At 32.9% G+C, this 109,126-nt stretch overlaps 4 protein-coding genes across 10 annotated transcripts; 3 read left to right on the top strand and 1 right to left on the bottom strand.

The window, feature by feature from the left end:
- The first annotated feature begins 6,922 nt into the window (after positions 1 to 6,922).
- LOC124354537 (Usher syndrome type-1G protein) lies at positions 6,923 to 50,442 on the top strand. The gene is made up of 10 exons (XM_046805070.1): positions 6,923 to 7,577; positions 17,768 to 17,911; positions 25,920 to 26,144; positions 27,020 to 27,196; positions 31,775 to 31,937; positions 34,244 to 34,328; positions 35,496 to 35,646; positions 36,195 to 36,325; positions 42,064 to 42,305; positions 47,505 to 50,442. The coding sequence occupies exons 1-9, from the start codon at positions 7,555 to 7,557 to the stop codon at positions 42,300 to 42,302; spliced, it is 1,338 nt and encodes a 445-aa protein (XP_046661026.1). The 5' UTR covers positions 6,923 to 7,554; the 3' UTR covers positions 42,303 to 42,305; positions 47,505 to 50,442.
- Positions 50,443 to 52,636: 2,194 nt separating this feature from the next.
- LOC124354535 (zinc finger HIT domain-containing protein 2-like) lies at positions 52,637 to 64,584 on the bottom strand. Of its 7 annotated transcripts, none has more exons than XM_046805062.1 (7): positions 64,063 to 64,236; positions 60,935 to 61,155; positions 59,181 to 59,361; positions 58,097 to 58,211; positions 55,966 to 56,175; positions 54,513 to 54,666; positions 52,637 to 52,946 (listed from the first exon to the last, which is right to left on the bottom strand). In XM_046805062.1, exons 1-7 carry the CDS (start codon positions 64,083 to 64,085, stop codon positions 52,789 to 52,791), a joined length of 1,062 nt encoding a protein of 353 aa, XP_046661018.1. In that variant the 5' UTR covers positions 64,086 to 64,236; the 3' UTR covers positions 52,637 to 52,788. The 7 variants fall into 7 exon arrangements, with proteins under 7 accessions (XP_046661018.1, XP_046661025.1, XP_046661019.1 ...); XM_046805069.1 differs by lacking the exon at positions 64,063 to 64,236 and adding an exon at positions 64,284 to 64,584 and having other exon boundaries at positions 52,645 to 52,946; positions 60,935 to 61,118; XM_046805063.1 differs by lacking the exon at positions 64,063 to 64,236 and adding an exon at positions 64,284 to 64,583 and having other exon boundaries at positions 52,646 to 52,946.
- Positions 64,585 to 70,241: 5,657 nt separating this feature from the next.
- Positions 70,242 to 83,167, top strand: LOC124354534 (putative ATP synthase subunit f, mitochondrial). Its single transcript, XM_046805061.1, has 4 exons — positions 70,242 to 70,436; positions 74,656 to 74,754; positions 80,125 to 80,241; positions 83,060 to 83,167. Exons 1-4 carry the CDS (start codon positions 70,358 to 70,360, stop codon positions 83,086 to 83,088), a joined length of 324 nt encoding a protein of 107 aa, XP_046661017.1. The 5' UTR covers positions 70,242 to 70,357; the 3' UTR covers positions 83,089 to 83,167.
- An 8,146-nt stretch (positions 83,168 to 91,313) lies between these two features.
- Positions 91,314 to 108,729, top strand: LOC124354533 (39S ribosomal protein L32, mitochondrial-like). Its single transcript, XM_046805060.1, has 4 exons — positions 91,314 to 91,534; positions 96,532 to 96,768; positions 107,407 to 107,549; positions 108,458 to 108,729. The coding sequence occupies exons 1-4, from the start codon at positions 91,447 to 91,449 to the stop codon at positions 108,575 to 108,577; spliced, it is 588 nt and encodes a 195-aa protein (XP_046661016.1). The 5' UTR covers positions 91,314 to 91,446; the 3' UTR covers positions 108,578 to 108,729.
- Positions 108,730 to 109,126: the final 397 nt, after the last annotated feature.

Genomic DNA, 109,126 nt, shown 5'->3' with positions numbered 1-109,126 from the left:
GAATCAAGCGATAGCTAAAAGCAATAGTTAATAAGTTTAAAAGTGTTTTTTTTAAATAAGTATTAATTTAAAAAGTTAAGTAGACTAATAGTAATGTAAAGAAATGAACTACATAGAGTTTCTACTTTGTCAAGCACCGCTCACCTGCTCATTACTTGCTATGTCCTTGACTTTGATCTCACAACTGATATCACAGAAGATGATGCTCAACGTCAGTGATGATTATCATAACGTCGCCAAATGAAAATTATAATAACACAAGTTAAATAATTTTCTCTAATTTTGTCAAATACTCATGATATCGTACCTGAAAATTCAATTGTAATTATTATTGTTACAAATGTACCTACGCCGACGCCGTTAAAGCGGATACTTCTCATGTCCGAAGAACTGATGAACAAAACCCAGACAAATTCGATATTCAAACAGAATCAGGCTGTGCTTAGTATAGAATAGTGTTTAGTACATAATTGTAAATCCATGCTAAGATATCATTCAGATATAATTGATGTATATAAGATTTTTCATCGCAATCCTGCTGAAACATTGGAAACACTTCAATTATATATGTTAATATTTTAACATGACTCAAAAGTAGCTGATCAAGGTAAATGGAAATAACTATTCATCTTACTTTTACTTTGGGAAAAGAAGAGTACCTTCCGGTTGTTTTCAATAATGTCCTTACCAGTAACCGAAGTTAAATATCTGGGGATGCCTATTAACAAACGGTTAATATGGTGTTCGAGCGTATGGAATAAACGTATTCGGTTAACCTGAAACTGTCTTCTTACTCTAACTTCTTAATTCCAGTTCCCAACTCTCAGCGAAAATAAACTTTTACTTCACAAGTGGTCTTGAATCCAATAAGGACTTACGGATTACGACTGTGTGGATCAGCAGTAAACTCTAATCTTGAAATTATTGAGAAATTCAAACCCAACATCCTGAACAATATCCTTTGAACACATTGGTACGTGTCTAATCGGGTATTGCATATTAATGCCAAGGATCCTTTTATGTGCACAGAATTTTTTTAAATCATGTATCAAGTACTACTTTAAACATAACGCCCAACCTAACTACCTGGCTGCAAATTACTTGGATAACAATGGCCACATAACCCGATTACAAAGACCAATTGATTAGCCAAGATGCAAAGTTCGTTACGCCCATTTTTAAAAAGTTGAGATAATACCATCTTTTTGTACTGGTTAAACATGTGCGCCATTAAACAGTGAGATCAATTAGCTAATTAAAGCAGTTTCAGCCCTTGTAACGATTAGAGTAAAAATCAGTAAATATAGCAATAAATAAGTTGTTTCACTCCCATTCAGCATTTAAAAAATCCGTTTTGTCCCACTAAGTAAAATTTGTCCTACTTTAAATTTTGTCGCCCTCAAGAAAACTGTTTCATAGTTCATTGTGCCCTCTTTGATGTAAGTATATTTCATTATATTAACAGATTCTACTCTAATTATAAGTTGAAATTCTGTCTATCAATTAGCAGCATTGTCTTTCAAGCAATAGCTGATGTTTATCCTACTTACTTCACATTCTTATTTAGTTATCTTGTAAACACTTACTGAGATAACACATAATACAAGAGTTTATAAAATTTCTAGTCATTACCTGCGGCTTCATATGGAGTTTTCTGTAACAACATTACTGGGACATCTGTAATGTACTTATCTTAATATTATATATTAGTATAATCCGCGCTCTAGTGTACATTACTTTGTGTCGTCCAGTATGTATTAAATCGATTGGTAGTTTCCCATGACGCCACTTATATATTTTTGCCCAACAAAGTCAGTCAGCCTGTGACTCCCGTAACCTACACCACTACGTGTTGACGATTAACAGTCTTTCAATTTTTTTATTCCCCTACAGAGCGTGCCCCTCTCCATATATAACAACACTAGCTGTTTCCCGCGGCTTCGCACGCGTCTCTTAAGCTTTGCCCGTATATTTCTTTGCCTTCAAATAGTGTTTGGATATTTTAATATACGTAACTACTGTGTTGTAATTGCAGTTTATAATGTGCAGGCGCTTTGATAACTTTTATATCTTGCAGTACAGCCTGGTGGTTAGTTACATCAATGGGCATTGCGTATAAACCTTCTACATAGAAAAATACAAATTTTCATAGTGATCGGTCCAATAGTTTCTGAGTCTATAAAGGACAAACACACAAACATTCATTTTTTATATATTATGATTGCAGAAACAGTTTAAACAAAATTTGTCGTTTCTCTTAAGCTTACTCTATGCTTTAAAACTATAAGTGTAAAGAAATTTATATATAAATATATTTTTTGTCGCATTATATATGTTTACAAAGAACAGCTGATTAAAAATTTGAAAAGACTCTTTCACTTAATAACATATGTTTGCTGCAATGCATTTCTTACGGGTATTTCTGTAACCAGTGGGGCGGAATCCTGAATCGGGAAAGGGATAAAAAGTATCCTATAACCTTCTACAGATCAAGACGAACAAATTTAAAAAAAAATTAGGCGAATCCGTCCAGCCGTTTGTGAGTGATGCTGTTACACACGAACAGTTTCATTTTTATATATATAAGATAGATCAGAGGCATGTCCTTCGTAAATGACATACCAAACACTTCTGTGAGAAATTAGGCTAATTATGTGGCCTCTGGAAAATATTAAATTCCAGTAGTTGAAAATCCTGAATACAGAGATTAAAAACACTTTGAGTGCTGGCCCTAAATGACATGTACCTCTGTAGAATGCTGGGCGTTTTCGGTTGTTTTCAAAAATTTATTTAAAAAAAAGTATTTAAGGTATGAGAAAAATACTTACATGCCTTAATTCAGCTTACTTTCGTCTTTCTTCCAACGTGAGATTGTTAGTGGTTTTTTAAAAAACTACACATAAATAATGTTTTTTAAAAACATATATTTTTGGAAAAAAAATTATTTTTTGAGACAGTTTTTTTATCTAACTTACTAAACTAAACATATATACAATTATTTACAATGACCCATTTACAAATATAAACTGTCCTTTGAATAATACAAATCATGTTTTTATGTTTTGTAGTTTTTTGACAAAAAACTATGTGGTCATATTGATGCGTCGGCATCACTTTCGCTGTCAGCACTGTTTTCAGCATCTGTAACATAATAATATACTATGTAAAATATGAATATATTTTCATTTTATTCATAAGAATAGAATATTAGTTGAATAAAGTTAATTTATTATAATACGAATTATAGTTTGATTCACCAATAAAACTATCTTCATCTAATACATCACTGATCGCAACGTCATCCAAGCCGCGAGAAGCCATGATTGCGACATCGACTGCCGGCTGCAACGAACGTCACGTCAGCGGCACGTAAACAACGCGACCGAAGTTGCTTTGTCATTAAGCTCATACAATACATCTTACGCTTTCTAGCGGTGAATTGTGTTACTAAAAAACCCAAATAACATTGTAGAGTAGGCAAAACCCGTTTAAATACGGACAATGTAATATAATACCAATTGAAATGACAACCACGTAAAACTACGGGATTAGCATTCTTCGGAAGTTTCGCCGTTCCGTAAAATTACGGGATTAGCACTCTAAGTGTTAAAATAGTTTTACACATACCAATAAAATAAATCGCGTTTCTATGCAAGAATTCACGACATTTTATAGAATAGCTCCTGTGATTTCAATAATACTTTAAATATTTAAGGCCAGTGAGGATGAGTAATAAAGTTCGTGGTATTTTTAGTGAAAACACTCATTATGTAATATTATGGAGTCCTATGATGATTTAAAAAAAACATCCAAATAGACGTGTAAGTAGATATTATAATTTATGCCTACTATGCGGACCAGCCGGCTCACTGCCTTTGACAGATTTGTCCTGAAAATTCTTAAGAGTAACGTTGAAGCTAAACCGTCGAATTGAATTGTAACCGGCGCGGTAGGACGGAGCACGGCCAGAGCTCCTTTAGAGCTAAGCCCCCAAAAAAGTCCGATAACATTGGTCTAACTAACTACTGCCTTGCCGCATAAGGCTGTTTCTTAGATATTAATGTTGTTCTATACAAACTAAACTGTCGAAAGTATGTAAATTGATAGAAATGTAAATATATTGTTTTATTTAAATAGTGTTTTGCACAAAAATCGACTGCTTTTTATTGAATTTAGTTCTCAAAGTCCTCTTTATCAATTTGATTTTTGTACTTTCACAGTCCCTAATAGCAACTCTGTATGAGAGGTATGAATCCTATAGTAGGCCACAATAAGATTTTTCTTGCCAACCAGAAAAGGCAGCCCCTCAAAGCAAAAATTCCTAGGCTGACATTTTGACAAACTTGTTCGATGTGAGATTCAAACTGACTTGAGATTCTTTTCAAGGATTTTTTTAATTTATTGATTTAATTTCGGCAACCGACGTAACGTTTTTATTTCCTATAGTAAAAGACATAGAATTAATTACATGTCACTGATTCGGGGATGCAAAACACAATAGGTTGTGTCTTTCCTCTACTGAGGGACAGGAGGTTCTCATGAAACCACTGAAGTGGAAAATTTATTTTCTCATATACTGTTACTTCTAAGGCATCTTGGTTTTACCCGACACAAATAAAGTGGTATTGTTAGAAAATACGCAAACCCTCGTAGTTGTGATGATAATAAGCAATCTATAAATACGTAACACCCCTCAAAACAATATGATTTAGTTTATACAGAAGAAGTATGTTGTCAATCATATCTTCGTTGAATAACAAAAATACAACCGTACAGAACACTGACGAGAAGGAATAACCATGGAACACGAGCAGATTGATGACCTCACACGTAGATTTTTCCTTTATTAACTCCAAATTAAGATTGTAAAATGAGTTTGTTCTTTTGAAGGTATGCTAGCTCATTAATAAAACATTCATTCCATTGCCTATAATTAGGTTCATATTAACGAAATCCGTATGAAAGTCTCACATCCAACCCTGCTTGCTTTTCTATATAGAGTTTGCAGGATATAATGTATCAAAGACGAAGTGAATTGACCAAGAGGAAAAATATATTGTTAAGATACACCAGAGGAATAGAGTCAAGATCACATATTTCTTTCAAAAGCTTTAAAGAATTTACATTTGAACCAGCAGAAGTTTTCGTATTTAAGGATTAAATTTGTTGTCTAACTTCCGCTTCAATAAGTTGTTTACAATAAGAACACTGCGCCAGAACCAGATTCAGTCCGTAGCCGCTTGGTATGTCAGTTGGTGCTCGTAAACCTTCTCCTTCCTCGCTGTAATGTAAGTTAAACCATCTCTTTATCCGTATTTCGTAAACTGATGTCGTTATTATTTTTGACAATTGTTGCTTATTATATTCTATAATGATTCAGATACTTTTATTGCAATAGTGAAACGCCATCAGTCAATCATAAAAGATGTATCTTAGTTACCGCCCCTTTTGGTACATTAATAAACTAGCGCCATAACTTATATGTGTGTACATAGCCATAATTTCATAGCCATAATCTTTGCCATAACTTAGGAAGAAGAAAGGAAATGAGATCTCATTTCTGTTTTTTTAACAACAGTTTATTTATTTAGAATCTGTTCAATTTGAGAAATACAAAAAGTAAATACCCTATACAGAAACAACATTAACAATTGAAATTGAGTTAGATGTTAACCATTGTTAACACTAGCATAATCAATTCAAGAACAATAGATAGTTCCAGGATAGCGGATCGGTGGAGTCTGTACACATTTTTAGAATTATCAAGTAGATTTACCGCTAGGTAAGGGAAGGGTACGATAAGCAGACCCTGTTTTTATATCGAAGAATATAGTCATCGATACCTAATATTCGCATCTCAAATCCTATTAGACTATCAATCGATATAAAAGTACATATAGTCCTCAATAACAATCATATATTTTAAATTCAAATATGAATTTAATATTTACAGTGATCATACAAATTATTATAACCAAAATTAGGAAAACTGAAGACAACCATATTTACTCCTTTTGGTTTGACCTCCGACCAATGGTTTGGCCGCTAGTTTGGCCCGAAATCTAAGTTTTCACGTGAAAATTCCAAAAATTTTGCACATAATCGCTTTTTTGGCAAAACCGATAGAGATATGGTAAAAAGTTATGACATTTTTTGTAGGTCACACAGTTTGCTAATTTGCTGGGTCAATCAGATTTGAGCTACAACCAACCGTTCGGCCGCTATCGGGCTCGGAACATTATTTGTACCGAAAAAAATCTCTGGAATGTCAAATATTCCCGCGTTTTTTCGCTTAACCACATGAGATCACTGGACCATTTTTGTAGTTCACTTCATTCCTGACTAACGATTTTTCGTCAGATCTGAGCTAACTCCAACGGTTCGCCCGCTATCGGGCTTACAAAAAAGCCTGCAAGGGTGAAAAATGCGCGAAATTTCTCTAATTTTTTGAGAGGTTTAAAAGTAAAATCCTCGGTTTTCAGACTTTTCCTGTTGGTTATACGGCAAAAGGTAAAAACTTTACAAAACACAAGTATAAAACAATATACCATCTTTGAGGGTAAAATCGTACCCTCAAAGGCACGAAATTAATTTGATGTTTGGCAGGTACCTGTGTGCCAAATTTAAAGTTTCTAGCACTTCTAGAAGTAGGTTAGAATTTGTATACATATATCAGTCAGTCCGTCAGTTTCACATGTGGCTGTATAGTATATTAGATACCAAGGCGCTTTTGCAACTTTACTTAACAATTTTGATTGATACTATTGAAGTATCAAATGTGGTCTCATGTTAATTAATTAGGCTCGACAAGTGAAAAGTTTGAGCCTAGTTTCAAGTTTTACCAATAGGTAGCAGAGAAGTCTACGTAGAGAAATTTTCGTCTGCATTAGATTTTTTTTCCTTTCGTTTCTCCACCAATACTGTCACTGTCACACCTCAGCTAGACTAACCAAAATTGACACTATCGCTACCAACCAAAACATTCTTGACTCTCAGTCTCAGACCTCAGTCAGTCTTAGTCCGTCCGTTAGTGAGTGTTGTGTTGTATCATACAGCATTTGTCTTGCTAGCAATGAGTCAATGGTTATTTGTATTCGCCGTTTGAATTGCTTAGTGAACGAAGATTTGCCTTCGCGATCTCAACGACAGTGGATGTGCAATTCTGTGTTTGATTGGTTATTTTCTTTGGAAATAGGCCTAGCCCAACAAATAGCCAGTTTCTCCATGTTTTGATAGTGTTTAGACAATTTGATAAATTTGCACCATTTGTGGCTTGTTTGGTTTAAACTGTTGTGATTCGTATGAAATATAGTAGCATTAATAAAATGTGTTTTTGACATTAAAGTGCTTAAAAAAACTACCCATAGGCCTATTTATAATTTTTAGGTTGTTCTTATCAGTTAATTCAGTCATGATACCGTTGTGTTCGGTTATTTAAAAATTACTAAAACTAAATTTTTATATGAATCAAGGATTTTGGAATAGGCATGATAGCAGTTGGAATTTCAAACTTAGGTCTGCAATCACTTTTGTATACCATTTCTGAGGTTGAGAATGACCACCACAAGATTTCACAAGTAAGTAATAGTGAGGCTATTTCCACCTACTTATTTAGCCTATTTAGTACGTGGTATTTTATCTAATTCATAGATTCTTATAGCTACAAAGTAATTTATTTCTAATGGCCTAGCTAAGGAATAATTCTATAACGTAGATAGCATGCTAGAGAAATGTGACTATTTCTAAATATTGTCATTCCGTATCAACTTAACACAAAGTATGTAAATGAATGCAAACTATGCATAAACTGCCGCATCTGGTTTTCCAAACTTTGTAATTCTTTACTATAGGCTACTAGGCCATATTAATTAATTTGTTTTTTTACTAGTACATCTACTGAAATATCTTAGAAAGTGGACATTTTAAATTATATTGAATATTATCATTGAATTATGAGATTAATACAGGTGTCAGAAAGATGAAATAAATTAATAATACTGTAATATATATATATATATATATATATATATATATATATATATATATATATATATATAAAATATCTAATGAAGCTAACATAGGGGTAGGGTACGATAAGTGGCCCCGGTTTATTATATCGATATTGACAAATGGGGTAGGGTAAGATAAGCGGACCCGGTTTTTTATATTGAAGAATGTAATAATTGATACCTAGCCTAATATTAGACTACTCAAATCCTAGACTATCAATTGATATTTAAAAGTATCTATAGTCCTCAATAACAATCATATGTTTTAAATTAAAATATGGATTTAACTTAATATTTACAGTGATGAAACAAAAGCAAAATTAGGAAAACTGAAGACGACCATATTTGCTCCTCTCACAGTTACAGTTGTTTCTTTCCCACAAATTTTACATAATGGATTTTTAGGTACGAGTCCAACATGTTATAGCCACGTAAAACATGTCTTATCATCTTTCAAAGCAATGTCGTGTAGTTTTCTAAAATTGACTGACATTTTTAATAATCAAATGTTACTTATATGTAAAATTGAAATATTACACTACGTGTATTATTTGAAAGTGTTTACAGTGGGTGATACAGATTGTTTAAGTTATTTGTTCAAAACAATTAATCAGTATCGATTGATTATATCGATGGTTATGATTAAGTAATATTGTTTGCTAATTTCAATATAAAAAACCGGGTCCGCTTATCGTACCCTACCCTTTGAATTTAATATTTTCAGTGATCAAACAAATTATTATAACCAAAATTAGGAAAACTGAACCATACCAATCTAAAAAATCTGGCCTAACTCCAAACAAAAATGTAGAAATAAAACTTTATTATTATTTTTAAGTGTAATGAAGAAAGTTTAATAGACTATGTTTCTAATAAGTATTATTATATTATTCGAAATTAACAAAGCAAATTTTATTTTAACAATTATGTAAACTTGTATATTTAACATTTTACTAAATGTCTTTAATTGGGTTGGCAGTTTTAAGACACCTCTTTGGTGAAAAGCCTGAAAGTGCCAACCCAATTTAAGACATGTTTAATAGAATGTTATATACAAGGTGCATCCATAACAAACGTTATTGAAAATTGAGAATGTAAAGTAAAAAGTTATATAGGATAGGTTAAGCACTTTTATTTAAATTAAAACGTGGAAATGCCTGTGCTCATTTTAGTGTTTCAAACTCCTGATGACGATATAAATTTAAGCGTGATGTAATAATTCAATTTAATTTTAATGTTGGCATATTTTTAGCTTCTTGAGTCCCAGGTACTTCCATATTCATCTTATAGAAATATGAAAATTTTCCCTTTTTTTGGTGTGGGATAAATAACATGTAATATGGATATACTAAAATTTAGATTTCTCATTTTGAAATACTCGTATTTTATTTTGTGCTATGCCCACACACTTTACTTTGAAAGTTCAAAACCACATTGGGTTCAGTTATGAATTGCCTTAAATTTAGCAATTTACTTGTATAAAGTATTATACAAGTAAATTGCAAAATATCCAACTTCGAAATCCAAGTGCAAGTTTATGTTTAGAATAACATTTCTTTTAATTTGGTATCTAAATAAAGTACATTTCAAAACATTTGTTCCTAAATAATTGTAGGATACTTTATTATTTGTCTCAATTTCTCAAAAGTTTTAGTGTTAAAACAAACCAAATAAGTTAGTACATTGAGATGCAGGAGAAATATCCACTTGATTTCACTACTTCAAAATTATATGCTAATTTTATACTCTAATAGACTGTTAAGAAGTGCTATTAAAATATTATGTTTAATATTTCATTTTTAAATGTTGAGGTACATCTAGTTTTAATTATTTGTTACAAAAAGTATTTTTGGTTTTAACAAAGAAGCCACCTTCAATGTATAGTTTGATATCCTACTCAGTTATCTTTAATTGAATTGAAACTTTTTTAAGCAAGGGAAATATTTTTGGGGAATGGGGTCAAAATAAAAAATTAAATTAAAATATACTTTATTTTTTAAGAATTAATCTACTAATTACATTCACACATAATCCATGTCAGTATATTTATGTGTGAATTGAAAATTATTCCAAATATGACACTATACATTATGTCTGCAGATGTTCATATATCAGTCTGTATTATCATGAGGGAAGAAAAACACATAATACACTTATTACACTTATAAAATATGAAGGAAAGCAAACATTAAATATTTTGTTTCCATGCAAACTATTATAATATCAAAACTATAACAACTATATAATTATGAAAAAATCTTTCCCTTGAATTTAAATTGTATTCATAAAGTATGATTAAAGGAAAGAAAAAAAATATCCATAGGCTACAAATCAAATCAAATATAAATAGTAAATTATTGTATAGTAAGACAATTTAAGTCCCCAATATGTATATAAATTTAAAATGGTATAATTATATTATATTAATTGAATCACATAGACTGACTTAAATACTTTTATAAAACCAGTTGCTATATTCATATTCATAAATTAAATCCCTTCAAAGTTAATGTTTACCAATTTAATTAAAAATAAATTTCATATAATGTTGCATTTTATCTTTTATTTTTACTGGGGCCATATCCATATTTTTCTAATAGACTGCATACTACTTTAGCTATTTAAATCAAAACCTAAGAATTCAAAATCTGTTTCATCATGAATAGTTCCATTACAATTATCCGTTGAATTCTGATTAGAGCAAAGAATAGGTATAGCACTGTTGTTTCAATCACAATATAGTCCTTTGGACATCTTTCTGCCACTACCATTTAGCACCAGTATGTTTAGCTGTTGTTGATTGCAGGGTGGTAAAGACAGTGAGAATGCTTCAATCTTTTCTGGGTGCAGCTTCTATGTAGATGAAGTTTCTCAAAGTCCACTTTATCAAATTCATACCCCATTCTTATGTCACCTGTAACTTGAAAAGTTGGCAGTCATGTTATGAGTCTTGTTAGCTGGTTATATTTACTTATAGAAGTATACAGTCATTTAGGTTCTGATCGACTGCTATAGATCTTTTCAATACATCCAAAAACTAATCACTCTATTTGGGCTGGTAGTGAATTTTCTTATTATTCAACCCACTTTTATTTTACTATTTTCTTAGTTTTTCATTCATGTTCTTGATTATATTTATTCTGATTTTAAAATTTTATTCATTTCACATAGTGCAACACAGAGCAATTAATTATATAAAAACTAAAGACTACGGTAAAATTCTATGTGTGTGGTACTGTACTACTGTATCTTATATCCTGCGTTGTTTTACTCCCTCCCCAGCTCAGCTTCACACTAGTTTTATTTCAGAAATCTACCTTCTCCACCTGGGTCCAATTTCAAATGTATCATTACTGTCTTAGAATGAAAATAGCTAATTACTTTGTTCATTTTAAATTTCTTACGTTGCCTCTTGTGGCCTAAGAAACACTAGTTGTGTGGTATCCAACTAGTGCCTTGGCTGTAAAAGTAGGAAAATACTCTAATCTTTGTGAGTTAATTATAAACATTTATTTGAATTGTGTGGATTAGTGTCAGGTAGCATGGGTCTTAATTCTTCTTTCTGTAGGAGAATATTACTGATTTACACTATGCACGTTTAGCACACTAACTGCTAAATTTAGAATCACTAGAACCAAGTCAGTAATTAATTTTCAAAACATGCGAAGTGCAAGATATGGTTTCATTTACACATTTTGATTTAATATCTATAACAACTTTGTAGTGAAGACTTATAATTTATAAACGTCTTAAAAATGCACTGACCAATTGGCTACAAGAAAGACCATTTTATTCAGAAAATGAATTCTTAAATAATTTAATTTACTTAGAAACATGATATGTACTATATGACGCAATATACTATTCTCAACTGAACATGTCAATAAAGAATTTGTCTATAATTTTAATTGGTTTTTAATTTTATCATTACTCATAACACTTATTAAAATTGCACTGTATTGTAATAGTTAATTTTTTTCATTTTGAATACAGAGTTTAAAAACTCTTTTGCAATTACTTGTCTGGTGGTATTCTTTAAAATTATGAACTAAATAGTGTAAAGGACATTTCTGCGAGACACCATGGACTGTAGATCTGTTTAGTAATAATCAACAACTGGACTAACAGTTTTTGTTGTATACATAATAGGCCATTTTTAATCCCTATTTCTTAGCAAAGATCCCTTAAAAATGTCTACGTATTTTTCATCATGAACCTATTTTCTCCTTATTTCATTAACAAATTGTTGGTCTCTATTACTGAGAAACTGTATAGCTTTCCAACTTCAAGGTCCCAACATTTCAATGATTCAAAAGAGATATAGATAAGGTGTGTCTTCCAATGATCTTCATTTATCTGAGGAATGCATCTGAGGTAAACAATAAAAGTCCTCTTATACTTTTACTCTTCCAGATTAAGTGTTAGAAGGGACTTCTTAGCCCTAACTTCGCCTGGTAAAATAAGACATTCTTTACTTTACTTTTTTTTACTTTGATGAAATGGGTGTAAAGCCAATATAACCAATTGTAGAATATATGTTAGGGAACACCTTACTGCTACAGAGCTATTAGGTGAATTATTTTGTTTTAGTCAGTGAGAGTTTTTAATTGCCTAGTTATGGTATGTCTCTATGGTATACCACAGGGAACACTGTTATGGTTTTAATTGTTGCTAATTACTTCCCAAGCCATGAACAATACGGTTTCTTTTCTCCTGGTGCTGGTGCCGTGCACATGTAGTCTTCTTCCATTAATTAGTAACACCCTGGATGCTCAGCTGTCTGTCAATTATGATAAATCAAAAGTAATTAACACTTAAACAGCTAAGTATTTTAGACATTTTCATTTCATGGCGACCATAAGTGGCGGTCAATGTCATAGGTTTTCATGTGAAAAGAGACACCACTGACTGGTATCCAAAAATATCAAACATAATAGTTACTTTGGAAAAAGTGTAATCTTAAAAAAATAGAAAGTTTTTTGAGTAGTATTAAGAAATGAATACAAAATGATCACGCATATTTTAATATATTTTTTCACCAAAAAATGTTTGTAAACTGAAAGACATGTCTTTATTATTCTTTCTGTCTTCACTTACTGTTACTTTAAGATGTACTATTTAACATATAATGGAAAAAATATAATCAAAGCATTACTTTCAATTTTATAAAGTAAAAACTAAATAAAGAGATCAAAAAAGTTTACCTAACTTATTAGGAATTGATGTTGGATTATAAAGAAAGATATGTCATAAAACTCCTTGCAACCTAAATTATATGCAAGTTTAACATTGATTGACTATATAAGAAAGAGAATAAAAATAAGTATTAATATAATAGCCTTCTTACCTGAAAAACAGTTGTATTCTTATGGATATCTTAGAAGAATGAATGGAGAGAGAACCACTGAAAGTTTGGAATTGGATATCAGCGCATATAGATGAATAAGGGTATGAAAGAAATGGATTTATTTACAACATTTTCATGGAAATGTAACACCAAAATATCCATCTAGGAAATTGTTTGTGGGTGATAATACAACATAAATGTGACTCACACACACCCAGAGAAATATTATTTTAGTTTTTTTAATGAACATTTGACCAAAATTGTAAAATTACTACACATTTCTCGAACTTTATTACTACCATTGTATTCTATATTCAATATTGAGTAAGTATGGTTAAATTTTAATGAGTCTGCATTCAAGCCATATGAATTAAATTGACTTAAACTGAAAAGTTCTCATTTTTTTTTTATTCAAAGAAAAAGCTGACATTCACAGTTTTTTTATAAAAAATGCTAGAGACTAGCAAATTTCATAGAAACTGCTTCAAAGCCTAAGCTTTCAAAAAATATGATACATTGTTTTATTTTTTATCAATTAAGTACAGTTATGTGAGTTTCAATAGTGTAAAACACAATATGATCAAATTTTCACTAGTAACGCACAACTTGTTTAACGTTTTTTATAGTGTCACGACTTACACTGACACAGAAATATTTTTCAATTGGATCCTGATTAAAATAAAACATATCTAGGTAGTAATTACTATGTTTAAAATGACATTCACGGATAGCAGGCCTTACTTAACCATATTTGACCACCCCATCTTATCATGAGATGAGGTCTGACATCAATGATATATTTGGTTTGGATCATTTTTATTTGTAGTGGATTTGGGTCATTTACTAGTTGAAAGTGATTTCAATATTTCGTTTAAAAATCAGGAATATGCAGAAATTAATTTTGGTATAGTTTCTGTGATGGCAATGCTAGTGCGGTTCAAAAGGGAGTACACTATTCGATAACCAGATCGGCGAGTTCCAATTACACAAGTATTTACAAGGCTGCATCAACATTTGGTAGAACGTGGATCTGTGTACAAGGAGTAGAGTGAGTTGGGGGCAGAATTGATGGATTTTAACACAGAAGAACAAATATTGGACACAGTTAGACAAGACCCGGATATGAGTAGCAGGGATTTTGCAGGTGACATCGGCATGAGTAAAAGTATAATTTTGAAAGTTTGACAAAAGAAGTTAGCTTTTTCTTTCAATTTTTTTTTTTTTTAATATGAGAACTTCCCAGTTTAAGTCTGTTTAATTAATATTTCTTGTGATTCAGATCCATTAAAAGTTACCCATACTTAAAATGTAATATAGAATACAATGGTAGTAATAAAGTTAAAGAAAGGTGTTGAAATGTCATATAATTTTACATTTTTACAAAATATTTGTTTTTATTTATTTTTTTTTTAATTTTGTCTGGGACTGTGTGTGTGAGTAATGAAGACCTTTTAACATCCGTACTTGAGTCACATTTATGTTGTATTATCAACCACTAAAAATTTAACACTGGTTATAGCTATCATACACACGCGCGCGCGCGCACACACACAGGGTGTTCATTTTGAAATAAAAAATTCAAACTTAACGTAAGCTAAATAATGAAAATTAGGTCACATGTTTATTAAAATTTGGTTTATTTTGAAGCTCCAAACCAGTTTGTCTAATTTGGAAGTTTACTTATACATACTTAAAGGCATATGGCATATGTGGTTTGTTTTTCATCTCAAGTAACCTTTAAGATAGATTTAGATTTTTATCAAGTCAAAAACCACTATAAAAAGTTGTGATCTTGTAAATGAATGGTGACATCTGGAAGATTTGATGTTTATAGCTGGTATCATTGTAAATCCAAGGATGTTGGAAGTGGCTGTGGAAGCTTTGTCCTGTAATTGTTGTCTCAGTTCCCACATTAGCTCCAGTCAGTTCTCACTCTCTCTGCCTCTCAGGGTATTCTTAAATAATAAACTGTGTATTTCTTCCTGGTTATAGACGTGTTTCACGCTTTCCCCTGATTCTGGTACTCAGTTTCAGCCCAGCAGCATTGTTGTTGTGCTTAAGGGAGGGTGTTTGATATAAAATAAGGTAAAAATGGAATAAAATGCCCTTATTTATGAGGTGAAATTAGAACCTACCATGAACCTCTATAAAATAAAAATAAAAATAATAATGGAAATTAACTGAAAGAACCATCTTAAAATGTACGTTCATACGTTTTATTCAGTTTTCATCTTTCAGTCTTGAAATCAGCAATGACACATTTACCCACAATCATGATATTAGGAATAAGACAAACATGTAAATAAAAATATTTGAATTCTAAAACAGGACAATATTTTTAAAAATTCTTTGCTTCTGTAACGTAAATTTTGCCAAATTATATATACTTTCAGAAGTCAAAATAACCCTTTAGTTAATAGCCTCTCAGAATAGGTACCGTAGTTGAGATTTGGTTTATAAGAGTGAAAGGAAATTAATAAAGAGTTTTTGTTGTTCTGGAACATTCATATCAATAAATGTTTAAGTTATTAATGATTTGTAAAATAAACAACATTTAAGAGATTTTAAGTGTATCTATTCTTTGAATAATTTTTATTAATGCAGAAAATATGGAGTTAGTCTAAGGCTCTAGTGTTTGAATAGTTTTCCTGCACAAAGTAGTCAACCACCACTTACCACTTTTGTTACTATTTAGTATACTTGTCTAATATGTGCCACCATATAAAAAATAATAGTCATGATGCGGAAAAATGTAACATCTTGTCCTATACTGGTTGCCCTGTGTCCAAACCCCAAGGTCTGGGTTTTTTTTTTTTTAGTATTGTCCAATAAATATTAATTCAAATGCAGTAGAGCTTTAGTAATTTACAGTAAAAAAATCCTACTGTCCATAATCCTAATTTGATTCCAGTAAAAAAGATTGCATTAAGTAAATATAGTTTGTGTTAGGAATTCGCCGAGCACTTTAGATATGAGTTGTGTGCAAATTGTGTTTTGGGTAATGATGGGAGCAGTGTTCATGATAACTTCATTGTTATTTATTTACTTACATGTACTACATCATTTAAAATTTATTCAGAAACATTATAACCAAATAAGGTAAAGGTAAAGAATGTTTTATTTCACTAAACAAAGTTAGGGCTAAGAAGCTCTCTCATACTTAACCTAGGGACCAACGGCTTAAAGGTGACTTCTGAACCACCACCAATGGCTCGGCAGGGAGACTGCTTGCAAGGACAGGATCGCTCAACTGTCACCCATGTATGTGTGAATGAATGTCACATTCAAGGTCTAAACTTTTGTAGCATTCACAGGAGGAGATGCTCTGATGTCATGGCTTGTAAAAATGTAAGAGCACACGAATCCAACGCATACCTATTATGTAATCAAATGAAGTATTCACTTGAAAAAACTAAAGATTAATGCAGTTCAGATAGTTTTTTTTTTAGTTCAAACCCTATGTAACGTATTTTTAATACTGCACTCAGATGTATTATGCTAATTGCATCCTACAGTAAATTATGAATTCTTTCATGGTCTTCATAAAATAACAATTATTATGTGCAATATTCTCAGTGCCAAAGAATACATGTTTCCATAAAAACAATTAAAAGTAGGCATAGTAACGGTTTTGTTTATATGCTTCACTTCCCATTTACCTTTATAGTGCATTAGGGCTATATCTTGGCAATGTGTACAAGTTATTGACATCTACCAGGATATTATGGGATCATTTTGAAAGTCTGGATAGTTCAGTATTCTGAAAGAGGTCTAGTTACAATTAATCTGAATTATTGACATTCTACTGTAGTGCAAATAATAGAAAGGTGAACAAATATACAGATAATTAATTGTCATAAATTATTTTTTTTTTTATGTAATGAAATACCATTAAAAACTATAATCTGTTCCTTTAGTCAGGTGTAAAATTCCTGATATCATAAATATCTATTTAAGTTTAAAGCATTGGGTTGGATAAAAAATGAATTAGGAAATGCAATCGAAACAGAAATCTCATCAAATAAACTCTAGACTTAAGAAGATCCTATCATAATGAAAAGATATGAGTAAATTAGAACAAAATATACAATATAATATGTTTGTTTAATTTCTATTATTCCTTTATCCCATCTGTTACTTGTTTCATTAGCCATGCAAATAGGCTATATGTGTAGATTTATTGTCTTACATGCTGTGTATTTTATTTGATCTTTTCTTTATATTAATTTTCATGTGGGAAGTTCGATCAATTTTATAATTGATACATACATGTATACATGTACATATTATATATAAAGTACTTTTTAAATTTATTTTATGTCTATATAACCTGTTTTTCACTTCTAAAATAGTAGAACTGAGCCGATAATAGTGCACTAAATGGTTTCAGGAGTTTGTTATTACCTTACAGGGCTGCCCAAGACGGTCTACTGGACATCCTGAGAGAGACGACAAGGAGAGACTGTAACCTGAAGGACGAGGATGGGATGACTCCTACACTCTGGGCTGCCTTCCATGGACATCTGGAAGCCCTTAGGTTGCTGGTGGGAAGAGGGTAAGTATCATCTCCTTCTTCAGTCAGTTCAACCGTTATGTTAACCCTTACTGTGGGTTAATGTCCATGGACATCAGCTGAGGGAAATAGATGGAGAGATATTTAGAGATAGTTTTGACTACTGTTAAATATTTGCAACTTACAACCTCACTTTTACAGACCATAGAGAGATTTTGACGAAGAACCATAGTGGCAACTTTCTATCTTGTATAGATTGTTGACAGCATTTTATTTGTAAAAATTATGTATTAAAACTTCATGTAGATGAAATTAAAGAGAATAAGCTTCACACTCACTACCTTGGGCAAAATTCACAAAACGAACTAATAAAACTTGTAGGAAAAACAAATGGACCTCATTTGTACAAAATTTGTAGTTGTGGGGAATGGAGTTGGTTATAACCTCATTTATAGGATCGAAGAGGTGAATCAGTTTTTATTTATAACTATAAAATTAAAAAATAACTTTTTACCATATTAATTGTAAAAATGAGAAAATTAAAAAAAACTATGTTTAGTACTCTTTACCATTTGTATTATGCTTATCAGAATTGTATGGTAGAACAAAAATAGCCAATGCTCAAAGAAGACATATTTTTTTCTGAGGTGAGTTGAAATTGACAATATTTCGTAACAGAACAGAGGAAGTAACAGTATTAAATAAGGAAGTACCAGTGGTGTGACATTGAGGTGTGTGACATCTGTCATTTGTCACAGTATGCCAGCCCCCTGCCTGAGTGGCTTATTGCTGGTAATAGTGCTTTCCCCAGCGGACACTACAATACCATCATGAATACTCATCTTGGATCCAATCACCAGACTGGGATCATTGAAAATTTACAAAGAAACTTTCGCTTGTCTATCAGCCAGCTGGCCACTTGGGACAAGTAGTGATTGAAAAAACCCAAACAAAAGACAAAACCAGGTTGAGCAAACTCGCTTTCGTTTACTCCATAGGTAAATAGAAGAGAGAATGGTTGTGGCAAATTTAACAAAATCTTCCATTTCATTTTTCCAAGTTTAGCAATATTGCATAATTTCTACTGAATAGCAATTAAAATTTGTATGAGCTGCTACCTAAGAAATTAAGTTTTTAACTGATTGATTCTAATTTATTTTATAGAGTATTATAACATTTTATCATTAAAACCTAATAAAAACTTCCATTGTGTTATACATGTATCAAAAGACTTAGGTGTACCTACTACTTTATTGAAACAGTAGTAGTTTACTAGTTTGGTGTCTATGATGATTGTTTATTTGTCTCCTCGTGATAGATTACTAAAATTGACATCTTGGCCACATTTTCGCTCTGCCAACTTTAATAACATCACGTTTAACAATGTTTCTAATATTTAGTAAGATATGAAAAGCTGCATAAATTTTAAATAAATTAAATTCAGTCAGCAAACTTTTATTTGAACTATTACTTTTTATTCAAATCTTGTGTGTCATTTCTAATGTAATTGAATTCACTCTATTTAGTTATATTAATAGTCAATACACTAGATCATACTATTTTATCTACAAATGTATCATAGCCTTAGTAAGTCTGTGTCATTCTAATGTAATTAGCTATAAAAAAAATCAATAAACTTTCTTACTCAACCCATATTGTGAATAAAAAAAAATAGATTTATAAAGGTTGCACACTACTAACTTATTGAAATTACCTCATTTTGTAGTATTAATCATTTTTTTAAATACATTATTCAATGGACTAACTAAGAATTTTAATGTATCTTAATGTTTGTATTATTAATGTGATTTTAAACTGTGAATATGAATTACTGATGGCGAGAGAAAAGAAGAGACCTGGATTCTGGCCTATCTGACAATTGCAGGCGCTACTACTAGTATGTTGCCGCGCCTTGTTTCGTAATTCCATTATTGTTTCACTGTTTTCATTGATTTGCGGCCTAATTGTTATGTTTTATAAGATAATTTAAATGACGGTACTGTTTTGATCAATTAAAATTGAGCAAAATTTATGTTTGTAATAAATTCTAATAATTAGGCTCTACAGTGGTTCACTCTGCAGGAATGCCACATTACTGAAAACAAATAACTCCATTGCTAGGATAAACAATTCGCAGGGTTGGTTGTGGGGCGAAGCGCCTGAAATTACCGCGCGGCAACACACTAGTACACAGCTGTGCGCCGGCACGGGCCAGGTCCTTCTTTTCTCTCGCCACCAGTATATAGCTTATTTTATTTTGCTTGTATGATTAATTAGTTAGGAGGTTCCAAGATAGCAGCTGTTACAAATTTGGAATAGAAATGGTTATATATTTCAATTTTGTTATACACCATATGACAGAACAAAATTAAATTTTGGAATGCCCAGGAATTTTCAACAGTATGCGTTTTACGTGGTTTTTTTATATTTCTTGAGGTTTTGAGATAACGGCCATACAAAAAATGTTATGTTTACAAACATAATATATTATTTATTGTAACTAAATCAAATTCTTGTTTTTACAAACAGAGTTATATGCCTACAAAGATTTTTGTCGTGTAAGGCTTTCGTGTAATTTGATGGACTTTCTAAATTTTCAAATTGTTAAGAGTCAGGCTGGAAGGAATATTTTTTATGATATTAACCTGGTGTTTTTTAAACTTTCAATTTTATTTTCATATTTCATACAATATTTACTGTTTATGGTATTTCACTTTAATGCATATTTTATTTTATTTGAAACACTGTAAATATAAGTTTTTATTTTATTATTACTCATATTTAGATTATTTATTTTAGTCAAGTTTATAACAAAGCTCTGTGGACTTTATATAACATTTTTGTGGCAATGTGATATTCGTGTATTTTACCTTACAATAAATATCTATAAGAACATTTATATTTAAATATAAATTTCCATTTCACATCTTAGAATTTGCATTTAAAAAGTGTAATATGTCTTAAAAGCTATATAGAAGTAATAATTTCAACCACAGTAGATGTGTTTTTAACATTTTGAAAATATAACCTTCATTACTAAAGGAGGTAAAACAAAAATAGAAAACAATATATTTTTACATATGACAACACTGTATATATAATATAATAAGTGGTTTTAAACATTGATACCTACACCTTTTCCATATCATACGTGCTCAATATGTTATGTATGATTGCCATTATTAAATTATTAAAAATGCATTTTAGGACAAAATTGTGGTCAGTTGTAGTCATTTGAAGAGTAATAATTACAGGCAAGTGAGGTGTAGTGGGTCCTGTCATTGAACTGGATCTGGCCACGGTCTACTGAACTTCCTGGTACTTTACACACACACACACACACACACCTGCCCCCACTGTATTCTCTCTCATCACTAGTACCTCAGTGCGGGTACTAGGTAATACTAACTGCTTTACAGATATTTAAAAAATTTGTATTTTTCAAAAGTAGTTAATGAATTATACATTTATAGTTAACCTTGAAGTATAGCTTCAAATTTTCAAGACCAAAAAAATGGGGGCTTTTTTAATGGGGCTAGAGTGTTCTCTAGCCCCATTAAAACATTGTATTAAAGCACAAAAATATTGCCAACTTAATACATATTCAAAAATAACAGAAGGGACAATTCAGCTTAAAAACGTGAGACTTTGGACATCAATCTAAGATGTAAACATTGATTTTTGAATTGTCAGTATTACTTGAATTCCTTTGTGAAACTGCATTTCAGATCTGTTCTAACAGGATTATGGATCTCTGTCATCATTAAATGTTATGGTAACAGAAACACAAAGTTCGAGGATTAGAATCTACCCTATCAAATCCGTGGCAGTGAACACACCAAAATAAAATTTGATCTTCAAAAACAAAAACATACCTTAACCCACACCATGTTAGGAAAAGTAAAAACAAAAAATCAGTACACTAAACAGAACAAATTATTTACTCACTTTGCCTGCTTTTAATATTTGACAAATGAAAATATTTGTAACCAGACAGAATAACTATCCTTGAATGGTCATGTTTTTGTTATTAGGATTAATGATGGCAAAGCCTCTTCTTTTGTTATCCCTTCAAATCATTAATCTATCATAAATAAAATTTAAACAAAGAAAAACTAGTTTTTAAAATTGTTTACTTTTCTACCAATCTTTATTTACTAGGCACAGATAATAATTAAGAATAACATAGAAAACTTCAGTTCCTTTCTTAAACCTTACAAGACCAAAAATGGTGTTTATGTGACATACTAGCATTGGCCTGATACAACCACTGGTCTTTAGAGTGTTATTATACATGATTATTGTTCTAGTAGGGACAAAAACACCCCTCTTCATTCATTATACAAAACACGTAACTTTGAAAAACTGTCTGAATATCTGTAATTCATCTAATGATCTTAATACTAATAATAGACCTAAAAGTAGGTCCCAATGATTTACAAATATTTCTTTTTTCATGTTAGTACATGCTATGGTTTAAAAATTAGTACATGATTTTTATCACCCTTTTTAACACTGTAATGTTGCATACTTTATGAGTAATTTTATCAATCCTTACATGAAAACTCGTTTATTACGTTTTTATTATTACCTAACACTAAATAACAAACGCATGGACATGATTAGGGATTTTTTTGGGACTGTATGAAAGTTAGTAACATTTTCTGTGCTACATTGGAGGTTCCAGTAGTTGTGCCGGTAGGCTTCACGCTCGGGTGGTGACCACGGGCCACGCTGTGCTGCACTGTGTGGGTGCTCACTCACCGTGTCATTTACCGCTTGTCCTTCCCCCCACCATGCCATTGACATTGGCAACAGGATGTCCAAACTGTGCTATTGTTTCAGTAGCATTCAAGAATTGTGCCTTTACCAAAGTTGCTTATCCCATTATTAAATTTGGGATATATGTATATATTTACATATAAGGATTTTATGTTCATCGTTCCAAGTATGTTCATTTTAATTGCAAACACTTTGGTCAAAACTGTTTCTGTAAAAATTTTGGAATGATAACTTTAAAAACATTTGATTGAATTGATATGAACTATTGTAGAAACATTAATAAAGTGAACCTACAATTGTGATGCCTTGGAGGTATATCACTTTATATATTTTAGAATAAGAATCTAATGTTGACCTAGTTGGGTGAGATGACAAATTAAGGGTGTTCTTTTTCTAAATCTAAAACTTAATATAAATTTTGAAATGTGAAGCATTTTATATAAGAATTTATATAATTGTGTGGTATCAAATTGAAGATGTCTTTATAAATAATACTTGAAAAATTAACTTCCTACTCATGAATACTATACACTAACAGTATACTCATTAATAAACTATAGGAATACACCAGATCATGTGTTGTGTAACACAAAAAAAAAAAATACTTCAAACAGTTTTCTTCAATCATGCCAGGATAACTTATATCCCCTGTACCCCTTTCCCTGCTGTTTTAAGGAATATATTATAGGTATATCTGACAACATCCTGATCAGATGAGGAACACTGATCTTGCCTGCGATGAAATTTCATCAAGACTTAATTTGTTCATCACGCTGAATGAAAGACTGCATTAACCCTCCATCAGGCGCTTAAAATTAGAAACACCATTAGGCGCTCATGGAGGTTTCCTTCAGGTTAACGAATAATGGATATCATAGTCGTTTAAACTGTTTTTATTTGTTTAAATATTCATACTTTATTACTTAATACTTAAATGGATTTAATTACAATGTAATATATTCATTTTTAGAAGTTAAATAAAAATTACTCTCTTATGTAATGAATTTTTCCAAATAAGAAATTCAAAATCTTAAAAAATGTTATTGTATAGTAACAACATGATTTATTTTAAGGAATAATGCAATTAATTGTAAAAATGTTTAACCTACTGTAATAATATATGGAAATTAACTTAGTTTTTAACTTCTTACAAAAACAACTTACTTCAATTCTTGAGTTATTATACAATGTAATGTCAATTATTACTCTGAAATAAAAATTTATTCTTTACTAAAATTTTTTTTAATACTACACAAAGTTTCAAAACATTTTCCTTCTGGTTATTATAACGACAATGTTCACTCCATAAACAGTACTGAAATGTTCCCTAGCACACGGGTACTGTACTGACAAATCTCTCGTCTTCATTCTCCATTTCACAAAATTCAAATAAAATATATTGTAAAACTTAAAAAAAAACCATCACAGGTCACACATTTAGGCGCACACGGATTATTACTCCATAAAAACTAATTACAATAAGGCGCTCACGGAGATTTCGTCCAAGCACTACAAACACAACATCGGGCGCTCACGGAGAAATCGTCCAGTCTCGCACGGAAGTAGACGTCATACTGACAGATTTTGACAAAGATAAGCGGGAGGCTATTGTTTCGCTTCCCCGAAAGATGCTCGTGAAGTACACTGCGGGAAACGACTGCCAACATCAGAAAAGTAGTACTATTTTTAATAATAAAAAATACACGGAGGAAAACTCATTTAGCGCCCGATGTAGGGTTAATACTCAGCTACATTCCATGAAAGAACATTATTGAACTCGATCCTGCCTATTTAGAAATATATTAATTCAAGTTTAAAGCCTTTGGCTCAATTCGATCTCTTGATATCTCTCTGAGTTATAGACTTCTGTAACGCTCAGCTAAATCCCATCGACGGATGTGCACCATAATCAGATTTGATCTTGCTTATGTATACATAACGTTTCACACTAAATTTCAACAATCTGCACGATCAAATTGAGAGAAGAATTTTGGCAGCCCCCTGAGTGGTAGACAAAATTTCTACTCTGTAGATCAATCCATTCTTAAGATATCTTGTGGAAAGTTAGATAACGCTAAGCCAAACCCCACAGAGGGTCATCATCGTCATCAACCTTGATGTACTCTATAATGTCTATATAATCTATAAATACTTCATGCAACATTTCTAGTCGTTACCTCAATTAGTTTTAAAATACGGCAGCGTGGGCAGACAGACAGAAATACAATTTTTCACCCCCCCCCCCAGGGATAGATTTTGCTAAGTCAAAAAGTACAGTAAATATTAAAAAAAATTGCATTGTACTCCTCAAATTTCCTGCTCTAGAAGTTCTGTCAATAATTTTTAAGAGTTCTGGTCTTGCATGAAGCAATCAAATGTTGTAGACAGGAATACAAATTGCATACCAACATACACTGATGGTCAGGAAACTAACAAATATTTTAATGAAATGAGCTTGAGCTGGGAATGAAATAAAATTAAAATAAATGAACTTTTGAAAGCTCAGACAAATTCTCATGAACATTCCTGTAGTCTCAGACTAGTGACTAAAGAGGAAGTTATTAAACTAATGAACACAATAAAATCTAAGACTGTGGGCTCTGACAGTATATCAATATAGATGATTAAAGTTATAAGTCCATTTGTTATTACAGCTCTAATCTACTTGTCACTCACTCAACATAAATCTCCTGAAAACTGAACCAGCATAGTACAGCCTTTCCTTAAGGTTGCTGCACCAACTAAACTGAAATAACTTAAACCAATTTCTGTCCTGTCAGCGATATCAAAGATCTTAGAAAAAAATATCATTGGTCAAATTATGATTACGTTGAAGAAAATAATTTTCTCCCAATTTACAGTATGAGTTTGGGAAGAATTATAGCACATATACAGCACTTCTAAATTGATTTAGCAATTTGTGTGATGCCAAAGATAAAGGAAATTACAGCGCACTGATTACACTAGATTATTCCCAGAGGCCTTTGATTCGTTATACCATGACATGATGATAGCTAAGACGAAAATTACAGATTCAATGTGACCCGCTTATATTGATCACTTAGATGAACTCGTATCCGGACATTATCACTTCAGGACCTGTTATCAAAGTGCTTATCTAGGTGTTCCTCAGTGAATATCAGAGAGGTAAGTAGCTTCAGAAGACAGTTCTGTGAATTTCCATCCTGAAATAAAATAAAGTGTGAAATCCCCCAGTGTTCTGTTTTGGCACCACTGTTATTAGTGAATTATTTTAACTCTGTGGCAGAGGAGACCCGGAAAAGGCCAACTACCACTATGGCCAGACAGCTCTACATTTGGCAGCAGCCAAAGGTCACCTGTCCTGTGTCACATTTCTGGTGCAGTTTGAGGTGAGCTTATGGGCCCTGGACCGGGACCTGCGCACAGCCCTCCAGGTGGCAGCAGACAGTGGACGGAGGGATGTGGTGGATTACCTGGACAAGGCTATGGCCCGGCAGGAATTGGCCAACAGGTCAGTCTCACTCACATCTATTCATTCAAGTAAATTGAGGAATTCTTTATTTTTTATATACATAAAGTTTTTTGTCATTAAATTATTGTTAATTATGTTCTTATTTTTATATAGGCGTAAACTCTTATTAATGTGGTTTTTGTAACTCTCTCTTCTTTTAAAGTGTAATGTATATTATAATAATGCACTATTTGAACATTTAGTATTTTTTTTCATTAAATTTTTTTAAACTGTTTCAACCTGTAATTCCTACATTGTATGAAGTATTTGATTCTCATGGCAAGATTCACAAATATTACGGTACTGATTTATAAATAAAACATTATAAATGCAGATTACTGTAACATGAACTTTAAAAAATTGTTTTAATTTTCATTATATTTTTTAAATGTAACATTGTCTCAAAAATATTTTGTCTCGTTCAAATTTATATTATCATTTATATTTTGGTAACATACACCTAGAATTTTTAGTTTTTTAATAATTTTATGAATTCCGGCTTGGATGAGGTAGGATAACTGTAAATTATGTATAGTCTGCTTGATAGTTGATCTTGAATACTCTCTCTAGCTCACACTGTTCTTGAGGTAATGCTCAGCATATACAATTAGGAAAAGAAAAATATTGCTAAAAATAAGTAAAAAATACTTGCTATATCATAGAGGTTATTCTTTGAAATAACTTTTGGAATGCTATTGTTGATTGTTTTATACAAAAAATGTTTAGGAGACATGTACGGAGTGAGTAAATAAAATATTTTAGAATTTACCTTTACCTTTTCAGAAATTGATGATAAAGTCCAACTGAACTGAACTATCTATCACAAGGTATAATGAAAAATAACTTGTTTCAAAAATATTATTTACGGGTTGCAGAAAAGAAGTAAAAGCCAAGAAGGAGAAGGCATTGAAAGACGCAGAGAGAAGGAGAAAGAAGTACAATGAGAGGATGAGGAAAGAACAAGACAAGGAGGAGAAGAGACTGAAGAAGGTGGAGAAAGAGATACTAGGAGGGCAGAAGGTAGAGACAGATACACCGATACCCACAGCCACGTGAGTATTGCTGTTAGTTTCCAAATTATATGCATTTTTAAGAGAAAAAAGAAATACAAAATCTTGGGTAGTTTAATATACAATGTTTTTCTAAATTTCAGCATAATATGCAAACCTTGTAATTCTAGTAAACAAATAATTGAGATATTTTCCAACTCACAACAGGCATTCAGCATCATGTATACATGCTTTTATACATAAGTGGCATCACTGCATATAACTTGATGAAATAAACCCAGACATTATCATTCTTAGTGAACACGGGCTAAAAAAGGACCAAATAGAAAACACCAGAGTGCCAAACTATTGCTTAACAACACACTTCAGTCGCAAGACTCACAAGAAAGGAGGCATTGCCATTTTTTTGTTAAAGATGAACTGGAAACAATCAGTACAGGCTACAAATATCAAATAGCCATAGCCAAGAACTGACACTTGAAATGGCAATGATCAAACTAACCATGGGGAAAAGGCAACAGTACATTCTTGGCGTGTATAGAACTCCAGCAGGACGGCTGGAAGAAGCACTGAGTCTACTTTCGGCAGCAATTGAGGAGACAAAAGCAGAAAATCACCCACTTCTAGTAATGGGGGACATTAATGTTGATGGTTTGACAACAACAGGGACAACCAAATGCTAAATAACACTTTAAGCAGCCACAACATCTCAAGACTGCCACTCCCCCCAACCCGGGTCACTCCACGTCTAGCACATCAATAGACTTTATCTGCACGAACCTACACAAGGAACAAACAACCTCAACTGTAATTCATGCCGGAGTCTCAGACCACACTGCTCATCTCTGCGAAAATAAACCACGCAACATCAGTACCAACCCAAAAGAAGACAATCTGCAGAATACTAAATCAAGAAAACCTAAATCTTCTGAAGGTTCAGCTGGAGCAAGAAGACTGGGAAAATGTACTTAACTCGGACTCAGCGGAAATAGCCTACAACAACTTTCTATCAACCATTATCGGAACCATGAACATGATAATGCCCTAGGAAGACGTGAGACAAAAGAAAAGGAAGGCACCAATATATATGGATGAGGAAACCAATCGTCTTAAAGCAACATATCTGACATGGCTCCGAACGTACGAGCTCACAGGTGCACAAACAGATAAAAATGAAATGAGCAAGGCCAAAAAAGAATATGATATCAGGCTAAAATTAAATAAACGGCAAGCAGCAGCAAATCACATAGCTAACTCCGAAAACAAAATCAAAAGCCTTATGGCAGGTTATAAATAGTGAGAGAGGAATCAAATGTTCTAAACTATCCCAACCACGACCTTAACATTGGAGGAGACGTCATCACCAACCCTCTTCAAATAGCTAACCACCTTAATGAATACTTTGCAAATATAGCAGATCACACCCTAAGTCACCAGCCAAGAATAGGAAAACAGACTGCAAGCCAACCCCCAAACCACAAACCACGATTTAACCAGCTGCCCCTCACTAATGAACATGAAGTCGAGGCCATAATAAAGAGTCTTAAACCTAAAACCTCAGCAGGGATTGATGAAATTTCAGCAAGAATGCTAAAACACTGCAGTAAACCACTGATACAACCTCTAGTTAAAATAATAAACCTATCCCTTGCTCATGGCCATTTTTCCATCAGCCCTTAAACAAAGTAAAAGTATACCCAAAGCTCAAAGGTGGAAGCCACACACAGCCACTAACTACAGGCCCATTTCTCTGATCCCAACATGCTCTAAGGTGATTGAGAAAGTAGTTCTGAAAAGACTAATAGACCACTGTGAGCTACACCACCTCTTAACAGACAATCAACACGGCTTTATTAAAGGAAAGGTCCACAACATCGGCCATTATTAAACTTGCGGAATTTATCATCGACAACCTAGAAGAGAAAAACATAGTCACAAGTATCATGCTGGACTTCAGCAAGGCATTTGACTGCCTGGGCACGAGCTGATCCTCTACAAACTCGAACAACTTGGAATTAAAGGACATGCTAAAGAGTGGTTCAAGAGCTACCTGGAGGGGAGAAGCCAGACAGTTGAGATTCAATGCAGACACAAAAATCTCTCACAAACACTGAGATCAAACCCCCTGCCTGTCAAGAGAGGCGTGCCTCAGGGCTCAGTGCTCGGACCAGTCCTATTTCATCCTCATGACTAATGACATGCCGCAGTACTTAGGACACATACTGTGCGCCACTGATGTACGCCGACGACACAACACTTTTAATGTCTGAGTCAACACCTAACAATATGGCAGTCAACTCCTATACTGCACTAAACTTAGCATACCAATACTGCCACGAAAACGATCTGGTTGTCAACACTGAAAAGACCAAAACAACTGGCTTTTGGAAGGAGACGAGAGGACGTTCCCGCACTGCCTGATGTATCAATGGAAAGCCAAACCAAATTCCTCGGGATGACCATTGATAACAACCCTATCATGGAACAATCACCTTGACACACTCTCAAAAAAAACTGAACACATGTTTTATACATCTTAAAAAGAGTAAAAAGTGCCAGTGATGACGCAACTACAAGGATCGCCTACTATGCTCTGATCGAGTCACACCTGAGATCGGTCTCGTGGTCTGGGGAGGCACAACACAGCAGGAAACGTAAAAAGAATCCTACTGTTACAGAAAGAGCAGTCAGAATTATGTCAGGTCTCGGTCCAAGGGAAAGCTGCAGAGACGCCTTCATTCATGAAGGTGTCTTAACGATCATTAGCCTTTACATTAGAGAGGTCATAATGCATGCTGTCAAAGAGGAGTTACAACGAGGCCACAACCTTCAAAACTATAACACGCGCCAAGCTTTAAACTTCCACCTGCCACAACACCGCACTGCTCTGTTTACGAGGAAACCATCCTACATTGGCAGGAGACTATTCAACCACCTTCCGGAGGACATAAAAAATGCTACAAGGAAATACATTGAAGACCAAACTAACCAGATGGCTGGCCGGCCGACCATTCTACTCCATGGATGAGTTCATGAACTGGAAAGAAGAAGAACAGGATGGCAGATAAAGAACCAACTTTGTAAAACTTGACGCCATTGCAATTCTTGATGTTTTGTTAATAAAGAGTTTGTCTATTGTCTATTGTCTATATGTTCATGATTGTTATGCCACTTGTGACAGAGTAAATATCTCTGATCTCTTTTAACACTTTTACAATTACATAAGTTTTCCCCATGTGCTGCACTTTCATCACTTATTTTATTCTTCTGTACTAAATCTAAATAATACTGAAAGTACAATGAAGCACACAGTGACACAGTCTAAAACTTGTTAAACATCGCTTTTTTAACCAAAACCTTAAAAACATGTTTCCCACCATTTTATAACCAGCAGGTTTTAAGGTCTTTTTTATAAGCTGCAGAAGGTTCACAAGTACGCCTGCAGCACATGACTTGTGCATCTGTAGCAGTGAACTTGTTAAACTAATATAGCTGCAAGGAAGAAAAACTAATCTACACATCAATACCAATTTTGTCAGGTTTTATTTTAATTTGCCTCATTTATATTTTTTTGTAAATGATTCTCCCAGTCAAGTCTGTAGATAGATAGCTGATGGTTGCTACCGCTGACAGCCGCGGCACTGTCTTGTGAGTTGTACTTTTGTTTCTCTACAAGATCTATCTTTTTTAGTGTGTGTTCTATTTGATTTATTGGCTGAGTGTTAGCAAAGCTTATCACTCGAGAAGGACTGGAAACATTTCATTTCTGTATGAACTTTCATTTCTATAAAGGCAACTTGGAATTTGGTGAGGCGTATATCACTCCACAGAATTCGGCTGTGTAATATAGTAACACAATGTAGCCTAATTATCTGAATGAAATAAGTTATTAAAAGTTACAAAATTAAAAAATAAGTTTGAAATTTTGAATTCAACCTCAGCGAAACCTGTTATGCTACATGTGATGAGGTGTACTCACTTGTATTTTTCAGTTTGTTTGATTTTCATGCATAGAGTAGGTTCCAAAACTTCATCAGATATATGAGAAAATATCATAACTCTTATTTATTGATACATCTAGTGTCTGAAGCTATTATGGACACTTATTAAAGTTTGAGTTGTGATTACTTATAACGAACATGGGTTTTTTAAAGCACTAAAGGATTTATGAGAAGGTATCCAAAAATAACTGAACTGAAGAGTGCATTGTTATTTGTAGGGGTTTTTAAAATTCTCCTGGGAGTTTTATAAAATAAATTTGTAGATCAGTTTTGTAGATTAATATATGAGCATAGAATTTTGTTTCCTTTACAGATATTTTGGTTCTGCCTTTGATGTCATCATGGTAAATTTAAAAAAAAGTGTATTTGAAACTTGGTTTTCTATTTCAGCTAGCTTCCTAAATGTAACAGGCATTTTAAGAGGATGCTTTGACCCACTCAAGCATCCTCAAGATTTCAGTAGTTGGGAACTCGCCTCTCCCTCCTCCAGAAGACTCCTAACAAGCTGAGGTGGAATAACAAGACATGTGAGGTGGAATGTGAACACTATAATTTTCTTTTTTTATGTTTGCAGGATTTTATTCAAATTATAGAGCTAAATTGTCTGTGGGTTTTGTAGGGTTCGCAAGCCTATAAGCGTGGAGACAGGAGTGCCAACTTTCACACAGATTGTGGGTGGAACTATCAACAAGAAACCAGCCAACGCTGGGGGTGTCAAGAAGATTCTGGATAGGAAACTGAAAAACGGTTCCCACAACCACCCAATACATGTCGAACAAAAGGTGAATATAATAAGAGAGTTGAAAACTTAGTAGTGTGTCACATTCTGCAACCTTGCTTGGATCTGTAAACAGTAATGACAAAATTGTTAAAAACTTAAAATACCTGTGCTAACAAAATTCAGATACTTCATGTAAAAGGATTTATGAAAACTAAGTGTTCTCTCAAGTGTTGGTTTTTGTTAATACATTTTTATTAAAATATGTCACTACAACTCACAAATTGTTTATCCATTTCATTAATAGACACCTTTCTAAATCTATTAAATGAAATTTCAGATTACAGACCTACTTTGACAATGCAAAACTACATTTTCCAATTTTGAAAACAATCAGGTTATTTAGTCCTTATTTTAAATTAATTTGACTTAAGTATTTGTTTACAAATAGACAGTTTCTGCAAAGTTTAAATCTTGCCCTGTTAGTGTAAGCCTGTACGTTTATCAAAGTCCTTAACGAATGAATTATATGCATGAAGTAAGTGAAATGATGAGGTAATTTCATCAGTGCTAGATTTGTAGGTCAATGTCATGATGTATCTCACTGGTAGATACAAGGTTAAGGTTGCATCAAACAATAAATTGCTGTAATTATTTACACTACACTATTATTGTCCAGTCTTGACATGGTTTCTGGCCAGTGATTTCCGTGATTAAAGACATTACAAGCAACAAGTCCTTGCTTATATCTGCCTTGGGTTCTGTAGAAAATTTCTTTTGGAGTAAGATGTTGGTCCTCATTAAAACAATCTTAATTTCATAACAACATTCACTATTTTGTTATCCTTAAAAAAATATTTGTGTAATTCAAAAAAGGTAATCCAAAAGCCCTGACGTCGTAGTCGATAGTGTGGTCTTTTATGTAAAAAAAGAACATTAAAGAAACTTGGTTATCCCAATGGATTAAATCAAATTACAGTAATCTAATTTTTTAAGATTATCAATTGTATAAAACATGCACAAAACTTATAGAATTTGTCTATTTTAGCAATTTTTAATCTCAATGGCATACCAGATCTTATTGTTGATGTAAGCAAGAAAATAAAATAAAAAACATAAAACTAAATGAAATTCATTGTGAAGAAAACCTACCTTATACATTTACAAAAGCAAAGAAATACAGTATTTGTAATGGTGCCTCTGCTGCGGCCCAGCCAATGTGGAGCATCAAAATACTCTTTCTTCTCTTATAAACAACCAGGATTATTCCTTTCCATACCTATTACTTTACTATTGTTTCTGTACACGATTTGAGTCAGTTTGAATGAATTTATATTTAACTCAGAACCAAGTTTAAATCTTGTTGAGATATAAGCGTAAACTATGCATAGTTTAATAGTTGTGTGGAATTTCATTAAACCCTTTGCACACTGGCATACCTTCTTCACAAATATCAGGTATTTTTATGATATGAGTTCATATCTGTTGCATTTAACCCTTAAACGAGGCATACAGGAATATCTGTATTCACTTGTTTTAGTTCATTGTGGACATTATAATCCACAAAAGTGCTGAGAATGTGTATAAATGCATTAATGTATTGATTTATGAATCTTGAGAACCAAAAATAAATCTATAACCAGTGATATTCTTTTGGCGGGCCAGATTAAACTCACCCGCCAGTACCAGTAGAACTTTTTTTTTAAATATCCTTTTTTTATTACTATTTCTTCTTCCAAGAAACAGAAAACTAATTTAACTTTGGGAAAAGCGTAATTAAATATAAATCTAAAAATGCAAGCTAATTGTATACAGGCCAAATTTTATTCAGTGCTCTACGGGTTAAGATTATCAGTTTATAAAAATATTCATATTCATTGAAATTGTCTACCTCCAGTATAGCCTTTCATCAGTGAATACCACTTGTTCCTGCATTTACAAAAGGGCTAAGTAATCAGTATTATGATGATCATAAATTGTCCAATCTGCTACTTTCACTTGATATATTTCCATACAAAAATGAAAAATAAAATTAGTCAGTTATAAGTGCATTAGAATTGATGGAAGTTTTGTTGGAAATAAGAATAAGATACATACTTACATGGGAAAATAAATTAAAAATAACTGTTGTGGTTTATTTTATTAAAACATTACTTCATTTTGAAAAAATACTTTTATTTATTTAATAGTTTTCAAATATGAAACAGTTTATACATCTAGTGCTTTTAATACTAAATACTGCATTAAATGCAGTATTTAGTATTAAATTTTAATACATCCGTGTGTGATAGTGGGTCTCTTTTCCTGGATTGTTAACAGTAATACTCATTTAGTGATTTAAACTAATTATTTTCTTGTCTATGTTTACAGAGTGATAGTGATTCAGGGAGATCTGTAAGAGCCAGAGCTGACTCCCAGATCATCTTTGTCAACTCTTATGATGCACAGAATGGAGGTCAGTTAAAGCCACTTCTCACTTTGTTATTTAGCTTTATTTTTATTCCTCCCTTTACAATATATATTAGAGAAAGAATTTTAGGATTTTTCATATGGAAAAATGATATCATTAAAACATTTCAAAAAAATAACAGGATTTCGGACATTTGCAATTCTTGTTGGTTATAAAATTTAAACTTTGGCAAATATAATGAATCTTTGTACCAGTTCAGGATCTAAGACTCGACTACAGTGAAAAGAAACTGCAATGGAAGTGAAAGAAATAACAAATGTACCTTTCAATACCAGCCTAGAAAACTGTTCTGGGTTAGGAATGTCCAGAGCTAAACATGACAGGAACATTAGCACAGTGTACAAGAACAATCTTATCCAAAAGACAAAAGTGGAAGGACACCTGAAGGTGTGAGATATACCAGGCTGGGAGCTTGTGGCAGGTGGTCACAGGAGATGGAGGAGCAATGTCGAGAATGCCATAACGCTCAAGGTGTTATTTGGCCACACTGTGTATAATGGTTGGAAATGTTTGAAATCGTGTTATAGTACATTTTAAACAAACTACAAATATTTTTTGAGTATAAGTAAATCTATTGGCCAAACACAGTTAATTTTGGCATGCATGTGTCTGACAAAAGACTTAACACGTGAAGGTATTAATTTTCTTGTCAATAAAATCTTAAATTTTGTCCAATTTAAAAAATAGTATAAAAGATGTAATTTCACTAATTGGGTCTTTAAGTTTGTAATGGAAAAACTGTCTGATGGCTCAGTTCAACTTTTAATAGTTTGTACAACACTTTAATAGGCAGTGGTAGTTGTGTCTTGTGTACAGAAGATAAGGAATCATGTACGAGTAATCCTTTTCTTAATCTCTAAGAAATGAATAACTATGAGCAGCAAGTCTTATACTCTCTCTGCTGCCTTTTTGGTGATCATTGAGATGATTAATTTTAGTTTAAAAGAGCTGTTTTATTCTGTGTTCTATATGTACCAATAGATTTTCGAGAACTAGAAACTTGATTTAGAGTCATTGCTCAGTGGTTCTAACAATTTCCACATCACTAATTAGAATAAACAAGCACAACTGAAATGATCTCAACATTAATTGTTTGCAAAGTACTAGCAGTTCACTGGTTCATATAGATCTGTTAATGTTCTTGTGCTACAGGCAAGCGGGGGCGTATCTCTGACGTGTTTGACACAAGAGGAGAGTTGGTGCGTTCTCTTTCACAACCTGAGTACCTAAATACTGCAGCAGTACAGGACCAGAGCAGCATCTTCGACCGTCCCGGCTTTGGCAGTGTGGCCTTCCGCCCCAGGTACTATATAAGCATGTGCATATAGTACTTCTAAGTTGTTTATATCTCAAGGTGATGTAGTGAATTCAGGTAACTTATCTGAAATTTAAATTGTCTTTGAATAGGTGTTAATAGATAATTATTTATTATCTAATGTCAGAATATTTTTAAGTAACTCCATCTTTATGGATATGAAATTTTTTTTCTGTCAAGCATAAAAAATTCAGGGCTGTTTTATTTTTATTGTTTAAAAGTACAGAAATCCAAAAAGCATGCAATCGTAAATATCCACTGGTAATGGTGGATATCAAACAATCATTACCTAACTCTTATAAGTAATTTATAAGGTTATTTGTTTACTGTATGAATAGAATCAGTCCTAGAACTGAGCCTTGGAGTATACGTCTGGTAATGAATAGTGGAAGTTATCTGGTTCAATAAGTGGCGTTGTTTACTGTTTGTACTAGTAAGGATAAACAGATTTTTTGACTCTAGGTAAAACTTAGCGTAGCCTTTGATAGAAGTTTTTAGAGCCGATATTTGTATTATGTAGATAAATTGTGTTGCAGAAACCACCTGGCAGGAACTATGAGTGGGGGAGGGGGAGGTGACAAGGAGGGAGTGGGGGAAGGCAGCAGTATCGGAAGTGCAGGAAGTCTGGCCACACGCAACCATGGAGAGCTCAGCTGGGAGAGTGATGGTTAGTCTGACCTGGGCACGTGTTTGTTTCATTTATTACAATGAATCCAAAATGTATACATGCAAATACCAATCTAACCATTTCAGAAATGTAATAGATCAACCATGCTTCTACTTAGAACATAATAATTGGTACTTAACTATATTATAAAACAAAAATGGGTATATTGAATAGTAATGAGTTATGATTTATAAATAGAGATTGCAAACTGCTCATCAGCCTGACTTTGCCTAAAATATGTCAAACAATTTAAGTCATAATTATATTTAGTCATGAATTAATAACGGTACCATAACAGCAAATGTTGGTTTCTTGATATTAGGTCATTCAGTTACCAGAAATTTCATTTGTATACAAAAATATGTTGTTTGTTCTCCATTGCTTACTAGAAAATACACCATACACCAAGAAGTAGTACATCTTTCATTCCCATGTCCGGTAGCAAATCCGTGTCTTCCAGCATCTTCAGTAACCACACACTGAGAGAGCAATTTTGGAGCATCACAACGTAATTAAATGTTTGTTTAGTTTACAAATTTTTCATCCACAACATTCACAGACAATTTCTTATTTTGTACTAAATTGTGACTTGTATGTAAAAATGGCGTTCTACATGTTAAGGCAGAAATATTGCCAGATACATTATTGCTTGATTTATTATTTTTTGAGCTACAGAATTTTTATGGTACTATTCAGCCTCATCTAGTTCATAATAATGTCATAATTTATCTACTAAATTCGAAACAACCACGATAATGTTATGCAATTAAATTTTTTTTGTTAAAAGTTAGCTGTACTGGTATCTTGATTTAGTTTCATAAAAACAATTTTGAACTTCAAACCCTTTTATAAGAGTATTTTATGTAGTTAGCATTGTGGGGGATGTCTCATTTTAAACATATAATTAAATAGCCATAATTAACGAGTTTTAGTTTTTTGGAAAATTTTTATTGGTTCATCAGAAAAAATCTCAAACATTTTTGTACTTCATCCTTTGGATATTCAAAAAGTTTATACTTAACTAGAAAAAATAAAAAGTATTTGAATGTGTATTAATCATATCTTTGAAATAAGATATCTCCCATAATTCTGTGGCCAAAAATTAGGGTGTAAAAGTATTAACAAGTTTAACATTGTTCTTATGGAGTAAAACTTAATATTATTTCACTACAGCAAACTTGAAATCCAATTGTACTGAAATATGAAACAATTTGTGTATTAATCAATATTGTGTATCCATATAGACCAGTAATTACACTCAGATGAAACCTATCAAAAAAGGTGAATGGAATCCAGATAAATTACTGCACTATTTCACTTTTATCATCTTTTTTGAATACTTTTGTAATTACATAACTTTTTTAAATAAAATATTTGTGTAATAAACATTTGGATTCTATATAAAAATAAATTCATTTTCAAATTATCTCATTATTTTGTGAGTTTTTCATTATGTTGGAGTTACCCAGGAAGTAACTGCCTTTTGTGCATAGTACAGGAAGTAGTTTGGGTAGCAGTGTTGACATCAGTGTGTTCACTACCCTCTTAACTGTGTAAGGCAGAGAATATTGTACATTAAAATGTTGTCCAGTTATAACCCTTTGTCATTGAAACAATTACAGTTTACAGTTTCATTATTTTATAATACTTTAAACTTTAAAAGTGATATGGTGGTTGTTAGTCCAAGGTACAAAGGATTTTTTAAGTCCTCACAAAAATGTTTATTTACTCGCCGCAGAAATCTCAGCCTACAAAGTGTGGGGTAATTCCTGGGATTAAAGGTCACAGGTGATATAAATAATAAAACAACAAGAGCTTTAGATAGGCAAGTCTTGTTAGGACAGCCTACATATACTAGAATACTGGTAATAAGCGTAAAAATCTATCTCTCTATAAAAATATACATACATATTCCTATATTATAACACCACTAGAATATACAATTAGTTCTAGGGTTAGCTAGCAATTAGCCTAGCCTAATTACAAAACTAGTTTCTATAGCTCACATGCTTATTCTAATTTCCAGTTGCAGTTATACCAGCAGGTTCACACCAGCTACAACAGTTTTATTAAACAAGCTCACGCCAGCCACAACAATTTTATTAAACAGGCTCACGCCAGCCACAACAATTTTATTAAACAGGCTCATGCCAGCCACAATAATTTTATTAAACAGGCTCACTCCAGCCAAAACAATTTTATTAAACAAGCTCACGCCAGCCACAACGATTTTATTAAACAAGCTCACGCCAGCCACAACAATTTTATTAAACAAGCTCACGCCAGCCACAACAATTTTATTAAACAAGCTCACGCCAGCCACAACAATTTTATTAAACAAGCTCACGCCAGCCACAACAATTTTATTAAACAAGCTCACGCCAGCCACAACAATTTTATTAAACAAGCTCACGCCAGCCACAACAATTTTATTAAACAGGCTCATGCCAGCCACAATAATTTTATTAAACAGGCTCACGCCAGCCACAACAATTTTATTAAACAAGCTCACGCCAGCCACAACGATTTTATTAAACAAGCTCACGCCAGCCACAACAATTTTATTAAACAAGCTCACGCCAGCCACAACAATTTTATTAAACAGGCTCATGCCAGCCACAATAATTTTATTAAACAGGCTCACGCCAGCCAAAACAATTTTATTAAACAAGCTCACGCCAGCCACAACGATTTTATTAAACAGGCTCACGCCAGCCACAACACTTATTAAACAGGCTCACTTTTTTTTAAGGAGAGGCCGATCCCCTTTTAAGCCTTATTCTGTCCGCCCTCATGGGCCACTGGCCTGTGCGAGGATCTTATCAAACAGAATAAGGGGGAGAGCCGATACAGCACAAGGTCAATGGTACTGATAAAAAGTGCAATGGTCACAGACAGGATTTGATCCTGTATTATATCTAACTCAGACCCAAAGTCCCAACGACTTAGACTGCTCGGCCATTGGCACTCCCTAAAATAAGATTCTTCATCCTAATATTGTCTTGTGTAATCTTCACTGGTATTCCATTTCTCCATTTCCTGTCTAAACAGCTAGACACTCGGATCAGCTGGCCATGGCCTGCCAATCCGGTTACCACTGCTGCTTGCACTGCCATTGCCTACAGTAGCATTGCTTCACCAGGCCAATAGCCCAAGATGCTTAGCTTTTTCTGCAAAGTTTGTCAAGTGACAAAGAGATAATACAAATATAGTCTAAATATAACCTGAATACTCACCAGCGATGCTGTTACTTTGACTTTTCACTAACTTATCAAACCAGCCTTGTACAATTTGATTCATGGTATGCTTTTATATACAAACACTACAGCTAAGGCAAAATCAATACAGTAGAACCCCTCATATCCGGCCTCAGTTTTACCGCATCTCGGTTTATCTGGCTACTTCCCGGAAGCCAATATCAAAATTTATTTCCCACGGCTTACAGACGTGCAGTTACACGCACTAGTCTCCCACGACTCGTGCGTTATCTTGGTGTATCTGTTTGTTTACATTTTCTTGTGTTTACTTTTCAGTAGCTGTGTTGTTCTCAGTTGAGCTAGTAGGCTTAACCTCTAAACAGTTTGTTGATTATTTTTAGTGCGGTTAGTACAGTACAGTACAATTGTTTTGTTTCGTCAAGTGTTGTGTATTGTGTTGCAGTATCGTTTTTATGTACAGTATTGAAAAAGGAAAAATTAGTGCGCCAAAACGAAAACGTAACGTGGTGACAGTGAAACAAAAACTTAACGCGATCGAACGAATTGATAAAGGCGAATCAGTGGCCAAAATATCTAGTGAACTAAACGTGGGAAAGAGCACGGTTAATGACTGGCGTCGTAATCGAAAAACTTTGATGGACTGTTGTACACAAATAAAGAGTGAAAAGGTTTTATCCAAACGGCGGTATTTGAGAAAACCTTGCAATGAGATGGTTGATGACGCTTTGTGGCTTTGGTTTTTACAAGAGAGAAGAAGGGGCACTCCTATTTCAGGACCAGTTTTAAAAGAGAAGGCTATGATTTTACATACAAAATTGGGAGTAAACACTGAGTTCGTAGCCAGTAATGGCTGGCTACACCGCTGGAAAAAAAGACATGGAGTTACATTTGTAAATATTTACGCCGAGAAAATGTCAGCAGATGCACCATCGGCTAGTGAATTTGTGGTCAAACTGAAAAAGATGATACAACAAGAGAAGCTTGTCCCAGATCAGGTCTATAAAATCGACGTGACCGGGCTGAATTTCAAACGTTTGCCACAAAAGACATTCTCTGTTGGGGATTCAAGTTCAGCTTCAGGGTTTAAACTAAACAAAGAGCGTATAATGTTTGCCCTGTGTTCAAATGCATCTGGGGAGCATAAACTCCCACTTTTAGTCATCAGTAAATCCAAGAAACCCAGAGCCTTCAAACACATTAATATTTCTTCTCTTCCTGTGGTTTATCGTGCCCAGAAGTCAGCGTGGATGGACTCATACATCTTTATTGACTGGTTCGTAAACGAATTCATTCCTAAAGTCAAGAAATTCTTAAAGGAGTATAAGTTGCCAGAAAAAGCTATTTTAGTGCTTGATAACGCTGGAACCCATCCCCATGAACTAGAGTGTGAAGATGCTCCCGGAATAAAATTGTTTTTTCTACCTGCCAATGTCACAAGTCTTATCCAACCTATGGACCAGGGTGTAATCGAATGTATGAGAAGGCGATATCGGCGCAAACTTCTGTCTGAGATTTTAGGAAAAATGGACACTGACGGTGTGGATCTCGTCTCGGCTCTGAAGCAAATTAACGTAAAGGATGTTATCTACATGACTGCTGAATCATATGATGAAATCCCCAGTACAAAATTTGTCAAGTCTTGGCGGAAGGCCTGGCCAGATATTGAGAAATTGGTCAATGGCACAGTCAATGAAGATTTGATCCAGGTAGCAGATGAGCAGCAAGAGAATTGTAATGCAGAACTTATAAATGACCTGACGAAGTTAGCATTAACTGGCGGTGAAGAAATCTTAAATCAAGATGTTCAGGAATGGGTAACTGGTGATAATGATTTGGAAAACGAATATCTAAGTGATGAAAAAATCGTGCAGAGTGTTGTAGAAGAGTATGAAAATGAAGAAGCAGAAATCTGAATTCACAATATGTACTGTATTTTTATGTTAATTATTTAACCACTTTTTCTTATACAATAAATTTTTGATTCGTTTTACAAATGTGTGTATTTTTATAAAAAATAATTCCAAAAGAGACTTCAACACTTCTTTTGATTATATTTATTAATTACATATTATTATTAGGTATAAATTATCGTTTTTATAATAGGTTGGTTTATCCGGCCGAATCGTTATCCGGCCATGGCCTCGGTCCCGTGGTGGCCGGTTATGAGGGGTTCTACTGTACATCTAATCTGCACGGTTCAAAGTTTACTTGTAAACTGCTGTCTATGAGCCAGAAGCGATCACGCAAACCTAAGTAAGCATATTTATAATGCCATCAGTGTCCTGCAGTGCACATACTAGCTATATTTTCACAACATATTTGGTAAGAAATTGTAAAATTTCAGGTTTTTCCACTGGCCGACAGTACAGGAAAACTCAGTTTACATAACTTAATAGTTTCGGAATTCATATCAAGATAAAAGTATCCTACCTACTCTCACAACCTTGCTGTAGTTGTTTAGTATAAACTTCTAATTTTGTGTTTTAACCTTGTATTTAATCTTTTATGTTGTGTTTTCAGAGGAGAATGTAGGACCCTGGGCCAGTTTGCAGAGGTTTCTGGTGGCGGCAGGTGTGGCGGACTATACCTCACAACTGGTGGGACAGAGGGTGGACCTAGAGGCAGTCATGATGTTGTCGGACCAAGATCTGGTGACACTGGGACTGCCACTAGGACCTCGTCGGAAACTCCTCAATGCTATACAGGAGCGACGCAGAGCTCTGACATCTCCAGGAGAGATTCAGGACAGCTGGTTGTAGCAGGTATATCATCACAATCAATCTATTGTGTTGTTGTAGAGTTGTTGATAAATCATTAAAGTAAGCTATTGCCAAATTCCATATCATTCTAACTTTTTTAAGATAAAAAAATTGTATAGAAAATAAATTTTTCATCTTCAGATCTTATTCCATACCTCTTTGAAATATTTTTTTGGGTCTCATTTTTTTACAAACGTTCTAATCTTTTGTGTCCGTTCCTTAACAAATAAGCTTTATTTATTAACTGTTAATAAACTGAAACCAGTCCCACAATGGGAGAATCACAGTGGTCAGACCTAAAATTCGTAGCAGCCTTTTTTCAAAAGTTCATAAAAAATATTGTTTGTAACGTATTTACGAGAGCTGTTCAGATAATACTACGAAAAATAATTCGCTGAGTGTTTTGATTTATCAACAGATTTTGAGGGAGCTAACGATTACAAACTTTAGGTAGCCAAACCTTTCTGTCACTATCTCTTACAACACAGTCCTGGATATTTACGATTCATATTCCAAATGGCTGACTGACTAGTCTGTGTGAAGTGGCTCCCAGTATAAGTGCATCTAAGTGTCTAATTCCCCAACATATAATCACTCGCTTGTACGGAATATAATCTGTTTTCTGTAAGTCCATTTCTACTTTAACAAAAAACAAAACCAAGAGGAATTAATAATATCAGTACAAGAATATATCACTCATTCTAAAATTCTCGAAAAACTGACCTCGTTCTTGATCTGAGGCAAAACAATTAAAAATTAACAATCAAGATTAACTTGACTTCACTGGCTTATACAAAGATTCATTTTCCTCAGAAAACTTATTTGAATATAATATGAATGGTTTTAAAGTATTATAAAGAATAAAGTTATAAGTAATATATAAGTGAACTTATGGCAGCAATGAAGGTCCAACAATAGTGTGAACAACTGCTGACATCGACAGCCCAGTATAATAGTGTGAGCCCATTTGCCACAACTCTACCTCACACAGCTGGCCACAATAAATACCTTACTACAGTACAATACTGTAACATATACATCCTCACTTGTTTACAATTATTTTGTTGACAAGTAAATTTATATCCCTTTTACAAACCAACACCATTTCAACCACATGACTTATAACTGACTGCAAAATGCCTGCTAGGTATTCTTGTGGTACATGCAATATTGGAGTTAAGTACTCTGGTATAAAATTCACAGGCTTATGTAGAAAATGGTATCATGCTGTATGTCAAAATATTGTTGGAAAACATGAAAAGATTGTCCAACCATACAGGGTCTGTATAATAAGTAACCGGACTGAGCCTGCCTCGCTCCGTCAAAGCGTCTGCTAACCGGTATCTGGTGCTGTAGTGGTGGTGGGGGGGTCTAGTGAAAGGGAACCGGGCTGCAGCAGTTGCCTCCAAGCGCTTGGAAAGTTAGTATCGAGCGAGAGCGGAGTGCATGTTCAGTTACCCCGTCGGAGTGAAAATGGAGAGTACGATCGAGCAACGTTTTAGCATTAAATTTTGTGTCAAACTCAAGAAAACGGCCACGGAAACTCTTCAAATGATTCAAGAGGCTTACGGTGAGGATGCTCTGTCCAGAACTCAGGTGTTTCAGTGGCACAAAAATTTCCGGGAGAGCCGCGATGACGTCCATGACAAACAGCGCGTCGGTCCTCCATCAACGAGTCACACGGACACAAATGTGCAAAAAGTGCGTGATGTGTTGAACAGTGATCGTCGTCTGAGCATTCGTCAAACTGTAAACTGCCAGTACTACAGAGAGGTGCTCCGTCGACTAACCGCCCGGGTTCACCAAGTCCGTCCGGAGATTGCCGATTCGTGGATTCTCCATCACGACAATGCACCGTTGAACACCTGCCTGCTCGTCACCGAACAGTTGGCAAAACAGTTGAGGGCACCGTTGTCACAGCCTCCTTACAGCCCGGATATGGCACCACCGGACTTCTTTCTGTTCCCCAAGATCAAGAGACACCTTAAGGGGACGCGGTTCGGGACTCTGGAAAACGTTCAACGTGCTACGACAAGGGCTCTAGACAACATCGAGGTTGCCGACTTCCAGGGAGCGTTCAGGGATTGGAAAATACGGTATCAGCGTGTTATCGACTCCAATGGGGACTACTTTGAAGATTTCTAAAGAAAAATAAAATTGTACATATTTTGCCAATAAAAAATTTCCTGAAGTCAGTCCGGTTACTTATTATACAGACCCTGTATAATTGAAAATTGGCAATGCATTGAATGCAGGGTGATCAAACTCCAGGCTCTTCTTCAAGCCATGGAATAGTTGATCTGGTAAAAACTAATAGCTCAGATACCACTCAGGACCTGGAAATGAGTCATCGAAAATAATTTTCTAGAGAATTCCAATACTCAAGAGGATGAGCTACAGATGGCTGCCAAAATTTGATCAGCATTATCATTATGAGAATATTATTATTAATATTATTATGAGAATTTAAAAGTAGAGATACTTGAGCTAAAATCAAAACTAATTGGTGTGGAGGGGAAATTGGAAGTGATGGAGAACAATAACAGTAAATATTTGACTAAAATAGAAAATCTATTACAATTTAATGCAGATATCCAAGCCCAATATGGTAAAGAGAAGAAATTCTGCATAGAAATCCAGAGTATTTTTGAGGACCATGATTTAAAATTGGATGATATCATTGTTAATTATGCAAAACAAATAACTAAATTGAACTAACTAAAAAACCAACTCTGGGTTGCAAGAGAAAATTAAAAGCAGTGAAATAACAAATAAGACCTATAGGGATTCAATTTCATATACGTCCTCTCCAGTCTAAGATGCCCAAGTAGCTGAGATTAATCACACAGCTCTACTTCTGGAAATGTCACACATGAACACCAAACTTGACAAAATGGCACTTACTATTAAAACATTAGTTCTAGGAGCCTGCAAAACATTTAGTAAAAACACTAATAATACTTTGACCTTGCCCATTACACACCAAACAGAAACATTTCATTACAGAATTTACTCACAATTTAGTAAACCACTCATCTAGTACAGTTCTTAAACTTGTAGACACTGTGAAGATACAGGGCAAAGGGGAGAAATTAGATCAAGTTAACAAATTATAAAATGTACACCAAATTTACTTTTTCCTAAACTGAGGCCACTCAAAAAATTCTGAAAAAACCTGTTCAATAAAACAAGTGAAGGCAAATTCTAAAACAAACCTGTTTAGAGTCCCACTTCAAGTCAAATAATACAAAACATCTTTAGAATATCTGCAACCTTTTTCAGTGACACAGGACATTTGCCCTGTAACTGACCAGAAGAGAGAGGGGGAGTCCTAAACCCTACATAAAAGAAGTTCTAATGTATGGTGTTGAACAATGTTTGACACAAGGTAGAGATCTTCATAACTACAACACTCAATATAGCACAAGATACCATGTCCCAGCTCACCATCTCTCCCAATATGAGAAGAAACCCTCTTACATTGGCATGAAGCAGCATAACCTACTGCCAGAGGAAATAAGACATCTCACAGAAGAAAGATTGGAGAATACCCTTACTGACTGGTTAATCAGCAATCCATTCTACTCAGTGGCTGAGTTCCATGAAAGAAGACAATGAACCACTACTTGAACAATTTTGTTTTCGTTTAAATTACCTGACACCATTTCAATACTTAATGTATTTGAAAATGAAGTGATTTTGTATTTGTATGAGAATTCATCACCAACTTCCAAGATAAGATAGAGGACTGTTGATTGTCATGAATCCTTGATTTTCTCAATGAGTTCATCAGTCACCACAGAGGGTCTGCCACTTCTTTCTTTGTCATGGATCTTTGTTCAGCTACTTTTAAAAAGTCTTATTTATTTACAGAACAACTTGTTCACTTATTACTTTCGGTGCATACACGATGGAAAGTTCTTTGTTAATTGCAGCCTCTGAATACTGCTTGGCTGTGAAAGATTGTGTGACAGCATGCACCTTACACATGGCTGTACTTTCTGTGTCAGAAGGCATCTCAAAAAACTACAGACAACTAACTAGCATTCATATTATCCTCACTTTACCATGACTGGATGTTTACTGACTAGAAGTGTGTGGTAACGCAACAATGGTTGTGTTATCTCCTCTACTTCCATACCGTCAGCAAACAAAGGTTATGTTCAGAATGGGCCTTGTATATGCATACTGGAATGAAAGTATAATTCTTTTGTGAAATATTTAGGAAAAATTTGTTTATGTCAAACATAGAACATATATTTCACTTATGGTCTCAACAACATGTATGCCTTTTATTTTAGATTAGACTCAAAATTATGAAATATTAAATTTTGCCCTGAAAATAAAATTTTCATAGAGCACATATTTTGCATGGAAGATGGATTATTAGTTAACGGAAACTTTATAAAAATTTACAAATTGCTAAAAATCTGGTAAATTTTTATGGTATACATTTCTTTTTAACACAAGGAAGAAACTTTGAAAAGATTCAGTAATTTTTAAAATATGTATGTGAAGTGTACCATAAAAATTATACAATAAAAATTACATTTTAAATTGTACATTGATTAGATATACATCTTGAGATACTAAAATTTTCAAAATTTTGTTTAATATTACAAACAAAACTTGGTACTATACTTACATTATTCTAGTTTAGTCATAATGTATTTGGTTTACTGTTTTGTTATCTTATATACAGTTCAGTAAACATTTTGTGATTGAGGACTATTTTTAGTAAATACCAACCATCGAGCAATGTCAAGCAAAATATTAACATAAAACCATGGCTGATCTATTGCACATTTAGGATTGTAAATTACATGAAATCTTTTGTAGATAAGTTTGGATATTGTTATGCATATTTAGCAGATTTTACAATGTTTTAGTTTATTAAATTGCATTTGCAAATATACTGATGCTATGCTGGAAATTTCCAACCCACCTACTTGAAGGATAAACACGTACTTCATTATTTACTGTTGTACTTTGTCTTCCTTTTACAATCTTGACCTCTGTTCTTCCCTCTTACTTCCATATTCATTATCACACCTCTTCATTGGCCTATCGCTTAGTCTTATGCCTGATCTTCCAAAATTGTTATCATCCTGTCCTTTGTCTGTTTTACAGATACCTTACAAAGTATAATTTGGTCTATCCTGCTGAGAAACTTCTTGTTAAGTGAATGTTTTTTTTTTTCAGACAGACAGGCCAGGTTCCAGAACTGAACACTATACGTTGATCCGTCCATTTTGTGATTGTGTGTTGCATTTTGTTTATCCAAAGAATTGATTTCTTATTTTCCTAGTCCAAGGACTTTTGTGCATTTTGTTATTATTTAGATTATAGTTATCAGAATATATTTTTAAATACTTGTAACATATCATTTAGGTAACATTGAAGGACCTTATCACCACACTTTGTCATGTAATTCTTTTCTATTTTTGCTCTAAAAGCTAAGCACTTATTTATCAATTTTTTACTGCTTATTTTTGTTGATTTTATTTTTTAGTTGTATATTATAATTTTATAAGTATGTATATTTTAAATGAAGTGTGCTGTAATCAACATGAAAGAAAATAAATTGTATTAGTGAAAATATTTTCTATCTGAGTGAAAATTAGTAACAAATATATCACGGTTACAGAAACTTTTTCATTTTTGTAGTAGTATTTATATAAACTATAAATTGTAATGACAATTGCTATTCAACCTGAAATTTTTGTCACTAACCCTTTGGAGACCTTCAGATCTGACTTTCATTTGCACTATATGTCTAATAGACGAACATCTGATCCGTAATTTAAATAAAAATAAAATATTATTTTTTAATAAGGTTAGCTTCTTTGTGTTATTTATTTATTAACTATTATACCGAAATATAACAGGTAGGTTGCATGCTAAAGTCTATAGTTCATTTCAACAGACTACATTTGTTACTAAGCTACATGTGAAATTGGCATATAATTGTACTCAATTTGTTTTATTAATTTATTTATTCTATGATTTTCTTGGTGTCATTGTGGTTACCCATAAGATCAATATAAAAATGTTTGTTAAAGTTCAGCCAAATTCCATGGAGTGACATGCACCAGCATATAACTCAATGTTGCTTGAAAAACAAATATGGCTTCATTCAATATTTCATGTCTATAGGTTATTTTGTTCTTGAGATATCATCCAGACAGAAAGACAGAAGTAAAATGTTTTCCAGCCTCTTGAATGATATGTTTTCATAACATTTACCCAACATCTTCAAACAATATACAGCCCAGTTTTGCTGACTGTGCGTATCTTGTTCTGTCCCAGTAATGTAATTATCTGATGATAACAGTTGGTTTTGTCTTATTACATTTTTTTGTGCCATTATATTCAAGTATGTAAACATTTGTGTTTTACTTTACAATGAGTAAGTGAAATTTGAGTGATCTACTACTCGTCGGTAACTTTTTTCTACTTAAGTCTAAATATTATGTAAGCAAACAATTAAAGAACACAATCTTTGTGTGGAAATAAAATTTTAAAGCATAATAATAAATAAAAATAATTGAAGAATATTAATTTTATATAGCCGAGGAGCTGGTAGTGTTTAAATTTTTCCAGTCTCTCGAGTAAGGCAATTTACAAAAAATGTAGTTTTACTTTGTAGTTAGTTAAAAAAAATTATAAACTCTGTCCAAATTCAGTTACTGGACTGAAAATTTAGAGATAATATAACCAAATAGTAGTAGATAAAGAAAACCCCAGATGGAGTCAATTTACAAAACTTGATTATTATACATTTTAATTTTATTTCCTACATTAAAATCCAATTTTTCAAAGTTTATAACATTTTGTGTCAAAAGGAATAAATCTGCAACCAAATTATCATCTAGCTATAAATGTCATAAAGTTCTCATCTTGGTAAAATTACATAAAATGCATCAAACGAGCCCTGTATTTTTGGCTAGTAAGCCTTATTTTTGAGTGGTCTCTAAAGGGTTAAGAATTTATGATCATTGCTGAAAACATATTGCATATGTGTATTATTTTTAATTTTGTGGGATAATAAAGCTTTCAAAGTTTGCTGTTTTTATGTAAACGAATTAAAGGAAAATCTCTGTAATCCAAGTAAGTAGGCTCTAGGAAATATGTTTTCCTACTAAATTTATGTTTTGTAACCACTGTACATAAATATATTTTACTTTGTTAACAGCACTGTTAAAGTTGAGAGAAAGTTGTCCAATTATAATTGTTTTGATTTTATGGATGACTTGATTTCCACTCTTCATTTCTAAATCACTCGATTCATGATAGTATTAATACTTCTTCCAGCTCTTTTTATTTGATTTTAATACCCATTTTTTTAATGTATTTAATACATTGAGAGAATTGGTTTTGCATCCATTAAGGCTCAGTTTGCTTTGCCACTATTATATTTAAATAAAGGTACTACACTTGCTACAGACAGTAACTCACTAAAACTAAGGCACCAAAGTTTTATGTTGATTCCCGATATTTGCAAAGTACAGATCCGACCGAAAACAGACATAAAATGCATCAAACGAGCCCTGTATTTTTGGTTGGTAAGCCTAATTTTTGAGTGGTCTCTAAAGGGTTAAGAATTTATGATCATTGCCGAAAACATAATGGTAGGTTAGATCACTATTTTTTATTTGTGTACAGTAAACATATTTAAAACCATTGTTAGGGAAGAAAACTACATTAGTAGCAAATAATTATAATCAAAACATTGTTTGAATATACCTGTCCAAAACTAATCATATCATCTCAAGTTTATGTATGAAAGCCAAAATTTGGGGTAGTTAGAAGATAACAATTTGAATTTTTTTGCTCATTGATCACAAAAAGGTGTCTTAGTCAAAGTGCTAAATATATAGTTGAAAAATGTACCTAGATATTGGAAAAAGACAAATAAATTTTTATGACTTTAATGTATAATTAAAAGTATCGGTGCTGTCATTGTAACAATGAACATTTATTTTTTATACAGTATATTACAAAACCTATAATTGTTATTTATTATAGTATTACTATAGGCAGCTCTTAGATTTTGTTTTAGCATTAATAAATATTTTTACATTGTCATAATGTTTATTCAGAAATGTAAATTTATGAAAAATAAATTTTTTACTTCTGATAAAGCTTTTTTCTCCCAGAAGGAATACTTTGACACTCACCTCAGTTTTCTCTAGCCACTGCCGCCATCCTTGTTTTGTTGTGAATTGCTGCATTTAGTAAATATTGTACACGTAAATATACTTGTGACAGGTCAAATTACGACATTTGAATATTCGCTGGGAATTGGCAGACTGTGACGTCAGTGAATCGGCAGACTGTAACGTCAGTGAATCACATGTTGTCGGAATTGAGATTTATTTAATTAATAACGGAGAAATATATTAAACTTTATACGGGAACAAATTTAATTAATTAAAATGAGTTATACATAACCAAAATTCGTGTTTTACAAAAGTACTAAATAAAATTACGCAGAAAAGCCAATTGTGGGATAAAATGACTTGCGTATTGATGACGTCAGAAAGCACATGTTGCTAAAAATTTAAATAAAAAAGCTTTAGAAAAATAATAAAAGAAAATAGAAAGACTTAAATTGATCAATTATAGTGAACGTGATAAATTTCGACAATCATAAGAAGTAATTAGGGATGGGATGTTGTGTTAGTGAACAAAAATCAAAGCAGAGTGAGTAGAATTAGACAGCATAATATAAAATAAATTGACGTCAAAGTCATTTGCTTTGTCTTTCATTGAGTATCCCATCTACAAGGAAATGTGGTAAGTAAGATAATAAGCTTTAAATTAAAGAATATTACTTTCAAAACTTATTTGATTCAAAGTGATTGGTAACAAAAGTGAATATTTTGTGAACTTTATTATGATATAAACAAACATATTGATCAGAACTTTCAATAGAGTGGTATTAAGTTTGAACCATTATTCAGCCTACTTAAAAAACCTGAGATGATGTAGACCCAGTGCTGGTGATATATAGCGTGTAGCCTATTTTCATTATTACAAACTACACTTTCAACAACACCACAGACATTGAAGTTTGATTGTTATTTAAATATCAACTTGGAATAATATGAGTTAGCCAACACAAAGCAAGTCACATAACCAATGAGGGGCAGCACACTTTGAATACCGATTGTGAGAAAATTGGGACAACAAACGGGGGCCTGGAACGTAGCAAAATCGTACAGCCAACTGGGGACTGGACCGTAGCAGAAGGGCGACCAAAGTGGATCGTAGCAGAATGACGCAGCCAACTTTGGGCAGATCTTGAGCATACTACTTTATCAACAAAATCAATCCAGGGATACTAGTCAAAGACGAATATCGCAAGTAATCAAGTAAGTAAATACTATTCTTAATTTCAGTTAAGTAAGACCAATAGCCCATCACTTTGTCACCCCAAACTTAAAGTGAGCATAGCAGCTATAATTTTAAAATATTTTCTAAACCCTGACTTAAAACAATCTGAAAAAGGCAATCCAAATGATGTAATAACTTTGGTTATAAAAAAAATATATGTAAACATATCTATGACTATAAATGTTGCTCATAAAAAAATGTCACAATGAATCATATTTCAGATTTCGCCTTCCTTCAAAATTTTGTTTTGATATTTATGTCTTCAATGTGACAAATTGCCATTCTATTACATATTTTTGAAATTTTAGCAAACCATATTTTCTAGCTTAACCATAAAAATTAGCAAGAAAAAATAAATATTAAAACATAGTTTTATTTGGATATTTACACTTGCTTGGCTTGTTTGTCAATGATAATTGCAGTTCTTGTGGTAGTCTTTTTCTATCTATGGCTTCTTGACTTAATTACTACAAGTATGCAGTATACAGAACTAGTGAAGGTATTAAACATAGCTGTTTTTTGTGACAAAAAATAAACCATTTTCTGTTTACAAATGCAACATAAAAAAATAAGTTTATAACTTTTAAGTGTTATTGTACTGAAAAACGCTTCAGAATTTGAAAGAAATTGATGTGCAACTTTTAAACTGGTTTTTTTTAGTGTGTTGCATGACTATAGTATGAGACATTGTAGTATTAATGCAGCAATATATTATATGGAATTTTACTACATAATTGTTGTGAATTAACAAGTAATTGAGTCCACCTGACCTTGGCTTGATTATTTTAATACACTCATGTAGGACTTTTAGAATGACTACTTAAACTTCAAATTTATGGATGAAATGTTTTCAATTATATTATAATATATGTGTATATATGGAAAAATCTGACAGTTTAAGTTAAACCTTCCAGATTTATTTTTATACATTTCCTGTATATGTGTAAGATTAGCCAAAATCAACTACGTACATCTAACAAATGTTAGTAAGTCATATAATGCAACAATTTTTTCTCGCATGTTTTTATATTTTTTATTCCAAGTGATAAATTTTTGGTAATTTTTTACAGACAGATTGATTATTTTATTAAACATGTGTTTTTGCCCATGAGAGGTAAAAATCAACTTTCTTGAGACATCTATTTAGGTCTTGGACTGTGAGTAGTGGGAAGGTGGAGTCACTGTTGTCTGGAAACGGGAATATCTTTGGAAATCTTTGGTTGTCAGCTTTACGTTTCAAAGTATCTGTAAAAAACAAAAACATGCTTGAAGAGTACTCTAGGATAAAAAGATTAAAACAACCAGTAAGACAACAAAAATAGAGCTGTGGTAAAGTTGTGTTAAAGTTATTTTATGAGGGTGATTCAGTTAGTAACGAGACAAATTACTACTGCACAAAAATGGTTTATTCAATCATTACAAAACTTTGGTTACTTTTCAACATAACTAAGTAGTGAACTGGAAAAGGGATTATTATTAACCGTGTTGAAATTCAATTTAGAATCTGATGAGCTTTAAATACTGGTATTAAATTATGTAGTACATTAATCAATTTTACATCGGTTTCATTAGTAGCGGCTACTGAGCGAACAAGCATAATGCAAAATGAAAGTTTTTTCCCCTGTGCAAAACATACATCCATAGCCCGCCAAAAGAAGTAGTCACTTGAAAAAGCACTACCTTAATATTGGAAACAGTCAGGTTAGAATAAATTATCTATCTATAAATGTAGAGGCAGAAAAATTAGAAAAAAATATATAAATTGATCAATCAACAAGACTACGCATTTGACACAGAATGTAGGATTATCTTATAATTTAGCTCAAAGTAAAACAGTTGAAGGTAAGGATAAGAATTTTCCAAGGTGTGTGCAAAAGATACATACAGAGGAATGGACGTGAGTTTTATTTTTAAATAACTAATTTTATAAAGAATAACTTTATTAACAAATATGTTGTTTTCTAAAATTATGATTATAAAAAGTATGGTTTCCTTCCCGTCATAAATCATTGTCACTTCTTGAATGTATAATAGTTGATTGTATTAGTTACGCAACTAAAACAATCAAAGGTTTAACTCACATACAAACTGCAAAACTATTTTTTTCAGCCATTTTTATTTGAACTTTATTACACAATTGCCTGGTTTTTTAAAATTTAAAGGTCTATAAATCCAGTAAAATGGTCGAAAACATGTTTCACTACATCACTTCTCAAAGACAGTTATCATTAAAAAGGTTGAGGCCTATCCGTGGGGTCTATCGTCATCAATTTTCGTCTGTCCGAATGCTATCTCAAAAATGAGCTGACTTACATGAAATTTTGCATAACCTTAAGTTATATGCAAGGAACATCGAGTTAATGATGGTGCATGTCCAATCATGGAATTGTCTACCGAGGAGATCAAAAATATATTTCAGGAGAAGGAGAGGAAGAATATATTCTTGTTCGGGAGAGGGGGAGGGATAGTGAGAGTGTGAGAGAACGTGCACATGCTATTACTTGGAGTGGAGGGGGAATCGGCTTGGCAGACTGTGTTATCTCAGAAATGGTAAAACAACAGGAGACAATGTTGCTCATGCGACTAGAGGTCAGAGTTTGCTATACTGACGCAAGCACAATCTTAACATGGGCTTCAAACCACTATATTGACCTTCTGATTAGCAAATGAATACAGTTGTTCACTTACCAAGGGCCAAATTATGCACTCCTAAAATATACAAGAATAGTAGAATCTTCAACTCAGATGTATTTCGATATATACAATGATGACGCATGGTTGCCTAATGCAGTCCAGGAATGACATACTTACGTTTTAACTTTCCCTTGGCTGAGGTTAGTGTTGTGGAAATGTCACTCAGTCCTGCTAATATGTATTTACTATGATCTGTTTTCGAGGGTCCTTCCATCAGCATGCTCACATCTTCTCGTAACATATCCTTGTCAATACTGTCAAACAAGTTTCCCTGAAATCCAGATATCCAGTTAAGTGCAATTTCCAATTTAGTTGTAGATAGTAATTTAAATTTTGTTCAAACTATTAACTAACACAGTGCTGCTGACTTACCCAGTTATCTTTAAGTTTTATCAGCATTATTTGGCTCTAGAAAAGCCTATTAGAAAGTTTTAAATGTACAATGTTACTTGTTTTTACAGGTTTGCTTTAGGAATCCATTCAAAAAAGCCTATTATTAATTTATTACTGAGGTTTTATATTGTATAATTATCTTTACCATGAATCAGAATCAAATTATAAAAGAATAGATCTTTTTACATTCAACCCTGCATTGATCATGGTGGTTCTGAAAATTGTGTCACACACATTGATGGTGACTAAGCTTAAATTACTCCTGAAAACACACAAAAAACATTTTAACATATTATAAGACATGGAAAGGTTTAATTATAGTTTTTGTAAAGATTTGTTCTACATAAGAAGATTTTATTTACACATTTTAAAGAATTGTACAAGTTTTAACCCTTTCAGTGCTAAAATATATATGTAATATACTATGGTAGGTGCTTGTATAAATTTAATATTACACTAATGTGCAGGTAATGCATGGGTAAAACATATATTAATTTACCTACAACTATAGCTTCCTTAACAGGATATTTCAAATTATATTGCAAATAAAACAACAAATCAATAAGATATATTTTGTATACAAAATTAGACTATTCCACTTGAGGGGTTAGAAAAATTTCATTTCTTTCTGTCCACATGATACCTTAAAAACAAACTACCTATAAGATTTAAAGGTTGCATAAAGCTTAATTTCTATAAAAGAAAGACTAAGTTTGGTGGTGGTGCTTGTCACTCTATAGAATTTGGCAGAACGTCAGTGAATACTTTCATATTAGTGTTATGGATAACCATGATGGCAATAAAAAAAAGCAGAATAAATAAATTTGTAAACAAACTGTATACAATCATATGACATTTTAACATGTGACATCAAAAATTGCTTGCAACCTCAGGGAACCCTGACAACAACTGTGGTGTGCTCCTAACTTGTTCCTAGATTTGTGACTCAAGCACAAGAACTGAACGATATTTCATTAACAACTTTTTAAATAAATACACCCCTAATGTTTCAAGTTTTATACACTTTATTAGTACAAACACTAACGGTTAGGTAATTTCTGGTATACCTTGAAGGTACTGCAAATGCAACAGTATTTGTCTAGGTACATTTTGTAGTTATTAATTATTTCAAAATTGGTTTAATGAAATCAGATTTTGAAGTGTGAAGAAGACTTACATTGATGACGACCATGTATACAGAGGAGACTGCTGTTTCTTCATTGTCAAATATCTGACTATTTTGCAGGCTACCAGACAAGGCACAGAGCATACCTGCCGCGTCCAAAGGTACACTCTGGTGGTCTCCATTATAGACTCTAGTGGTGACAGCATAGGCTGCCATTAGGTTGGCAACACTGTACTTGACTAATGGTGAAGGTTCCACTCTCTGTCAGCAGAAGGAGAACAAATTATTATATTAAAACTTTGAATGCCAAAATCACAGGGAGAGCTAAAGGTATATAAAATGATCTTGCCATGGACGAAGTTGAAGTTCTGTTTCTCTTGTAACGTTTATATGTGGAGGAGAGAGAACGGGGACGTTCAACTTGGTGGTGCGGGACGGCAAAGTTATTTTCCTAGGGCACTAGAATAGCTTATGCTAGCCTTGCCGTTTTACACTTATTGTACATTAAAACAAAATTTAAGCTTATACTATATTAACTAAAACAGTGAATTATGAACAATGTTTAGTAACTACAATGTAATCCTGTGCTGTTCTAAACATTAGCAAACATGAGAGGTATCAGTTGTTTATTGCTCCTGGCTTAATAATGTTTAGTAAGTACAATGTAATCCTGTGCTGTTCTAAACATTAGCAAACATGAGAGGTATCAGTTGTTTATTGCTCCTGGCTTAATAATGTTTAGTAAGTACAATGTAATCCTGTGCTGTTCTAAACATTAGCAAACATGAGAGGTATCAGTTGTTTATTGCTCCTGGCTTAATAATGTTTAGTAAGTACAATGTAATCCTGTGCTGTTCTAAACATTAGCAAACATGAGAGGTATCAGTTGTTTATTGCTCCTGGCTTAATAATGTTTAGTAAGTACAATGTAATCCTGTGCTGTTCTAAACATTAGCAAACATGAGAGGTTTCAGTTGTTTATTGCTCCTGGCTTAATAATGTTTAGTAAGTACAATGTAATCCTGTGCTGTTCTAAACATTAGCAAACATGAGAGGTATCAGTTGTTTATTGCTCCTGGCTTAATAATGTTTAGTAAGTACAATGTAATCCTGTGCTGTTCTAAACATTAGCAAACATGAGAGGTATCAGTTGTTTATTGCTCCTGGCTTAATAATGTTTAGTAAGTACAATGTAATCCTGTGCTGTTCTAAACATTAGCAAACATGAGAGGTATCAGTTGTTTATTGCTCCTGGCTTAATAATGTTTAGTAAGTACAATGTAATCCTGTGCTGTTCTAAACATTAGCAAACATGAGAGGTATCATTTGTTTATTGCTCCTGGCTTGTGCAAACGTATCTTTAAGGTGGTCGTGCTCGCTTATGCGTTGATGGATTTCATTGGAAAAATTACTGTTGGAATTATCATAAAGATTTCAAAATATTTGACATCTTGTAAAATTTGTATGACCTATTTAAAACAGATGATGCCTATTAAATACCAAAACCTACCGGATTGTGTAAGCATACCAATAAAGTGGTTATGCTCGCTTATGCTTATGCGTGACGGATTTCTTTAAAAAATTTATCGTTGGAATTCGTATAAAAATGACTAAATAGTTGGTATCCTATGCATTTTTTCTAACTATACCGGCTTTTTTTGTTATTTGACTTTAATGTTAAATTTTAAACACATGCCATTTTGAAACGTGTAAACGGATTTTGTTAGTATTTTATTTTCAAACAATTCTACCAAAGGTTAATACAATTCTTATGTTTCAAAACTTTATCTTAACTGGTTCAAAAGATATATTTGTAAAAATAAAAAAGACACAAAGACAAATAGACGGAAAACTAAAGATGTTAGGACATACCTTCTTATGAATTACTATTTTGCTCATTTTTATGTATAGAACAAAATCCCAAACTAACTATTGGAACACTTTTACTGAACACCCTTTATGATAACCTTCTTTTATAACAATTATTCCAACCTTGCATCCATTATATAATAATTTATAGTGTAATGCATTTACCCTTGAATTTGTTACGCTACCTCAAATTCACCTTTGCCCTTTCTTGCATTTGTCATTACCATAATGAACTAAATTTATATTAACACTTTACTAGTGTGGCTCACATTTATAACAGTATTCAAACAGATAATGCCTTCTCATAACTCACACAAATTTGAGATATGTGGTGTATATTTTCCTTAATAGTGGGAGTATAGTGCTTTGCTTCAGGGCTTGTCTCCAGGATGCTTTCTTCTAGATCTTCCACCAATTTCTTTATTTTCCTGCAAACAAAATCAGAGAAACCGTTTTCACCTTTCTTTGTAGTTCTGCAGTCACAGCATTGATACACTTATGATGTGAGTAAATCATAAGGAACGCCTGATGCAACATTTTTCATGAACCATCATGCATTAAAGATTAAATATTCCCATGCTTGAATTCAGTTTTACAACTAATGATTTAAATACATTTCCAGAATTTAAATGTATATGTTTTTATGGTACTTCAAATATAATTTTTTTGGGAGCAACACCAATCAACAAGTGTATAGCTGCACTGTAATAGCTCGTATGGAGGTTGCTAAATAGCAGGCCCACATTAGTTGCACAACTATTCACTCAACTAATAAAAAATAATAAATTCTTTATATTTATGTACGTAGCAGTGATGTATAAAAGACTCAATCCTTCGGATTTTATGGATGAAGTTTCATTAACAGTGCCTCTATTATTTAATGCTATTTACTGATACTATACATGATTTAAAAAGAAGTAATTTGCATAATGTATTGGACTGGCACTCTAGAGTTTGGTTACTCATTAAATAAACTTAAGGTTTTAAATGTGGTGAATTTATATATTTTCAATACATTGATATACATAAAAAACACTTTAAATAAATGTGCTATCAGAGAAAATATACACAGCCATATGAACGTGTGAAAAGCAAAATTGATACCCCAATGCATAAATTATAACAAACACAGCAAATTCATACAAAATGTATGGTACACACTTTTAGTATAATAAATTTCCACTGTCTGCTAGAACTGTGTCTGTATGTATGTTCAGGGCTATATGTACAGCTGTTTGCTAAACGCTCCATTTTACAGTATCAAAGAATTATTAGGCTGTGAGATCACTGTTGACTTTAATTAAACTAATGCAGTTTAAAATAAATTAAAATTTGTTATTTGTGGAAGAAACTAAATTTCATTATGATTAATAAAGACTAAGATGGGTCACCTCTACCTGTATCTCCACCAAGGGTTCCAAACCGGCATTACATCATTCAAGTCTCCAGTACGCACAAACTGTTGGAATTGTCTCCTCTCATCCTGCGTGAGAATGCCCCAAACAGTCTCTGTGTCGTCCAAGTCTACCTCTGCCAAACGCTCTGCCAGATCTTCACAGCTGTCTGAGTCATCTGAATCTACGAAATTCCAGACAGAGTTAGTTCCAACTGTAATTTAATTTTTCTATTTCTGTCAACGTGAAGAAACTGTTTAATGGATTCTCCACAACTCATTGATTTAGGCAGTTTAAACATCGTTGCATATTTCATGATATAATAGTTTATAGTGATAATTACACAAGAATTCTACTTGTAGGGTAAATAAACAAATTTTTTTATCAAAACCTCTTTATTCTGACTGTCCCACTCAAAATGTTGTATCAATGCGTGCTTTTTTTAAAACTCTTTTTATGAACATACCAAAGCTCTTAAAGCCCTGCAGTGCGATATTACTGTAAATAACCTTCTCCTCTCTGCACATCTGTTGTGAAACAGGTTGATCAAAAAACTTGAACACTCTTGGCCCACGCATACTGAAGGTAATGAAGTTCACTCTCTCCCCTCTGTTCAGAAAATTATACATTTCTTGAACACTGAATGCTCTTGCGTTTAGGATGCCAATCTCCACTCAACGCCACATGAAAACAAAGATTCCTATTCTCAGCCTAAACCGCTCTCACCCCTCAAGGTTAATTCCACCTCCCCCCAAAATGTAACAATGCTCGCCACTTCCGCCCTGTGAAGCTCTTGTAAGACGGAAGTCCATGCTGTCCCCTCCTGCTTTGTTTGTAAACATCTGGGGTACTGTGTGTCCAGCTGTTCTGTATTCAGAAAACATCACAATATAATGAAGGACCATAACCGTTGTGTTTCATGTCTGGTTACACATATTTTAATATAATGTAACTCTTGTTCCACATGTCAGAGATGACATCACAGTTTATTCCATTTTACACCTAATTACCCTCATGGTCAAAGGTCCACTCTCAGGCATCTAGGCCTACCACTGCACAGCACTCTCTATCGCTCTAAAAGTGGCCACCATACCATTGTGATCCTGGGCACCGCACTCATTAAGATCACCACCTCTAATGGAAATATTCAGGTTTTCCATGCTCTCCTTGACCCTGGCAGTAAGTCAGACTTTATCAGCAAGTATGCCGCTCAGCTGTTACAGTGTCTGCACTCGCACTTGACTAATTAATTAATTGACTAAAAATTATTTTTGTTTAACTTTACAAATAATATTTCTTTAATAAGAAAGTTTTTAAATAAAACAAACCAAATAGTGATTGTTAAAAAATATATTATATGAAAGCAAATTTTTTAGGCTTTTAAATGTAATAATTTACTCTACTATATTTTTAGGAAGCTATGAATTTTTCTTTAAACATGCGACTCTTGAGTCACAGCTAACCAATATGTTAAGGGGTTTTATAAGTGAATTAGGAAAATTCTTGGGACCCAAAGGGTTAAAGCCATAATGGTGCCAGTTTATTCTGGTCAACAGGAAAGTATATGACTAAATATACAAGAATGTTGGGAGTGAAGAAGATGGGAAATAATTGTCCATTCAACGTATAGACAGATGCAGTGACATTGCTATTACGAGCTGAGCAAATAACAGCAAGACCAATTTATTGGCACTTTCAAGAGAGAGTTTTAAGATTTTCTATGGGGTATCTCTCCAAGAAAGTTAAGATAAACTTACCCACATAGTCATCTTCCGAGTAAAGAAGGTTTCGCTGTAGAATCTCTTCCATCCTCCTATGTGTCTCTGGGTCCGAATCCTCACATTTCATCTGCTCCACAACACACTTCCTATAGAAGGTCTCAGAACACTGGGCATGGACCTCTGACTGGTAACATTGGACAGAGCAGTAGTCTGTGTTACACTGTGGGCATACATACTTGGACTGCCTCTCACCGCATCTATACATTTTAATCACAGCATTGTGGTATTTAGTCAAATAAATGATTTATTATCAAAATCATTTGGCAACAGATTAATATTCTACAAGGTCTGGCCACAAATGCCTCTAGCTAGCAATGAGCGAGTTAATTTACACTAATAATTTATCATGCATATTAGGCACCTTATAACCACTAATTTACAACTAAAGGAAGACTGGCAGGCTAGATTATGTGTAACCTTAACATTGCCAATAGGTTTACAAGTATAATGTGTCTTTATACCTGATTGAGTAGTTCTGTAAATTGACTTCCCAGCACTAGACCATGGTAAATATATAGTTTAGGGACACTCACTAAAATTATCTACAACCATGTTTAAAATATTACTGACTATGTAAACTGTCACTATTACCATACACTTCAGTAACAAAAGTATTTAAATGTACAGAAAAACTGTTAATTGACTCAATAACCCAATTTTATTTAAACCAACAAACAGGAATCGAGTTCTGGGTAAGGATTAACAAGATAGGAGAAACAGGGATGCCAACACAAAAATTGGTATCAGTAAACAGCCAGAGTTACCAATAAAATTTAAAAGTTATTAACGTATTCTGCTCATCCTCCTGAACAAAACTATATATGGTTTTAGGGGGTGGAAACCATAAATATCTGTTTTTTAATAACTGAACTGGATGTTATTTTGTGGTTTGTGTGAATTTGTATAGTGTGCTTCTTGTTATCTATGATTTTCAGTACTATCTCAGTCTGATAGCTTATCTACCTGTAAGTGCTCTGTTGTTAGAACAGCTTAGTAGAGCTCCAACAACTGTCCCATGCAGTAGCCTTCACTGACTTGTGGATTCACGTTGTTAACCTATTGCAATCGTTCTCCTTAACTAAACACTGTAAGGTTTTAGGGGATGAAAATGACAAATAATTAATTTTGGGGCATTAAATTTTTACTTTTCTTGTAATATTAGTGAGAAGTTATGGTCAGGTGATTTTACAATATTTGTTTTCTTTGACAAGTTGCGTTTCCAAACAAGCTGTAATGTCCGGAAACATCCATGATCAGACCCTCTAGAATTTGATCTTATTCGTCATAAGTACTACCTCGAGGAATGTTTTTCATTTCTTGACATCAGTGCTGGGCAGTACCAATGTGTTGCCATAGTCCGTGTTGATAGGTGGAGGCACTTGTGTAAAGTCTCAACTATCAAAAACGTATTATTTTGGTCATATTCCTCTGATTTCAGCATTACTGTTATTTTACGTGAAAGTGGCACAATGGCTTACGTCAACAGTAACCAATACGAGGTTGAATCTCGGTCACAACAAGACCATGTGCCGCCTAACACAGATTTAGAACAAGAAATATTACTCTGTATAACCAAAGTAGTTCTGGTTTTAATGTTCTCTATCTTCATTATTTATAATTTTCATGCCTTGAAAACTAATTAATCATTGCCAGCTTTCTTTATTTAGACTAGTGATGTCATTACCAGCTATTGTTATTTTGTTTATGTAGGAGAGGGTTAGTGACAATGACAAGAACAGTGGCGATGAATATGCAAATATTGGTTTGAAATGTTTTTATAAACAAATAAATCTTTAAAAACTGTTCTCAGAAGTGAGTGCATTGCCGATCATCTTGCAGAATATATTTATCGACAAGAAATTACAATTATTGGTGGTGATCTATTCGAACATTTTTTAAATGCTATCAAACATGTCTACCATGTGAAGTAATAGTTAGTACTACTTGACTCAAGAGTACTTTAAAAACAATTTAGTTATTTTATATAATTTAAAAAAAACCAATTCATTTCTTTTACATATAAAAATATAGCTTCTCCATAACATTTTTAAAGCCTAAAACTATTTTCGATTCAACATCGTTCAACATTTATTCAATGTAAAAACGGGTTTGGAAATAAATTAAAAATTATGTTTTGTTATTGACTAATGGCGGCAAGATCAGTGACGTGCGTGTCTTTATTTCACAAGGAGTCACGTTTATCCTTGAAAATAAATAAGGTAAGTAAATGTTATTGTTTTTTTTTTGTAATTATATATTGTATTTAAATTTGTAAATTATATTAAAATTTATACATTAATTTCTAAGATTGAAAACCAGCAAAAAAATACTGTTTATTGAAATGTCTACTACGTTATTTGGTCCGACATTTTGCTTTCCTTCTTTTGGATGGTCAGTAATATCAATGATTCCATATAATTCGATAATCATCATCCGATTGTGTTGGTGGCTGCTTATTATACTGTAACCAGCAAAGTCTACCTGAGAGTATTGTTTATAGAATAAGTTGTTATTGTTGGAGGTAAACTAATGAAAACTTTCCTTACCTACTTGACTTTCAGACACACCTGAGGACCAACTGCCCTGTCTGAGGATTGAGCAACCTACCCATGAGCCAACCAACCTAAGCGTGATCCAACATATCTACTCCACAGCCAACACGTCTATCCAAGCCAACTGCCATAATAACTTATTTTTTCATGTTTCCTGACACTAAATGTTCCCTTTCTACATTAGTACACTTTATAGGGGGAGATCTGAACAATTTTTAGTGCAAAGAATTGGATGCCCTTTAACTATTTACATTAACATTTCAAACAAACATTTCTAATGAATATTTATTCCTACACAAAAAACATTTTGGTACAATATAAAGGTGACAGTATCTTTTAATACCATTACCAAGAATAATGTTTGTCCAAACAACCAAATGGCAATAGATAAAAGGTTGATAGGTTATGTGGAAGATTCCAAACTCCACCTTTACAAATAAAGACACATTACATTTCATTACAAACAATAAATATGCAAGAATAACAGAGTTAAAATACAATTCATATTATTTTATGGCACTTTCAGAACAATACTCTCAATCAAAAACTTACAATTTGCAAAGGTTAACATTCATAGCGAAAATAACCCTAGTGTAGTATATAGTTTGTCTGGATTAGTGACAACGAATACTTTGATACTAATTAATATGAACTAGAACAATAAAAATCAATGTATATTTCTAGCTAAGTGGAGAAAAATAAGTTCTGTTAACACCTAACAAAATGTCATACATTTTAATAACAAGAAATTATCAGCTAGGTTAGGTTATTACTGTTTAAACGTAAGTGTAAACAATCAGACGACGACGAATTACTGCACCGATGACCAAAACAATATTAGAAAGCAAGACTCTAAAAAGCTATGCCTCGCGCGCACTACGACGGAACGGACGGAACGGAAGGACACGACAGAATTTTTCAAATATGAATAGTATTGATTGTTATGGAGATGCGCGCACTTGGACGGACGGGACGGAAGAGACGCGTCGGACGCGTCGGACGTCAGTCAGATTATCTGAGGAAAAGAACTTTTGAACAAATTCTGCGCGTCGGCTCCGTCGGCGACGTCGGGTCCGTCCCGTCCGGTGTTGTAAGCGCACACACCTCAGACGGAACGGAAGGAAATTTTCTCTATTTCAGCTATATCTTCTGAGCCAAAATGGATGTCTCCAAGTTAATTTCTCTTGTTCAATACTACACCGAGCTGTACAACATGCGCCATCCTGAATATTTTAACGTAAATAGAAGAGAGAATTGAAGAGAGCTAACCTTTTAGTGTTTCTGTTATGTACCCAAAACCTGGCTTTTCTTCGTCTTCTCTCTGCCTCTTCTTCTTCTATTACGAATGCAGCAAAAATGATTAATTCTTCATCTAAGCATTGAAGCATCTTTGACAATGTTTTAACACAGACTGAGAACTTGATTAAAACACCCAAGACGAGTCTGGCGTGGCGCGGCGGTTCCGTCCTAATGCGCGCACCCTATCTTAAAATTTCCAGTCGTCTGTTCTGTCGTTTCCGTCCGTTCCTTCCGTTCCGTCGTAGTGCGCGCGAGGCTTATCCAAATTTATTTTCCTTGTTTTCAATAGTTTAAATGCGAGATCATCGTTCAAAAAAGAAAAGAATAACCATCCAAATATTGGAAGAATGGTTGTGTCATTGTAAATATTTGTATAATATACTTTCATATCATACTTTTATATTATAATTTTCAGCTTAATCAACAACAATGTTTTGTTATATCAAGTACTTCTTCTTGTATTTAGGTAAAAATCATATCCATATTTTGAATTATATCTTTTTAATAAATATTACGTTTATCTGGGAGTTTAAATAAAAATAAAACTTGACGGTAGAAGCTCTACGACAGCATTGATGGCCGAAAACATTTGTGTAATCCTGTTAGATACTGTGTAATGCCGTTACCGTACCTTAGCTCTGCATTTAGAAAAACTCTATTTGAAAACATAAGGTGCTGCATTATTGAGTCAAGTAAAAATAGTTTTATTATCACGAAATGGAGTTTTGTTGTAATTAAAATTAACCATTTAAGTTTATTACACATAATACAGTGTTTAATCGTATCACAACAAATCTTACTGGTTAAAACAGAGCATAAATAAAAAAAAGTTTGACAATAAGAACAATATTTACATAATATGATGTAGTATATGGCATTTTCTATTAATTATAAACCACATTCATTCTTCTCATCTGTATTACTGAAACGTACAGTTGAGAAATTAGGATTTACAATTTATTGAGTCAATTTCGTCGATCAGCGGATCGTTCTTGCTTTGTCGTACATTCCCTAACAAGAAAAATTTCAGATTCAAGTAGTCATGTTGATAAGGCTTGGCCATTTGAAGATTTACTCTTATGAATGAAAATACGTTCATGCTGTATCATATTTGTAGCAGTGTATCGGAAGAATCTAATAGAGTGTAAGGAATCATTTAATACATACTTAAAGACATCTATTCTTAAAGTATAACTTTCTAGCAATAATGTAGTAGTCCTGCAGATTATACCGTTGTAGGTTAGATCTGGCCGTTAATTTGTGGATTATAAAGTGTAGCCCTGTTTCTCGTTAAGCCTATTGAGTTAGAAATCTTCTTAAGATCTCTTGACTAAAAGATAAACCCCTGTCGTTATGAATAGAAGACGGTGGTCAAAATAAGCAAAACAAGTCACATAGCTTTTCCATTACTGTACTTGGTGTCTTATAATGTCACCATAGATAAACAAAATTAAAACGCGAGAATTCATCAAAAATAGTAATTAAGTATATATTTTTTAATTTGTTAAAAAATCCATGTTCAATTTTTCAAACTATTTCTCGCTTAAAGTTTCTAAACTCTTAACCAACCTGGAAAACTCTTAGTCTGTATTAGACTCCGAACTTTGTATAGTGCGGAACGTACTTATAATTTGAGTGCATACCAATTAATTGTTCTTCAAGACATCATCCAAACATTGAGCTATACACTGAAAGAAATCGTAGTAGTTATAATGGGGATTAGCTTCAATCCAAGTCTGTGTCAAGGTTAGATTCCAGACTCTGCACTAAGAGCAAGGTGAATGTGAGCTCAACCCTTCCCACCACAGCTTCGTTATGTAAAGAAAACTCGGTTGCTCCACCTTGCTTTAAGAATTTTAATCGAATTATTTAAATTTGATGTCTATTTATCTCATAAAGAAATGCTCCAAGCATATTATGAGCCCTTTAACGGAATTAGTAAATTTATCCTTTAAAACAGGATTTTACCCTCCCTCCTGAAAATCGCAAAAGTCAATCTGATTTAAAAAAAAGATGATTCAATGACAATTAACAATTACTGACATGTCTCAATTTTGCCTGTTTTGAGCAAATCTTTTAAGAAACTTTTGTTAGTAAGTATACGCTTCAGTTTTTGAATAAACACAATCAGATTTCAAAGGACCAATTTGGTTTTATATAGGGCAAGTCGACAATAGAAGCAGTCTTAAATCTCGTCGACACGGTTTTGGAGGGGATAAAAGGTTGAAATTCCACAATTGGTGTTTTTCTCGACCTAACTAAAGCATTCAGTTGCGTAGACCACTTCAAACTTCTTGACAAATTGGAATCTCATGGCTATAGAGGTTTGCCCCTATCGTGGCTTAGTTCATTTCTAAACCATTGATCACAAATTGTTCAGATTGTAAACCAAGTTTCAAATCCAATCAAAATGAGGTATGGGATCCCTAAAGGCTCCATTCTCAGTCCAAATATTTTCTCAGTCTATGTCAATGATATAGAATTATCACTTCTGCATGGAAAACTCGTGCAGTGATGTGGAAAATCAAAGACAGTAAGTTGTGGAACAACGGGCTTTTGTTGACCTCAATAACTGTGACCAGTAATTTCAAAGCCTCAATCTGAAAACAAATTCGTCAAAACCAAATGTTTTAATTTTTCATTGCGCTTTGTAGAATCGGAAAGCGGTCCAAACATTATGCTAGCAGATTCCGTGCTGGAAGAAGTTTATGCCTCGAAGTTCCTTGGAATATACCTAGATCGAGGGTTGACATGGAATACACATACCGATTCAGATTGCGCAAAACTCTCTTCAGACATTTATGTTATGTATATACTGCTCTAATCAAGTATTGATGATGGCGTGTTATGGCCTGATTTACCCACACTTTTCCTATGGATTGGTTTTGTGGGGGACGTGCACAAACAATCAATTTTTAACCCTATAAGTGGCGGTCATTTGTGGTCTCAGTGGCAGGCCGTTTTTGGGTAAATTGCTGTGATCGTTAAACTTATTTTTAGAAAATATTATCTAAGTGATAACCTAGCAACATTATATATTTTTGTTTTCCTTATGAACTATAGAATAAGAATAAATATAATATTTGGTGCCTTACCATTATTTTCAGATTAATATCATTGTAGATGTGTAAAAAAAATTTTTTAGAAAAAATAATTTTTAAGTTCTACTGCCCGTCACTTTGAAACTACTGGAGCTACAATATAATGTCAAATTCAAAGAATATACACAATTTTATTATAAACAAATTACTACTTATGCATTTTTTTCTATTTACAAGATTAAAAAAGTTAGAAGGGAAAAACTAAATCAATGTACAAACTGTTTTTTTTTTGTTTTTTTTTTTTTTTTTTTTTTACTCCGAGTCACTAGAGTCACTAGTCACTAGGGCTTTTCTTTTAGTCCCAGTAGTGTAGGGCCTATAATAGTGGCTTAGTTTGACATAGCACAGTATATTTCGTAAATATAAAACAGGAATTGTCTTATCGCAAACCCCTCCCCATCCTCAGACAGAGGTCAAAGTCGAGCGGTCTAGTAGATAACGTGATTACAGAATCTCGCCGCCCATTCAGCTGGTGCGCCGCATTCTTGTACTTTCGTGTTTTACTGTGTGTGTAATAGATTAGTGATGGATGACACTATGAGAATTTAGGATTTAACCAGGAGGAAGAGGGGGCCATTCGTTTTTTACAAGATCGTAACTAGTTGCCTAAATCTAAAATATTCGTGGCGGTCGGCAGTTGCGGCTGAAGGCGGAAATCCACCACACTCACTCATCCTTGATATTGCTGCTTTCTGGGCGTCCCAGGAAACCCATTAACAATTAATAATTATTGTAAGTTTGTAATTGAAGAGTTGCTTTTTCGTTCTATAATGTTTTTTTTTCTATAAATTTATTTGTTTGTGTTCCTCATACTGGTGTAGTCGGTATAATCCAAAAGTACCCAAACATTTTCCATGACGAACGAATAACCTAAACATTTACCGGTAACACAAACAACGCGATAAACAATAATATACTGATAACCAAAGTTTCCAAACAAAACAATGACGAGACGAGTAGACAGCTGTTCTCTCGTCTGCCGCCAGGTGAAACGAAAACCGTCGGAATCATTTAAGCCAGCAAACATTAGTAACATGAATACACACTATAGTATATAATATGTATAGGAAATTTCATGGAGAATACGATAGTTTAAACTAGGCCTAAAAATAATGGACGGTTGCGGAACAACGGCCTTAAATGTGAAGCGACGGCTGTGACGGCGCTTGCCACTTCGCGGCGGCGTGAATCATACGTCTCAGACGGCGCTTGCCACTTAGAGGGTTAAGAGGGTTTAAATTGCAAAAAAAAGCGAATCAAATATTCGCAAAAATAAATTTCAAACAATCCTGCAAACAAGTTGTTAAACAATTGCAACTGTTGACTCTGCTGAGTCTTTACATTTTGCCAACAATTATGTTCTCTAAGACGGATGTGCCCTGATAATGGGCTCAGACATACATGATTATGAGACAAGAGGAAGAGATAGCTACCGAACTGAAAACAACGGTGCTTATGAGTACTTGCCTTCACAGGCTGGCGTTCATTTTATCAACAAATAGCTAGGTTCCATGAAGAGTATCCCAACGCCCAAAGCGTTAAAAATTCGCCTCAAACGCTTTTTAGAGTCAAAGGCACTTTATAATGCCGGGAAATGTATGGCACACAACTGGGAGACCGATTATTTACAAGACTGACCCCGACGTTGGAATTGGGGTGAAATGGCGTATGAATGAGACTGATTGAATGCAAAGACGTATGTCTGAATGGGTATTGTGGTATACATGATACAATTATATTTATTTAAATTCCTAGATGTTTGCTATACATGTCAACATGTTTTTGCAATAAACGATTTGTCGTGACTAAACATTGTAGTGCACTCAGTTGAGCACCTGATCAGACAATGAGAACACCTCTTCACCTAGAGTACACTTGTAGTCTACGTGTCTCTAAATGTCGAAACAATCTAATGAGTTTTTTTGAGCTTTTTCGTCGCCAACTTCTTTTGGAGCTCTTCAGATGATAATTACTCCAGCAGATTATAAAAAACAAGCCTGTGACAGTCTCAGATTCTATACGCTGCACTAAGAAGAAGGTGAATTGAAGCTAAACTCAATAATCACATTGCATCAACCCTTCCTGCCATTGCTTCGCTATGTATAATACTATGATATCTGAACACTGAATTGATTAATTCGAAACGACAGAGAATGCTTCTATTATTTTGAGCAAATATTATTATTTAGAAAAATTGAAGTTATCATTCCAAATGTTTAGATTATTTTGATGAACTAATCGAGAAATCACTTATTTTACATATTTGATTGTTCCATCACTATTTAAAAGCCAATTTATTTATGTTGGCTGTATATCTCAGCTGATGTTAAGACACTTTTTTTCTGATTCGGGTTTGGTTTTGCACTGCAGTTTGGATTGCAGCCGGATCAGTTCTTTTCAGACATTTTGTTCAGTTTCTGCTGCTGGAATTAGATAATACGAAGAAAATGGCGTTTGGTGACTATCCCGCTGATTACAACCCTAAAGTTCATGGACCATATGATCCCGCCAGATATTACGGCAAGGGTAAGGATGTTTGTTCTTAAACAAGAATCATCCCTTGAAGTCCAAAGTCAAACCATGACCTCTATTTGGTCATAAGTTAGGCTTTTATTTGTATTGTAAATTTATCAGTTCATTAAATTGAAACCTCTATAATCATAGCTTTTGTATAAGTTTAGGTGATTTTTATTTAGTTACCATAATGAAATGCTGTTTTATAATGGTAGGCCTAAGCATATTTAAATTATCCACTTTTTTTCACCAATATTTCATGATTTGATTGTGAATATCAAATCAGTTTGGGTAAAATGGTTTATTCAATAGAACTTAAGTCTAGAACTTACGATATTCAGGCTATTGGTTTTGATAATAATAAATCACATTTTAAATCTAAACTTTCATTAGCAGTATGAATTTATGCATGGAATTTAATTAACAGTTTGTATCAGCATGAACCTCTATAGTTCCTTGCCTTCATTCCAAATGACGGTTTACATCTTTAAAGCCATCCCTTATTATTAGTTCAGTCAGCTGCAGTATGTTAAGCGGCCACCACAACAATCGAACCATTGATATTTATGATTATCTAAAATAACGAACTAAAAATTACATTACATTAAATGTATTTCATATTTTGGTAAAGCTCATCTCTTTTTTTATGTAAAAAAAAATAATCCAATCGATGAGGTTTAAACTATGGCTGCAATATGATAAATGACTACCATAACAACCAAACCAAATTATCAATTAGAAATAGGAATAACTAAACTAACAAGTAAAAAGCATTTTTTATTACAGTTATTTTATGCTTTTTATTATAGTCATTAAATTAATTTAATGTTAGCTGTTTTAATGTATTATAACAATATTGGTTAATCATTTGTAGGGTATTAATGGCCACAACAACAATGGCAATGAACTTTATTTGTATCACAAGCTGTTAGATATGCATCCTTTTAAAATACTAAGAAGTAAGTTTTACACTGCTTTTTATATACACATATATAGTTTTGGCTGCAGAATAATAAGTTAAGTGGCCACCACGACAATATAATTATTGATATTTCTGAGTAAATCTAAACCCCGAGTAAACTGAATAATGTTATAGGTATTTTATATTATGGTATAGTTCAGCAATTTATATCTCAAAAGTAGTGATGCGCGATTACGAGATGTTACAATCGAAATGTTTCGATTGTTTGGACCTCTCGAGACATTTCGATTGTGATTCCCTTAACGAGAGGTTTTTGCCGAGATATTCCTAGCGATTGTTTCATTGCGACACGACATCTCTTCTCGTACCGGGCAATCGAAGTGTTTGACGAAATGTTGAAAACGAAATGTTTGATTCCATGATCCATAACTTAGTTTTTGCTATACACCATAAACGCTTGACGAGAGGTTTCTAGCGATTGTTTCGTTTACGTGTACGATCTATTCTATTCTTTTACTAGGCAATTGAAATTCTAAGTGAGATATGTTTGCCGATCGACAGAAGGATTTAACTGAAATATAAATTAATTTAGTTACTTTTTTTACTGACTTGACTTCCGAGTTGTTTTAATGAATTACTATATTAGCAGCTACATTTAACATTATACTACATTAAACGCTTATTCACGTTACAATAATGACGTATGAACAGTAAAACATTCAAAAAATAACATGGTACAAAATAAAAACATTTAATATTTTAAAATAATAACCAAGAAAAGCTATTTATTATAATTTAAGATAATATACTCAATCTTAATGCTTGAAGAATTATAATTATAATTTACATTTTGACTAGACACTATAAAGTAAACTACTGGAATTAATGGAGAGGAGAGTGGTGCAAACCAATATAATATGGAACGGAAGTATGAAAAACAGGTTGAGACAGGCTCGTGAAAAGTAAACAATAACAAATTGGCTTAACGAATGCAACAATCGAGAGAAACCTTTCGATTGTAAAGACCTCTCGCTAAGCAATCAAAACAATCGTTAAGCAGAACCTCTCGAGAAGGAACATTTCGATTGTATTAACCTCTCGCAATCGCGCATCACTACTCAAAAGGGATAATTTAATGATTAATTTAAAACATGTGGATACAAAAAGCAACTTGTAAAAGTTATTTATTATTTTAACGGATACATATCTAGCTTGTGGTACAAATAACAAAGGTCATCACCATTGTAGCTGTAGCCTTTACTTCAATACTAAACAAATGATTTTAAATTGTTTTCATTAATTTTAAACAAAATTGTACATTACAAACAGCTAGCATTAAATTGATTTTAAATTGCTATAATAAAAATGGCTTTGTATTCGATAGTTTAGCTATTCCTAATCGATAATTTTGTTCGCTGATTCAATTATCTTTGTGGCCGTTTATTATACTGCTGCCATTTAGCCTGTCATGAGCATTTGGAGACCCAAAGTTATTTTTTTATTGACAATAGTAGCCATAGAGACTGTTTGTTATATTTCCAAGATCTGGAATATCTGAGAGTACCTTAGGGATGCAGTGTAATAAATGGCCACCACGGCAGTTGAATCAGCGAGCCAAATTATAGATTAGAAATACCTATACTATTGAATACAAAACCATTATTATTGTAGTTGTTAAAAATTAATTTAATGCTGGTTGTTTTTAATGTAGTATAACAATGTTTAAAATTAATTCAAACAATGTAAAATTATTTACGTGGTATTTGTGTCACAAGCTGTCGCACAATAGTAAGAAGTTAATTTGACACTGCTTTTTTTATAGGTTACACATATATAGTTTTTAACTCATCATTAAACTATTACTTCTTAGATATAAAAGTAACTGAAATGTACCATAATATGAATTACCTATAGTGTAATTCCGTTTGTTATTTTGGTTTCCTATAGTTTGGATTTTCAGAAATATCAGTGATTCGATTGTTGTGGTGGCCGCTCATCATACTGCAGCTTTCCTTAGGCCTGTAGAGACCCATGGCGTACTATTAGATCAGCACATACATATGTTTTATAAAGTTAGGTTCCTTATGACAAAACTACCTGTAAAATATGCCATCATGCTGGTTTAATATTTTTGTGAATTTTTTCATAATCTTGCAGTATGGCTGAAATACAACACGTCTTTTTATTTGTAATATGGAAACAGTTCTAGGTTTTAACGGATAGTAAATTATCCATAAATAATGCCATTGTGAGTTAATGAAAAGATTGAAATGTTAGTTTTTTTGACTGAAATGATACCTCCCTGAAAGATCTTGTATCCGAGTACAAAAACAGCATCCAATATGTACTGAGGTGAGAAGATCAGGACATTCAGTCTTGGAGTTGAGAAACTTATACGAAATCATGAATTATGCATGTCACACATTGGTCAGCTAAGAAGTGCAAATTGAACTGCTCATCCAGCTTCTCAAGAGACGCCTCAGAATAGGAGTATCCAAGCTTAACAACAAGCTAGGACAACAATCATAGAATCTCCTCTGCACAGCCGGAAGTCTGTTGCAATGGCCAATATGAGATGAAGTCCATACAGTATAGGCATACTCTAATATCTGGGTAATTTTCTTGAATTATTATATCAACTTTAATTTTGTTAACCCTGGAATTGGTGGTCAAATTCCTTTTACTAGCTGGGTGATTATTATACTTCAGACTTTACCTTATGTTTATTTTACTATCATAAGTATCATATTAAATACTTCGATATTATATTATATACTATTTTATCCAGGAATATTCAAGGAATATTTTTTCTTATAAACAATAAGTATATACAGGGTGCCCCACGAGTAAACTGACAAACTTCTCAGGTTGTTTCTTTTCAAAATAACGAAAAAAGTTCACATAAACATATGTCCGGAAACGCTTTGTTAGCAAGCTACGGCTAGCAAAAGATTTCGCCTGATTTTCTAGGAAAGGACAGAAATAAAACAAAACTGATGTTTTTATGGCGTAAAGATAGTTGTTAAATTTATTGGATTTTATGTGAAATGAACTGAAAAATAGAATAAAATGCATCCCAGACCTGTAAGACCATCCATTTCTGATTATCAGACCAAATATGCAAAATTTGGTCTCAAAAAACATGATTTGTTTAGATTTGAAGTACATTAACTTCATTAAATGGGTAATAAAGTAGTTAGTAGTATTTAATCTCAGTTCATTTGTTTATATTAAATGATATATAATTGTATTTGGACATTTACTATAAAATATTGTTATTTTGTTCTGTATATGTATGTTTATGTGTAGCGGACACGCCCCTTGCTCAGGTGAAATTGGGAGAGTTTGGACAGTGGCTGATGCGCCGGAATAAATCTCCACAGGCCATGGTAGCATGTGGCAGTCGTGGTGAGTATTTCACCCATTCAGTAGAACGTAAAGTAATATTTGGAGTCCACCAGCCCATTATCGTAATTTCATTTTGTGAAAACTGATATTTTAAAGTAAACGCCCGCTTATCTGAGTCCCGATTAATCGAGGCTCCGGGTTAACCAGACTTCAAAGATAAAAAATGTTTTTTAATAGACCAAGCAGTAGCAGTACAATAATGAGATAATGCATGTGACTAGCAGCTATATCAATTTGTGATGTGTGTACTCTGTCTGTTGCTTAGTCGAGTACTACAGTGCACTATTACTGGCTGTTGCCAGGTCGAGTAGTGAATTCTTAAGGCGCGTTTCCACTGAGGCAACTTGTAGGCGACATGTGGCATGCGGCACTGTCGCATGTAGCACGGTGTATTTCAAGTCAGGCAACACGCTGCGACATGTAGCATGCGGCACTGACGCATACTGCTTGTTGCGATGTGTCCCCGGACGAATGCCACACTGTGCTACAAAAATACAGTGTGTCGCACGCTGTTGCCATTATCCAGGCAGAGGTGGATGAGTGCGGCAGTAGACGGGCGACATGGAGTGGAGTAATCAAAAAACTACATTATTTATTGAAGACTACCATAATACACCAGAGCTATGGGACAACAGAAGTGCGTTTTATAAAGATAGAAATATAAAATGTGACAAATTAAAACAACTAGCTATCAAGTACGACTGTTCAGTTACTGATTTAAAAAAGAATGTAAAATATTTGAGATCTGCTTTTCATCGGGAACATAAAAGAATCACTAAACCGAAGAGTGGCTCATCTCCGAAAAAAGAGAAGTGGTTTGCGTACAATCTCCTGACATTTTTGCTAGATGTTGACATCCCAAGAGAAACATTTTCAAAAGCAGAGACTCTGAGGTAAGTTAATTAAATTTAGGATTAGGAACAGAGTGTCTTTATATACACGTACATTAGTAGGTCAACAGTGATTTAACAAGTATATATTTTTTAAATTATCTGGGTATTGTTCATAACAATAGAGTTCATATTCCACCTTTAAATATTTAAACCTAATTTTTTTACACCTTGTTATTTTTTATACCTTATGTGACATTTAATTTCTATAAACTTTGATTGAATTTACGTCACTATGTTCCCGATATCATCAACTAATTATTTGTTACATAATAATGTTTATATATAATAAAATTGTATTATCTTAATAATTCATAATAATCTATTTGGACGCATCAAAACAATAGCTCCACAGTTCAACAATGGCATGTTATAATCAGCTGATTAGATCAGCTAAAATTAAAACAGCTCATTGTTGTGGCTCACAAGTGGCGCTATCTAAAAATAACTTGTGTCGTTGTGTTATACTTGGCCATATTAAATATAATTATTTCACTTATTTCTTGACTGATTTTCTTAAACTTGGTATCATTGGATTTTTTATTAAGTTGTCTAACTAAAACGTAATAACTGTTACTTTTTTAACATTTTATGATGTTTTTGAGATATTTAAACTTAAAGATTTCAAGAAGCCGCCATTTTGAAAATAAAAGTTATAAAAAATTGATATTTTTACTCTATGTGGGTATTCACGTTATAAAGTTTTATGCAAAAGTTCAACTCACTACAATAAGGCTTTCTCAAATTAAAAATAGATACATGAAAAAACCAAAATGGTGGCTGTTTGGGTAATTATTGAGTTAAAAAAAATTTAATATACGTAGTAACTTAGGTTTATTTTAAACAGATCAAAAGTATAATAATACACAGACTAATGAAAAAACTGAAAAGCTTGTAAACAGTATATGAATGACAGTACAGTAGTTAAAAGTTTGTGTTTAGTCTCAGTAATTATCTTGCCAAGATATCTTTCCTTCTTGTGACATGAAATATCTTGCGAATTCATCTCTAACGGGTTTAGCTTCCTCATTTGACTTCCGTGGTTTGCGTTGTAAATTCACCATGCCCGTGTCATCTTGAACTAAGCTATCACTGCTTCTAAAGACATGACGCACACTACTGACAGAAAAATGTTGCACGACTTGAAATGTTCTGGGTCTTGCTACAAGTAACGGCGACAAGTAGCAAGTGACAACTGGCGACATATTTATTGGGCAACAAACTACTTGCAACAAAGTATGAAGACGCACGGTACACATATAGCAACAGAACGACACTTGCAGCATGCTACATGACGCATATTGTTGCCTCAGTGGAAACGCGCCTTTAGAATTCACATCCTCTTGGTGACTTAACAGTTACTGATTTATGATAGGTCGCCCAATGTTTGTTTGAATGAGGTTTGTCTCAGTTTAGCCTATAGGAATGAACTGTCACTGAGTGACATTGCAATGTTGCCATATTTCGGGAACGCCATAGATGTTTCTACTGCTAGTCAGTTGCACAAGTTAATGACGTGTTTGTTTGCGTTTGTTATTTCTGTTACTGCGGTCTACCTGTGTTTTTAGTTGTGGAAAGTGTACAGTGTTAGTGTTACAGGTAAGTGGAAAACTAAAAAAATGTGTGATTTCTCTGGAAGAAAAATTGAAAGCATTAAAACGTTTAGACAATGGCGAGACAATTAAAATGGTGGCAGCAGATGTAAAAGTTGTTGAAGGTGACAGTTGCTGATTGGTGATGGAACCGACAAAGCATTGAAAAATTTGTTAATAAAAGTGTTAATGGAGGGGGGCAGTTTATTGCGGAAAACAATTAAGTAAGGTGAATGTGTGCTGACATCAGAATCCTTGTTTTTTTTTATGGTTTACTTAAATGTGGAGTTTGGGTAGCCCTATAACCGGCATTCTACAAACGAAGGCAATAAAATTTCATAAAAAATTTAAGGATTGTGATGACAGTTTTACAGCCAGTGATGGATGGTTAGAAAGGTGAGAAAAACAGCACAGTATTAGACAGCTAGATATTGTTGTTAAAAAATTATTGGCAAATTCTTCGAAAATTTCCAAATAAATTGGCAGAAGTTGTTTTGAAGTCTGGTCTAACATCCAACCAAATGTTTAACTGCAATATGATCGGGCTCAATTTTCGTATGCTGCCAACTAAAACTTTGGCAACTAAATCTGAAAAATATGCTCCAGGATTTAAGAAAGAAGAGCAAAGAGCGTATTACAATCTTAGCATGCTAAAATTCATCAGGAACTCTTAAACTGAGTCCTCTACTGATTGGAAAAGCCCACAAACCCAGGGCCTTTAAACACATCAATGTTACCTGTTTGTCCTCCATGTACCGAAACCAAACTATAGTGCATGGATGAACTGAACAGCCAGATTTTTAAGGAATGATACTTAAAGAGTTTGTTCCTGTTGTCAAGGCATTTAAAAAAAAGAAACTTTCCCTGAAAAGCAATCCTATTGATTGGCAACACACTTTCACACGCCAATGAGAATAAGCTTTGTAGTGATAATATTAAAGCCATGTTTTTACCCCCTAATGTGACCTCGCTACTACAGCAACTTTGAAAAGAATTTGAAACAAAGCTTCTCATGATGAAAAACAAATTTTTACTAAATTTTTTTCCAAAACTTGCATTTGAATAAAAAATAATCTCTAGCAATTTACTATTTACAATTTTGTTTATAGTACTATATATAAAGTTATTACACATGATTTTAGATTTTTTAATGCTCTTTATCATGAAAGTGTTTTTTTTTTCTTTTTTATTAATTTCAAAATTAAGTTTTTTAATAATAGTTATTTTATTTCAAACTGGATTTTTATTTTGTTTCTAAAGAATGTTGCTGTCTGAAGTGATTTTTTAAATTAAAAAAATGATATACAAATCTGAATGTGATATAGTTTGTGATACATAGTTCATTTATTAAAAAAAAAGAATTATAAAAGAGCTTTTATGATGAAAAGTAAATTTCAGGTGAATTTTTTTTTAATTACCCTTTTGGTCCAAAACTCTCGGCACTTTTCGCATAAACACACAAAAAATAACTTCATACTTTTTAACATGGATCTTTCACCTACAAAACTAAAAGTGTTAAGGCTTGTAATGTAATATAAAAATGCTCCATATCCAATTTTCATAAAAATTTAGTTAGTTTATTATACCTTGAAACATGCTGAATTCAAGAATAGAGTTATTTTGTTTTTAAACCCACCAATCCTATTGTAAAAATATTTTTTTTAAAGAGTCTTGGTATCAAAATCTGCCAAATATGAATAGGTAATACCATGTTTGATTTCTAACTTCAAGTTAGCCAATGAGAGTGCTGAGGCAAGTAATGTGACTTTTCATGGTGCTTTACTTTTTACTTCACTTTTAGTTTTTATTTTATTAGTAAAGCGAAGTAATTGATAGACACAGCATGATATTTTTTAAATTACAAACGTTGATAATGGAAGATGCTGTAGGAATGTTACATTACTCAATGCTCCAAAGAACTTGCAAGGAAGAAAACCTCTTAACAAACAGGAATGGAAGTATGAAGAAGTAGAATCTCATAGTAAAATTTAGTATGTCTATGTATTGTTAGGTTTTAAATGTAAATTAATGCAAATTAATTCAAAAATAAAAGAGAAAAATGAGCATAATATAGTAAAAGAGTAAAATAAGAAAAAGTTTTGAACTTAATTTATGTATTTATGTTACTCCTTACATAAAAAATTAAAGCTTCGTAGATAATGTGTAAAATCCCTGAAGCATCAAGCAGGTAAAATCTAATTGTCAAACAATTTTATAACCAGAATTTGATTTTTAAACCTGCCAAATCCTAAATTTGGTATCAAAATCGGCCAGATCCGAATTTCTTAGTCATTTTTCTTATTAACTCAAAAAGGTTTTTGTTGAATTATGTTCATGTTTTGTCACTATACATTTTTTCAGTAAAAGAATTATCTTAATTTGAATAAGGTTTTGTTTGTGACAGTTTTTGTTGATTTACCAAAAACGTTGCTTAAAGGATTTGTCGGGTTTACACACTTGGCGCCTCACTTGTTTTTTTGCTACAATGCACAATTTTCAGGAAAAAGTATATAAAACATAATATTTGTAGAGATCTTTTGTCCTTTACTATAACAAAATTTTTTAGATTTATAAAAGTTAAAATTTTTGTTTTGTGTTTTTGACTAGATTTTCCAATGTAATACAATACAAAGTTCAGTTTAGAACATTGGTTAAACATTATTTAGAACATTGTGAAAATTTGGTAGAAAAAATGCTTAAAAAAAACTAAGGTACAGCAATTTTTTCTGGAACTATATTTTTCAGCAAAATGGTTTTCAAACAGGAATTGATAAAATAACAGTATCAGTTAAAAATTATTGAGTTGTCCCAGTATTTTTGTTTCACTGTAAGTATCTTAAAGAAGTGTAATTTAAAAGTATCTCTGAAACTGGGTAAATTGTCTGCAGCATTCTGGAGATGGCAGCACAAATACTGTCAGGCCAAGCGGGCTGGGATTGCTCCCTTTCTACAGGTATCCGTTGCTATGATGGCCACCTTCTACTACTTGAACTACTATACCATGCGTAAGTGTACTATTACTCACATTCTATTAGGAACTTTGTAGTATAATTTTTGTTCAATTACATAATTACGTTTTTGTAATGTAAATTCTAAGTACAATAAGTTTTGTCTTTGTCACTTTTCTCTTGCTCTTGACCATATCGCTCATTCAGAATTAGCCTGTTAACCCTACATCGGGCGCTAAACGGAGTTTTCCTCCGTGTATTTTTTATTATTAAAAATAGTACTACTTTTCTGATGTTGGCAGTAGTTTCCCGCAGTGTACTTCACGAGCATCTTTCGGGGAAGCAAAACAATACCCTCCCGCTTATCTTTGTCAAAATCTGTCAGTATGAAGTCTACTACCGTGCGAGACCGGACGATTCCTCCGTGAGCGCCCGATGTTGTGTTTTTAGTGCTTGGACGAAATCTCCGTGAGCGCCTTATTGTGTTTAGTTTTTATGGAGTAATAATCCTTGTGCGCCTACATGTGTGACCTGTGATGGTTTCTTTTTAAGTTTTACAATATATTTTATTTGAATTTTGTGAAATGGAGAATGAAGACGAGAGACTTGTCAGTACAGTACCAGTGTGCTAGGGAACATTTCAGTACTGTTTATGGAGTGAACATTGTCGTTATAAGAACCAGAAAGAAAATGTTTTTAAACTTTGTGTCGTGTGTAAAAAGATTTTTAGTAAAGAATAAATTTTAATTTCAGAGTAATAATCAAAATTACAATTGTACAATATCTCAAGAATTGAAGTAAGTTGTTTTTGTAAGAAGTTAAAAACTAAGTTAATTTCCATATATTATTACATTAGGTTAAACATTTTTACAATTAATTGCATTATTCCTTAAAATAAATCATGTTTTACTATACAATAACATTTTTTTAGATTTTGAATTTCTTATTTGGAAAATTCATTAAATAAAAGAGTAATTTTTATTTAATTTCTAAAAATGAATATATTACATTGTAATTAAATCAGTATGAATATTTAAACAAATAAAAACAGTTTAAACGACTATGATATCCATTATTCGCTAACCTGGAGGAAACCTCCGTGAGCGCCTGATGGTGTTTCTAATTTTAAGCGCCTGATGGAGGGTTAAGTGCCCAAATTGATAATTTAACATTTTTTCTAAATGTTCTATCAACATGTTTACTATTGAGCCCTGCACATTTGTGATGCCAAGGTTACTCCAAGAGACTATCAGCAAAATACATATCCTTACAATCATGTAGACTGGGAATAATGTGTGTGATATTTATGACAGACTACAAGTAAATTTTTATATAGTACACTTCAAAATAACCTCAAGTGAATGTAGCAGTGTGATGCTACATGTTTTCCAATGATATGAACTTTTTTAAGGTGCTGAATGTGTAGCATAAAAATTTTACTTTTTTGTTATGGATCAAGTACAATGGGAATTTTTCTGATTTACTGTAATTTCAAGGTAGTATTTATAAATCAAGCAAAATTTTTAATTTTTTAACATATAAGTGAAATGTTAACTTTTCTCTGAGAGATATATACTATTGCTGAAGGATAGTATGGGCAGACATATAAATGATCTTATAACAAACATCATTTAACTAATAAAGAGAAAATTTTTGTATGGGCAAACATGTACAAATGATATTATAACATGGAAACATAAGCAAGGTTAGGCATAAGAACCTTTTTTAGTTTGTCATTGGTTACATTGACCCATTTGTTAAGTAGTGCTTGTTTTGGAAGAGGGTTTCCTTCATTGATTTCAGCATTTTTATTGTCCATTTGATTATTTTATTTAACAGAGAATCATAAAAATACTGCTTAAAACTTCAATTGTATCTCTATAGTTTATAGGTTTATTTGTTCTGCATTAGTAAACTCAAACAGATGTGGCTGATTTTTGGTGTCTTACCACAAACCTTGTACATAATCACAACACTCATGAACAGATTGGACAAGAAAGTGTACATTAGGAACAAGATTTCTAATGTTAGACCTAACTTCATAATCTTCATTAGCTAGTTCCAAGTGAACATCAATCATGTATAAAAGGCATTTCAGTGTCCAAATACTTGAATGTCACCTTCGTCTTTGTAAACTTCATGTGCACTATATCACTATCAAACAGTATTATCACCATTGTTCATTCCAACTGAACCTCCTTCGGAATCAGAACAATATAAATCAAGAGAGGCTGTATTCACTTTCACGTTTTGAATTTACACTCCATATAGAGCTGCAATGATGGCTTAAATATAGCTCTTTATACATGTGTATTATAGCTAAATAGTTATTTTAGAGTAGTTTAACATGTTGACTAGCAAATCCAAGTTGTGTGGCAATTGCCTTACAGCACTGTAGTATCATGGTACTGCTTGTGTACACTCAGTGTATATCCGGAGTGATGATGTTAGCAGCTATTGTGTGCATGTGATCTAGCATTATTGTGCAGAGTAGCATTGTTTGTAAGATGCTATATCTATCTGATCTTTCTGGTTTAAATTGGACCATATTCTTACTCTGATATATTTGTTACTCAAATTGTGTTGTTTTCATACACAGTAAACATCTAAAATCACCTTATTCACAATCAGCAGTGTTTTCAATAAGCCATTTTTATTTTACGATTAAATTATAAAAACCATCCATGAACTTTCTGTAGCATTGCAAGACATACTGAATAGAGTAATCAGCTGTGCATAAATCTTACTGTGCAAAAAACTGTGTTTTATGTATATGTTTAGGGTAATAAGAAATGTTGTGTTTCAGGTACCCACCACACCATGAAATATATCACTTGCTAACTGCCCTTGTTTATTACTTTATTTTGTGTTTCAGGTGCCCACCGCACCATGAAGTATCACTAATGAGTATCACTGAAAGTCACTTAGCAAGGAATTCGAAATTGTGAATCGGTTTACCAATAAATCTTTTTGTGTTAGCTAACCTTACTTTTTATTTTTCATCACTCTTTCCTCTTACAACTACACAGGGATTTGGATAACTATAACCTTCCAGTGATTACGTACAGCCTTTTTGACCATGCTTGTGGAAATAAAAGAAACTCATGTAATATTATATTCATAATTTTTTATTTTAAGTTTCTTCTTATAAGATAAGATAGAATCTTGTTATCAAGGAGTATTCTAAATAATGTACATTTTTTTAATACACATTGTTAATAATTTGTATCCTTTTCTGTATTAGGAGACCATTTTATTTCACAATAAAAAGTTACCTATTTTTTTTTTATTTTAATAACTTTCAGATTAAAGTTGTCAAAATATTGAATACATGTATTTAATCCCATAAATTCTTATGAGTATACTCAAGGTTTTCCATGAATCAGAATTGAAACATAATGTTGTATTATAATATACATATTGAATTTATGATGTGTATAGTTAAATTGTTGTGAATAGATTGTTTAGATAGACTCAAGTGTCAAACCCAAGCATAACTGGATGGGAATGTAAATTTTGGTGAAAATGGCCCTAAACAATATCACTGCACAGAATCAAAGAGAACTGAACGTAAGGTTGCATGCATTACGAAAGGTGAGATACTGGGGTGGAAATTGATCTGAAGAAAGAAAATATGAAGGGAATAGTTAGGAGGGGGAGAGACAAAGGGCAGATAACTTTGGTCTGAAGTTTTGTTCTGGATCTTAAAATAATGGTGAATGTTTTATATTATTGTTTGTATTGTTACAATTTGTTTAGGTTTCCTAGTTAATTCTCTCTTTTTAATATTTTATGTTATCAAAAAAAGGAAGTGGAAGATCCTAATAGTCTAAGCATACCAGATTTAGATTTAACACTCCTACTGGCCAGCGACTGATACCTAGTTGCTGGATAATGAATAAACCCCATCACTTTACTTCAGTAACTTGTTAAGTAGTTGCTTAGTTAGTGCCAGCCACTAAGTTTTGAGAAATATACAAAACTACCTATATTTCACAAGTATATTAAAGGGAATCTTTGTTTTGTGAGAATGGAGCTTGCATCTTTGAAAAGAGCACCTCTTTCTACAGCCTCGGTTTTTTAAATTGAGTAGAGGTTTTCTTTAGACCTATAGGTTGCCTAGCAACTGCACACACTTTTCTCTATAATGGGAAGTGGGATCAAAACTATTTTTTTTAACAAATAAAAATTGTTTATATATATTTTTAGGTTGAAACTAATATAATTTTGTAGTAATAGAGTACACAGAAGTAAAGAGGGGGATGAACACCAATAAATACACATAAACTTTCAGGGCTGTAACATTTGTTTTATTATTTTTCAGATGTAACATGATGTCACTTGCCTGGGACGATGTTAATAAAATATTACCCTATAGCCCTTCCTTTAAATCAGCACAAAGTTACCAAATAAATTTCCTATAAGAATACTCCCCTTTACTGGATAACTACAAATATGGCTCCACGAAGGATGATTACAATAAGAATTGATCACAAAATTAATGCTGTCATGAAATCCTTGACAACAACGAACTGCTTGAAACAACTCCAAATTAATTAGTTTTAGGCCGAGACATTAAGTAATAAAAGTGCTTCACCATAAGGGTTAAGCTCGTGCAACTGCACTACTGGCTTCAATCATGAAAAACCAAATGGTAAGAACTGAATTACTTTTATCGTGTACTGCACAATTCGTTACTCTTAGTATTTACCAGAAGTTCTTGGCTGAATAACTATTTGTTATACGCAAACTTAATACTCATGGACACAGCTTGTGGGAATTTGGCTTTTGTGGCTGAAACAGGCCAATTTCTCTCATATATATCACCACACACACACACAAATATACCAAAGTGAGTGTTTAACCTTTGAGTGCCGGAGCATCGCTGTCAGCGATCCCGCATTTTATGCAAGAAATGCCAGAATCGCTGTTAGCGACTTCTGCAGTAACGCTTATATTTTATATATTATTTATCTAAATTGGCTCAATGACTATACATACACATTCCAAAGGCTTCAACGTAACTTTTTATGTAGGTTTTGTTGCACTTTGGTTAGAATCTGATTTTTACGGCGGTTGTAAAGTGAGCGCGTCAAACGCGTTCAGAATCGGCCGCTACGCGGACGAGCCGTCACGTGTTTTGTTTGCGCTGCTGTTTATTTCACAAATGACATTGAAAGTTTTTAAATGTAAATGGGTTTGTAGTGTTAGTATCTTCAAATTATTTCGTTTGTGTATGTTGTTCTAGTTTGTGTGTAAGTAGAACAATGACGGCCGCGAGTTACGGCGATCTTAAGCATCTAGTACTTTACTAAATACGTTTGTATAGTTTTTGTGTTTGTTCAATGATATTTATAAACAATGAGTCGTAAAAACATTGCTGAAAATGAAGACCTAGTATTGCAGACATTAGATTTAAGCATTATCAGTTTAGACAATACACAGACTGTTATGTTAGGTTAGAAAATTTCTAGTTTTATGGTGGTTCATATTTTCCAAACTTTATAGGCTAAGTATACAAAAATGTTTATATGTCTTTGTTTAAAGAATTAAATGGAGTATAAGATAGAATAACAAAAAGTTAAAAAATAAAATATTTCAATAACACTAAGTTGTGTCAAAATAAAAAACTAAATGTTTTTGCACTTTTTTAACTAATCATTAACTAAAAGTTTTTGTTAATGATTTTTTTTTATTTGTATAAAAACTTTATAAGTGATAAATGTATTATATGTATAAAAAACTACATTTATAAAAAAAAACCCAAGATATTATACCAATAAATAAATTTGTTATGAATTATTAAACCAGACCCTTGCAGAATCAGGCATTTTCGCTCGGCATTTTATGCATACTATATAGCAAAACGGTGCGGCACTCAAAGGGTTAATAACAACTTGAATTAAATTCGTATCTCAATAAAATGAGGGAAATATCTGTATACTTGGGCAGCCAGCAAGAGAAAGAAGGCTACTTCCTCCTATCCAAAATTCCTTAGTTATAAACCTACTCTTTCTTAGTTTATTGTACATAATCTACTATATTAAATCACTATTTTACTGTGAATAATTGATTCATTCTATTTGTTGACTTTCTTTTAAATTATTACATAAAACTGTTGTGCAATATTGTCACTTGTAGAATATAGTGTAAATTTGGTACATAGTTTACCAAACTTTTTAAGTAAAAAACCAAAATAAGAGATGCATAATTTATTACCCAATAATTAAATAAGAAACACTGTGAACATAAATAAGATGTATATATTATTCTACAATGGCATAACTAGGATTTTCCTTTGAGGAGGATGAGTGTGACTAAAGAGCAAACCATACCAGAACGTAGTTAATAAACCTGAAAACCCCTAAATTTAAATAAAAAATATAGACCTGATTCCTAGTAAAACATATAACTGATGTATCTTTAAACAAGTTGGATTACTGTTATATTTATATTTTTAAAATAATTAAAGGATTTGAGGGAGAGGGGGTTTTATTCCTTCATACGAACATATACAAAAAAATAGCAAATTGGTCAAAAAGGCAATAGCGCTTCCAAAGGTTAATATAAAATATTACCTTACATTCAAGCCGAACAAGTATATATCTTAGTAATTTAGGTGCTAAATATATATTTATAAGTATTAGTAAAACAAGAAAATATTCTGAACTGCAAAAATAATATATGTTGTAAGTGATGATTCTTGGCTGATTAAAATCTAATTATTGAAATAAAGCCCTGCATCATAACATTAACATACAATATTATGTAACAGAAACTTAAAAAAGCTAACGCAATACATACATTCTTGTACTGATTGTAGTATATGATAAAGCAATCGTCACACTGAACACTTCTATTTTTTTATACGTGGCTGAGTTAAAACAGTATAATGTAAAATAAATATTTACTAGAGAAGATGTGAATTTTATTTGATATGTAAGATCTAAATTATATGATATAGTTCGTATCCAATCAGTTTTGGGACTTTCGTGTCAAGAGAAAACGGTTAAGGACGATCTTTCCACAATGTCCAAGAAGCTAGGATAGAAATTTCGTCATATATGTGAGGCACTATTAGTGGAGGAATTTAAAATACGTAGGAAACAATTTAGTTTAAATATTGTAAAGTTTAGGATGTGCCATCTCTTTCTCAATAAATTGTGTAAGTTGGACACACAATAAGTTTTCATGTTGACAAGTTACATCTCAATGTCATTTAAATACCCAGCTAAAAGTATAAGAGTTATAAAATCTATTCAGAATTGTAACGAATTATGTGGCTGACGATTGGTTTTAAGTGTGTTAAGCTTAGAGATATATAATATGATATACATAATTATATATACGCACACAGAAACAACAATAACACTTTGTTCATAAGAATTTCAACTTGTAAAATAATATTAAGGTTAGTATTTTCATTTTGCTAAATAGAAGGTCCTCCATGATGATCCTGCTGCCTGCAGTATGAAAATGTGAGCTTAACATTCTTGTGACACAAAAATAACCTCTATGATCAGCCAGTGTCTATTAAAAACAAACAAATTTTCTAAAACTACTGAAAGCTTATCCAACTATTCTTCAAATAATGACAGTGCCTTAATCGTAATCAATCTTTTGCCATATTAAGTATTTTTTCCGTGGTTGTATGAAGTGCGGTGCTATTTTGAATTGCTGGTGACAAATGAAATACTAGGGTGTGGGCCAAGCCGTCCCCTACGTAGGACTTTGTAACTACAATAGCGCAAATCAAATCTTGTCTGTTGCCGTTGTATTTTTTATCAGTACCATCATCGACTTTGTTCTGTATCGACTGTCCCGTTATTCTGTTTGATAATAAGCTCATCGCACGGGCCAATGGTCCGTGAAGACGGGCAGAATAAAGCTTAAAAGAGGGTAGGTAAAAATAATTCTAAACCGTACATATTAGGTATTAGATCAATAGATCCCAGATGATAACAAACGACACCAGTAATCACTCATGAATGGTTTTGGTATATATATATATATATATATATATATATATATATATATATATATATATATATATATATTATATATATATATATATATAATTTGTATAACTGGCAATATCCTTATTTAATTTCAATAAATATTGAATCACAAAAAGTACTTGCTCCGCCGGGACTCGAACCAGGATCTCTCACTTGCCGGGTGAATGTGCTACCATTACACCACAGAGCCCTCACTTTTTATGATTTAATTATTTTGTATTTGGCCGTATCTGTCACATATGCGTTTAAATAACCAAACTAACATATGATTGGAAGACCAAATATCTGTCAAATGACTTTTATTTACATAAAATTTGTATAACTGGCAATAGCCTTATTTAATTTAATTTCAATAACTGTTGAATCACATAAAGTACTTGCTCCGCCAGGACTCGAACCCGGATATATATATATATATATATATATATATATATATATATATATATATATATAATATCAAAAGAAATTAAAAATATATATTTGTTTACAATTACATTAAAAACTAACAAAATGTTGATTCTTGCACGCATAAAATATTTTAAGTACCCAATATTTGTAATTTTGTAAATAAACTGTCATTTTTGTAGGTTACATAATATTAATATACTGAAACAATTTAAAGTAGTGAAATTTTGAAGTATGGTGGTTAATGGTGAATGGCTCATGGATTTCCTTCCTACTCATTGATGAAACCGTTCTGATCTGGCTTCAATTGCCACTCGTCTATTACTCAGGCTATCTCTGTTTTTGGTCCGTGATATTTCGTTTGTGTATTTGTATTGTAGTGCACGTTTTATTTTTTTATTTTATTTTGGCAATAACAAAAACCCAATCTCTTCTCATTACAGGGCTATCTTCTCATTACTTATCTACCTACAGTAACATCTTTACATAAAGGAACGTTATGAACAAAAATGGCCAAAAAATTAATAATTATACTAAAAAGACAATGCACAAAATATGAATAACAATACTTACAATAAAACAGCACGATAGTTATGAAAAAGAGTTACGGGTTCACAATTTAAAAACAATATAGTGATGCTATAAAATTGTACGAGTATAATAAATATAGTTACAGTAGCAACAAAGTTATATAATATTATTATAACACAGTATCAAAAACAATAATAGTAACAGAACAAATTAATTAATAGTAGAAATATAAATACAATCAGTCATAAATGATAAGAATCCTAAATCCTATCACACCATACATGAAGGCACGTGGACTTTTAGAGAAGTTTACAGAGAAACAAACCTCGTTAACTAGACGGAGTAACTTCGGAACATTTGGAGTTCAGAAGCAAGGTACCGCTCTGATGCCCGATCTCAAATATACAGTACACTACGACCTATTGTTAGCTGGAATTCTTAAGTCTAAAAACAGGTTTATCTGTGATTATCTATGAGTTTAACAACTTGCAGAGGAAGACCAAGGTAGAATTTTTCCTTTCTCAAGTGACTACAAGCCATAGTACTTTTCAGAATCAGCTTCCAGGAAATCTAAGTAGTTGATACCATCACAAATGCCTAAGTACCTCATAAGTTTACGCTGGATGGATTCAGTCTGTCAATGTGCATGAATTGACAATGTAACCAGACAACTGAACAGTACTCAAGCACGGTAGTAACGAAGCAGTGTCTTCTAAAGAAGAAACACCGTGCCAGGTCCAAGGCTGTGTCTAGCAGTGCAAAAATGCTGCCAAAGATGTGTAGCTCTGGAAAAGATATAATCAATTTGGAGGCATAAATTCAGTGGTGTATCCATGATAAAACTCATATCTTTAGGTCATATTAACCCTCCTAACATACGTTACAGTCCTGGTCTTGTCTGGGTTCAAGGACACCTTATTGGTAGAGAACCGTTACAAAAGATTGTCAAGAGCCTGTTGTATTGGATCACATTATTCCTGCGAGCACATCTCTCCAAACAGTTTCTTACCAGTGCATATCAGGAAGAAAGGTATAATGCGTCCCTAATGTCATTGGTAAATATATTGAAAATAATAGGACTCAGATTCAAGACCCGAGGAGTTGGCGACGAATGGTAAGGAGGTCTCGAAAGTAAAACAAACATGTACATTGTAATAATTCAAACAGTTTTGAAACTAATGAAGCACTCCATATCCCTTAAGCTTGGCGAGGAGATGACGTTGACTAATCATGTCTAATGCCTTGATATAATCGATATATACACATCCAACTGGCAATTCTTTTTAAATTAATCCAAAATATTGTCCTAAAAGCTAGTAGGATTTGTGATGGTTGATATACCTATTCAGAAGTTATACTGTTCATAAATAATAACAGCTGAAAAGGGGATGTAGAATGTTCAAGACCATAACGCCCCCACCTAGAACAGAGTTCCTCATCTACCTTTATAATAAACCTTTAATAAACAATGTACTGGAAGAAACCAAGTTCTGGTTTGAATACAGATAAATTAGTTTCAGTGAAAATAACAATATCAAATATATACTGCGGAACTAATGATGTTTTAGAACACATGCCATTTACGTTCTGATGGTGGTTACCAAGAGGGTGCTATCGTAAGACTTGATCCACTTTTTTGCTCAACAATCTTTGGAATCCATTAATAAATTTTATGGACGTGCAAGTTACAGTCACAAATGATCAATATGATACATCACTGTTATTTTTAGTTATGTCCCTTAACAGTCTAATCATCGTAAACTCGGACCAAGTCTCTGAAGAATATCGTTGACTCTCTTTAAAAGTTCAAGTTTCAGTACATCTGCTTCAGAACTAATAATGACCTTAATTGAACTGACATCATATACTTAAAACTATTTAACTAAAACAAATTTAATGTAACATGCTCTTACAAAAAATGATCCCCTACTGACAATGATAGAACTTCTTGTTCGTTAATAGAATATTATTAATATTTAGTGTATTCTTATAAACAAAAAGTGTTAAAAGATATTTTAGAGCTAATATTGTGCACTGTCTTGACTGCACATTGGGGTTTTATTAATAAACAAAACTTTTAAAGTGAACTCGAGAAGGCGGCATGGGATTTCCCGAAGCCTATTAGCCTACAGCTAATAAGTAGAGAAGAAGAAAAAGTTTTGTTTGTAAACAAACTTTGTTTATGTGCGAATATCCTCGTTTTATGGTACCCGACAGAAATACTTGGCCAGTTTATGTGAAACTAGTTAATAATAAATTACCAATTCGCTATATAACACTGTATTTGATTTTTGTGTGATTTAAAACGATGTTAAGAAGTGTAGTATCTCAAATTGTAAAATCACTAATTAAGTTTGAAAATATTGTTTTGTCGTTTGAAACAAGACAACCTTCAGGTAGACTTTTTACCTTTACCCTAGTTCTACAACCATGCTAAATCTCTTAGATGGACTCCATTTTTTATACATCTTGCAAGCCTTTTTTAAACAATCGTGAAAAATACTAAACCTGTATTATACACTGTAGCACATAATTTTTTCTGAACAAATGTACTTTTAGAAACAGTGGGGAGGGTACGATAAGCGGACCCGCTTTTTTATATCGATATTGGCAAACGATATTACTCAATCAAAACCATCTATATAATCAATCGATACTAATTAATTATTTTGAACAATTAACTTAAATGATCTATATCAACAGTTGTAAACACTTTCAAATAATACACGTAAGGTAATGTTTCGATTTTACATAAGTAACATTTGATTATTAAGAATGGCAGTCAATTTTAGAAAACTACACAACATTGCTTTGAAAGATCATGAGACATGTTTTTCGTGGCTTCAACATGTAGGACTCGTACCGAAAAACCCATTATGTGAAATTTGTGGGAAAGAAAAATATGTAACTGTGAGAGGAGCAAATATGGTCGTCTTCAGTTTTCCTAATTTTGGTTATAATAATTTGTTTGATCAATGTTAATATTAAATTCACATTTTAATTTAAAACATATGTTTGTTGTTGCGGACTACAGATACTTTTATATCGATTGATAGTCTAGGATTTGAGATGCGAATATTAGGTATCAATGATTACATTCTTCTATATAAAAAACCGGGTCCGCTTATCATACCCTACCCGAAACAGTTACTACAATTAACTTCACAATTACCTGGTATTCTTTTCACAATGTAACATGTTTTTTCTTTTTAATTTTACACTTACTGTAAGGTATAGAACTTAGCATCCCTGTTCATAATTTTTGTGATTTATGTGTTATTTTACAAAAGGTATTGTAGAAATTCCAATTTTATTTTTACTGAAAAACTAAGCACAGAATCTTTTACTGCATAATATTCAATACATTTTTGCTACTTCATATTTTCTGTTTCATAATAAAGCTGTTTATTATTGCTAAAAAATGGTCAAAGTTAAAATTTTGGGAAAAACAGTTTTCCCAGTTCTTAATCTTCTCAAGGCAACTGTAGTAAAACATAACATTTTAAAATTGATAATTGTGAAGTTAACAGCTGAGCCGGCAAAATATGATTTGCATTATTAACCTATTGCTGTCATCCTCCTGAACAAAACAATATAAGGTTTTAATGGGTGGAAATGACTAATAACGAAGTTATAGAACATTAAAAGTGGAACTACTTTTCTGTGCGAAGTAATATTTCATTGTTCTATAGGCATCACGTGATCTTGTTATGATTGTGTAAATTTACTATTGGTACCTGGTAACGTCATCTTTGGTTACGTAAAATACCTATAATGTTGAAATAAGATGAATTTGACCCAAATAAAAGATGTTTTTCTTAATTTAGACCTTCTAAGAATAAAAGTTCATACCAGCCAGACAAAACACACGATTACACAAAAAAAATTATAATCTCAATCGGAAAAAACATGACCAATTTAAAAAGAATAAATTAATTTCTATTTATTTTTACTGCTCATGTAATCTGCAATAAAACGTGTAAAAACTTTCAAAACGAATTAACTTTATTATAGTTAATGAGCCACGATTGAGTAAATATACTGATAGATGGTGGATAAATAAACTGTTCTGACCACAGAACACTCAGATTTAAAAATCATAAATAACACACAAATCATAAAAACAATACAAAAATATAACCACATGTTTTGTTGGAACACGTTCTGTGAATAGTTACATATAAAATGTGTTGTGATACAGCTGAAAATGAAATAAAATACATGATCTAATGTGAATCCTGAATATTTTTTTAAAGGCAATTTATAAAATAAAAATTAAGCTATTTTTAAATATAATTTGCTTTACAGGCCTATATGCTATTCATTATTTTCTTTTAGAAAAAATAACACCAGAATAAAACAAACAGCAAACTAACAGGACGCCAGTTGTGGGAGAGAGAAATTGAGGAGTTTATTATGTTTTTCTGAACAATGTATTTTACAGGGCCCGATGTTAGGGTTTGAGAAAATGTTTATGTAAACAAAGTAGGACACGGAATGAAATGGCAGTTACAGTGCTGAAAAGATAATTAATTTCTGTATTTGGTAACATTTGACAATGGTGTGTCAGTCATATCACATCAGTCCTTTGATTGATTAGAAATGACATATTTGGTAGTTCCTTCAGACCACTGGAAAATTATATTTTTGAAAAGTGTTTACCAAACTTGTTACACTACAGACCTATAATATGTATAGATCTGTGGGTTAAAACCTTTGTGAATACATTGGCGTAAATATCATTGAGATATCTTGCCAATAAATAGTTCTTTTATCAAAAACTCTGAAGAGCACCTGAGATGTGCTTCACACACTACTAGGTTTATTATTAACCTTAGATGAAGCAGTCATTTTATCCTCTATTGTCAGTCCAATTTGGAGCATTATAGGTATTTTTATAATTTAATACAAATCCAAATAAGGAGCTGGAGTAATAAAATATATTTTTTATTTTGAAATAAAGAATATTTGAATTTGAAATAGATAATAAAGATTTTAAACTTTTTTTTTAGTGTGCAAATTTTGAAATATTTTGTGACAGCCAAGCTGTTGAGGTCAGCCTATTTTCCATCATATATTTTTTTCAGGTGTGTTCCTATGTCTAATGGTAAATATACAATATAGATTTTAATCCCTGACTCCATCCCCCCTGCCAGGGAGTTCAGTTGCACAACCCCCTATTTACCTCCCTATGGTCTGATTTTGACCAAATTTATATTAAAACTTGTTTTAATGCCTTTTTTCTACAAAAGCCACAAAAATATTTGATCTCAAGCTGTCTTGTGGATGGACAGAAAACTCCACCAAACTACATAGGGTAGGAATACAAGTAGCAAAAGGCTATTACTGAAGGGTCTGTAAAAATGTAATTTCTGTCTGCATGATATCTCAAAAATGAATTTTGCTGAGTGTCAATGAAGTCCATCACGTAGTAGACAGACACAATTTTTCTTTTGTCTGCTAAGAGAAACTAAAAAAAATTATTTTTTCTGTGATTGTCTGTCTGCCTATCTGTCCTCAGGACATCTCAAGAGTAAAATGAGTATGGATTAAAAAATTTGCAAACCAGCCTCAGCGAAGCCTGTTACGTGACACATTATGAGGCATACTCCTACCTTGTACTAGTTTCACTGAAAATGTAATGAAGCAAATGGTCTTTAACCCTTTTATTGCTAAGAGCCAATTTAGTCGGCTTCCAAGTAACTTAACTTAATTTGAGAGGTTCCAAGGACCAATGAGGTCAGCCCATCCGTATTTTTGAAAAGTGTAAAGAGTGACTAAATTGTCTATTCGTATATTTATTATTTTGTTCCTTTTGGCATTGTACTTAGTTGCATTTTATTAATAATAAATCAAATAAAAATAGTTTATCTATCTTCATTGGATTTGTTACAGCTAGTAAAAGCTATTTTCCAAATATGTCGACCATTATTATGTCAGCCAATACTCAACTTATATATGGGTGCAGATTTTGAACATTTCGCACTAATATATAACAAAAATTAAAACTCTGTTGTACAGATACATACTTTTTAGAAACTTGATGTATTTGATTCTATTTACATGTGGAAAATAAGAAATGTGCATACAAATAAATTAAGATAGTAACATAGATTTCAAAATGTAAATAATTCTATTTTTTTGCTAAAAAGTTTGAACAGGTTTTATCATTTAAATAAATATTGTAAGTTATATAGCACCAACAGTCTGATGTGTGCAAAGCCGTAGTTAGGGACGTCAGCAACAGTTACCATTTGTGTCGCTACGCCTAACTCACAGCTCTGTTGCCAATAACAGTAGATAGTTGCACTCACTGACGATCCACTGGCTTCCAATCATACCAGTGTTATAGCCAGACACAAATCTCGCTGTTTTACGAACACATTAAAAAAGTTTAGAAGTTACTCAGAAGTGAGAATCTTCAAATTAACCATGAACAATAGCTCACTGGTCTGGGTATTTAGGATTTTAAGAAATTAGGAAAGTTCCCAAAATTGATCAGTAAAATTAAGTTCACCGTTTGAAATCAAACATCTAAAGGCTGAGGACAACGCAGTGATACATTATTTGCTTCAAATTTTTGAAAATAACGATTGAATTAATGGTGAATTCCAATACAACGAACAACGTAAACAATGTTAATGAGACAGTATGGAGGAGGAAATAAGGAGCGTAATCAATAGGAGGTAGTAGTTTCACCTTTAGGCAATATAAAAGAATTCCCTCTGGCCATCTTAGATTTTAAAATCAATCAATTGAATGATGAGGAAATAAGTCAAACTCACGTAAGTATTAAAAGAGGTGTGAATTCAGAAAAACTTAATTTAAACAAAGGAGTTAGGATGTGCAGGAACAAGCCTAACAGTACGGGCAAGGTGTACTTAACTAAGTGTTAAATTGACCCGGTTTATAACTATTTTCATGTAAGTGAATCCTCCAAATATAGAGGATCTATTTGGTAGACACTGGCAATTTCTGAACATTTTGTACCATCTATGTTGACTTTGTAGTACTAAGAGAGTTAAAAACATATTGACCATTTTTTCATTTAAAATTTAAAAAATCTAGAATTCATCAAAAGTATCAAAACAAATTGTTATGGTTTATATTTAAAAATTCTGATTTCTCACGTGAGACCCAGAAGTGAACATTTTGTTTTCTCAAGTTAACCTAGTCAAATGCTGAGTTACACAAATGTTTAACCTTAACAGTCTCAAAGCTGCTCACTCTGGTTGTTATCATAACAGTCAGCTGATTGAAGCATGAAGTATTGTAATTAATAAAATTACTGCTTTAGTGTTGGATCGTTATGTGACTGATAGGATAGGGAGGTATAACATTTAGGTTTTGATAAAAGAAACAGTTTCCTTAAAACTTTTCTTCTTTTTTTCAGATACATGTTATGCACTTTGCATCGAGAACTCAATACCTGGAAAGGAGAGTCGTGCTGTTTCTTCATTATTGGAAGACTGGTGTCTTTGGGCTGTACCTAAACACAGGATAACTGTAGAGAAGCGTCAGCAGAGAAAGTTCGGTTGGCCGACCCATGTCTGGAAACCTATAGTACCCAAGAAAAATCTTGTGACGTGCCGATCTTGTGGAGACCATCATGTTTCTGGTCACTTATGCCGTAAGTCAGACTATTTTAGTTAGACTAAAGTATATAAGTGTAGGATTACAGAGACTAAAGTATATAAGTGTAGGATTACAGCTCAGAATCTCTTCATGTTACCACAGATGTGTAGCGTAGTTCGCAAAATGAATAGCCTAAGCATATTTCATGTGATAATTGCACATTAACCTTTGACTAGTGGGTGTATATTTTACTGCATCAGTGTTCCAAAAAGTGAGCTTTTAAATAATTGTTTGTTATCAATATAGTTTACTAAAGCAAAGCAAAACTATATTGTTGAAAACACAATTACCATTAAAAAATATAAATGTATTATTTTTACAAAAACTAAATAAAATTATAAGTAACATTTATTTATACAATTTTTATGGTTCACACAGTGTCAGAACATTGCTTAATAGAATTAATTATAGAATATCTTATAGAATTAATTTTGTTAAATATTTTGGCCTCTCTATGAAGAACCATCATCAATTACTGTGGACAAAATATTTCAAGAAGTCAATTGAGTAAGTAATGTTAAAACCGGCAGTTTAAGCCTAAGAAATTAAAAAAAACTATACTAATAATGTGTTTCACGATGAAAACCACAGTCATAGAAATATATATGAATTTAAATTGCAATGTTTTACTTTTACTGCTTTACTGGTCTGCTCAATCAGAAGAATTTAGAATATTTCACAATTCTGAAACATAACCCAAATCACAGTGACTAAGCACTTGGATTACAGCAAAGGAACTTGTGTTCAGGTGAATAATTATAACTTATGAAACAATACAAGAAATATTGTTTAGTGATGTGGCCGATCCTGCAGAGCAATCAACATTACCACTAAAATTTTACCTTCTGCTCAATAAAATGCTGCTGATAGATTAGAATTTTTCCGGCTCTAAGTTATGTAATGCATTACCAGAGGAGTTGAAAGGATAGACAAGAAAACATTTGTACACAGCTTCAAGAACCGGCTACAGAACCAACCTTACTACTCACTGAAAGAACTTTATGAATGGAAGACCCAAGATAACCAAGATTGATGCTTTTAGTACAATTTTATTTCTTGACACTATAATTTAAAGTTTATGTAAATAAAGACGATTTGACTTTGAATTTTTATTTTGTAAATAACATTAGGAAAATAAAATTAATCAGCACATGCTTATTTAAACTTGAGATGATCTACATGCCATATACGAGGGGTATTAGAAAAATAAGATTCCCATGACTTTTTAAAATAGACAGTTCTATACCTGTATTTCTACTTAGTGTTATACATTAATTTAAAACTTAAAAGTTAAACTATTTTTCCACATAATCACTGTTTCTGTCCAAACACTTTTGTAGACGATGCTCCAATTTTTCTATCCCCATGTTGTAGAATTCTGCCGCCAATCCTTTGAGGAATCCAGTAACCTCTTCCTTGACTTCATCATCGGTACTAAAGCGTTGGCCACCCAAGTGTTCCTTTAATTTTGGGAATAAGTGATAATCACTTGGGGCTAGTTCTGGGCTTTAGGGGGGATGGGGCACAATAGTCCAGCCAAAATTTGTCAACAGTTCTTGAGTTTGACGTGAGACATGAGGTCGAGCGTTGTCATAGAGAAGCCTCACACCACTGGACAATCTTCCTCTCCGGAGGTTCTGGATCGCGTGTCTCAGTTTTCTTAATGTGTCTTAATGTTTCCCCATAAACTTCGATTAACTGACGATGAATATTTCAATAGGTGAAATCTGTTTTGCATTTCATAAACTTATCACAGCACGAATTTCTTATCTGGCGGTAACAACGATAAGGAACTCCATTTCCGAAGGCAGCTAGGCGCGAGTGGTATGGATAGAGAGAGGGACAGCTGATTAGTAAGACAGTGTTGCCAGATTTCTCCCAACATATCTCATTCTGTCTCGGCGGCATAGGGAACCTTATTTTTCTAATATCCCTCGTAAGTAAACAACAAGAACAGATAATACAATTAAAAAAACTAATTATTCAGGTCAGTACATCCTACCAGGAACTCATCTAAAGAATAATTACTTATCTTAACAAAAACATTTAAGTTTTTTCAGAAAATCTTTACTATTCTCACTAGTTTTAAAATCTGGTGGCAACGCATTGTATGACTGTAGAGACTAATAGTGAAGAACTTCCTCACTAAGAGTCAGTATATTAATAAGGAAAACCATGTCCCCTAGTGACAAGTGCTGTAAAAATGCAATCTTTAAATAACTGAGGATTAGCCCTAACACGTCCAAACCCAGTGATGCCATGGTAACGTCTTACACATTTCACACTGCTAATAGAGACTATGCCGTGGTAATATCAGGTAAAGGGGTACTTTTAAGCTGCAAAATGTTCAAATATACAGTGTGCGTTAAAAGTATGGATACAATCTGTTTAGTTCTTGATCAATAAAGATAGGAGGGATGGAACTTGGGACATCTTTCTTGGAAATAGAAGTGAACTCTTTAGTTACTGTCACAATTTTGCCCATTTTTCTAAAATGGGATTTTGGGGAGTGGCTCAAATGTTTTAAATGTAAAGACCCATTAAGTTGCATTTTATTTGAAATGTCTTAATAAAAGAATAGCAGTAGAAACTAGAGCTTTCTATCTCAACCCAATACAAAATGACAGCTCATTGAAATTAATTAAGTTGAAAGCATGGATGTATACTGCTAAACCTTCAATGGACAAATATAAAAAAATGAAACTCAGGACACCCCAGGAAACAAAAGCAAACCATTTCCCCAAAATGGGCTTTTTGGGGGGCAGTTTAACATTTTTAAATGTGAAGTTGCAGTAAAACTAGTAATTACAACTATGTTAAGCAATAAAATGGCTAAAACATACTAATCTGTTTTTTAAAATTTCCATTTGTTCAAACTGCTGTCCCAGGACAGTTTGACAATGTCCAAGCCTGTTGTAGAAACTTGAAGCGGCACGCTGTATGGATTCAACGATTCAGGATTTTTTGAATTTCCACTACTACTCTGTTCCTAAGGTCATTAATACACTGGGGTTTCGTTTTATAGATGTTGTTTTTAATATGACTCTACAAAAAGTAGTCAAGTGGAGATAGCTCTGGCGATCTTGGTGGCCACTCGATACTTTCTCTTCTGCCTATCCAGCGATTTGGAAAAATATTGTTTAAATACTCGTGGACACACAGGCCAAAGTGTGGAGGTGCTCCATCCTGCTGGAACCAAACTTTATTACAGTTGTTGGTTGCTTCTTGGATAGCTGGATAAACCAGATTTTGTAACATTTCTTGGTATACCTCGGTATTAAGGCTTCCGTCAATAATAAAGGGCCCAACAAACTGATCCCTCACAATGCCAAGCCAAACGTTTGATTTTTCAGGGTGCTGGATATGTTACTCTCTCTCATCTGATGAGGGTTAAAGTTAGCCCAATATTGAGCAATGTGTCCGTTAACATTACTGTTTAACATGAAAATTGCTTCATCTGAGAAAGCAATGTTGTTTAATCTAATTGTATCATTGTCAACGTTCCGTATCATTATTTCACAAAAATCTATGTGACGATCAAAATTGTTCTCAATTAGTTCATGAAATAAATGGATTTTATACGCTTTATAATCACTGTCATGTAAAACTTTATAAACTGATGTTTGAGATATGCCTAATATTTGAGAAACATTTCTTGTTAAGGCATGAGGATGTTCTCTAACAGACTAGAATACGTCAAGTGGCAATGCTTCGTTTTTAGCCGATTTTGATCATCCTGGTTTGGGGCGATCTTTAACGCTGCCTGTTTCCTAGAAACGTTGGATTGTTTTTTGAACTTCTGATTTAGATACAGGGTTTCGATTGGGATAAGTGTCATTAAATAAGTTCCTTACTTCATCATAAGATCTCACCCAGTCTCCGTAGCCTCACATCATCAGGATCATGAATACTCTTCTTCACTTAAACACCACATTTCAACTTGAAAGGTGTCCTGAGTTCCATCCCTCCATTTTTATCCATCAAAAATTAAACAGAGTGTATCCATACTTTTAACTCACACTGTATAATAATACATTTTTATCTCTATGTTAAATGTTTATTTAGATGTATAGAATACCAAATTGACCTTAGTATCTGAAAATCAATCCTCAAAGTATTGATTATTTTTTAATGTTTACAACTTGAGAGTCAGCTGATTTGTAGTAAGTTGTTCTGATTTGTAGTCAGTTTTTATAATTTGTAATCAGTTCTGATTAGTTCATTTGATTCCTGCCAGTCTCTGACATGTTTTGTATTACTATTAGTTGACTCGGATTCTTGCTATTTTCCCACAGTTTCATTATTATTATTTAGGAGATGCGTGAGTTTGAGGTTACGACTTTTCAACACCATTAATACCGATGACGCCACAGTGGTGTCATAGTACTGTTTATTTTAAAACACTTTTTTCATAAAAGTAATTATATTTTGTAATATAATGCTAAATGAATACAGCAGGCTAAAAAAGTATGTTTGGGATTTTGAGTTCTATACCCCGAAAGAGGATTGGGGTTGAACATGTTAAGAAATATACCGCACGATGTAAAGCTTGGAAACATTAAAAGATAAGGCTGGTTAAAAAAAAAGCCTGGAATGATAACACTCAAGGCTCCTCATATGAAACATACAATCCTTTCTTCTTTTAAAACTTGTAAGGTATTCTGAAGAAAGTTTCCATAAGCAACACCATATTTCATTCTATTCTACACATAAGCATGCTAAACTTTCAGGATATCTTTTTTGAACTGTGTGAATCCAAATTCTGAAGGCAAAAACAAATTATATCAGCTAAGGGCATAAGTTTTTGATATAATTAGATTAGTTCATACTTTCGTCGATATTAAAACTAAGAAGTCAAGCAAAATTGGAATGGCTTATCCCATGAACCTTTAGCTAAAACTGTCATATGGTAAAAGTATAATGTTTATATTTTTTAATTTAAGTAGATGTATTTTGAAAAATAACGTTCAAGACCTAAATATGTATCACTCCATAGCCTTCTGAAGTTTTTTTAGCTCAGGATTAAAGGATATTATCAATACATAGCAAACATAATTGAAGTTAATGTAGGCAGAATTAAAGAAAACAACCTAATATCGATTTTTGAGAAATACCTGAAGAATACGGCAGACAACTGCTTCTGTATTTTCCTTGATTCAACAAAGACAGCCTGCTTCCTACCACCCAAATAAGAGGAAACTATGCTTGAACATGTCTTAGTAGTATATTGCGTCAACACAGCACAATCAATCTGACCAGAACTGCCTCAATATCCTCACTGATGACCAACAATATTGAATAACCCTTCCTAAATTCAAACTGACAGTTTGTTAAAAGATTAAAAAGTAAATAAATTATGATTATCAACAAATATGTATATTTTCAAGTGCCTTAGGACAATCGAGGAAATTGGTCTGCAACTTATAAGTTCAAGGCCAAGCCTTTATTTTTAAATATGATGGACAATAGACAGTTTGAGGCTTTTAGGAGAAAACTAGTAACAATATATTTATAATGTGAGTCAAGGGAAGATCATGATTCAGGCACATTTCTTTAAAACATGTCATGTCATTTCATCCCAGCCACTGGATTTTACATTCATTAACTTGGATAATGATTTTGTAACCTCTTCACATATGAATTGTATGTGCCATCAGATTAATATTACTTTATTCCAGTTTGTTTTGCAAATATTTATTGGTAAGTTAATTAGTTATGTAAAGATCGTGTTATTTTGCACATATTCTAATCACTTTGTGTCATCTATGGTTTAATACTGTAAGACAAATATGGCGCCTTTGAAAGTTCAGGGCAGACATGATTGAATAAGGGAAAAGAATTCAAAAACAAGGAATTAAAAGTAGAACAAGGGTCAATTGCCTCCAGAACATCAGTCTGTTTATTGTTTTGGGAAAGAATTCAATATAGAAATGTGATTGTTATTTATATATGCCTGTCAGGTGATGTATTTTGAAATTTTAAAGAAGAAACTACGGTTATTTGACTAACATTATATATATATATATATATATATACATACAGGGTAGATTCGGTTAGTGTTACCACCGGCACTTTCTGAGCTGATTGTACTATAAAAAAATAAAGAAAAAAGTTGCATATAAACATGGGTCCCAGAAATGCTTCCTACTGGGTTATGGCCAATTGAAGATTTCACCAAAAAATTGTGTGCAGGAGGTCAAATGATGATTTGCGCCGCGTGTTTATGAAGAGATATTTATAGGCGATGCGAATGCAACTTTTTTCTAACGCTGATTTATTAGATGAGAAATTGAATAAAGTTCATCTTCATTAGCTGTATCTCGTTTAGTTTTTTTGTGTATACTACAAAAAACAGAAATAAAAATAATTTTGAAAACACTTTTTTAAGGTTTTAACGGACAATTATTTTGTTAAATAGGCATTGAAGACCCACATTTTTACAAAGAAAACTTGCAGAATATTTAATTCTGAATAAAATTTATGTGCCACACGGCTAATTAAAAGCGATATGAGTATTAGTTTTCTGGAATTTAATTTTACAACAAACATTCTACCAAGCAAGAAATTCCAAAGCAAAGGAAAACCGCATTTTAATGACATAGAGTAGCCTACACATAAGATTTATTCGTTAGGATGCAATTTAAATTAAGTTTTAAATAAATTATTGTTTTTCATCTAAAGCTTATAATTACTTACGTACCACTTTTTCATAACAGGTGTTCAAAAATCAGTCCTTGTACTTCAATACACTTAGCAGCTCGCTTTTCTGAGTTGATCGAGTTATCCTCCGCAACGCTGCACGATTGTTTTTGATTTGTTGCGGCGGCATCTTCCAATTCGATCTATTAACTCTTCACGTGTATTTACTTTTTCCCTGGTACACCAGGTTCTTCATCCAAACCCCATATACAGAAATCTAATGGGAGCTTAGATTCTGTGTGATCTTGGTGGCCAAGTGTGTGGTCCACCACGACCAATCCATTCCATCGCCCGGGAAACTGCTCGTTTAAAGTGCATTGTTACATTATGGGAAAAGTGGGCAGGGGCACCATCATGTTTGATAAATATATATTGCACCTTGCTGCTAATGGAACATCTTCTAATAATAGTGGTAGTTGTTCTGTAAGGAATTCTATGGTACATGCGGGAATTTAGATGTCCTCGGAGAATGAATGGTTCCTATTAATCGATCATGAATGAGTCCACAACCATACATCTATATATATAAAAAATGAAACTGGTTCGTGTGTAACAGCATCACTCACAAAACGGCTGGACGGATTTCGCCTAATTTTTTTTTTTAATTTGTTCGTCTTGATCTGTAGAAGGTTATAGGAATACTTTTTATCCCTTTCTCCCCGATTCAGGATTCTTCCGCCCCACTTGGTTACAGAAATACCCGTGAAGAAATGCATTGCAGCAAACATATGTTATTTAAGTGAAAGGAGTCTTTTCAAATTTTTAATCCAGCTGTTCTTTGTAAACATATGCTCCAAATAATACAACTAATAACGTTGTTTACCAAAACGCATTAAAAATAAACAAAAAACTTTTATAATAGATTTTAATGATATGCTACGATGTATTAGTAGAGCAATAAATTAATTGGAAAAACGTATAATAAAATTAAGTATTTCTTTTCGATGCTTGATTGATGTAGCCCCTCTCTATACTGCCACGCGACGCGGCAGCGGAGCCGCGGGTTTAGGCTAGTTTTACACTAAATCTGTGTTGAAAGTTGCGCACCCGTACGATTGTACTATGTGGATTTCCCTCTGCCCAAGTGTGTTCATTGTGAAGGTTGTTGACGCCATCTCCGGGTAAATTGAGCTTCATCAGTGAATAAAATGGTTCTATGATGTTGACGGTTTCTAATTAACCAGTGTGCAAAATTCTAATCGAAGAGAGGAGGATCTGTTGGTTGAATACTTTGAACTTGTTGTTTATGGTAAGGGAAACCATGCTATTTTTGCGCAAAGTTCTCCATACTTCAGACTGAGACACTGCGAATCGCCTAGAAAGACGCCGTGTACTGACACCAGGACTCGCGTTCAGTAGCCATGATTATAGCCTCTTCCATATCTACATTATTCTGGGCAGGGCGAGTCCCTGTATAATTATTAATACTAGGAAGTTTACCTGTTACTCTTAGGGTACGAAAATGATCCATGATCGTTTTTGGGTTTGGAACTCTGCGATTAGGAAATCGTCTTCGGTATTCTGCAGTAGCAGCGGTTGCATTTCCGTTCACAAATACAGCCTAAGACAAATACCATGTCGGCATATTCTTCTTTCCGTTGTAAATAACAAAGGCATTGCAATTGTTGATAGTAAGTTACTTTAAAAAATACACTTCACTAACAAACGAGTAGTAAATTAATTGTATTAAATTGCACTCATTAAACTAGTACAGAATTGGTAACAAATAATTTTGGGATTCCTCAATAAATTACAGTGTTATTATTCGTTGAACAGCTGATTTTGTGATACCAACTTATAAAAACATAATTTACCTTCTGTTAAAGCTAACGTGACAAAGATATGTAGGTACATTGATTGTAACCATTTGGATAGTCCTAAAAAGTAATAGTATTCATTGTTTTTTTAGTTGAGCATTAATCTAATTAAAATCGTATTTACAATTGTATGGACAGTAATTCAATTATTTTTGTGTACCTTATATCATTACATTACGGTGTATATTTAATAAAATAACGTTTATTTCTGCTTCGTAAGGAATGTTTTGTTGTAAAATTAAATTCCAGAAACTAATACTTCGCTGTTTAATAGCCGTGTGTGTGGCACATAATTGTAATCAAAATTAAATTTTCTGCAAGTTTCTTTTTGTAAAATATGTGGGCGAGGTCTTCAATGCCTATTTAACAAAATAATTGTCCGTTAATAACCTTTAAAAATAGTGTTTTCAAATTATTTTATTTTCTGTTTTTTGTAGTATAACAAAAAAACAAAATGAGATACAGCTATAAAGAGATGAACTTTTATTCAATTTCTCATCTAAAAATCCGTTAGAAAAAGTTTGCATTCGCCTATAAATATCTCTTCATAAACACGCGGCAATCATCAATCATTTGACCTAAACCTCCTGCACACAATTTTGGTGAAATCTTCAATTGGGCCATAACCTAGTAAGGAAGCATTTCCGGATCCATGTTTATATTGAACTTTTTTCTTTATTTTTTATAGTACAATCAGCTCAGAAAGTGCCGGTAACACTAACCGAATCACCCTCCAACTGTATATATATTTTGCTTGAATAAGTTCGGTAGATAATCTTAAACAATCAAATATAAGATGGCAGTCATTTGCATCTGTGCAAAATTTTTCCTTGGTTATTTCACAGCATAAATTAATAGTGGTACATTTTGTGCAGCTGTCAAGAAATTTCAAGCAACTTTTATTCTTAGTCATGCTTTATTAACTTAAGGTTTCAAGATGGTGGCCATGCAAAAGTTATAGAATTGTATAATTGAATCGTTAGTAAATATAATTTTGGATTGATTTTAACTAAATCAAGTTTATGTTTTGACAAACAAGTTTTTATGTTTATAATGCTTTTTGTCATTTAAGGTATCAAGATGAAGGAGTATCTAAATGTTTGAAAGTGTTACAATTATATTAACATGCCAACATTGAGGGTTGTTGTCTCTTGAGTGTTGTGCAATTTAAACATCTAAACTACTAATGCATCTTCAGTTTGACATTTCAAGTTGACAACCATGTAAAATTACTTTTCTTATGACTAAGGTGGAAGAGATATTTTCAGTTTTTAATGATATTGCATGCACTCTGTTACCGATTCAATAGCATTTGCATATCTTGAATCTAAGTAAATAATTGTTGGAGCAGTAAAAGTAGAGGTTAGCAGATTATACATAATCTCTGAATCAGTACATAGGTCCATGTATTATGTAATATATTTATTCTCTGTTCCTGTAGTTAACATAATATGAACTCAATACAAAATTTAACAATGATGTCTATAAAGCTGCAGTGCACTGTGAAAGGATGGCCTTCGCTTAGTAAGAAAGTATCATTGTAAACACAATATTTACATAAATTGACATACTTTGACATAAATAATCAAAGAAACCATGAACAAATTAAATATTCATTAAAGATAAAAGTAATAAATTAATGATCAGACTGTGGCTGTATATCAATGTGTGTTGTCATTACATTAGCAAGCTTGTATAATCATTTTAAACTCACTTTGTGATCTTATAAATCAACAAATACCAAGTTATTTCTAATATGCTGCTACTCTCCGAAAGTTCTGGATTGATTTTTTACTCAGAATCATTAAATTATACCTAAACTTAACATAAAATGTACAAAAAATTGTTTGAGATGGTTCATGAAATGGAAAGCATTTCTCATTGGCTTATATTTGAATTACCTAATAATATACAACGGTATAAATGTTTTCCGCTCTGTGTTAATAAGAACAAGAAGGAGACGGAACTTGAGAGGAGACGCAGCTTTAGTAGAAAGGTTTGGCTACCAGCTTGTAGAAATGTTTGTGATATCAAGGAGAAATGGAGGGAGTTGCTGAGGAGTTCTCTCAGGTTGGTTGGCATGTGTCTAATAATACACAAAAATGTAAATGTTTCAGCTACATGTTACTCTAAGAATAAGAAGGAGACGGAACAGATACAAGCAGCTATAGTAGCCAGGTTAGGCCTCCAGCCTATAGACACAGAGGTGGTTGTGTTATATCAAGGAGAAAGGGAGGGAGTTACTGACGAGTTCTCACAGGTTAGTTGGTGTTTTATCTTTAATTTAACAATGTGTACTGGCATTATGACTAAGATGAGAATCACATTGAAAATATTGTAACAAAATTTCAAAACATCTAACCAGAACATAACTTTCTAGTACATTGCTGAAGTTTTCAGCGTCTTTACTGTATTATAATCTATTATAATAGTCATATACTTGTTTGAATGGGGTTTTCTAATTTTTGTATGTATGTAGGAATATTATCAACATAACTTATTATATGTTTGGTTGTGCTCTATTGCCATAGAAGCTTGTGGCTTATTTTTTGTTTATGCAAGCTTGTGGTAAATAGTAAAGAATAGTATATTTTTAGGAACAGATTTTGACAGTTGTTAAAAATATACGTTAATAATAATTTTAAACATTTTTAGATAACTTTGTTTGTGGTTATTTGAATAAAAACCTATTTAATAAAAACATTTCACCAGAAATGGGTGAAACACTTCTCTTTTTCAATAAATAAAGACCTTGGTAACATATTGAAATATATATTTACAATACCATTTTTTCAATGTTTTTAGTTTTAGAAATAGTTGAGGTTAAAAGGCTTTATGGTTTAAAAAAAAACTTGAAAACATTGTATACAATATCTGCTTTGTAGGTTATTCTTTCTCTTACTTTAATTGTTAATAGTCTATGGAGAAAGAATGGAGTAAGACTAAAAATAAGCTGTTTTCAATAAAAAAACTCAACTTATCAGAGAAAATTTGGTTACTCTGCGTGCACAGTTTGGGCCTCAAAACTCTACTGGTCAGGTAGACTTCTCCAAAACAGTCTTTTTTGTTTCTATTTTCTTCTGTTCCTGGCAATGTAAAATGATAACATACACAAGTACATGTGATGGGTACTATAACATTATTAAACATTGTCAATGTGTATTTCAGGGTAAACGCATAATTGAAATGAAGAAAGAGCGGCCAGCTTGGTTCTGTAGGAATCTCTCTGAGAGGACCACTCAAGCTTCTGCCTCAACTACCTCAGTGAGACGCTCAGACCTCGCTTAGTAGACATTGGACAGACTCTCTGATCTAATTTTTGTGATGAAATCATAAAACTTGTGATATTATCTGTTAGTATATTGTACATTTTATGACTTTTGTTAATAATAATAATAAACAGATTTAACTTTCAAATAAAATAGTTATTTTGGTCACAATTTGTAATTTTACTAGTCATCTATTTAAACAGATTAAAATTTAACTAAGTAAATTTTAAAAGTAATTATAAAAAGGAAATTTTAGTGAACAACTTACAAGTTGCTTTCAGCATATAGTACTTCTGCACAACTTTTCCTTACACTGTGCTATCAATCTTGAAGACTCTGGCGTGAGGCACTTCAAAGTCTGTTCAGTTACGGAGGTTCACCAGATTGGGTTTTGTTTCTGACTAGACCAACGTGAAAACTTAAGAGTTTTATTTTCAGGATTATTGATAACTATTTTTTATCACTTGAGTACTGGTACTAAGGTTCAGTCTATCCTTAACGCAACTATCCCATGACTTTAATTGTGTGTAACATAAGCTCTTAGTAAACCATTTTAGATACATTTAGG

The sequence above is a fragment of the Homalodisca vitripennis genome, chromosome 2, assembly GCF_021130785.1.
Source record: "Homalodisca vitripennis isolate AUS2020 chromosome 2, UT_GWSS_2.1, whole genome shotgun sequence".
NCBI lineage: Eukaryota > Metazoa > Arthropoda > Insecta > Hemiptera > Cicadellidae > Homalodisca > Homalodisca vitripennis.
Note: the sequence above shows the minus strand (reverse complement) of the source record. Positions and strands in the feature narration are given on the sequence as shown.

Coding starts and splice junctions, on each gene's coding strand:
- LOC124354537 (XM_046805070.1), top strand. CDS start 7,555: ATGACCACCACAAGATTTCACAA. Junction 7,578..17,767: donor ACCACCACAAGATTTCACAA/GTAAGTAATAGT, acceptor ATTACCTTACAG/GGCTGCCCAAGACGGTCTAC. Junction 27,197..31,774: donor ACACCGATACCCACAGCCAC/GTGAGTATTGCT, acceptor TGGGTTTTGTAG/GGTTCGCAAGCCTATAAGCG.
- LOC124354535 (XM_046805062.1), bottom strand. CDS start 64,085: ATGAATGTTAACCTTTGCAAATT. Junction 56,176..58,096: donor ACCACATATCTCAAATTTGT/GTGAGTTATGAG, acceptor TTCTGCTGACAG/AGAGTGGAACCTTCACCATT. Junction 54,667..55,965: donor TATACATGGTCGTCATCAAT/GTAAGTCTTCTT, acceptor TCTGGATTTCAG/GGAAACTTGTTTGACAGTAT.
- LOC124354534 (XM_046805061.1), top strand. CDS start 70,358: ATGGCGTTTGGTGACTATCCCGCTGATTACAACCCTAAAGTTCATGGA. Junction 70,437..74,655: donor CGCCAGATATTACGGCAAGG/GTAAGGATGTTT, acceptor GTTTATGTGTAG/CGGACACGCCCCTTGCTCAG. Junction 74,755..80,124: donor GGTAGCATGTGGCAGTCGTG/GTGAGTATTTCA, acceptor AATTGTCTGCAG/CATTCTGGAGATGGCAGCAC.
- LOC124354533 (XM_046805060.1), top strand. CDS start 91,447: ATGTTAAGAAGTGTAGTATCTCAAATTGTAAAATCACTAATTAAGTTT. Junction 91,535..96,531: donor TGAAACAAGACAACCTTCAG/GTAGACTTTTTA, acceptor TCTTTTTTTCAG/ATACATGTTATGCACTTTGC. Junction 107,550..108,457: donor TTACTGACGAGTTCTCACAG/GTTAGTTGGTGT, acceptor TGTGTATTTCAG/GGTAAACGCATAATTGAAAT.